The sequence below is a fragment of the Euprymna scolopes genome, chromosome 31 (assembly GCF_053919585.1).
Source record: "Euprymna scolopes isolate OS-2025 chromosome 31, ASM5391958v1, whole genome shotgun sequence".
NCBI classification, from domain to species: Eukaryota; Metazoa; Mollusca; class Cephalopoda; order Sepiida; family Sepiolidae; genus Euprymna; species Euprymna scolopes.
Genome location: NC_136512.1, coordinates 58,441,216 through 58,585,394, shown reverse-complemented (window position 1 = coordinate 58,585,394; position 144,179 = coordinate 58,441,216).

The following is a 144,179-nucleotide window of genomic DNA, read 5'->3' as shown; positions in this document are numbered from 1 at the left end:
GTTGCTTAAAACGTGATTAGTTAAAGTTCAGAATAAAATCACGCTTTCTCTTAACGGTTAATTTAAAAAAAAAATCTTCTGAACGCTATTAAAAGTTAAATTCTTCACTAGTTTGGAGACGGAATGCGTTGTTGTGATAAGTGATTTTCTCTATTAATTCGCACTTTTTATTTTAAGATTCAAATATTAATAACTACATTTTATTTCAGTATTTAATTTATGTATTTCTGTTGTATTAAATGCTAGCTTTAATTTTTTTTTATTTATTTATTTATTTATTTTTTTTTTTTTCTCGTCCATAAATGTTTATCTACCAAGTTGATCTTAAATATTGTATAATCAATCCATTATATTATCATTTTCAGTCCCCCACCCCTAATTTCTGGCTCCCATCTTATCTCGCAATTACTTATAATCGTCACCAACTAACTTCGGAAGAACCCCCCCCCATCCGATTTTGTTTTATATCATAAGTTGCTTAAAACGTGATTAGTTAAAGTTCAGAATAAAATCACGCTTTCTCTTAACGGTTAATTTAAAAAAAAAATCTTCTGAACGCTATTAAAAGTTAAATTCTTCACTAGTTTGGAGACGGAATGCGTTGTTGTGATAAGTGATTTTCTCTATTAATTCGCACTTTTTATTTTAAGATTCAAATATTAATAACTACATTTTATTTCAGTATTTAATTTATGTATTTCTGTTGTATTAAATGCTAGCTTTAATTTTTTTTTTTTTTTTTTTTTCTCGTCCATAAATGTTTATCTACCAAGTTGATCTTAAATATTGTATAATCAATCCATTATATTATCATTTTCAGTCCCCCACCCCTAATTTCTGGCTCCCATCTTATCTCGCAATTACTTATAATCGTCACCAACTAACTTCGGAAGAACCCCCCCCCCATCCGATTTTGTTTTATATCATAAGTTGCTTAAAACGTGATTAGTTAAAGTTCAGAATAAAATCACGCTTTCTCTTAACGGTTAATTTAAAAAAAAAATCTTCTGAACGCTATTAAAAGTTAAATTCTTCACTAGTTTGGAGACGGAATGCGTTGTTGTGATAAGTGATTTTCTCTATTAATTCGCACTTTTTATTTTAAGATTCAAATATTAATAACTACATTTTATTTCAGTATTTAATTTATGTATTTCTGTTGTATTAAATGCTAGCTTTAATTTTTTTTTTTTTTTTTTTTTTCTCGTCCATAAATGTTTATCTACCAAGTTGATCTTAAATATTGTATAATCAATCCATTATATTATCATTTTCAGTCCCCCACCCCTAATTTCTGGCTCCCATCTTATCTCGCAATTACTTATAATCGTCACCAACTAACTTCGGAAGAAACCCCCCCCATCCGATTTTGTTTTATATCATAAGTTGCTTAAAACGTGATTAGTTAAAGTTCAGAATAAAATCACGCTTTCTCTTAACGGTTAATTTAAAAAAAAAATCTTCTGAACGCTATTAAAAGTTAAATTCTTCACTAGTTTGGAGACGGAATGCGTTGTTGTGATAAGTGATTTTCTCTATTAATTCGCACTTTTTATTTTAAGATTCAAATATTAATAACTACATTTTATTTCAGTATTTAATTCATGTATTTCTGTTGTATTAAATGCTAGCTTTAATTTTTTTTTTTTTTTTTTCTCGTCCATAAATGTTTATCTACCAAGTTGATCTTAAATATTGTATAATCAATCCATTATATTATCATTTTCAGTCCCCCACCCCTAATTTCTGGCTCCCATCTTATCTCGCAATTACTTATAATCGTCACCAACTAACTTCGGAAGAAACCCCCCCCCATCCGATTTTGTTTTATATCATAAGTTGCTTAAAACGTGATTAGTTAAAGTTCAGAATAAAATCACGCTTTCTCTTAACGGTTAATTTAAAAAAAAAATCTTCTGAACGCTATTAAAAGTTAAATTCTTCACTAGTTTGGAGACGGAATGCGTTGTTGTGATAAGTGATTTTCTCTATTAATTCGCACTTTTTATTTTAAGATTCAAATATTAATAACTACATTTTATTTCAGTATTTAATTTATGTATTTCTGTTGTATTAAATGCTAGCTTTAATTTTTTTTTTTTTTTTTTCTCGTCCATAAATGTTTATCTACCAAGTTGATCTTAAATATTGTATAATCAATCCATTATATTATCATTTTCAGTCCCCCACCCCTAATTTCTGGCTCCCATCTTATCTCGCAATTACTTATAATCGTCACCAACTAACTTCGGAAGAAACCCCCCCCATCCGATTTTGTTTTATATCATAAGTTGCTTAAAACGTGATTAGTTAAAGTTCAGAATAAAATCACGCTTTCTCTTAACGGTTAATTTAAAAAAAAAATCTTCTGAACGCTATTAAAAGTTAAATTCTTCACTAGTTTGGAGACGGAATGCGTTGTTGTGATAAGTGATTTTCTCTATTAATTCGCACTTTTTATTTTAAGATTCAAATATTAATAACTACATTTTATTTCAGTATTTAATTCATGTATTTCTGTTGTATTAAATGCTAGCTTTAATTTTTTTTTTTTTTTTTTTTTTCTCGTCCATAAATGTTTATCTACCAAGTTGATCTTAAATATTGTATAATCAATCCATTATATTATCATTTTCAGTCCCCCACCCCTAATTTCTGGCTCCCATCTTATCTCGCAATTACTTATAATCGTCACCAACTAACTTCGGAAGAACCCCCCCCCCATCCGATTTTGTTTTATATCATAAGTTGCTTAAAACGTGATTAGTTAAAGTTCAGAATAAAATCACGCTTTCTCTTAACGGTTAATTTAAAAAAAAAATCTTCTGAACGCTATTAAAAGTTAAATTCTTCACTAGTTTGGAGACGGAATGCGTTGTTGTGATAAGTGATTTTCTCTATTAATTCGCACTTTTTATTTTAAGATTCAAATATTAATAACTACATTTTATTTCAGTATTTAATTTATGTATTTCTGTTGTATTAAATGCTAGCTTTAATTTTTTTTTTTTTTTTTTTTTTTTTTTTCTCGTCCATAAATGTTTATCTACCAAGTTGATCTTAAATATTGTATAATCAATCCATTATATTATCATTTTCAGTCCCCCACCCCTAATTTCTGGCTCCCATCTTATCTCGCAATTACTTATAATCGTCACCAACTAACTTCGGAAGAACCCCCCCCCCATCCGATTTTGTTTTATATCATAAGTTGCTTAAAACGTGATTAGTTAAAGTTCAGAATAAAATCACGCTTTCTCTTAACGGTTAATTTAAAAAAAAAATCTTCTGAACGCTATTAAAAGTTAAATTCTTCACTAGTTTGGAGACGGAATGCGTTGTTGTGATAAGTGATTTTCTCTATTAATTCGCACTTTTTATTTTAAGATTCAAATATTAATAACTACATTTTATTTCAGTATTTAATTTATGTATTTCTGTTGTATTAAATGCTAGCTTTAATTTTTTTTTATTTATTTATTTATTTTTTTTTTTTTTCTCGTCCATAAATGTTTATCTACCAAGTTGATCTTAAATATTGTATAATCAATCCATTATATTATCATTTTCAGTCCCCCACCCCTAATTTCTGGCTCCCATCTTATCTCGCAATTACTTATAATCGTCACCAACTAACTTCGGAAGAAACCCCCCCCCCATCCGATTTTGTTTTATAACATAAGTTGCTTAAAACGTGATTAGTTAAAGTTCAGAATAAAATCACGCTTTCTCTTAACGGTTAATTTAAAAAAAAAATCTTCTGAACGCTATTAAAAGTTAAATTCTTCACTAGTTTGGAGACGGAATGCGTTGTTGTGATAAGTGATTTTCTCTATTAATTCGCACTTTTTATTTTAAGATTCAAATATTAATAACTACATTTTATTTCAGTATTTAATTTATGTATTTCTGTTGTATTAAATGCTAGCTTTAATTTTTTTTTTTTTTTTTTTTTTTCTCGTCCATAAATGTTTATCTACCAAGTTGATCTTAAATATTGTATAATCAATCCATTATATTATCATTTTCAGTCCCCCACCCCTAATTTCTGGCTCCCATGTTATCTCGCAATTACTTATAATCGTCACCAACTAACTTCGGAAGAAACCCCCCCCCCATCCGATTTTGTTTTATATCATAAGTTGCTTAAAACGTGATTAGTTAAAGTTCAGAATAAAATCACGCTTTCTCTTAACGGTTAATTTAAAAAAAAAATCTTCTGAACGCTATTAAAAGTTAAATTCTTCACTAGTTTGGAGACGGAATGCGTTGTTGTGATAAGTGATTTTCTCTATTAATTCGCACTTTTTATTTTAAGATTCAAATATTAATAACTACATTTTATTTCAGTATTTAATTTATGTATTTCTGTTGTATTAAATGCTAGCTTTAATTTTTTTTTTTTTTTTTTTTTTCTCGTCCATAAATGTTTATCTACCAAGTTGATCTTAAATATTGTATAATCAATCCATTATATTATCATTTTCAGTCCCCCACCCCTAATTTCTGGCTCCCATCTTATCTCGCAATTACTTATAATCGTCACCAACTAACTTCGGAAGAAACCCCCCCCATCCGATTTTGTTTTATATCATAAGTTGCTTAAAACGTGATTAGTTAAAGTTCAGAATAAAATCACGCTTTCTCTTAACAGTTAATTTAAAAAAAAAATCTTCTGAACGCTATTAAAAGTTAAATTCTTCACTAGTTTGGAGACGGAATGCGTTGTTGTGATAAGTGATTTTCTCTATTAATTCGCACTTTTTATTTTAAGATTCAAATATTAATAACTACATTTTATTTCAGTATTTAATTCATGTATTTCTGTTGTATTAAATGCTAGCTTTAATTTTTTTTTATTTATTTATTTATTTATTTATTTTTTTTTCTCGTCCATAAATGTTTATCTACCAAGTTGATCTTAAATATTGTATAATCAATCCATTATATTATCATTTTCAGTCCCCCACCCCTAATTTCTGGCTCCCATCTTATCTCGCAATTACTTATAATCGTCACCAACTAACTTCGGAAGAAACCCCCCCCCCATCCGATTTTGTTTTATATCATAAGTTGCTTAAAACGTGATTAGTTAAAGTTCAGAATAAAATCACGCTTTCTCTTAACGGTTAATTTAAAAAAAAAATCTTCTGAACGCTATTAAAAGTTAAATTCTTCACTAGTTTGGAGACGGAATGCGTTGTTGTGATAAGTGATTTTCTCTATTAATTCGCACTTTTTATTTTAAGATTCAAATATTAATAACTACATTTTATTTCAGTATTTAATTTATGTATTTCTGTTGTATTAAATGCTAGCTTTAATTTTTTTTTTTTTTTTTTTTTTTTTCTCGTCCATAAATGTTTATCTACCAAGTTGATCTTAAATATTGTATAATCAATCCATTATATTATCATTTTCAGTCCCCCACCCCTAATTTCTGGCTCCCATCTTATCTCGCAATTACTTATAATCGTCACCAACTAACTTCGGAAGAAACCCCCCCCATCCGATTTTGTTTTATATCATAAGTTGCTTAAAACGTGATTAGTTAAAGTTCAGAATAAAATCACGCTTTCTCTTAACGGTTAATTTAAAAAAAAAATCTTCTGAACGCTATTAAAAGTTAAATTCTTCACTAGTTTGGAGACGGAATGCGTTGTTGTGATAAGTGATTTTCTCTATTAATTCGCACTTTTTATTTTAAGATTCAAATATTAATAACTACATTTTATTTCAGTATTTAATTTATGTATTTCTGTTGTATTAAATGCTAGCTTTAATTTTTTTTTATTTATTTATTTATTTTTTTTTTTTTTTCTCGTCCATAAATGTTTATCTACCAAGTTGATCTTAAATATTGTATAATCAATCCATTATATTATCATTTTCAGTCCCCCACCCCTAATTTCTGGCTCCCATCTTATCTCGCAATTACTTATAATCGTCACCAACTAACTTCGGAAGAAACCCCCCCCATCCGATTTTGTTTTATATCATAAGTTGCTTAAAACGTGATTAGTTAAAGTTCAGAATAAAATCACGCTTTCTCTTAACGGTTAATTTAAAAAAAAAATCTTCTGAACGCTATTAAAAGTTAAATTCTTCACTAGTTTGGAGACGGAATGCGTTGTTGTGATAAGTGATTTTCTCTATTAATTCGCACTTTTTATTTTAAGATTCAAATATTAATAACTACATTTTATTTCAGTATTTAATTTATGTATTTCTGTTGTATTAAATGCTAGCTTTAATTTTTTTTTATTTATTTATTTATTTTTTTTTTTTTTCTCGTCCATAAATGTTTATCTACCAAGTTGATCTTAAATATTGTATAATCAATCCATTATATTATCATTTTCAGTCCCCCACCCCTAATTTCTGGCTCCCATCTTATCTCGCAATTACTTATAATCGTCACCAACTAACTTCGGAAGAAACCCCCCCCCCATCCGATTTTGTTTTATAACATAAGTTGCTTAAAACGTGATTAGTTAAAGTTCAGAATAAAATCACGCTTTCTCTTAACGGTTAATTTAAAAAAAAAATCTTCTGAACGCTATTAAAAGTTAAATTCTTCACTAGTTTGGAGACGGAATGCGTTGTTGTGATAAGTGATTTTCTCTATTAATTCGCACTTTTTATTTTAAGATTCAAATATTAATAACTACATTTTATTTCAGTATTTAATTTATGTATTTCTGTTGTATTAAATGCTAGCTTTAATTTTTTTTTATTTATTTATTTATTTTTTTTTTTTTTTCTCGTCCATAAATGTTTATCTACCAAGTTGATCTTAAATATTGTATAATCAATCCATTATATTATCATTTTCAGTCCCCCACCCCTAATTTCTGGCTCCCATCTTATCTCGCAATTACTTATAATCGTCACCAACTAACTTCGGAAGAAACCCCCCCCATCCGATTTTGTTTTATAACATAAGTTGCTTAAAACGTGATTAGTTAAAGTTCAGAATAAAATCACGCTTTCTCTTAACGGTTAATTTAAAAAAAAAATCTTCTGAACGCTATTAAAAGTTAAATTCTTCACTAGTTTGGAGACGGAATGCGTTGTTGTGATAAGTGATTTTCTCTATTAATTCGCACTTTTTATTTTAAGATTCAAATATTAATAACTACATTTTATTTCAGTATTTAATTTATGTATTTCTGTTGTATTAAATGCTAGCTTTAATTTTTTTTTTTTTTTTTTTTTTCTCGTCCATAAATGTTTATCTACCAAGTTGATCTTAAATATTGTATAATCAATCCATTATATTATCATTTTCAGTCCCCCACCCCTAATTTCTGGCTCCCATCTTATCTCGCAATTACTTATAATCGTCACCAACTAACTTCGGAAGAAACCCCCCCCATCCGATTTTGTTTTATATCATAAGTTGCTTAAAACGTGATTAGTTAAAGTTCAGAATAAAATCACGCTTTCTCTTAACGGTTAATTTAAAAAAAAAATCTTCTGAACGCTATTAAAAGTTAAATTCTTCACTAGTTTGGAGACGGAATGCGTTGTTGTGATAAGTGATTTTCTCTATTAATTCGCACTTTTTATTTTAAGATTCAAATATTAATAACTACATTTTATTTCAGTATTTAATTTATGTATTTCTGTTGTATTAAATGCTAGCTTTAATTTTTTTTTTTTTTTTTTTTTCTCGTCCATAAATGTTTATCTACCAAGTTGATCTTAAATATTGTATAATCAATCCATTATATTATCATTTTCAGTCCCCCACCCCTAATTTCTGGCTCCCATCTTATCTCGCAATTACTTATAATCGTCACCAACTAACTTCGGAAGAAACCCCCCCCCATCCGATTTTGTTTTATATCATAAGTTGCTTAAAACGTGATTAGTTAAAGTTCAGAATAAAATCACGCTTTCTCTTAACGGTTAATTTAAAAAAAAAATCTTCTGAACGCTATTAAAAGTTAAATTCTTCACTAGTTTGGAGACGGAATGCGTTGTTGTGATAAGTGATTTTCTCTATTAATTCGCACTTTTTATTTTAAGATTCAAATATTAATAACTACATTTTATTTCAGTATTTAATTCATGTATTTCTGTTGTATTAAATGCTAGCTTTAATTTTTTTTTTTTTTTTTTTTTTTTCTCGTCCATAAATGTTTATCTACCAAGTTGATCTTAAATATTGTATAATCAATCCATTATATTATCATTTTCAGTCCCCCACCCCTAATTTCTGGCTCCCATCTTATCTCGCAATTACTTATAATCGTCACCAACTAACTTCGGAAGAAACCCCCCCCCATCCGATTTTGTTTTATATCATAAGTTGCTTAAAACGTGATTAGTTAAAGTTCAGAATAAAATCACGCTTTCTCTTAACGGTTAATTTAAAAAAAAAATCTTCTGAACGCTATTAAAAGTTAAATTCTTCACTAGTTTGGAGACGGAATGCGTTGTTGTGATAAGTGATTTTCTCTATTAATTCGCACTTTTTATTTTAAGATTCAAATATTAATAACTACATTTTATTTCAGTATTTAATTTATGTATTTCTGTTGTATTAAATGCTAGCTTTAATTTTTTTTTTTTTTTTTTTTTTCTCGTCCATAAATGTTTATCTACCAAGTTGATCTTAAATATTGTATAATCAATCCATTATATTATCATTTTCAGTCCCCCACCCCTAATTTCTGGCTCCCATCTTATCTCGCAATTACTTATAATCGTCACCAACTAACTTCGGAAGAACCCCCCCCCCATCCGATTTTGTTTTATATCATAAGTTGCTTAAAACGTGATTAGTTAAAGTTCAGAATAAAATCACGCTTTCTCTTAACGGTTAATTTAAAAAAAAAATCTTCTGAACGCTATTAAAAGTTAAATTCTTCACTAGTTTGGAGACGGAATGCGTTGTTGTGATAAGTGATTTTCTCTATTAATTCGCACTTTTTATTTTAAGATTCAAATATTAATAACTACATTTTATTTCAGTATTTAATTTATGTATTTCTGTTGTATTAAATGCTAGCTTTAATTTTTTTTTTTTTTTTTTTTTTTTTTTTTCTCGTCCATAAATGTTTATCTACCAAGTTGATCTTAAATATTGTATAATCAATCCATTATATTATCATTTTCAGTCCCCCACCCCTAATTTCTGGCTCCCATCTTATCTCGCAATTACTTATAATCGTCACCAACTAACTTCGGAAGAACCCCCCCCCATCCGATTTTGTTTTATATCATAAGTTGCTTAAAACGTGATTAGTTAAAGTTCAGAATAAAATCACGCTTTCTCTTAACGGTTAATTTAAAAAAAAAATCTTCTGAACGCTATTAAAAGTTAAATTCTTCACTAGTTTGGAGACGGAATGCGTTGTTGTGATAAGTGATTTTCTCTATTAATTCGCACTTTTTATTTTAAGATTCAAATATTAATAACTACATTTTATTTCAGTATTTAATTTATGTATTTCTGTTGTATTAAATGCTAGCTTTAATTTTTTTTTATTTATTTATTTATTTTTTTTTTTTTCTCGTCCATAAATGTTTATCTACCAAGTTGATCTTAAATATTGTATAATCAATCCATTATATTATCATTTTCAGTCCCCCACCCCTAATTTCTGGCTCCCATCTTATCTCGCAATTACTTATAATCGTCACCAACTAACTTCGGAAGAAACCCCCCCCCCATCCGATTTTGTTTTATAACATAAGTTGCTTAAAACGTGATTAGTTAAAGTTCAGAATAAAATCACGCTTTCTCTTAACGGTTAATTTTAAAAAAAAATCTTCTGAACGCTATTAAAAGTTAAATTCTTCACTAGTTTGGAGACGGAATGCGTTGTTGTGATAAGTGATTTTCTCTATTAATTCGCACTTTTTATTTTAAGATTCAAATATTAATAACTACATTTTATTTCAGTATTTAATTTATGTATTTCTGTTGTATTAAATGCTAGCTTTAATTTTTTTTTTTTTTTTTTTTTTTCTCGTCCATAAATGTTTATCTACCAAGTTGATCTTAAATATTGTATAATCAATCCATTATATTATCATTTTCAGTCCCCCACCCCTAATTTCTGGCTCCCATCTTATCTCGCAATTACTTATAATCGTCACCAACTAACTTCGGAAGAAACCCCCCCCCCATCCGATTTTGTTTTATATCATAAGTTGCTTAAAACGTGATTAGTTAAAGTTCAGAATAAAATCACGCTTTCTCTTAACGGTTAATTTAAAAAAAAAATCTTCTGAACGCTATTAAAAGTTAAATTCTTCACTAGTTTGGAGACGGAATGCGTTGTTGTGATAAGTGATTTTCTCTATTAATTCGCACTTTTTATTTTAAGATTCAAATATTAATAACTACATTTTATTTCAGTATTTAATTCATGTATTTCTGTTGTATTAAATGCTAGCTTTAATTTTTTTTTATTTATTTATTTATTTATTTTTTTTTTTTTTCTCGTCCATAAATGTTTATCTACCAAGTTGATCTTAAATATTGTATAATCAATCCATTATATTATCATTTTCAGTCCCCCACCCCTAATTTCTGGCTCCCATGTTATCTCGCAATTACTTATAATCGTCACCAACTAACTTCGGAAGAAACCCCCCCCCATCCGATTTTGTTTTATATCATAAGTTGCTTAAAACGTGATTAGTTAAAGTTCAGAATAAAATCACGCTTTCTCTTAACGGTTAATTTAAAAAAAAAATCTTCTGAACGCTATTAAAAGTTAAATTCTTCACTAGTTTGGAGACGGAATGCGTTGTTGTGATAAGTGATTTTCTCTATTAATTCGCACTTTTTATTTTAAGATTCAAATATTAATAACTACATTTTATTTCAGTATTTAATTTATGTATTTCTGTTGTATTAAATGCTAGCTTTAATTTTTTTTTTTTTTTTTTTTTTCTCGTCCATAAATGTTTATCTACCAAGTTGATCTTAAATATTGTATAATCAATCCATTATATTATCATTTTCAGTCCCCCACCCCTAATTTCTGGCTCCCATCTTATCTCGCAATTACTTATAATCGTCACCAACTAACTTCGGAAGAAACCCCCCCCATCCGATTTTGTTTTATATCATAAGTTGCTTAAAACGTGATTAGTTAAAGTTCAGAATAAAATCACGCTTTCTCTTAACGGTTAATTTAAAAAAAAAATCTTCTGAACGCTATTAAAAGTTAAATTCTTCACTAGTTTGGAGACGGAATGCGTTGTTGTGATAAGTGATTTTCTCTATTAATTCGCACTTTTTATTTTAAGATTCAAATATTAATAACTACATTTTATTTCAGTATTTAATTCATGTATTTCTGTTGTATTAAATGCTAGCTTTAATTTTTTTTTATTTATTTATTTATTTATTTATTTTTTTTTCTCGTCCATAAATGTTTATCTACCAAGTTGATCTTAAATATTGTATAATCAATCCATTATATTATCATTTTCAGTCCCCCACCCCTAATTTCTGGCTCCCATCTTATCTCGCAATTACTTATAATCGTCACCAACTAACTTCGGAAGAAACCCCCCCCCCATCCGATTTTGTTTTATATCATAAGTTGCTTAAAACGTGATTAGTTAAAGTTCAGAATAAAATCACGCTTTCTCTTAACGGTTAATTTAAAAAAAAAATCTTCTGAACGCTATTAAAAGTTAAATTCTTCACTAGTTTGGAGACGGAATGCGTTGTTGTGATAAGTGATTTTCTCTATTAATTCGCACTTTTTATTTTAAGATTCAAATATTAATAACTACATTTTATTTCAGTATTTAATTTATGTATTTCTGTTGTATTAAATGCTAGCTTTAATTTTTTTTTTTTTTTTTTTTTTTTTCTCGTCCATAAATGTTTATCTACCAAGTTGATCTTAAATATTGTATAATCAATCCATTATATTATCATTTTCAGTCCCCCACCCCTAATTTCTGGCTCCCATCTTATCTCGCAATTACTTATAATCGTCACCAACTAACTTCGGAAGAAACCCCCCCCCATCCGATTTTGTTTTATATCATAAGTTGCTTAAAACGTGATTAGTTAAAGTTCAGAATAAAATCACGCTTTCTCTTAACGGTTAATTTAAAAAAAAAATCTTCTGAACGCTATTAAAAGTTAAATTCTTCACTAGTTTGGAGACGGAATGCGTTGTTGTGATAAGTGATTTTCTCTATTAATTCGCACTTTTTATTTTAAGATTCAAATATTAATAACTACATTTTATTTCAGTATTTAATTTATGTATTTCTGTTGTATTAAATGCTAGCTTTAATTTTTTTTTATTTATTTATTTATTTTTTTTTTTTCTCGTCCATAAATGTTTATCTACCAAGTTGATCTTAAATATTGTATAATCAATCCATTATATTATCATTTTCAGTCCCCCACCCCTAATTTCTGGCTCCCATCTTATCTCGCAATTACTTATAATCGTCACCAACTAACTTCGGAAGAAACCCCCCCCCATCCGATTTTGTTTTATAACATAAGTTGCTTAAAACGTGATTAGTTAAAGTTCAGAATAAAATCACGCTTTCTCTTAACGGTTAATTTAAAAAAAAATCTTCTGAACGCTATTAAAAGTTAAATTCTTCACTAGTTTGGAGACGGAATGCGTTGTTGTGATAAGTGATTTTCTCTATTAATTCGCACTTTTTATTTTAAGATTCAAATATTAATAACTACATTTTATTTCAGTATTTAATTTATGTATTTCTGTTGTATTAAATGCTAGCTTTAATTTTTTTTTTTTTTTTTTTTTTTTTCTCGTCCATAAATGTTTATCTACCAAGTTGATCTTAAATATTGTATAATCAATCCATTATATTATCATTTTCAGTCCCCCACCCCTAATTTCTGGCTCCCATCTTATCTCGCAATTACTTATAATCGTCACCAACTAACTTCGGAAGAAACCCCCCCCATCCGATTTTGTTTTATATCATAAGTTGCTTAAAACGTGATTAGTTAAAGTTCAGAATAAAATCACGCTTTCTCTTAACGGTTAATTTAAAAAAAAAATCTTCTGAACGCTATTAAAAGTTAAATTCTTCACTAGTTTGGAGACGGAATGCGTTGTTGTGATAAGTGATTTTCTCTATTAATTCGCACTTTTTATTTTAAGATTCAAATATTAATAACTACATTTTATTTCAGTATTTAATTTATGTATTTCTGTTGTATTAAATGCTAGCTTTAATTTTTTTTTATTTATTTATTTATTTTTTTTTTTTTTCTCGTCCATAAATGTTTATCTACCAAGTTGATCTTAAATATTGTATAATCAATCCATTATATTATCATTTTCAGTCCCCCACCCCTAATTTCTGGCTCCCATCTTATCTCGCAATTACTTATAATCGTCACCAACTAACTTCGGAAGAAACCCCCCCCCATCCGATTTTGTTTTATAACATAAGTTGCTTAAAACGTGATTAGTTAAAGTTCAGAATAAAATCACGCTTTCTCTTAACGGTTAATTTAAAAAAAAAATCTTCTGAACGCTATTAAAAGTTAAATTCTTCACTAGTTTGGAGACGGAATGCGTTGTTGTGATAAGTGATTTTCTCTATTAATTCGCACTTTTTATTTTAAGATTCAAATATTAATAACTACATTTTATTTCAGTATTTAATTTATGTATTTCTGTTGTATTAAATGCTAGCTTTAATTTTTTTTTATTTATTTATTTTTTTTTTTTTTTTTTCTCGTCCATAAATGTTTATCTACCAAGTTGATCTTAAATATTGTATAATCAATCCATTATATTATCATTTTCAGTCCCCCACCCCTAATTTCTGGCTCCCATCTTATCTCGCAATTACTTATAATCGTCACCAACTAACTTCGGAAGAAACCCCCCCATCCGATTTTGTTTTATATCATAAGTTGCTTAAAACGTGATTAGTTAAAGTTCAGAATAAAATCACGCTTTCTCTTAACGGTTAATTTAAAAAAAAAATCTTCTGAACGCTATTAAAAGTTAAATTCTTCACTAGTTTGGAGACGGAATGCGTTGTTGTGATAAGTGATTTTCTCTATTAATTCGCACTTTTTATTTTAAGATTCAAATATTAATAACTACATTTTATTTCAGTATTTAATTTATGTATTTCTGTTGTATTAAATGCTAGCTTTAATTTTTTTTTATTTATTTATTTATTTTTTTTTTTTTTTCTCGTCCATAAATGTTTATCTACCAAGTTGATCTTAAATATTGTATAATCAATCCATTATATTATCATTTTCAGTCCCCCACCCCTAATTTCTGGCTCCCATCTTATCTCGCAATTACTTATAATCGTCACCAACTAACTTCGGAAGAAACCCCCCCCCATCCGATTTTGTTTTATAACATAAGTTGCTTAAAACGTGATTAGTTAAAGTTCAGAATAAAATCACGCTTTCTCTTAACGGTTAATTTAAAAAAAAAATCTTCTGAACGCTATTAAAAGTTAAATTCTTCACTAGTTTGGAGACGGAATGCGTTGTTGTGATAAGTGATTTTCTCTATTAATTCGCACTTTTTATTTTAAGATTCAAATATTAATAACTACATTTTATTTCAGTATTTAATTTATGTATTTCTGTTGTATTAAATGCTAGCTTTAATTTTTTTTTATTTATTTATTTATTTTTTTTTTTTTTCTCGTCCATAAATGTTTATCTACCAAGTTGATCTTAAATATTGTATAATCAATCCATTATATTATCATTTTCAGTCCCCCACCCCTAATTTCTGGCTCCCATCTTATCTCGCAATTACTTATAATCGTCACCAACTAACTTCGGAAGAAACCCCCCCCCATCCGATTTTGTTTTATAACATAAGTTGCTTAAAACGTGATTAGTTAAAGTTCAGAATAAAATCACGCTTTCTCTTAACGGTTAATTTAAAAAAAAAATCTTCTGAACGCTATTAAAAGTTAAATTCTTCACTAGTTTGGAGACGGAATGCGTTGTTGTGATAAGTGATTTTCTCTATTAATTCGCACTTTTTATTTTAAGATTCAAATATTAATAACTACATTTTATTTCAGTATTTAATTTATGTATTTCTGTTGTATTAAATGCTAGCTTTAATTTTTTTTTTTTTTTTTTCTCGTCCATAAATGTTTATCTACCAAGTTGATCTTAAATATTGTATAATCAATCCATTATATTATCATTTTCAGTCCCCCACCCCTAATTTCTGGCTCCCATCTTATCTCGCAATTACTTATAATCGTCACCAACTAACTTCGGAAGAAACCCCCCCCATCCGATTTTGTTTTATATCATAAGTTGCTTAAAACGTGATTAGTTAAAGTTCAGAATAAAATCACGCTTTCTCTTAACGGTTAATTTAAAAAAAAATCTTCTGAACGCTATTAAAAGTTAAATTCTTCACTAGTTTGGAGACGGAATGCGTTGTTGTGATAAGTGATTTTCTCTATTAATTCGCACTTTTTATTTTAAGATTCAAATATTAATAACTACATTTTATTTCAGTATTTAATTTATGTATTTCTGTTGTATTAAATGCTAGCTTTAATTTTTTTTTTTTTTTTTTTTTCTCGTCCATAAATGTTTATCTACCAAGTTGATCTTAAATATTGTATAATCAATCCATTATATTATCATTTTCAGTCCCCCACCCCTAATTTCTGGCTCCCATCTTATCTCGCAATTACTTATAATCGTCACCAACTAACTTCGGAAGAAACCCCCCCCCCATCCGATTTTGTTTTATATCATAAGTTGCTTAAAACGTGATTAGTTAAAGTTCAGAATAAAATCACGCTTTCTCTTAACGGTTAATTTAAAAAAAAAATCTTCTGAACGCTATTAAAAGTTAAATTCTTCACTAGTTTGGAGACGGAATGCGTTGTTGTGATAAGTGATTTTCTCTATTAATTCGCACTTTTTATTTTAAGATTCAAATATTAATAACTACATTTTATTTCAGTATTTAATTCATGTATTTCTGTTGTATTAAATGCTAGCTTTAATTTTTTTTTTTTTTTTTTTTTTCTCGTCCATAAATGTTTATCTACCAAGTTGATCTTAAATATTGTATAATCAATCCATTATATTATCATTTTCAGTCCCCCACCCCTAATTTCTGGCTCCCATGTTATCTCGCAATTACTTATAATCGTCACCAACTAACTTCGGAAGAAACCCCCCCCCATCCGATTTTGTTTTATATCATAAGTTGCTTAAAACGTGATTAGTTAAAGTTCAGAATAAAATCACGCTTTCTCTTAACGGTTAATTTAAAAAAAAAATCTTCTGAACGCTATTAAAAGTTAAATTCTTCACTAGTTTGGAGACGGAATGCGTTGTTGTGATAAGTGATTTTCTCTATTAATTCGCACTTTTTATTTTAAGATTCAAATATTAATAACTACATTTTATTTCAGTATTTAATTTATGTATTTCTGTTGTATTAAATGCTAGCTTTAATTTTTTTTTTTTTTTTTTTTTTTCTCGTCCATAAATGTTTATCTACCAAGTTGATCTTAAATATTGTATAATCAATCCATTATATTATCATTTTCAGTCCCCCACCCCTAATTTCTGGCTCCCATCTTATCTCGCAATTACTTATAATCGTCACCAACTAACTTCGGAAGAAACCCCCCCCATCCGATTTTGTTTTATATCATAAGTTGCTTAAAACGTGATTAGTTAAAGTTCAGAATAAAATCACGCTTTCTCTTAACAGTTAATTTAAAAAAAAAATCTTCTGAACGCTATTAAAAGTTAAATTCTTCACTAGTTTGGAGACGGAATGCGTTGTTGTGATAAGTGATTTTCTCTATTAATTCGCACTTTTTATTTTAAGATTCAAATATTAATAACTACATTTTATTTCAGTATTTAATTCATGTATTTCTGTTGTATTAAATGCTAGCTTTAATTTTTTTTTATTTATTTATTTATTTATTTATTTTTTTTTCTCGTCCATAAATGTTTATCTACCAAGTTGATCTTAAATATTGTATAATCAATCCATTATATTATCATTTTCAGTCCCCCACCCCTAATTTCTGGCTCCCATCTTATCTCGCAATTACTTATAATCGTCACCAACTAACTTCGGAAGAAACCCCCCCCCATCCGATTTTGTTTTATATCATAAGTTGCTTAAAACGTGATTAGTTAAAGTTCAGAATAAAATCACGCTTTCTCTTAACGGTTAATTTAAAAAAAAAATCTTCTGAACGCTATTAAAAGTTAAATTCTTCACTAGTTTGGAGACGGAATGCGTTGTTGTGATAAGTGATTTTCTCTATTAATTCGCACTTTTTATTTTAAGATTCAAATATTAATAACTACATTTTATTTCAGTATTTAATTTATGTATTTCTGTTGTATTAAATGCTAGCTTTAATTTTTTTTTTTTTTTTTTTTTTTTCTCGTCCATAAATGTTTATCTACCAAGTTGATCTTAAATATTGTATAATCAATCCATTATATTATCATTTTCAGTCCCCCACCCCTAATTTCTGGCTCCCATCTTATCTCGCAATTACTTATAATCGTCACCAACTAACTTCGGAAGAAACCCCCCCCATCCGATTTTGTTTTATATCATAAGTTGCTTAAAACGTGATTAGTTAAAGTTCAGAATAAAATCACGCTTTCTCTTAACGGTTAATTTAAAAAAAAAATCTTCTGAACGCTATTAAAAGTTAAATTCTTCACTAGTTTGGAGACGGAATGCGTTGTTGTGATAAGTGATTTTCTCTATTAATTCGCACTTTTTATTTTAAGATTCAAATATTAATAACTACATTTTATTTCAGTATTTAATTTATGTATTTCTGTTGTATTAAATGCTAGCTTTAATTTTTTTTTATTTATTTATTTATTTTTTTTTTTTTTTCTCGTCCATAAATGTTTATCTACCAAGTTGATCTTAAATATTGTATAATCAATCCATTATATTATCATTTTCAGTCCCCCACCCCTAATTTCTGGCTCCCATCTTATCTCGCAATTACTTATAATCGTCACCAACTAACTTCGGAAGAAACCCCCCCCCCATCCGATTTTGTTTTATAACATAAGTTGCTTAAAACGTGATTAGTTAAAGTTCAGAATAAAATCACGCTTTCTCTTAACGGTTAATTTAAAAAAAAAATCTTCTGAACGCTATTAAAAGTTAAATTCTTCACTAGTTTGGAGACGGAATGCGTTGTTGTGATAAGTGATTTTCTCTATTAATTCGCACTTTTTATTTTAAGATTCAAATATTAATAACTACATTTTATTTCAGTATTTAATTTATGTATTTCTGTTGTATTAAATGCTAGCTTTAATTTTTTTTTATTTATTTATTTATTTTTTTTTTTTTTTCTCGTCCATAAATGTTTATCTACCAAGTTGATCTTAAATATTGTATAATCAATCCATTATATTATCATTTTCAGTCCCCCACCCCTAATTTCTGGCTCCCATCTTATCTCGCAATTACTTATAATCGTCACCAACTAACTTCGGAAGAAACCCCCCCCATCCGATTTTGTTTTATATCATAAGTTGCTTAAAACGTGATTAGTTAAAGTTCAGAATAAAATCACGCTTTCTCTTAACGGTTAATTTAAAAAAAAAATCTTCTGAACGCTATTAAAAGTTAAATTCTTCACTAGTTTGGAGACGGAATGCGTTGTTGTGATAAGTGATTTTCTCTATTAATTCGCACTTTTTATTTTAAGATTCAAATATTAATAACTACATTTTATTTCAGTATTTAATTTATGTATTTCTGTTGTATTAAATGCTAGCTTTAATTTTTTTTTATTTATTTATTTATTTTTTTTTTTTTTTCTCGTCCATAAATGTTTATCTACCAAGTTGATCTTAAATATTGTATAATCAATCCATTATATTATCATTTTCAGTCCCCCACCCCTAATTTCTGGCTCCCATCTTATCTCGCAATTACTTATAATCGTCACCAACTAACTTCGGAAGAAACCCCCCCCCCATCCGATTTTGTTTTATAACATAAGTTGCTTAAAACGTGATTAGTTAAAGTTCAGAATAAAATCACGCTTTCTCTTAACGGTTAATTTAAAAAAAAAATCTTCTGAACGCTATTAAAAGTTAAATTCTTCACTAGTTTGGAGACGGAATGCGTTGTTGTGATAAGTGATTTTCTCTATTAATTCGCACTTTTTATTTTAAGATTCAAATATTAATAACTACATTTTATTTCAGTATTTAATTTATGTATTTCTGTTGTATTAAATGCTAGCTTTAATTTTTTTTTATTTATTTATTTATTTTTTTTTTTTTTCTCGTCCATAAATGTTTATCTACCAAGTTGATCTTAAATATTGTATAATCAATCCATTATATTATCATTTTCAGTCCCCCACCCCTAATTTCTGGCTCCCATCTTATCTCGCAATTACTTATAATCGTCACCAACTAACTTCGGAAGAAACCCCCCCCATCCGATTTTGTTTTATAACATAAGTTGCTTAAAACGTGATTAGTTAAAGTTCAGAATAAAATCACGCTTTCTCTTAACGGTTAATTTAAAAAAAAAATCTTCTGAACGCTATTAAAAGTTAAATTCTTCACTAGTTTGGAGACGGAATGCGTTGTTGTGATAAGTGATTTTCTCTATTAATTCGCACTTTTTATTTTAAGATTCAAATATTAATAACTACATTTTATTTCAGTATTTAATTTATGTATTTCTGTTGTATTAAATGCTAGCTTTAATTTTTTTTTTTTTTTTTTTTTTCTCGTCCATAAATGTTTATCTACCAAGTTGATCTTAAATATTGTATAATCAATCCATTATATTATCATTTTCAGTCCCCCACCCCTAATTTCTGGCTCCCATCTTATCTCGCAATTACTTATAATCGTCACCAACTAACTTCGGAAGAAACCCCCCCCATCCGATTTTGTTTTATATCATAAGTTGCTTAAAACGTGATTAGTTAAAGTTCAGAATAAAATCACGCTTTCTCTTAACGGTTAATTTAAAAAAAAAATCTTCTGAACGCTATTAAAAGTTAAATTCTTCACTAGTTTGGAGACGGAATGCGTTGTTGTGATAAGTGATTTTCTCTATTAATTCGCACTTTTTATTTTAAGATTCAAATATTAATAACTACATTTTATTTCAGTATTTAATTTATGTATTTCTGTTGTATTAAATGCTAGCTTTAATTTTTTTTTTTTTTTTTTTTTCTCGTCCATAAATGTTTATCTACCAAGTTGATCTTAAATATTGTATAATCAATCCATTATATTATCATTTTCAGTCCCCCACCCCTAATTTCTGGCTCCCATCTTATCTCGCAATTACTTATAATCGTCACCAACTAACTTCGGAAGAAACCCCCCCCCATCCGATTTTGTTTTATATCATAAGTTGCTTAAAACGTGATTAGTTAAAGTTCAGAATAAAATCACGCTTTCTCTTAACGGTTAATTTAAAAAAAAAATCTTCTGAACGCTATTAAAAGTTAAATTCTTCACTAGTTTGGAGACGGAATGCGTTGTTGTGATAAGTGATTTTCTCTATTAATTCGCACTTTTTATTTTAAGATTCAAATATTAATAACTACATTTTATTTCAGTATTTAATTCATGTATTTCTGTTGTATTAAATGCTAGCTTTAATTTTTTTTTTTTTTTTTTTTTTTTCTCGTCCATAAATGTTTATCTACCAAGTTGATCTTAAATATTGTATAATCAATCCATTATATTATCATTTTCAGTCCCCCACCCCTAATTTCTGGCTCCCATCTTATCTCGCAATTACTTATAATCGTCACCAACTAACTTCGGAAGAACCCCCCCCCCATCCGATTTTGTTTTATATCATAAGTTGCTTAAAACGTGATTAGTTAAAGTTCAGAATAAAATCACGCTTTCTCTTAACGGTTAATTTAAAAAAAAAATCTTCTGAACGCTATTAAAAGTTAAATTCTTCACTAGTTTGGAGACGGAATGCGTTGTTGTGATAAGTGATTTTCTCTATTAATTCGCACTTTTTATTTTAAGATTCAAATATTAATAACTACATTTTATTTCAGTATTTAATTTATGTATTTCTGTTGTATTAAATGCTAGCTTTAATTTTTTTTTTTTTTTTTTTTTTCTCGTCCATAAATGTTTATCTACCAAGTTGATCTTAAATATTGTATAATCAATCCATTATATTATCATTTTCAGTCCCCCACCCCTAATTTCTGGCTCCCATCTTATCTCGCAATTACTTATAATCGTCACCAACTAACTTCGGAAGAACCCCCCCCCCCATCCGATTTTGTTTTATATCATAAGTTGCTTAAAACGTGATTAGTTAAAGTTCAGAATAAAATCACGCTTTCTCTTAACGGTTAATTTAAAAAAAAAATCTTCTGAACGCTATTAAAAGTTAAATTCTTCACTAGTTTGGAGACGGAATGCGTTGTTGTGATAAGTGATTTTCTCTATTAATTCGCACTTTTTATTTTAAGATTCAAATATTAATAACTACATTTTATTTCAGTATTTAATTTATGTATTTCTGTTGTATTAAATGCTAGCTTTAATTTTTTTTTTTTTTTTTTTTTTTTTTTTTCTCGTCCATAAATGTTTATCTACCAAGTTGATCTTAAATATTGTATAATCAATCCATTATATTATCATTTTCAGTCCCCCACCCCTAATTTCTGGCTCCCATCTTATCTCGCAATTACTTATAATCGTCACCAACTAACTTCGGAAGAACCCCCCCCCATCCGATTTTGTTTTATATCATAAGTTGCTTAAAACGTGATTAGTTAAAGTTCAGAATAAAATCACGCTTTCTCTTAACGGTTAATTTAAAAAAAAAATCTTCTGAACGCTATTAAAAGTTAAATTCTTCACTAGTTTGGAGACGGAATGCGTTGTTGTGATAAGTGATTTTCTCTATTAATTCGCACTTTTTATTTTAAGATTCAAATATTAATAACTACATTTTATTTCAGTATTTAATTTATGTATTTCTGTTGTATTAAATGCTAGCTTTAATTTTTTTTTATTTATTTATTTATTTTTTTTTTTTTCTCGTCCATAAATGTTTATCTACCAAGTTGATCTTAAATATTGTATAATCAATCCATTATATTATCATTTTCAGTCCCCCACCCCTAATTTCTGGCTCCCATCTTATCTCGCAATTACTTATAATCGTCACCAACTAACTTCGGAAGAAACCCCCCCCCCATCCGATTTTGTTTTATAACATAAGTTGCTTAAAACGTGATTAGTTAAAGTTCAGAATAAAATCACGCTTTCTCTTAACGGTTAATTTTAAAAAAAAATCTTCTGAACGCTATTAAAAGTTAAATTCTTCACTAGTTTGGAGACGGAATGCGTTGTTGTGATAAGTGATTTTCTCTATTAATTCGCACTTTTTATTTTAAGATTCAAATATTAATAACTACATTTTATTTCAGTATTTAATTTATGTATTTCTGTTGTATTAAATGCTAGCTTTAATTTTTTTTTTTTTTTTTTTTTTCTCGTCCATAAATGTTTATCTACCAAGTTGATCTTAAATATTGTATAATCAATCCATTATATTATCATTTTCAGTCCCCCACCCCTAATTTCTGGCTCCCATCTTATCTCGCAATTACTTATAATCGTCACCAACTAACTTCGGAAGAAACCCCCCCCCCATCCGATTTTGTTTTATATCATAAGTTGCTTAAAACGTGATTAGTTAAAGTTCAGAATAAAATCACGCTTTCTCTTAACGGTTAATTTAAAAAAAAAATCTTCTGAACGCTATTAAAAGTTAAATTCTTCACTAGTTTGGAGACGGAATGCGTTGTTGTGATAAGTGATTTTCTCTATTAATTCGCACTTTTTATTTTAAGATTCAAATATTAATAACTACATTTTATTTCAGTATTTAATTCATGTATTTCTGTTGTATTAAATGCTAGCTTTAATTTTTTTTTATTTATTTATTTATTTATTTTTTTTTTTTTTCTCGTCCATAAATGTTTATCTACCAAGTTGATCTTAAATATTGTATAATCAATCCATTATATTATCATTTTCAGTCCCCCACCCCTAATTTCTGGCTCCCATGTTATCTCGCAATTACTTATAATCGTCACCAACTAACTTCGGAAGAAACCCCCCCCCATCCGATTTTGTTTTATATCATAAGTTGCTTAAAACGTGATTAGTTAAAGTTCAGAATAAAATCACGCTTTCTCTTAACGGTTAATTTAAAAAAAAAATCTTCTGAACGCTATTAAAAGTTAAATTCTTCACTAGTTTGGAGACGGAATGCGTTGTTGTGATAAGTGATTTTCTCTATTAATTCGCACTTTTTATTTTAAGATTCAAATATTAATAACTACATTTTATTTCAGTATTTAATTTATGTATTTCTGTTGTATTAAATGCTAGCTTTAATTTTTTTTTTTTTTTTTTTTTTCTCGTCCATAAATGTTTATCTACCAAGTTGATCTTAAATATTGTATAATCAATCCATTATATTATCATTTTCAGTCCCCCACCCCTAATTTCTGGCTCCCATCTTATCTCGCAATTACTTATAATCGTCACCAACTAACTTCGGAAGAAACCCCCCCCATCCGATTTTGTTTTATATCATAAGTTGCTTAAAACGTGATTAGTTAAAGTTCAGAATAAAATCACGCTTTCTCTTAACGGTTAATTTAAAAAAAAAATCTTCTGAACGCTATTAAAAGTTAAATTCTTCACTAGTTTGGAGACGGAATGCGTTGTTGTGATAAGTGATTTTCTCTATTAATTCGCACTTTTTATTTTAAGATTCAAATATTAATAACTACATTTTATTTCAGTATTTAATTCATGTATTTCTGTTGTATTAAATGCTAGCTTTAATTTTTTTTTATTTATTTATTTATTTATTTATTTTTTTTTCTCGTCCATAAATGTTTATCTACCAAGTTGATCTTAAATATTGTATAATCAATCCATTATATTATCATTTTCAGTCCCCCACCCCTAATTTCTGGCTCCCATCTTATCTCGCAATTACTTATAATCGTCACCAACTAACTTCGGAAGAAACCCCCCCCCCATCCGATTTTGTTTTATATCATAAGTTGCTTAAAACGTGATTAGTTAAAGTTCAGAATAAAATCACGCTTTCTCTTAACGGTTAATTTAAAAAAAAAATCTTCTGAACGCTATTAAAAGTTAAATTCTTCACTAGTTTGGAGACGGAATGCGTTGTTGTGATAAGTGATTTTCTCTATTAATTCGCACTTTTTATTTTAAGATTCAAATATTAATAACTACATTTTATTTCAGTATTTAATTTATGTATTTCTGTTGTATTAAATGCTAGCTTTAATTTTTTTTTTTTTTTTTTTTTTTTTCTCGTCCATAAATGTTTATCTACCAAGTTGATCTTAAATATTGTATAATCAATCCATTATATTATCATTTTCAGTCCCCCACCCCTAATTTCTGGCTCCCATCTTATCTCGCAATTACTTATAATCGTCACCAACTAACTTCGGAAGAAACCCCCCCCATCCGATTTTGTTTTATATCATAAGTTGCTTAAAACGTGATTAGTTAAAGTTCAGAATAAAATCACGCTTTCTCTTAACGGTTAATTTAAAAAAAAAATCTTCTGAACGCTATTAAAAGTTAAATTCTTCACTAGTTTGGAGACGGAATGCGTTGTTGTGATAAGTGATTTTCTCTATTAATTCGCACTTTTTATTTTAAGATTCAAATATTAATAACTACATTTTATTTCAGTATTTAATTTATGTATTTCTGTTGTATTAAATGCTAGCTTTAATTTTTTTTTATTTATTTATTTATTTTTTTTTTTTTCTCGTCCATAAATGTTTATCTACCAAGTTGATCTTAAATATTGTATAATCAATCCATTATATTATCATTTTCAGTCCCCCACCCCTAATTTCTGGCTCCCATCTTATCTCGCAATTACTTATAATCGTCACCAACTAACTTCGGAAGAAACCCCCCCCATCCGATTTTGTTTTATAACATAAGTTGCTTAAAACGTGATTAGTTAAAGTTCAGAATAAAATCACGCTTTCTCTTAACGGTTAATTTAAAAAAAAAATCTTCTGAACGCTATTAAAAGTTAAATTCTTCACTAGTTTGGAGACGGAATGCGTTGTTGTGATAAGTGATTTTCTCTATTAATTCGCACTTTTTATTTTAAGATTCAAATATTAATAACTACATTTTATTTCAGTATTTAATTTATGTATTTCTGTTGTATTAAATGCTAGCTTTAATTTTTTTTTTTTTTTTTTTTTTTTTCTCGTCCATAAATGTTTATCTACCAAGTTGATCTTAAATATTGTATAATCAATCCATTATATTATCATTTTCAGTCCCCCACCCCTAATTTCTGGCTCCCATCTTATCTCGCAATTACTTATAATCGTCACCAACTAACTTCGGAAGAAACCCCCCCCATCCGATTTTGTTTTATATCATAAGTTGCTTAAAACGTGATTAGTTAAAGTTCAGAATAAAATCACGCTTTCTCTTAACGGTTAATTTAAAAAAAAAATCTTCTGAACGCTATTAAAAGTTAAATTCTTCACTAGTTTGGAGACGGAATGCGTTGTTGTGATAAGTGATTTTCTCTATTAATTCGCACTTTTTATTTTAAGATTCAAATATTAATAACTACATTTTATTTCAGTATTTAATTTATGTATTTCTGTTGTATTAAATGCTAGCTTTAATTTTTTTTTATTTATTTATTTATTTTTTTTTTTTTTCTCGTCCATAAATGTTTATCTACCAAGTTGATCTTAAATATTGTATAATCAATCCATTATATTATCATTTTCAGTCCCCCACCCCTAATTTCTGGCTCCCATCTTATCTCGCAATTACTTATAATCGTCACCAACTAACTTCGGAAGAAACCCCCCCCCATCCGATTTTGTTTTATAACATAAGTTGCTTAAAACGTGATTAGTTAAAGTTCAGAATAAAATCACGCTTTCTCTTAACGGTTAATTTAAAAAAAAAATCTTCTGAACGCTATTAAAAGTTAAATTCTTCACTAGTTTGGAGACGGAATGCGTTGTTGTGATAAGTGATTTTCTCTATTAATTCGCACTTTTTATTTTAAGATTCAAATATTAATAACTACATTTTATTTCAGTATTTAATTTATGTATTTCTGTTGTATTAAATGCTAGCTTTAATTTTTTTTTATTTATTTATTTTTTTTTTTTTTTTTTCTCGTCCATAAATGTTTATCTACCAAGTTGATCTTAAATATTGTATAATCAATCCATTATATTATCATTTTCAGTCCCCCACCCCTAATTTCTGGCTCCCATCTTATCTCGCAATTACTTATAATCGTCACCAACTAACTTCGGAAGAAACCCCCCCCATCCGATTTTGTTTTATATCATAAGTTGCTTAAAACGTGATTAGTTAAAGTTCAGAATAAAATCACGCTTTCTCTTAACGGTTAATTTAAAAAAAAAATCTTCTGAACGCTATTAAAAGTTAAATTCTTCACTAGTTTGGAGACGGAATGCGTTGTTGTGATAAGTGATTTTCTCTATTAATTCGCACTTTTTATTTTAAGATTCAAATATTAATAACTACATTTTATTTCAGTATTTAATTTATGTATTTCTGTTGTATTAAATGCTAGCTTTAATTTTTTTTTATTTATTTATTTATTTTTTTTTTTTTTTCTCGTCCATAAATGTTTATCTACCAAGTTGATCTTAAATATTGTATAATCAATCCATTATATTATCATTTTCAGTCCCCCACCCCTAATTTCTGGCTCCCATCTTATCTCGCAATTACTTATAATCGTCACCAACTAACTTCGGAAGAAACCCCCCCCCATCCGATTTTGTTTTATAACATAAGTTGCTTAAAACGTGATTAGTTAAAGTTCAGAATAAAATCACGCTTTCTCTTAACGGTTAATTTAAAAAAAAAATCTTCTGAACGCTATTAAAAGTTAAATTCTTCACTAGTTTGGAGACGGAATGCGTTGTTGTGATAAGTGATTTTCTCTATTAATTCGCACTTTTTATTTTAAGATTCAAATATTAATAACTACATTTTATTTCAGTATTTAATTTATGTATTTCTGTTGTATTAAATGCTAGCTTTAATTTTTTTTTATTTATTTATTTATTTTTTTTTTTTTTTCTCGTCCATAAATGTTTATCTACCAAGTTGATCTTAAATATTGTATAATCAATCCATTATATTATCATTTTCAGTCCCCCACCCCTAATTTCTGGCTCCCATCTTATCTCGCAATTACTTATAATCGTCACCAACTAACTTCGGAAGAAACCCCCCCCCATCCGATTTTGTTTTATAACATAAGTTGCTTAAAACGTGATTAGTTAAAGTTCAGAATAAAATCACGCTTTCTCTTAACGGTTAATTTAAAAAAAAAATCTTCTGAACGCTATTAAAAGTTAAATTCTTCACTAGTTTGGAGACGGAATGCGTTGTTGTGATAAGTGATTTTCTCTATTAATTCGCACTTTTTATTTTAAGATTCAAATATTAATAACTACATTTTATTTCAGTATTTAATTTATGTATTTCTGTTGTATTAAATGCTAGCTTTAATTTTTTTTTTTTTTTTTTCTCGTCCATAAATGTTTATCTACCAAGTTGATCTTAAATATTGTATAATCAATCCATTATATTATCATTTTCAGTCCCCCACCCCTAATTTCTGGCTCCCATCTTATCTCGCAATTACTTATAATCGTCACCAACTAACTTCGGAAGAAACCCCCCCCATCCGATTTTGTTTTATATCATAAGTTGCTTAAAACGTGATTAGTTAAAGTTCAGAATAAAATCACGCTTTCTCTTAACGGTTAATTTAAAAAAAAATCTTCTGAACGCTATTAAAAGTTAAATTCTTCACTAGTTTGGAGACGGAATGCGTTGTTGTGATAAGTGATTTTCTCTATTAATTCGCACTTTTTATTTTAAGATTCAAATATTAATAACTACATTTTATTTCAGTATTTAATTTATGTATTTCTGTTGTATTAAATGCTAGCTTTAATTTTTTTTTTTTTTTTTTTTCTCGTCCATAAATGTTTATCTACCAAGTTGATCTTAAATATTGTATAATCAATCCATTATATTATCATTTTCAGTCCCCCACCCCTAATTTCTGGCTCCCATCTTATCTCGCAATTACTTATAATCGTCACCAACTAACTTCGGAAGAAACCCCCCCCCCATCCGATTTTGTTTTATATCATAAGTTGCTTAAAACGTGATTAGTTAAAGTTCAGAATAAAATCACGCTTTCTCTTAACGGTTAATTTAAAAAAAAAATCTTCTGAACGCTATTAAAAGTTAAATTCTTCACTAGTTTGGAGACGGAATGCGTTGTTGTGATAAGTGATTTTCTCTATTAATTCGCACTTTTTATTTTAAGATTCAAATATTAATAACTACATTTTATTTCAGTATTTAATTCATGTATTTCTGTTGTATTAAATGCTAGCTTTAATTTTTTTTTTTTTTTCTCGTCCATAAATGTTTATTTATCTACCGAGTTGATTGCAAAAATAGATTACCTAATTGTACTCATTTTTAGTTCGTGGGAGGGGAATCTATCACCATACTTTCCCTTAAACAGGTCCGTTGGACTTTTATTAAGTACAATACTTAATAGTTATTTTTTTATTTATTTATTTATTTATTTATTTATTTATTTTTTTTTTTTTTTAATGGAGAGTAGAAAACGCATTGTGGATGCGTTATCGGCAGCTCCTGTTACTCTCGCTTCTTCTTATTTGTCCCTCAGTCCTCATTTTTAAATGAGTGATTTTTCTGACAAAGGGAGAAGAAAAAGCTGTTTTCTAGGTTGGCAGTATTTTTGCGCGAACAGTTGGCAGAGTTGGTGGAAATTTTCTGTTTCTATGTCTATCCTTGTAGCCATGTCACTAGTAAGGGTGCTGGAGGTAAACGTTTTGTCTGGGCTGACGTTATCCGCCTGATAGTCAGGGACCCGAACCTTGGATTAACCACTAAGGAGGCTGTCCTATCAGCAGGTGCAAAGTACTGGGGCTGCTGTATTGCCATTTGGTGAATGGAATCTGGACCATGCAGTAGCTTCTGGTGGGGCCTCTCGATGCCATACTAGTGGGTAATTGTTACGGCTTTACCTTATCATGTGGTACAAAAAAAAAAAAAAATTCTTCGTTTCTTTTTCTCTCTTAGTTTCCCCTCTCTGTCCTGCTCTAAGTAAATCTGTCGACCTAGTCCACAAATTCCAAAATTTCATCATGACAAGTTTCAAGAAAAAATACACGATTAAACCCGGTTCTCCAACTTCCAACGTAGACCCCTACTACCATGTCTCCTTCTCCAACATCAGGGGTCTACGTTCTAACCTTCCAGAGGTTGAAACCCAATTACAGGAGACTAAACCAGACCTTTTATTTTTAAGTGAAACTGGCATTGGACAGGCTATTTCCCTTGATGAGTTTGCAATTACAGGATACTCTAACTTAACTTCTAAATCTGACCCCCAAGATCGCCATGGGCATGGAATATGTGCCTATATTAAAGATAGCTTTCCATGTGGGAGGGACATCTCCAGGGAAGATCCTAACTTACCTTATATGTGCTTCCGGGTTGCTTTAGCTCACACTACTGCATTTATATTTACTCTCTATCGCCCCCACAACAGCGGAGTTACTATCTTTCAAAGCATATCTGAGAAAATTGACCAAGTCCTTTCTACTTATCCTTCAGCTAACATTCACGTATGTGGAGACTTCAATGTTCACAACGTCGAATGGTTGACCCACTCAAACAAGACCGATGATGAGGGGAGGTTCTGTCATGATTTCTCCATTGCCTATGACCTCACTCAGATTGTTCAGGAACCTACCCGTGTGCCCGATAATGACGGCCAGTATGCGAGCCTACTAGACCTTTTTCTCACAACTTGCCCTGAACTATGTTCAGTTTCTGTTCTGTCGCCTCTTGGATCTTCCGACCACTCTGTTGTATCAATTAAGATAAAAATGAAATGTAATAAGTCCCCAGACGTACCTCTTCATCGTACAGTATATCGATACACTAAGGCTGACTGGGATAGCTTCCGTACATTTATATCTGATCTACCTCTGCATTCCATGTTTAAAAAGGATGTGTCCTCTATAGTATTAGACCTAACTGAATGGTTAATTGTAGGTATTGACCATTTCATACCCTCTAAAAAGTTTCAGCAAAAACCTAACAGCCAGCCATGGTTCTCTCCAGAATGTGCTGCTGCCATTGCGCACAGAAATCACTTTTTCCACTGCTTCAAACGTAATAGATGTATGGAAACTAAAGCCGTTTTCAGGACTGCCAGCAACCATTGTAAGAAAGTAATAAGGAACGCAAGAAAGTTGTATGCTCAATCTGTTAAGTCCAAAGTAGCTGAGCAGCGGCTTGGTTCCCACCAGTTTTGGCAAATAGCAAACAGAATCCTGAACAGAAGCGTGTGCTCCATCCCAACTATTATCAATGGATCTGAGGTAATCTCGTCAGCATCAGACAAAGCCAAACTCTTTGTCAAGAACTTTGCAGCTAATTCTACCCTTTGCGACCAAGACCGCCAACCCCCAATATTTCCTCTTGTATCAGAAAACACGCTATGTGATATACGTATATCTGTACGTGATGTTGCCAAACTAATCAAAAACCTTGATTCCAGTAAAGCAACTGGCCCTGATGGTATTCCAATCATAGTACTCAAAAAACTTCAACCTGAACTAGCGCCCATACTTACAAAACTGTTTAAACGTTGTCTTAAGGAGAATAGTTTCCCATCTCCCTGGAAAATCTCATCAGTATGCCCTGTATTTAAGAATTCAGGTGATCGCTCATCCCCCTCTCAGTACAGGCCAATAAGTCTCCTGTGCGTCATGAGTAAGTTGCTAGAATCTGTATTAAATACAGAAGTAATCAAACATCTCAACAAAAATAACCTTCTTAGTGACACTCAATATGGTTTCCGTTCTGCTAGATCTACAGCAGATGTCCTTACAGTTATATCGCATAGGATTAGCAAATCTCTCGACGGTGGCAATCTTTCTAGGGCAATTGCTCTTGACATATCTAAAGCCTTTGATAGGGTATGGCATAAAGGTTTACTTCATAAGATCGCTAGCTATGGTATAGCTGGAAAAGTCTTCTCAATTATTAAATCATTTCTTTCTGATAGATTCATAAGAGTAGTAGTTGAGGGGCAAAAATCAGAAGCTCACAATATTAATGCCGGTGTCCCTCAGGGATCCATCCTGGGCCCAACTCTTTTCCTGATCTACATTAATGATCTTCCAAATCATATCCTTACATCATTTGTAGACATTTATGCTGACGACACTACCATTTATGGTACCACATCTAAGACAGTAAACGAGCAAGTTCTCTCCAATTCTCTCTCTTCTGATCTTGAGCACGTAGTACAATGGGGAAAGGAGTGGCTGGTTACTTTTAATGCATCTAAAACCAAGCTTCTCTCTTTACATCATCAACATTCTAATCCACATTTGTCATCAATTGAAATGAATGGCTCTCGTCTTCAGGAGGCCTCAAGTTTTGACAAGCTTCTGGGCTTGACCATTACTCCTGATCTTAAATGGAACACGTATATCAAATCTGTTGCCAAGGCCGCTGGAAAAATGGTGGGATCTTTCTATCGATCCAGTAGATATCTCACTGCTGATGCTATTCTCTATCTATATAAGAGCCAGGTACGTCCAAGGATGGAATACTGTTGCCACATCTGGGCAGGAGCTGCTAGAAAGAACTTGTCCTGCCTTGATAGAGTTCAAAATAGACTTCGTAGCCTCGTAGGAGATGTCCTTTTCTCCTCCTTGCAACCTCTATCTCACAGAAGAGATGTTGCGAGTTTGTCTCTGATGTATCGTTATTTTCATGGAAAGTGTTCAACTGAGCTTCAATCTATGGTCCCCCCTCGCCAAACTTTCACAAGAAACACTCGTCTAGCTGTAAACACTATCAATAATTTCCCCCACTCTTTATCTGTGCCTAAACCTAAACGTAGATTCCATGAACAAAGCTTCTTTCTTAGAACTGCACGCCTGTGGAATTGTCTTCCGTTTTCCTGCTTTCCGGCTGACTACAATATGGTTTTGTTCAAGTCTAAAGTAAATAAGTTCTTGATGAGCCGTTCCATATAAGTTATTAAATTTACCAAATTTTCATTACTAATGATTACTATATTGACCAACTTCTACTGTACACTCTTTAACCCTTATCCTTGAGTGGCCTCTGGGCCTTGATAATGTGGTGATGCCTTTGTAAAAAAAAAAAAAAAAAAAAAAAAAAAAAAAAAAAAAAAAAAAAGTAAGAGACGAAAGACAGAATGAACGGCTTCTTAAATGTATAGAGCAAATGCAACTTGGTCCAAAATATTTGTTGGAAAGATTAACGACTAATTCTGCACAGGAAAGCAATACGACTTTTTCCAACGCAACAATTATGAATAGCATAGATGTGTTCACGTACCTACCAGAAGAGGATAAAACTTTTGAGGCATACTTTAAGAGGTATGAAGATATTTTCGAAACAGACTGCGAAAGCTGGTCAAACGCAAAGAAAGTAAGTTTATAACTTGGAAAGCTTGGTACCAGTGAACATTGCAAATTTGTTGATTTCATATTGCCAAGGAGAACGAATCAGTTAGACTTCGCTGAAACCGTAAAACTTCTTAAGGAGTTATTCGGACCGAACATGTCTCTTTTTCACAACAGATGGTCGTGTATGAACCTTGAGAAAACAGAGGAGCAGGACTACCTGACATACGTGTCAGTAGTGAATATACACTGCGACAATTTCAAATTATCGAAACTTACGGTGGATGACTTCAAATGTTTAATTTTTGCACATACGGGCTAGTTTCTACAAAAAAATCAGAGATCCAAAGAGGCGTTCTCTCAAAATTAGAGACAGAACAAGGTCTGACACTGCAAAAGTTAGCAGAAGATTGTTAAAGGGCAGTATCACTAAAAAAAGACTCCATAGATATAGAAGAAGCAGGAGTGTCGTACATAAGAAAGATTAAAAAATCTGGCAGAAACGCAGGGCAAAGAAAGTGTGGAACTCGTCAAAATCCAAAAGATTACGCGAGTTTTAAATACTCAAAATCTAATTACACAAAACGAAATTACGATTCAAGATAAAGGAACTATAGAAAATCGGGCCAAGTAATAATTGCGGAAGAGGTGATGAAAAACATTGAGGAAAGGATTGTCCTTACAAAAATATCAGATGCTTCAATTGCGACAAAGTCGGACATAAGAGTAATTGTTGCAGAACAAAATATAGAGTACACCAAATGAGAACAAACTACAAAGAGAAAGACAATTTACGAAAAAATGTGTTGGTTAATATTTTCGACAGGCAAATAAACTTTCAACTTGATTCTGGAGCAGATTTGTCGGAAATAAACGTTAGCACTTGGAAAAAACTGGATAAACTGACTCTGAAAATGTCAAGTAAGTGTCAAAGAACGGTGACATGAGACGAAATCAAATTCGAAGGAGAAGTCGGCCTGCCCATTAATATAAATGGCACGACGAAGAAATTGAAAATCTTTGTAATTAAAGAAAGCGAGAATTTATTGGGAACAGATTTTATTGAAACATTAAACCTTTGGGATAAACCGAAGAACGTTTTTTGTAAAAAAATAACCAGCTGCACCACAACGTCAGAAAATATTAAAAATGAACTAAAGAACGAATTCCCAGAAATAATTACTATATAACTGGGAAGACGTAATAAATTTAAAGCTTCGTTCGAGCTAAAAAAAAAAAGCATGCACTACCTAACATCTCCGCTGAATGAATTATTAAAGAAAGAAACACCATGGATGTCAAGACTCATTTGAGGAAATTAAAAAGACTTTGAGGTCAGATGTATCCTTAACTTATTACGACCCAAAATTACAAACAATTGTTGCGAGTGACGCGAGCTCGTATGGTATAGGTATTAATTTATCCGGACACCCGGGTATAAATAGGATGAAGACACTTATGAGGAGTTATGTTTACTGGCGTAATATGGATGTGGATATTGGATTAACAGTAAACAAATGTAAAGGTTGTTCGCTAGCCGCTAAGGTTCATAAACCTTGGAAAAATCTGACCATCCATGGTCACGCATTCATCTAGATTTTGCTGGACCGATCGAGGGGCAATACTACCTAATCATAGTAGATAGTTTTTTCCAGATGGCCGGAAGTAAAGCGGGTAAAAACCAAACGACAGATAACACAATAAGTTTTCTGCACGAAATATTTGCACGTTTAGGGTACCAGACATTGTAGTCACATTTAACGGAACACAATTTACTTCAAGTGTTTTCAAGGATTTTTGTGAATCGTTTCAGTTCCATCCTAAATCAAATAGATTAGCGGAAAGATTCGTAGATACGATAAAGCGTGCCCTTAGAAAATCGATAGGGACACCGACGGATAAAGCATTACAACAGTTCATGTAAATATACATGATAACTGAGAATCCAAATAGACCGTAGAAATTATCGCCAGCAGAATTAATGTTTGCGAGAAAAATAAAATCACCATTGGACAAATTAATATCCAAGCAAGCAGCCGTATATAAAACGACTCACACATCACGTAAAAGGTGTTAACCTTGTGGTCAGGTATATTTTAAATGTTTTAAAAATAATATCTCGTATTGGGAGTCCGGTACGGTAGGTAAACGTATCGGTGACTTTGTCTACATAATAAAAGGTCCAAAAGGGATACACAAAATACACCAAAATCAATTGAGAAAACGTCATAGGAAGGACAACAAACATGACAAACCTGAGAAACATTTAATATTGAACCACCACGGACCCTGTCGGAACCGAGGAGATCGGGAAGGAAAAGAAAGGCAATAGATCCAATGATAATGAACCCCAAAAGGAAAAGATATTGAAATCTACACGACTTCAAATCTTGGGAGGGGGGTATCGGAGACGCCCACTAATTAGTATACGTTGGTGAAAAGATATAGATAAAGGTATCAAGTCAGCAAGACCGGGGAGCTGAGTTCGAACGCCGGATAGGCAAGATGCATGTGCCGGTTGCTCCATGAAAGACTTTAACACGCCCTCTGCCGGACAATCTTCCAACTGCAGTACAAGTGCACCTTTGTAAATATGTATTATCTTTTCGTCTTCATATATTTGTTTTACCCTTACTTTCTGCGTTCTTCTTGTTATTGATTCAGACACAACAGTTCTCATAGAACTCAAAATGTTTTTCTGCGGTTACCTTTAATTGTCTTTCGTTTATTTGTAATATAGGATGGTTCTGAAGTTTACTTCAACTCAAAATTCTACTTCATTTTATCATATTTCGCGCTAAATTACTGTCACTTTATATTACTTCTATTCTTTACTTGGTCAGTTTAAGTGTATGTATAAAGCACAATTTTATTCTTTGGACGTTACCGTTTTCTTTGATAATTAGCCCTCCTTTCCCGGACAATATCAATCCCCGCTATGGTGTCTCTCTCCCTCTCCCTCTCTCTCTTTCTCTCCTTCTCCCTCTCTATCTCTCTCTCTCTCTCTCTCTCTATATATATATATATATATATATATATATATATATTTATATATATCTGAGATCGTGTACCAGCTAGTGGGATAATATTGAAAAGTATTTTACATATGTTTATATATATATATATATATATATATATATATATATATATATATATATATATATATATATATATATATATATATAATTTGCCTATTGGTCGTCTAGTGATTGTTTTAACAAGACAAACAATTATTACATTAAGGGACAAATAAATGCCTCTGGAGTTTTAAATCGGCCAATCCAACCTTGCTCTTGATTTGAGGAATCTTTTGAAAAGCTGCAAATATAGATGCGTTCAAGTCGAAATCTTACTGATATTTACAGCTTCCTTATTTCGGATGTTTTCCCCACTGGGAAGTTGCAAGCTGGCTTTAGATTCTTATTAGCGGCATTTTCCACTACTCGGAGTCATTGCTGTCCACGATCATTCTTCTCCCAATTACTCGCAATTCTTTACAAACTGGTGTGTGTTTTTCAAGCTCTCTCGTTACGTTATTAAATTCACGTGACCAAAGACATACAGCGAACGATCCACCTTCGTCAATTATGTTGTTTGTATACTCTTTTTTTTCTATTAAAATCTTTTAACATAAATAGTTTAATGTGTAAATATTTATTTTGCTATGACATCAAAAATCAACAGTTTTTTTTTTAAATCCGAGGTTTTATATTTTAACCGGAAGCATATTATTTGTACAGTAGGTCACAAGATCGCCACTCATTCTTTTTTTTCCTTTTCTTCGTTCATTTTTTTTTCATTTTATATAATTTCTATTTCGTATCTATGTACTTTTGGTTTTCCGAATTACATGAACGTAAATTCCTGCGAATTCTAAATGAGATATTATCATAATTGCAGGTATCAATACGTTCGAGAAATGAGTTGAAATTTTCAAAAGTCCAACAAAAGAAATATTAATACACATTTCCAAAAAGTAAATTCCACGTTTAAAAGTTACTCTGCATTTGTATTCAAATAATTTTATTGGATTACTTTCAAATAAACAGGGATTTTTAGCTGAGTTCAAATAAAAACAATGTTATTATTTACTAACTTGACCAGAAATTTAACGTATTTTCTTGAAATATTCTTATATTGCATAAATTCGCGCCAAATATGAGAAAGAAAAAATGTTGTTAATGTTTGATTGAAAAGTGCTCGGAAAGGCTCATCAATTTAAGCTTAGGTGAATTAATTATAGCAATAACCGCTACAATTGCCTAAGTTAATTAATCAAAAGTGCTCAATGTTTTGGATTGAGCAATTGTAACTCGTATCATTAGGGTGCCATCTCACATTATAAATAAGAATTATGCTTTACATGCTATATCTAAAAACAGTATTATGAAGATCAGATTTGATTTTTTAGCACAAAATGAGTATGACAAGCTTAGCATACAGAAGAACTCAGCTAACAACAAACAAATCATCCATTAGTATGTGTTGCAATTTGCAATTCATACAATTATTTTTTGAATTGATAATGTTCTTCATACCAGTATTTATCAAATTGATAATGTTATTCATATTTATTCACGTGTATTTAAAAAAAAAACGAGACAACTCAAGCTTCATAACGTTACGAAAAAGCATTGTTGACATTGTTTTTTTCTCTGCCACAGACAGGAAAGGAAAATTTCTATTGTTAGCATTTTCATGAACTTTGCTTTGTGTTCTCACTGAATAGATTTCATTAGTAGAAATATGAATGACTGAAAGTTTTACATTTTTTATGAAAAAATGAAAACACATTGTTCAATAATACCTTAATCTATGTGAACTGTCTGTTAATAGTATAGCAATTACCATTGCGCTGATTTTCACGTAGATGCTGTGGTATTATGAGGGTGTCGACAAAATGTACGAACAAACATATCGCACTGCTAATTGGCTAGTCATTATAAATATTTAATATAAACGTTTGTTTAGTCAATCAATTGATGTATTTTTTAACAGTTTGTAAAATATTAGTTTTTACAGTTAGTCACGAACTACAAGTATTGGAAATCTGCTGATTCGATAATATAATATGAATATATAAAAATGAAAAAACATGAAATCATACGGCAAAGAATAAAACGAAATTAATCTCAACATTCCATTATATATGATAGCGTGTACACAAGATAAGATTTTGAATATTCCTTTGCAGTGTATATATATATATATATATATATATATATATACATATATTAAATTTTTGTGTGCACATTTGGTAGATTTAAAATAAATTCTATCGAACGCAAACAAAAATATTATAAAAAAATAAATATACAAATGTAAATGTTTACAAGCAATGCATTTTATTCGGCGTTCATTCTAAAGGCGAGATATACTTTGGTCTTTTTCCATCTAAATGTTTAGACCTGAAAGCGATATTCCGACTCAGAAGTCACTTTCTCTATTACCAGAGCTCTTTACAATCTTATGTATGATCGTGGTGCATTTATATACTGATACAATGTAATTTTTTTTGTGATACCATGTGTAATGGTGTTTCAACGAGATAATTTCTATTTGTAAAAGGAAACAAAAATTGATTAAATAGAAACAAACTATTTTATATCTATGGAATGAAGTAAACGTAAACATTCCACTTTTGTCCATTATTTTATTTAAGCATTTACAGAAAAATAATGTTTAATATTGAGAAAGTGGTGTGTAATTTATTCAACAAATAATGGTGGCCCTTCAATTTGATTATGAGTTTTTTTTGTACATGGACGTTATTAGAAATCCTATCAAAAACCTTTGTAAAACGTCAGTGTTACACATCGATAAATTATATTCCAAACGCCCGTCAAGCAAAAAAAAATATCACTAGTTTCCTCCACTTTTATCTGTGCCTAAACCTAAACGTAGATTCCATGAACAAAGCTTATTTCTTAGAACTGCACGCCTGTTTTCCTGCTGTTCAGCTGACTAAATATGGTTGCCTTCAAATCTAACGTAAACAACTTTTTGATGAACCGTTCCATATAAGTTAACAATTTACCGAATTTCCATTATTAACGATTACTATATAGTTTAATTTCTGCTGTACACTCTTTGACCCTTATCCTAGAGTGGCCTCTGTGCCTTGACAAGTGGTGATGCCTACGTAAAAAAATATATCACGAATGATAAAGCGACATATGTGCTATTGCTTCTAATAATTTAAGTTACGACTTGAAAACTGATAAAAAATGCAATTCTTTCGTAAGAATATCATGCGGCATAATCAGTTATTTCTTCTGCTACTTTATACACATGTGCCGTCTTGAACTCTAATATATATATATATAATATATATATATATATATATATATATATATATATATATATATATATATAATTTTTTAACTTTCGCATTCTTGACAAAACTTTACTTCAAATACAGTCCCTATCGAAAATGTGATATTTTACCTCCGAACAGCGTAAACTCAAATCAAGATCGGACATTTATCACTAAAAAACTCAGATATAATATAGAATATGCAGATCTATGCTTGAGAATAGGTCGTCAATACAGGTATCGATTGAAGTGTATTTTTATAAACCATGGTCAAGTTGTCAAGATACAATCTTATTAATGATTTTTTAGACAAGCATATGGTTTCATGTGCCTAAATTTATATCATGGAAAGCTGAGGAGAATGGAATTCAAAACTCAACGAACCAACTCTCTACACAACATAAAGTGTTGTATCGGCGAAACTGATATATATATATATATATATATATATATATATATATATATATATATATATATAAAATACCTAAGGGGTGACCTCGTATAAAGTGTATAAACACATAAAGAAAGTAAACACAATAATTACGGAAGTATTGAAAGTAAAATATTGCAGGATGATTTTTTTAAAACTGGTTTCTAACTATCCCAGATTATTTGGGGGCATAATGTAGACTATATTTTAACGGAATACATACATGTATTATATCATAATATAATGAATAATATTCAACTAAAACAGATTGCTATTGTTGTTATAAAATCGCGAAACGTGTATATATATATATATATATATATATATATATATATATATATATATATATATGTATATATATATTAAAGGTTGTGAGGGTTTTTTGAAGCATTTTGTATTTAAATATATATATATATATATATATATATATTATTCTTATGAATTAACTTGCAAAATGTATTGTATATTTTGCGAACATTTTCCCTCTGATGAGAAAAAGTGCATTTTTTCGAAATGTGTTTCTTGTTTTATTTGAACTCCTTGCCGAATTATTATTATATAAGTATTTGAACTCCTTGCCGAATTATATATATATATATATATATATATATATATATATATATATATATATATATATATATATATATATATAATAATAATAATAATAATAAAATCCACAGCAAAACAGCGTAGCAGCCCACAGGATCTAAGGCAGTCCGCGAACCGGATGTCCAAGACCCGAATTTTGCGCTAATTTGGAATCATCAGTTAGACACATCCGAAATCAGGATTCAAAACCAGAGACTCTTGCATGCGAGGCAAACACTCTACCAAGTGAGCAACCGCCCCACACGCGAGAAATTCTATTAACCAACACAGATCAAGCAAACTGCGCCAAAATCCGACTGTGAAATGGGCCTACTTCGTCTCGACAAGGGACGCAGTTATCCAACCAGCTAATAATCCAAGCCGATTTCTCAAAAGTAGGATTTTCAACCTGAAAGGACGATGTCATCCACCAATGCTAATCTAGCGAGAAATTAATCATAGGATTTTCAGAATGTGAGAGAAATTCCGTCGCAGCCCACAAGAGCCATTAAAGTCAACGAAACGGAAGTCCAAGATTCAAGTTTCGCTCTCTTTTGGGCTCAGCAGTTAGACCCATCCGAACTCGGGATTTGAAACCCGAGCCTCTTGCATGCGAAGCAAACATTCTACCAACTAAAATATTCTACGCGGTTTGTTTTTATACTTTTTTACATATCCAACATTTTTTAACTTATTTTTCTTGGCAATTAAAAACTATAATAAATTGCGGTTTCACTTAATGCCACAACCAGCAAATTTCAGCATTGTTACAGGTATCATTTGCTGATTTCTTTCTGTCCTCTGATGAGAAGAATAGCAAGAATACCATTCTCTGAAACCCCTCTGAAAAAGGAGTCTGTAAATTGTTTTTGGAGTATTCAGTCGAACAATAAATTTTGATTCTAAATTTCAACTTACTGTTTTAATTTTCTTTCTCTCATAATAAGCTCCACTCTCTATTGCTTATTGAGCTTTTGTATTCGGCTGAGATTAAATTATCTATATATGAATACTGGTATATGTATTAGATTGAAGTTTACCATTGCGTATACATGTAAACACTACGCCCTTTTGAGTTCATTTCTTATATATATATATATATATATATATATATATATATATATATATATGTATATATGTATATATATATATATATATTCATTTCTCATATATATATATGTGTGTGGGTGTGGGTGTGTGCGTGTATGTGTGTTGGTATATGCGGCTATGAGACAATGATAGTTGTGATGATTGATAAAATATAAATACTTTAATATATTTAAAATTCAGAATTGCATTGATAATTGTGATATTAGAAATATATTGTGATGATGGATGCTCGGGATATTAATTCTTTTCTAACTAGTCTAACGATTATTTCTGCATAAACGCATATATATACATACATATATATATATATATATATATATATATATATATATATGACAACAACTGTTTAAAAAGTATAAAGATACATTACGTGAAGACACATTTATTCTTGAAGTTACATATACTTGTCTACAAAAATCTGGACATATATAGAATAATCCTAGCTATTTGATTTGAACACGATCAAACAACCGTGAAGCAAAGCAAAACCAAATGAAATCAATGGCGAATTTAATAAATGTTCAACTTTTACAAAAATAAAACGATAAAAATATTAACTTAGAAATGCCGTCAGTTCCTGTTCTATAATTAATTTCACTTGATTGTCAACCAATAACGACATAAAAGAGTGAGATGGCACTTCCGTTTGTAATCAAAAATCTTTGTAATGAGATGTCAACTTAAAAAAAAAAAAAAAATGCTTTCTTGTGAAATCACCAATCGATGAAACCGGATGCAATTTCCATGGCATCAAATTAGTCGAGACGTTCTTAAATCATGATTTCAGAAATAGAAACCAAACAAAGCAAAATTTAAACATTGAAGATAAATAAAATGTCAACCTGCTTGATAAGCAATCTCAACACATTCAAAGCAATCATTGTAGGAAATTTTATCTTTAGAAATTCTAATCAAGCTCATCAATCGTCTGACACCTTGTAGTTCTCTGATGTGACCTATATTAAGAAGTCAGAAAAATAATTAAAAATATTGTTTAATTAAAATCTAAATTTCGATTGTATTAAACATGCTACAGCCACATTTAAACAATTACATCAAATTTCACGTTTGAATGTTTTCTTTTGTTGAGTTTACAAACATTGCAACTGCCAAATACATAGACAGGTGACGAAATAATTGTGTTAAAAGTTCACGTGAAAAGAACTTGCAGTAATATGCATGGAAAATAGTTTAAACTCGTGCATTAATCTACTGAATATCAAACATGTTTATTACAAAATAAATAACACAGAATCTCGAGCACATCATACAGGTTCATTATTAATAAAACACATAAGTTTAGTCGTGAAAAGGCGCATTAATTTATTAGATTTTAATTGTAAAACATGCTTATAAATATCCTAATGAATGTACTACTATCAAAGGAAATAATGTGAAAACTAACAATACATGAATTAGTAAGTTGCAACGTTTTACAAGCTGCGCTCTGTTATTGCCATTTTTTTTTAAAATTTATTCTGGAATCCATTATCTAGAGAAAGGTTTCAAAACATACAGAGTGAAAATAGTGTTCACCAACCGTCACGCCAAACAAATCAATATAGGTCACTATCTAAGTCAACAGGATGCCATTCAAAGTGAAACTACATTTTTGTCTTTTAACAGATATGTATGCACTGTTTAATTAACACTATTTCTTCAAAATTTACTTCATATTTGTTGCATTTTATTCAATGAAACATTGACAATAGAGGTGTATTTATTTAAAGAATAGCACGCATTCTTATAGAAAAGGCAGAGGGTTTACACTCAGAGGTTTCTTAACAACCAAAAGTTTAATTTGTTTTGGTTCATTACAACCAGACTGGGTGAAACTAATTGCCTCCATTTGAAATTTCCTCGGCGGTGAGCAAATTATTAGATTTTAAATATTGACGTAGTGTGTTTAGATTTAACATCAGCTGGGTAACATAAGCTCTGCATAGAGATAATATTGCTCTTTCAAATATCTGTCTTCCTCATGTGGACGATGGACTACTAATATTTACATTCATATGTTTGGATTGTTATCTTCAACACTTTAGATATTTATATAATTTATGTATTTCACATTATCTCGTGTATATCTCTTTATGTTTGATGATTTATATTAATGTTATCGATCAGTAGCTATTCACAGTATCACACCATTGTACTCATCATAAGAAGGTATTTACACACATTAAAATAACAGTACGACATGTAATTAAGACACATGATAACGAGTAATCTGCTACTGTGAAAAATGGCATCCCAGGAATTGTTGCAGAAACCAATTATCGTTTCCGTAATTCCATAATATTCAATACAAAGAAACCTCATTCCATGCTAAAATTCTCTCAACAATACGTTCATGTATACTAGTCAATCCATTTTACTGCGTTTTTTTTAATGTAAAAACACATTTTGCGATCGTCTCATAATGAAGTATGACACTTAAACTCCAGAGTCCTTAAGCCAGAGATGTGGATCCATTATTTTCTAAAACAGCCAGGGACTAAAATAGTACATATATTTAATATAAAAGCAGTGTAAATAAAATCACGCAAAAAATGAGGTTATAAAAATAACAAGTTCTATCTGATAGTTAATATCAGGTTAATATCAAATCTGAGTTATTTGAAACAAGGAATATAAAAGAATTATATGAATATAATTATATAAGCGACCATAACTAACAGAACGTATGCAATCTATAGACTTTTAATAATAAATAGGTTCAATTTGAATTTCTGAACAGATACCTTATTTGAAAAGATGAATCTAAAGAAGTTCGGGGGTTACATCGGCGGAAACCTTATGAGAATTACATTTAAGATGAAGATAATAGTATAAAACTACTAAACCGATCAACATATAAATTTGTTGTTATTAATTCATAAGACGAATGTTAGTACTCCCTAACACTGTGATACGCTCACTCTAGTCATGCCCAACAGGAAAATTATTCAGACTAAGCGTTCTAATTTACTATTTCAACGAGATTCATTTAATTTTGGTTGTCATTCTATGCATTTGTCTTTGGGCGATATAATTTAGAACAGAACATTTAGGGAGAAAAGGGAAGATAGAAATAATGCGGTCGTTCTGGATTCAAATTCCATCCAGCGTCATATGAGAAAACATAAATTGTAGTTCGCTCAGTATTTTCAGGAAGATTTTATCTTAGAAGATCACCAGACATAAGTTTACGTATGCTTATCTTAACAAATACACTCAACATTTACAATGCATTAATTTTGTTTGATCGTTACTTTTTTGTACTCACTTTACATGCATTAGGCATATGCCAATTAATCTGCTTGTATTAATGAAATATAACTTTTTCTGTCTCTTTTCTATATATACATTTATGTAAAAAATAATCAAAGCGATGTTAATGTTAAGGTCAAGTAAATACAATTGTCAGAATAAGTTAAATCTTTAATCAGATGAAATTGTGTTATTGCTTGAAACAATAAAAAATATGATTCTAAAATTATCTATTTTGAGAAAATTAGCTTTTATTAACGGTAATGTGGTCAAAGATCCACTATTTGTTTAAATCACCGACAAAACGATTAAATGAGCATATTTTCACAGTATTAAATCTCAGTTCAACACATGAGTTGTATTTATTTTCTATTAATCTCAGAAAAAGAAAATTGTTTTTTTTTTTTTCAAATAAAAGAATATCATAAGTTATATAATCTTTGCTCAGATTGAAAAATGCAATTCATGGTTTTTCATAATGAAGTACTAGATTATGGTTACGCAAAGCAGATCTAGAAAATGCAAGGATTTAAATTTTCTAACTTTTTAGTAATAAAATAGTAAAAAATTCTTTAAAAAATTTTTAGTAGTAAAATAGTACAAAATTTTTAGCTTATTTTATTATTTTAAATATAGATCTTTTCACACGTGCGATCGAAGTAGGCATTTCACCTTTACTTCAGCTTGCGTGTGTTAATGCTAATAGTAATATGGCTTATCTTGTATTCAAAACCTGTTATTTGTGCCATAATTGGTAATATTTATTCATATACCACAGTATATAATACATTTGCTAACGTCGTAAATTAATGGCAATATACTCCGCAGGTTAGCATGTGCTCACTGTAAAGAAGCACGTGAACCCGAACCTGGAACCCGTCCGATACAAAAACCTAAGACTTGAATTAGGAGTTATATGAAAATTATGGCACTGTTGGGAGGGGTCCAGCTTGCGGCATAAAATGGCCTCTTATTTGTGGAAAGGCGACGATATCTTGCTTATGTGGTAAAAAAAAGTCCGCCGCTGCTTGGGCAACGAAGCCAAAGGAAAAATTCAGCGTTAAAAGTTACAAAGATTTCTGACGCTGTTTTCTCTGCTTTCAATGTAAGTCGCCCATTATTACAGCAAAGGCAGAGATCAGCACGGATATAATGTTGTCGTTTTCCGCCGAGCGAAACTTCGGAAAGTATATGATGTTATGAGCCTGTTCCCAATGTATTTGGAAGTGTATTAATTGACCTTCTCCTTGGAAATCGACGAGAGTGACTAACCTGGCGTTGAGAAGATAGATCCCAATTAAAAGATGCATTCATGCATAGCACGTTCACATTATATGATAAGGTGGCCGTGGTTTTATGGGTTGGCGAGCAGGTGGGCATTTACACAAACAACATTAGATGATTACTTGAATTAGTTTGCTTCGAAGAAGTTAATTCAAAGAGTCATACAGAACAGTTTTCTTGGTTACAAGGTTCCCGGATACTATCTCTATCAAACTCCAGCATACAAAATGATATTGTATGTGGGACTTTATAACGAGAGCACCATTTCTACAAACGAAAGCAGCTTTGTCAAGTTCAACATGGTGGTATTGCGCGGAAGACCACTGAGTTTTAATCTGTTAAGTATCTATGCGATAAAAGCATTAGTAGGTATCATTGTTGGACCTACAGATGCAGTTTGAGGTGCAGCACAAAAGTCATTACTTGTTTGGTTATTTCAGTCAATGGACTTAGCTATACATCTAGATTTGAGAAGATGTGATAAGCGTGAAACGAATAACGGAAACCGCTCATATGAAGAACTACGAAAATGAGTGTTTGTATACCGAGTGACTGAAGAAACCCGCTCAGTATATGATCAGAAACTCCTAGCATAGATTGGCAAAGATTGAGTCGTAGCATACCCGAAAAAGACTCGAACCTTTTTTTTTGGGGGGGGGGTTACTTTATGGCTGTAATGAAGCGGTATAAGATCTGGTGCGACCAGTAGTGAACTACCAAAACTGAACATCCACGTGGATCATGGAGGTATTCAGGGTCAACGCGGATGGATAACGTTGCTAACCTGCGCGAATGGTACTAAAAACTGCCCAACCTCTAATTGAGGATAAATGGAAGAGCGTAACCTGAGTTTATAAAAGGCTGTGGGCATACAATACTGTAGAGATCGGTGGGAAGAATTACTTCCTTACATGTTGTCGGTTTTAATTTAACATGATTCTGCTTATCATATAGGTAATATTTAACAGGATTCTATCGCAAGAGGGGGGGGGCGTGTACCACGCACAATAAATCTAAATTGTAGCTATCTTTATTGACGATAACGTTCTGCTCGCGTCTCAATCAAAGGGCATTTTGTCGATTTAGATTAAAATGTAAGGTAGCGTAACGGCTAGGGGATGATACACCCTGTTGCAATTAGCGGTTTCTAGATCGCCCGGTGTCTTGCGGTAGAAGCGAACTATTTCGATCACGGTCTGAAATGACAAGGTAGCAGAGTCTAACTTGATGTATAAGTCGATGTCAGCGCGCAAGCAACCGATGTTCATTGAAAAGACACAAGGCAGTATTGGAGGACATTTGTTGGCTCTGGCCCGAGAATGATATGCAGCATATTGATCTCGTCGAACTGCACGCCGTGTTAATGGGAATTAACTTAATACTTCAATAAGTCCAGGGTTCTCGTGATGTCCCACTACTATAAAATAGTATCCAATAAAAACAACTGGGATGCCGATATAAAAAGGCACTGCATTCGACTTAAAACCCCGTTCGATGTAATAACAAAGATGAGAATAAGGAAAGTATAATTTTTGTCGGGGGTTGAGATGATAACATAAAAATACATTTTTTGTTTGTTTGTGTGCTTTAGTGGGGCGCGATGATATATCTTTCGTGTGAGTTAGCTGTGATTTGGGAAGAAGAAAACAAAAAGAAACGTGTTACTGATTCTTTGGCGACGAGGTAAAAAGAAGAGCATAGTATAAACATTTAGAAGAGTGTTGATTTATTTTATTCTTTTTTACTTTGAAAGCGAAAAAACGCTTTCAAAGTAAAAAAGAATAAAATAAATGTTTCCATTCCACATTCCTTACAGATCCTCGAATTTCCTGAATGATTCACGAGATTACGAAGAGACACCTAAAAGTCGTGAGAATATAACTCAAGGTGAGAACACTGACCAAAATTATTCAAAGAATACTAATTAGAATTATTTTATCTGTTCGAGATTAAATAAGAAACAAATTACATAGACGATTGAAAATATGTGAAAATGATACACGCTAAGAGATGCACATGGCTACGAAAAAGAAACACTTAAATAGATCAGCATACTCAATACAGAACATCGTACAACGCAACCATAATAAACTATAACTGAGAAAAAATATATACAATTTAGAAAGCACAGAGAACGTTTATCTATTAAGCAAAGAGGTAGCATCCCATATACAAACGGGTGACTGGATCAAACTATCTTAAATAAACAACATACAAAACTACATGGGAATTACGCAAGCGTATGATATTTTCCCAGTTATACTAAAAATTATTACTTATATTTAAATAAATAGTTTTAGTCGCGTGCAAGCGACTCTTTAAGTCACTCCGCCGGTCGGTCTGTCCATAACATCCTGTGCTTGGCCTTTTTGGTTAAGATCGTAGGTTTGTTGTAAATAGGTGTTGTTCTTAGATTTTGAAGCTTTTCTTGGCCTTTTGGCAACGACCAATACTTATTCGGAATCCCACATACAAGACCTTGGTTAATGTAGGGGCAACCCTTCATACCAATTGTCACAATCCATCTCCCATACTCCCCGCGGAGTTGGTCCCCATGTCTCCTACACTCCTCCCTTTAAAAATCGGCCTTGTGCCGAATTTGCTCGGTGGGGGAGCAAATAAACCCCCCTTTAATCCAAGATCAAAGTGGAGTATCTAATCCTTCAGGTACTGCAAGCAAAGACCATATGTGGGGGCAGCCTCACCCATAAGACCTTGGTCAATGTAAGGGCAACCCTTCAGAACAATTGTCACTATCTAGCTCCCCTACTCCCCGGGGAACTGGTCCCCATTTCCTTTTCACTGCTCACATTAAAAATCGGCCCCGTGCCTAATTTGTCCGGTGGGGGAGCAAGTAAATACCAAAGACCACATGTGGGGGCAACCCAATATATAAGACCTTGGTCAAATGTAGAGGAAACCCTTCATACCAATTGTCACTATCAAGCTCCCCTACTCCCCGGTGAGTTGGTCCCATTTCCCCTTCACTCCTCACCTAAAAACACGGTTTTGTGACTAATTTGCTCGGTGGGGTAGCAAACAAATACAGGTTTTCTCGGTCTTTTGGCCAAGATAAAAGTGTAGTATTTGTTCTGGCAGATACTGCAAGCAAAGACCATATATGGGGGCAACCCCACATATAAGACCTTGGTCAATGTAGGGGAAACCATTCATACCAATTGTCACTATCCAGCTCCCCTACTCCCCGGGGAGTTGGTCCCCATTTTGCCTTCACTCCTCACATTAAAAATCGGCCTTGTGCCTCATTTGCTCGGTGGGGGAGCAAATAAATACCATGGGCAACCCCATATATAAGACCTTGGTCAATGTAGGGGCAACCCTTCATACGAATTGCCATTATCCAGCTCCCCAATTCCCCGGGAGTTGGCTACAATTCCCTTTCACTCCTCACATTAAAATCGTCCTTGTGCCTTATTTGCTAGGTGGGGGAGCAAATAAATACAGCTTTACTTGACCTTTTGGCCAAGATCAAAGTGTAATGCTCCAGCAGATACTGCAAGCAAAGACTATCTGTGGGGGCCACCCAACATTTAAGACCTTGGTCAATGTAGGGGCAACCCTCCATACAACTTGTCACTATCCAGCTCCTCTATTCCCGCGGGGAGTAGGTCCCTATTTCCCCTTCACTCCTCACATTTAAAATCGGCCTTGTGCCTTGTTTGCTCGGTGGTGGAGCAAATAAATACCGCATCTCTTGGTCTATCGGCCAAGATCAATGTGTTGTATCTGTCCGAGAGATACGGCAAGCAAAGACCCTATGTTGGGGCAACTCCACGGATAAGATCTTGGTCAATGTAAGGGCAACCCTTCATACCAATTTTCACTATCAATCTCCCCTACCCCTCGGGGAGCTGGTTCCCATTTCCCTTCCACTCCTCACATTAAAAATCGGCCTTGTGCCTAATTTGCTCGTTGGGGAGCAAATAAATACCCCTTTTCTTGGCTTTTGGTATTATCTATTCCGGGCGATACCGCTAGCAAAGACCATATGTGGGGACAGCGCCACATATAAGACGTTGGTCAATGTAGGGGCAACCCTTCATACGAATTGTCACTTACCAGATCCCCTGCTCCCCTACTCCCCGGGGAGTTTGTCCCCATTTCCCCTTCCTTCCTCATATTAAAAGTCGGCCTTGTCACTTTTTTTGCTCAGTGGGGGAACAAATAAATACAAACCCCACATATAAGACTTTGGTCAATGTAGGGCAATCCTTCAAACCAATTGTCACTATCCAGCTCCCATACTCCCCGGGGAGCTGATCCCCATTTCCCCTTTACTTCTCACATTGAAAATCGGACTTGTGCCTTATTTTCTCAGTGGGGGAGCAAATAAATACCAACGCCACATATAAGACTTAGGTCAACGTAGTGGCAACCCTTCATACAAATTTCACTATCCAGCTCCTCTACGCCTCGGGGACTTGGTCCCCATTTCCCCTTTACTCCTCAAATAAAAAATCGGCCTTGTGCCTAATTTGCTCGGTGGGGGATCAAATAAATACCAACCCCACATATAATACATTGGTCAATATAGGGGCAGCACTTCATACCAAAATTTCACTATCCAGCTCCCCAACTCCCCGGGGATTTGGTCGCCATTTCCCCTTCACTCTTCATATTAAACATCGGACTTGTGCCTAATTTGCTCGGTGTGGGAGCAAATAAATACCAACCCCAGATATTAGACCTTGGTCAATGGAGGAGCAACCTTTCATACCAATTGTCACTATCCAGCTCCCTTACTCCCCGGGGAGCTGGTCCCTATTTCCTCTTCACTCCTCACATTAAAAATTGTCCTTGTCCCTGATTTGCCCGGTGGGGAACAAATAAATACTCTTTTTGTCCTTTTGGCCAAAATCAAAGTGTAGTATCTGTTCCGACATATACTGCAAGCAGAGACCGTATGTAGGAGCAACCCCACATAGTAGAACTTGGTCAATGTTGGGGCAACCCTTTATACCGATGATAACTATCCAGCTCCCCTATTCCTCGAGCAGTTGGTACATGTTGTACTTATGTTTGTAGCTTCTTCTTGGCCACATAGCTAAGATCAAAGTGTAGTATCTGTTTTAATAGATGATGTACTTCCGTTTGTGTCTTTTCCTTGGCCACACGGCAACGATCAAAGTGTAGTATGTGTTCTTTATAGATGCTGCACTTACATTTGTAACTTTTCCTTGGCAATGGAAGGGGGATCTCTTCCATTCTAAGGCATATAAAGTCGCATGCAAGTCCCTCCATCGGTCGGTCTGTAACACATATACATTATATTATTTTTTTAAGCAAGGGGTATGGAGTAACATTTTTGTCCCCCGATTTATCAGAGAGGGACCTATGTTTTCAATTGGTCCGTCTATCCGTTAGTCCGGATGATTGACGGATAACCGTCCATTATTTTTTTCCTGAAATTTTGTCATAAATTATATTTTGATATATAAATGTGCATAGTAATTTTTTTTTTTTTTTTTTTTTTTTTTGCGAAACATCCTGTTTTTCCTGCTGGGGTTCAAAAGGGGTTAAAAAATGGCCAAAAATGATACTTTTTGTCCTGTAACATTTTATCCATCCATTAGATTTTTCTGAAACTTGCCGAAAATGTGGGGGGGGGCATTGTTCTTAATATAAATTCAGTATGTGTCGCCCTGGCAAAAGTCTTGTTTGCATCCTCCGGGATCTTTTAGTGCTGAAAACGCCCTTTCTTCTGGCGCGTTTTTCATATTTCTCAACTAAAACTTGATATGTATGTCTATATAGTTGTTCCCATGTTGCTGAATTAAAATATACATGTGTTAAGGTATTAAACTGCACTGTTTGTCCATTGTCACTGGTATTCGGCAGTCCAAGTGGCTCATAAGTAGTCAAAAATGTACCACAACTGAAAAATATGACACCTTTGCCACATAAATTTTGACCTATTCATTACATTTGTCTGAGACTTGTCCAAAATGGCCAGGTCATTGTTCTTAATATAAATTCAGTATGGGTGACCCTAGCAAAATTCTGCTTTGCGTACCCCGTGGATTTTTAGTGCTAAAATGCCCTTTTTTTCATATTTCTCAATAAAAAAAAGAACTTTATATGTATATCTATATAGTTCTCTGCCATGGTGCTGAATTCAAATATTCATGTGTTACGGTGTAAAACTGCATAGTTCGTCCATTGTCACTGGTATTCAGCATTCCAAGGGGCTCATAAGGGGTAAAAAATGTACCAAAATTGCAAATAATTACACTTTTTGCCCCATAAACAAATAAACCTATCCATTAGACTTTTCTGAAACTTGTCCAAAACGTAACTTTTCCTTGAACTTGATCAAATTGTAGTATCTTTTCTTAACCGATGCTGTTTGTAATTAATAAATAAATATGTTACGGACCGACCGACGGAGAATATTTTTTTTTTTTTTTTGTTAATGCATACCACAGAATATTTTTTTAGTCGTGTGCAAGCAACTCTATAAGTCACTCAGTCGGTCGGTCGATCGGTCGGTCCATAACACATGTATTTTTATTTTTTATGTGTATTATACCACTATTTATTGGTTTTCGGGGTTCTTGAATACGGAAATAAGGTTTCAAATTCCCTAAATAAAATAATATTTTTGATAGAAAGTGAGGGGATCACTGTTCTGTATTAATTTAATGTAAAATGATCACCCACTTAGTCTCAAAAACATTCAAGTCATTCTCCTGATAATTCAAGTTGTTTTTGAAGGAGTCGAGTTATTTTTAAGCAATTCAAGTCATTCTTAAGGTCATTCAAATCATCCTTAAGTTCATTAAAGTCATTCAAAGTCATTTACTTTTTATTTATTTAAGTTATTTAATCCCATTTTTCGGTCATTTTAGTTTATATTTGAGAATTTCATGTTAATCCTACATTCACGCATTCATTCATTACACGAGAGCACGCGACTAATGGCTATCGGCCTAGTTTTACATTATTTTCAATCCATCAGCTTTTCTTTAGGAAATAATAAATATATATTCTCATAGTATGCAGCACGGATGAAACATACGTGTTAGTATAATGTTTTGAAGTTAGAATCTTAAATCTGTTATTTGGGTATGTTGTTTATTTAATTTAATCTGATGTTTGGCTAATTAACTTTATTATTGATAATATTTGCGAGACAGATAAAGATGCCCCTAACAAATAACACATAAAATATCATATTTATATTTTGATGGAGGTAGTATTTCTTTGCAGTGAACAAGGAGGTGGTGATGTATTGCTTTACATACGCGAATATTATTCCCACTGTGATAACGTAAATCACTACAGATAATTTTAATCAAAGTGTCTGCGGTTCTTTTTCGATAAAACAAAATATAAAAATGTATTAAATTATGATCGTAATGTCAGTTGGCGATTTATATTAATATATATATATATATATATATATATATATATATACATCTATATGGCATTTTTATTTTTTCAGTTTAGTTTTTCAGTTGACTAAAGTGGTTTTGAAGACGATACAGAAAAATCAACATATTTTCCTTAAATGGACAGTTTTCGGGAAATAATTCAGCTAGAGGAATGTTTCAACCATAAAGTCAATCCTATTTGCCTGATTAATTGGCGATATCTTAGTAGCTGTAAAATAGTTTCTGCCATACCAGTGTTCAATAATTCTGTTAAAATAACTGCTTGCAAAATTATCACTCGATCGGTTTCTTTGTGTTCTCTATAAAATATTTTGAATAATAAACCTCATGAATAAAAAAACATATTCATTGTAATTCGTGTTCATTTTTTGCCACTCTTTCTCTTTCACTTTCTCCATATTTTTATGGATATTTTATGCAATCTTATATAGATATATATTACGCTTATCTTCTGGTTTCGTACTCACCTTTCGTGTCACTGTTAATATTAGATCAGGTCCAACCGCGACGAAGACATAAAAAGCCGATTACTGAATCGAAAATTGAGACATTCAAATTAAGAGGGCAATTGAAATGCAATAGTCCCATGATCTGACTGCCTTCATCTCAAGAAGTCAATTTCAAGTAAAATAAATCCAGTTTACGACACCATACACCAGCTTTATATAAACAGAAAAATAAGTGGTGCACGTGTTTGAAGTTTTAACATTTTATTCGTATGTTTTCTATTGAATCATATGTATGTTGTGCTTTTGTAAACATAAGCGATAAAATGTCGATTCAAATATGTGTCTCTAAAATAACTTTCTGAGTCCTAAATTTTAGATACATATATTAAAGACGAGTGGGTATTGGAGAAGCAAACAGAAAATTTCTATTTAGTTTTAGATCATATGCAATCTTAGAGGTTTCAGATTAAAGGATTAAGTGCAGATTCGCTTTTCCAAAGAAAGGCTTCTTTTTATATTCGATATCATGTTTAGAAACATTGATGGTCTTCGATAAAAGTTCGTTTTTCACTGTTTTCTCTTCTCGTATCAGTAGTTATTCGTATTTTCTGTTATTCTCTAATGTGCATACTTGCTACTCTTGACAATCCGATAAGAGTGTCATAGTGTCAACAATTCAACGCATATTGTGAAGATTGAAATCAGTAAAATAAATGTTTGTGTAATTCTATCGATTAACTAAACCAAAGTCGCTCATCACGATTTATATACTGATTCTTTGTATGTAGAAAACGATAACAAACACGACTTCCTAATTCAAAATCTATATTTTGTGTGTTTGAGGATTATTCACGCGCAGTTTTATCACAATAACTAATAAAAACACATACAATTATTTGAATGCATATAAGCTGAGAATTAAATTATTTTATGTAAAAATGTAATTAGAAAAATAAGGAAATCACAGATTTCAGCTTACAAAAGTAAGTTATACATATATATATGTATATAGCTGAGCAGACAGAAAATAAAAACTGACACAGCATTAAACATAAACATATATCATTTACCAAAATATAAAACTTAAATGTATTACCTGAAATAATAATTCAAAATTCAAACGTGCATTTTAAAATACAATCAGCGGCACGTTTTTACCGTTAGCGGAATAAGTCAAACATAACACGATTACGAATCATTCAGTTTTGAACTAGAAAAACGTTCTTAACCGCAATGCAATTAATCTAATCCCATAAACGCTTTAAATTACAGATGTTGGTTCAATGTTAGACGTATTTGTTCCTGCGTTCATTGAGCATCCATTATGACGATAACGTATATATAAATGTTACGCATTTACAGCCATTTATGTTCAATTCTGTTAATTTCCTAGAAAAGCTAGTTAGATTCAGTTGTCCGACTAAAAATCAAACTAAGACTTAAAAATCACACCAATTTCAGTGAGTGTAACCATATTACTTAGACTCTTAATTTGTAACCATAGCTTCTACTTTAATTTCGTCTTCTTCGTTGAAATATTCTATTAAGTATTCTAACTTTTTGTGTTTATTATTATTATTATTGATATTATTATTATTATTATTATTATTATCATCATCATACAACTGTTCGAAATTCTGAGGGTGTGGCTGGATATAGAGGGAGTGAGAATTGCCATAGACACGAAGGGAGTTGGAACAGGAAATATAAGAAAAACATGGGCGGATGAAGAAAGAAGAGTACTATGGGAATGATTTGTAAGAAGTGGAAGTACCAAATCGGGTGGATATATCCGAAAAGTGCAGGAAGAATGGGAATCGAGAAGAGGAGGAGGAGCTAAAAGTGTCACGAGTTCGGTATCCAAGTTAAAACAAATTAAAAATAACAACCTATTTTCAGTGATTGCAAGAGGATATTGAATGGATGGTTAGGAACGAAATGAATAACGAAAGTAAAATTGATGAAACTAGCGCTGATGAAAGAACTGAGAGTGTGAAAGTGCAGAAGGAAATGTAAGCGATGATGGGAGGTGGACAACTGAGGAGGTATGGAATCCTATGGTTAGGAGAAGTAATGAGAAAGAGTTTGAAGAATCTAAGGCAGATGAGATCATTGGCACTGAGACAATCGAGTCAGTGAAAGAAGCAGATGTATGGGGAAGTGGTGATGAAGTTCGAACTTTGACTTCTGTAGAAGAAGAAGTACTTCAGAAGTTAAGAGAGATTCTTCTTAGAGGCGATATCATAGAGATTCCAAGTATGAAGAGTAGTGATAGGCGGAAGGTAAAAAACGAGGTAAAATAATTCAAGAAGTAATTCACATCATAAAAAAGAATATATCGATTACGGAACTTAACAGGTTTCTGTATGCAGCGTCATACGTTATGGCGAATCCCGTTGGCTTATTACGGAAGAAGAAGAAAGGAAAAATTAAGGATAGAAGGCGGCTTGAAGTAAGAAGAAATAAGGAACGGAGTTTAACTAGGAGAGAAAGCTAAGGACGAGCTTGAAAGGAGATATAGATTGCTGGAAAAGGGAACGATGAACGTTCTAACAGTGTTGAAAGAGAAGGTCCACATAATCTTCTGGGCTTGACCTTTACTCCTCATCTGTTGCCAGGGAGATGGGAAAATGGTGAGATCTTTCTACCGCTCCAGAAGATGCAATTCTCTATCTGTATAAAAGCCAAGTACGTCCAAGGATGAAGTACTGCTTCCACATCTGGACAGGAGCTGCTAAAACAGCCTATCCTTCCTTGACAGAGTACAAAATAGACTTCGTGGTTTAATGGGAGATGTCATTTTCTCTTCCCTGAAACCTCTCTCCCACAGAAGAGACTGCGAACCTGTCTTTTTTATTTTATCGCTATTTCCATGGCATGTGCTCGTGTGAGCTCCAATCCCTCGCCCCCCTCTCGCCAATCTTTCACGAGAAACACCCATCTGGCTGAAACTACTGTCAATAATTTTCCCCACTCTTTGTCTGTGCCTAAATCCAAACGTAGATTCCATGAGCAAGGCTTCTTTCTTAGAACTGCACGCCAGTGGAACTCTCTGCCGCTTGCCTGTTTCCCACCTTACTCCAACTTGGAGGTCTTCAAGTCCAACATAAATAAACTCCTGACAAACCGCCCCTTAAGTAAGACACTATCAAAACCCCTAATACTAATGATTACTACAATACTATGTCACTGATTACTGTACACGCAATAACCCTTATCCCTGAGTGGCCTTCGGGCCTTGATAAGGGTGACCCCCATGTAAAAAAAAAGTTATGGAGTGGGATTTAGTTTGTCGAAGGGCGATATAATGAGAAGGCTAGCTGGTTGGGAGAGATCAGAGAAAGGCTATCAGAAATACAGCAGATTAAGAACGTTGAGATAACGATCGATGACGTTAAGGCTGGCATGCGAAGAATGACAAACTGGAAGGCACCTGGTCTAGATGGAGTCATGGGCTTCTGGTTTAAACAGTTTCCATGCTTTTATCCACCTATCGCTGCTGCTCTGCAAAGGGTTGAAAAGTCGGGAGATGTCCCTGATTGGTTTATGAAGGGAAGAAAAACACTGATTAGGAAAGATCCTGCAAAAGGAACAGATGCCAATAATTATAGACCAATTACATGTCTGCCATTAATGTTAAAACCGTTGACTGGAATATTTGCGGTGAAAAGTTATTAGCATCTTGAGAGTAATGGTGTTTTCCCCGACAAACAAAAGGGGTGCCGGAAAGGCTCGCGAGGTACTAAAGACCAACTACTAATTGATAAAGCAATAATTCTGGATGCGAAGAAGAAGAAGAAGAAGAAGAAGAGGAAGAGGAATCTGAGCGTAGCATGGATCGATTACAGAAAAGCTTATGACATGGTTCTCATTCATGGATACGTGAAACACTATTGATGATGAAGGTTGTTGAGAATGTGTTAGGGCTTTTGAAAACAAGTATGGCTCGATGGAAAACGGTGCTGACAGCACCAGAGAGAGATGTGTCAGGTTGGCATTAAACGTGGGGTATTTCAAGGCGATTCGTCATGGCCCTTTCTTTTTGTAATGATAATGATGCCACTGAGACTCCTCTTTGTAACATGATAATGGCTGTCTCCTTTTCATGTAAGTATAAAATGGAGAATTTAGTTTAAAATGAAAATGAAATAGAATAGGCGAAATTCGAACCTCGTAATCTAGTTTAGAAATAGATTACGTGTGAGAATTTAAAAATGTAAAACAAACATTTGTTTAAAATATAGATAAATATTTCAAGTAAAGAATGTTAACTATCAAGTTTGTTATGAAATTTTAAATTGAAACAATGCAGCTTATAAGATAATGTTTTTAACATATTGGATAAATAGGTTACTGAGAAATAGGAAAAGTTTTGGACACGTATGTCCAGAACACGTCATGACGTCACGGAAAATAGAAAGTTCTAGGAATAGAGAAAAAACTTTAGAGAGTTAGACAGTCAATGAAGAAACTCGGAGGGAGTCAGGTCTAGGAAGCGAGACGTCACTTCAAGGAAAAATGTGACACTTTGAATTCTTGGTGATGGAACGGCCGGTCGTGACGAAATAAACCATTAAGTGTTTTTTGTAAAGCCCGTCTTGTCTTGTGATTCTTACAGAAAGGTAAAGTCCAATTGTATTATATATTTGTGTTATATGTCTTTACATACACGTCTCAACATCATCATGTCAGAACTGTCTGAACACTATGTCCTCACTCAAGGAGCTTCCTCTTCTTCTTCCATTCTACACATCTAAGGAATGAACATTTTAATATATAAGAATCTCTTCTAACATGAACAATCTATCTAAGTCTCTTACAACAAAATCTCTCTCTCGAACTCTCTCTGAGTCTTACAACATCCCTCTCTAAGACACAACATCTCTTTCTCTCTAAGACTCTCTTTTATATAAACCGATATGTAACACTCTTGAGGAGAGAAAAACTGGGGTATAACTTTGGATCTGGTGACAGACGCATCAACCATCTACTGTTTATAGGTGATTTGAAAAGATTCGGTAGAAATGAAAAGGAAAGTGAGACACTGGTAGAACTTGTGGGGGACATACTCAGAAGACATTGGGATGGAGTTTGGGACTAGTAAATATGCGTGCTGGTGAAAAGAGTAGTAAAGGTTCATTCGAATGGAATAGTGCTGCCAAATGGAGAAATCATGAAAGAAATAAAAGATACAGGATATAAGTATTTGGGAGTGATGGAGGATGTAGGCATCATGAACCGAGAAATGAAGGAAAAAGTAAGGAAGGTGTATCTTAGAAGAATTAAACTAATTGCAAACTCCAAACTGTATGGAGGAAACCTAATGAAAGCAGTAAATGCATGGGATGTCAGTGTTTTGAGATACACTGCGGGGATTTTGTAATGGTCTGACAAGGATTTGCATACCATGGATATCACAACAAGAAAAGTCTTAGCAATGTTTTGTATATTTCACATTCGAAGTAGCGTAACAAGGCTGTATCAAAAGAGGAAAGATGGCGGGAGAGGATTGAAAAGTGTTAAAGATTGTGTTAGAACCTAGGAGATGTCGTTGAATTAGCATGTGGTTAGAAGTGAGGAGTGGACGCTTAAGGTCGTGGTCAATGAAGTGGATGTATCTGAGACCAAAGCTGATTATGTGAAACGTAAATATAGAGAAAACGCAGAGGAAATGGCTAGGAAGAAAATGTATGGAAGGTTATTCCAGGATATAGAAGAAGTGGCTGATGAAAGATCATGGCAATGGCTTAGAGCTGAGTATCTGGCTAAGAGTACTGAAGCTTGTGTTTGTGCAGCACAAGAGTAGGTATTAGGAACACGATTGCTTAAAAAAGTGGTTCTAGGAGAGGAAATTGCTGCAGAATGCCTGATTTGGGGTAAGACCTCAGAGTCATTCCGCACATTGCAGCAGGATGTAGTGGACTGGCCCAGAGAGAGTACCGCAAAAGACACGATCGCATGGGACTCCGGATATATTGGGAGGCGTGTAAGAACGTTGGGGTGAAGTGTGCTGGAAAATTGTTTGAGGAGGCTCCTGATGAAGTGAGAACAAGTGAAAATGGCAAGCTAGAATTATGGTGGCACAAAAGTATCATAACGACCAAGCAATTGGAATATAAACGTCCGGATTTGGTCGTCATTGACAAGGTTTCACACAACCGGCAGATTATAGACTTCTCAGTACCGTGGGACAGGAATGTGAGAGAGAACGAGAATGAGAAGTGGAGCAATTATGCTCCATTGGCCTTAGAGATAAGGCGTATACACGGGGTTAAAACACAAATAATCCAGGTCGTAGTTGGTACACTAGGAATAGTATAAAGTCGTCTGGAAGGACAATTGAAAAAACTACAAATCCCAGATGTTTTAGGCGACCTTCAAACCTCTGCAATTATAGATACCACTAACATCCTTAGGAAATCCTTGATCTTTGATGCTCCTGTTTTTAATCCGGGATTAAGGGAAATCCTCTGGAAATGAATCCCATCCATTTCCAGAGAGACGTTCATAAACGAAATCAGAATTATTATTATTATTAGTAGTAGTAGTATTATTAGTAGTAGTAGTAGTAGTAGTAGTATTACCATCATTTCAGTGTAATAAATTATATCAGTTCTAATAAAATTTATTACCAGTGATCGTACTCTGATAAGGCAAGCTGTTTTTTCTCCCTGTAATCAGTTTTCAGAAGATTTTAAGTAAAATCAGAGTCCTTTTTGTGTTATTAGAATATAGAAATTCATCAAAGTCAAACACATGTGGGGTTAGCAATTATTTTCATTTTAGATTATGTTAATTGAGAATGTCTAGTAAAATAGACCGAGTTAAAATATCTGTAGGTGCTGAAAAAAAGAACATTCTCTCCCCATTCTATTTCCGTTTTAATGCTTTACACACATTTTTTTATAACCAATCTAAACTGAAATAATTTTTCTGGCCTGTTTTGATGTTATTAATAAACTAACTAACGTTGCTAAATGAACGGTAATCTCTTGGGAGTTACTTGATCGAGTGTTATGTAGGGGTTATATTAGAAGGGATGCATTATATGTTTTTGTTGCTATTCGTATTTATGTGCAGATATATCGCGTATATAAAAAGAGAGAACGAGTACATTTTAATACAGGGTCGAAAACATGTAATACACTTTGAGAAGGGGATTGATAGAAGATTGTTAGAGAGAGGATAGTGATATTGACATTTATACAGTTTGACAGTTCTGGGAGTGGGAGAGAAACATCATCTTTCTTTAACACATATATTTTTGAGATGAGGATTTAAGTATTTTATCATAATGAATAAATATTCATTATTTCTAACAACTGAGGGATAGGCACAGTCTTAAGTGATAGAGACACATTCTTAGACGAGTTTATACAACAAAGTTCTTATAGTACAAATTCACAATACCTTTGTCTGTTGAATAACATAACACAAAGACGACAGTTACAAAAATATGATGCTGGTTTATTCCATTCGTCCGGTCAATGGCTTTGCATCAAGGAATTCAAAGTCTCTACATGATTTCCTTTTTCTACCCTTCGCTTCCAATGCGGATGTCAGCTCTGCCTGTCTGACCCTATCCCGGCCTCTGACTGACTCTCTCTCCCCACTGACTGACTGACTTACTCTAACGCCCTAACTATATTGAGAACTCATGACGTCATTGCATGACCAAACAACGTGCATACCGATCCGGTGGCCGACATGTCAAAACATGCATCGCTCCTCACATGTTTACAAAGACCGATGTCTCTAACCTAATTTTCGTAAGCCACTTTACAAAAATGTTTAACATCTCTATTGGTCGGATCTAGATAACCTCATTTTTATTTTCATTTCATTTCATTAACACAATTGCATCATCACATTCTCTTTTCAATAAAATTACTTACAACGGATTCCTTTTCAATAACATATCTGTATTATTTAGTTTAACTTATGATCGGAATTCTCAATTCCAAATCTAGCTTCCCAGGTTTAATTATCGGCTATCCTATCTAATATTTACTCAATTACAAGAATAGGCGGCTGTTCCTTAACACGAGGACCACCGTTTGCTGACATAAAAACTGAGTATTATTTCAAGTATAATTTTATAATAAGAATTAATGATGAAAAAATCTCCACAGAGCACTACAAGATGATATGCTATAAAACAAAAAATAAGAGACAGAGGTAAGATATTCGTACTCCAATACTTCGTTGAGTACTAGACGGAACGTATTACATTAAGAACATCAGAAGTAACAGAAAAAACTGTTTGATTTTCAATAACTTTTCATATCGTAGAAATAGAATAGTTACAATATATCACCTTATTTTAGAATATATAATTTACATAGGAAAATATTGTTTTAAACCGGAAAATTTACTGATTGATGTAACTCGAATATATTCTCAATTGAAGCAAGGGTTGCTGAATCTACAATCACACTTCTCATGAATCGGCATTGATTGAGTTCAGTGGCAAGTACAAGTGCTAGACAACTGAAAACAATGTTGAGATAAGCCGAAGGCACATACAGAACCCGGAATTTAAATGATCACTAATTTAAGTACTAACCAGGTTCAACGTTGCTAACCGTCGGTAATCTAACGGAAACTGCTGTGACAACGTGATTATGCTGAACATATTACTGCTGATTGAAAACTGCATTTAACCTCGTGAAGCTAGGTAAGTGTTTGCTATCAGCGTTCAGTACGATAATCTATTTACCGTAATGTAATAAGCATTCCAATTTAATAACATTTATTTACCTATTTATTTCAGTTTATTTTATGGCAATGTAAAGGGTATTTTTAGACGCGACGAACTTAAAAGGTATAATTAAAGTAACGAACAGAAAAAAAGTTTTCTCATACAAATAGGTTGTTTATTTCAACTATTAATTGTTTACATAAAATTTTGGTCATGCGGCCTATGCGTGTATGACGTATTCCAAATATCCAATTTTCACAAATAATGTGCAATAAAGTAGGCGGAATAGTGGCGATGGCACGTCAAATAATGTCTACGAACTTGTCTATTGTATCAGCATATTCCACAGGGAAACGATCTAATATGATTAAATTACAAGAACGAAGTGGGCAGTTTAGAGGTTCATTTCCTGCAATTAATTATTAATCAAATATAAAGTATTTGTAAATCAAAATTAAACAAATATATATTTTGAACGTCTGAAAACGCTGCTCGAGTGTCAGTCTTGGTATTGTGGTATGCTAAACCAATCGGAAGCCAAAACACTAGATAGTCGCAATTTAAAGAAAATCGTGTTTTCAACTTAAATTTCACCACCTCTAAATCTATTTTCTTTAATATATAGGAGTGGTTCACGTATATTTATATGTGTTAAACGCTATTAATTACATATATTTGGAAAAACACCCGAGAACACTAATATGCACACACTTATTAATTATTTTGTTTAAAAAACAACAGTTTCTATATATCCTTCGACATTTTATCCCTAATGTTTCTTTGCTGCCGTTTGAATTAGTGTTTTATAAATGTTATTTTCTTACATGTACACAAGCGACACATATTCAAATCATAACCACGGAGATAATTAATTCAACTGGCAAACACAGGAAATATACATTTACTTATTTGTTAAACAAAGTAAAGAGGCCCAGCAAAATGCCGTCGATTTCTTAATCATCTACATTCATTAAATTCGATCGCCCTACTTCAGGGCATTAAGATTATTTTCTACGTTGTTACAATTAACAAGACGATAGTTTCTGAATAATTGTATCGGTTATATTACATTAGGTTATTCTATCGGTTATACTACAATTGGTTTGCACATAGAATATACTAATATAAGATTATTTTCTGGGCGTAAAATATACACAATTCGCACTATACTTAACTAGCTGGTATAATAAGACTTGGCTATCAAAAATATTTTAGAATTTAGAAATGTTATGTTGCGGGGGTCATATACTTCGTGGACACCGAATGAAGGATGATAATGACATTTATATACTGTGTACATCAGACGACGACTCTTGTTAAGGAGCAGTCGCCTGTTCTTGTGAGTAAAAATGAGATACGATACCGATAATTCGAACCTGGGAAGTTAGGTTTGAAATTAAGAATTCCGATCATAAGTTTAAGATAAATGACACCGATATGTTATTGAAAAGGAATTCGTTGTTAGTAATGTTACTGAAAAGTAATTTGATGATGTCATTTTATTTATGAAATGAAGTGAAATTAAAATTGACGTTATCAAGATCCGAAAAATAGAAAATGTTAAAAATTATTGTAAAATAGGTTAGTCGGAAATGAGGTTAGATAATTTGTCTTTGCAAGCATGTGTGGTCGCTGCACGTTTTTTGGGCATGTTTTAGACAACGTGAGGCATGTCAGGCCACGGGACCGATATGCACGTTGTTTGGTCATGCAATGGCGTCATGAGTAAGTGGGGAGTTCTCAATATAGTTAGAGCTTTAGGAGAGGAGTAAGTCGGAGAGAGAAGTCAGTGCCGGGACAGGGTCAGACAGACAGAGCTCACATCGAACTCTTGGAAGTGAAAGGTTGGAAATTGAAATCATGTAGAAACTTTGAAGTCCTTAATGCGAAATCATTGACCGGTCAAAGAAATAAAAGGGCGTCTTCATAATTTTGTAGCAACTGTCTTGTGTTATGTCATTCAAAAAACGTGTTGTGAATTTGTATTATAAGAACTTTGTGTATAAACTCATCTAAGAATGTGTCTCTATCACCTTAAGAATGCGCCTCCTTCTCAGTATTTAGAAATAATGAATGTTCCTTCATTATGATAACATAATCTCTAAAATACATGTGTTAAAGACAGATTATGTTTATATAAACACTCCCAGAACTGTCAAACTCTATAAATGTCAATGTCTCTTTATATATATATATATATATATATATATATATATATATATATATATATATATATATATATATATATCATTGTGTATTACATATTCCCGGCTCTGTATTAAAATATAACCTGTCTCCTACCCCTCTAATATGAACACTCCAACATGTACACTCAACAAATATAACATACGCCATCTATTCTAATATAACCCCTATGCAGCACTGTGACGATTCTTAGGGACTTCATACTATTAATGCTAAACTGAGACCTTTATCCAACAGTTCTTGTTAAGACATATAGATGGTAGATACGAATTCATTATTGAAGGAAGGGAATGTATAATACAGTTCTGTAACATCCGAAGGGGAGAATCGTTACTAATAATGGAGGAGAGGCCAGATTATTGGATGAGTTTTATACACAGTTCGTTTAAGAGGTGATTGAAAAATAACATTTACCTTTTTGGTGAAATGACGGCAGGCGAGGTCAACAGTTTGCAAATATTAGATGATACTTTATTCATACCAGCTGAAGGATTGAGGATTGTCAGGAATTCAAGGTTTAATGACTACATAATCTCTTCTTTCCCCCTTCGCCTCTAACGGGTGTCTGTTTCTAGTCTGACAGACTCTCTAAATCTCTCTCTGGTTGTGCCTGTTACTCTCGTTATCCAACTTCGAATCCTGGCTCAATATATTTAGAATCTCCTTTCTTTATGATGTCAGTGATGTGGTCAATCAGTGTGACTTTATAACGTTACAATTTACCCGTGCCATTAGCACATGTATCTCCACATTTCTGATAAACAAAAGAAATTCCTAAATTTAATTGTATCTCTTTTAACATATTTTCTTAATGTATATATATATATATATAAAAGTGAAAATGTATGTATGTATGTATGTTTGTGTGTTTACTAAAAACTTTTGACCGACGGAACAAAAATTCACAAACTTGGTATCATATTAAAGCCCCACACTCCAGACGATAAATATCGAAAAATTAGCCCAAAAGGACAATCAGAAGTGCGTCACTAATCGATTTTCTGCAGGATGGGCCCCAAAAAAAGTGACATTTTAATGTTAAACATTACATATTTTTAAATCGATTTATAACTGCCCAAAAAAATACGGGCGCCAACTCTTCTACATAAAGTATACACGGGCCGTTTATTTTTGGTCAACTTGTATTTAAAACCCGCTGAGTCATGTCACGTGATCTTGACGTCAGCAAGCTCTAATGGCAGTCTGGATTTAAAATTTTAAAATATTGTTATCGGTAAAAAAATGTTACCCCTCACACAAGATAAACTATGAACTTATACGCTAGGACAACGTTACCAAATTTAATAGCACATTAAAAATAGTTAGATCCGATAATTAAACGAAAAATAACAAGCCAAAAATGTCAAGTAAAAAAAATACGCTTACAAAAATATTAACGATCGAAGTTTTTACAAAAAAAACAAACCAGACGCCATTTTCTTTTTAGTAACATTCTTTAGAGTAAGGAAGACAAAATAAGAGATAGAGAGAGCGAGAGACAGATAGATAGAGAGAGATGTATAGACAGGAAACGAAATACGTAATTTAATAAACACTAATGTGAAGTAAAACAAAAAAATAAAATACTGCTACGTCATCTCGTAACTCTCCCGCGATGACCTCATTTAGTGGCTATCTGTCAATCAAACCTCTTTCACTCGTTTTATAAGCCTTATTTTAACACTATAATTAATTCCTCTTACTCTTGGCCTACACGGTAAAGTGGCTGGAGTTTGTTTCACCTCTGCGTCAAGGCTCCCTGGTTGAATCCAGCCTAACGACCAAAACTATTTTTTTCTTTTATATATTTAGACACGCGGGCAACGTTTCTTTATTTTTTTTACTTCGCTTATTTTTTAGTTTACTTCCGCCCCTATACACACAGCGGTTTTTTTCGCTGTTTTTTTTAGGGGGGGTCAGATTTTTTAAACATCGTTTAAGGGTTATTACTTATCCCCCCATACACACAGCTACAAACACTCGGGCAACGCCGGGTACCCCCCCGCTAGTCTATATATATAAAAGCTACAATGTGTGAATGTATGTATATATGTTTGTGTGTCTGCTAAAAACTTTTGACCGACGGAACAAAAATTCACAAACTTGGTATCATATTAAAGCCCCCGCTCCGGACGACAAATATCGAAAAATTAGCCCCAAAAGACAATCAAAAGTGCGTCAACTGACGATTTTCTGCAGAAGGGGGGCAAAAAAGTTACATTTTAATTTTAAACATGGCATATGTTTTAATCGCTTTATAACTGCCCCAAAAAGTACGGCCGCCAACTCTTCTACATAAAGTATACACGGGGCCGTTTATTTTTGTTCAACTTGTATTTAAAACCCGCTTAGTCATGGCACGTGATCTTGACGTCAGCAAGCTCTAATGGCTCTGAATTTAAAAATTGTTGTTATCGGTAAAAAAAACTTAACCCTCACACAAGATAAACTATGAACTTTTACGCTATGACAACGTTACCAAAGTTATTAGCACATTAAAAATAGTTAGATATGATAATTAAACGAAAAATAACAAGCCAAACATGTTAAGTAAAAAAAAATACGCTTACAAAAATATTAACGATCGAAGTTTTTACAAAAAAAACAAGCCAGACGCCATTTTCTTTTTAGTAACAGTCTTTAGAGTAAGGAAGACAAAATAAGAGATAGAGAGAGCGAGAGACAGACAGATAGAGAGAGATGTATAGACAGGACACGAAATACATAATTTAATAAAGGCTAATGTGAAGTAAAACGAAAAAAATAAAATACTGCTACGTCATCTCGTAACGCTCCCGCGATGACCTCATATAGTGGCTATCTGTAAATCAAACCTCTTTCACTCACTTTATAAGCCTTATTTTAACACTATAATCAATTCCTCTTACTCTTGACCTACACGGTAAAGTGGTTGGAGTTTGTTTCACCTCCAGGTCGAGGTTCCCGTGTTGAATCCAGCCTCACGATCAAAACTATCTTTTTCTTTTACATCTTTAGACACGTGGGCAACGTTTCTTTATTTTTTTTACTTCGCTTATTTTTTAGTTTATTTCCCCCTATACACACAGCCGTTTTTTTATTTTCGCTGGTTTTTTTTGTTTTTGGTTTTGGTTATTCCGATTTTTTTTAACATCGTTTCAGGGTTATTACTTATCCCCCCCCATATACACACCTACAAACACCCGGGCAACGCCGGGTATCCCCCCGCTAGTCATTTCTAAAAACTCCTATGGTTCATTCTTTTAACTGACATATTTAATATCCAGTTAATTCTAAAAGAATGAGAAATCGGCTGCATTTATAAACTATATATCTATCTCTGACATGATTAATTTTTGTTATTTTCGAGAACAATGACAAGTGTTCTTCATTCTTATGATTTCAATATGTATTCGTTTTAAACTTTTCTTACTGGGTTCGATTCTAATCTTTTCCAAACCTCATTTACAAACTTCTCTAGTTTGCGTCTTACTTACTGGGGCCTGCTCCTTCGTAGCAGAAACAGACAATATGATTTGAGAAGTTGATTTTGAGGGATATATATATATATATATATAGAGAGAGAGAGAGAGAGAGAAAGAGAGAGAGAGAGGGAGAGAGATATTGAGGGATTGATAGTTATATTTTGATACGAAAGAGAGGAGGCAGCATAACTCCACTAATTTACATAAGGGAATAAAAAGAATATAAATTCCCTGAACGCTGTTAAAAATAGTCAATACTTCTAACGCCCTATGAGCGAGGCTTTTTTTCCCGATGCTATTCTTCGTCCGGAGTTGTTACCCTGCATACGCTATTGCATATTTCGATTTTTGCAGAAAGACTGTATGCATTCTCCTTTTTAAATATTTAGAAAACTCATTACAAGTACACGCATCATATTCTTGTTACATTTTATCGACAAACTACAATGTTCAAACAATTTACTAATCAACATAATTGCATTACATGTAAAACTAATTAAATTTTTACCGGTGTAATCGGGAATTATTACAATATGTATCGATTTACACGGTAATAGTTAAAGATATTAGATTGCGAAATATTTTATCACATCCTGTATATCATGCCACTACACATATTTGCGATGATTATTATTTGTGTGTGTGTGTGTGTGTGTGCGTTTTATGACTAACGTTATAAAATGTGTAATCTGTAAAGTATAAACTGCAACGAATGTTTCGGGACATTTGAGACATTAATATAGCATAAAGTTTAAAATATCACGAAACAATTGTTATTCATATCACTGCATTTAACTAGCTAGATTCTATGAATAAATGGGTAACGTTATGAATTAGGAATGGGATTGATTTGATCTATTGGTTCAAATTTCTGTAAAATTACACCAGAAGATGGCGCCGTTGACCAAATAGTGTATTTTATGTCTTCTCCCGAGTATTTAATGTGAAAAGAAAAAATCCCTCACATGCTCCACGATTAAACCTGATATTAGCTATCGTGTTATTTTTTATAGTAACGCATATGTTAATTATTTACGTAATAAAAAATAACTAATATTCCTTGATATTTAATATGAGGAGTGAAGAGGAAATGGGGACCGACTCCCCGAGGAGTAGAAGAACTTGATAGTGACAATTGGTATGAAGGGTTACATTGACCATGGTCTCATATGTGGGACTGCCCCCACATATGGTCTTTGTTTGCAGTATCTACCGGAACTGATACTACCTTTTTATCTTGGCCAAAAGGCCAAGAAAAACCTAAAAAGCTAAGAACAGCATCTATTAACAACAGACCTTTGATCTTAACCAAAAATGCCAAACACAAAAGTGTTACGAACAGACCGACAGAGCGACCTCCCGACGGACTGACACAGAGACTTATAGAGTCGCTTGCACGCGACTAAAAACGAGCCGAGAGAGATAGATAAAGGTTGTAGATTATATATCTATATTTTAGTAAGAAAGAAAATAATCGATTCCAATGTATTTTTTATCCGTCTAAGAATTATGTGAATAGACAACAAATACGACATACATACATGTTTAAATAACTTTTTAGAAGAACACAGACAAAGTTTCATTTCCTTTAATTTCCTCGGTTTGGTAAAAGGTGTCACCTAAAGTTGATTGAATGTTTATACATTTAAAACAACAATATTCTAATTCCTCTTTCTTGGCATCTTAATAAAGTTTAGTAAATAAGGATAAAATATTAGATATCACTACTAATGCGTTTTTTTTCTTTCCTATGGAAACGCTCGATTTAAAAAGCTTATACCCCTTTTCCATTATTATGTTTACATCGTATATACTCGCTTTACCTTTTGTGCTTTTTAGAACATATTTCTGATTACACCTCAATCTCACACATTGGTCTTGTGTACAAATAACATCTGTTTTTAATCTTTGATACTTTAAACGTAGCAAACACAGACTAACTGTTTTAATATATTTTTGAAATTTTAATACAAGCGACAGGTCAGGATAGCAACCTCAAATTCGAATATAATTTTTATCTCCATAAATTTGTTACATGCATTGATGACAGGTGTTTATAACTTAGATGCAAGAATATAATGTTTATGCTGTTTATGCGTTTGTTGCATCGAAAAACCTTTACGTCACTAATCCTCCAACATGTGTTATAATTTATTTTATTGCTGACTATTATCCTCATCTTTCTTAGTTGTAGTTTGTAGTAATCGCGACGGGATAGGTACTCTGAATCTCCTAACTGCATTCTTAGCAATTACTGCCATCCATAGTTGTTGGCTTTAGGTAGGATTAAAACCGCTATCTTCAGACAATTCTCACCTGTAACCGTAGAGATTCAACATCTCTATCCACTGCGCCACGGGCCCCGAAGGGCGATCAAGGTTGAATGTTTTAGTCTTATGAATCCACTTTTATTCATTATCTAATCGTTCTTTTGTTGTTGTTTACATGGAGGTCACCGCTTATCAAGGCCCGGAAGCCACTCCAGGATAAGGGTTATTGATGTGATAGTATCGTAGTAATCGTTAGTATTGGAGATTTGATAAAGTATCTTACTTAAGGGGGCGGTTCATACAGAATTTGTTAATGTTGGACTTGAAGACATCCAAGTTGTAGTCAGCTGGAAAACAGGCAAACGAAAGAGAGTTCCACAGTCGTGCAATTCTAAGAAAGAAGCTTTGCTCATGGAATCTACGCTTTGATTTAGGACCCGATAAAGAGTGGGGAAAATTAATGACAGTGGTTTCAGCTAGACGGATGTTTATCGTGAAAGATTGGCGAGGGGGACCAGTGATTGGAGCTCAGACGAGCACTTGCCATGGAAAAAAATGATAAAACAAAGAAAGACGCGCAACGTCTCTTCTGTGGGAGAGAGGTTATAGGGAAGAGAAAAGGCACCCCCACTAAGCCACGAAGTCTATTTTGTACTCTGTCAAGGCAGGATAGGCTGTTTTTAGCAGCTCCTGCCAAGATGTAGCAGCAGTACTCCATCCTTGGACGTACTTAGCTTTTATACAGATCAGTAGTGAAATATATTCTGGGGCGGTAGAAGGATCCTACCATCTTCCCAGCGACCTTGGCAACATACTTGATGTACGTGTTCCATTTCAGGTCAAACCCAAAAGCTTATCAAAACATGGAGCCTCCCTTAGACGAGAGATATCCATTTCAATTGATGCCAGATGGAGATCAGAGAGCTGATGATGTAAAGATAGGAGCTTGGTTTTAGATGCATTGAAAGTAACTAGCCACTTCTTCCCCCACTGTTCCACGCGCGCAAGATCAAAGGAGAGAGAATCAGAGAGCTTTGTCATTTACAACCTTAGATGTGTTTTCATAGATGGTCGTCTCATCAGCATAGATGTCAACGAATGATTTTAGTATGTGTTTTGGGAGATCATTGATGCAGATTAGGAAGAGAGTTGGGCCAAGGATGCACCCATGAGGGACCCAGCATTAATACTGTGGTCCTCTGATTTCTGTCCATCAACCACTACTCTTATGAACCTATCAGAGAGAAATGCTTTAATAATCGAGAAAACATTTTCAGTTATACCGTAGCTGGAAATTCTGTGAAGAAGGTCCTTAAGCCATACCCTGTTGAAGGCCGTTACCCTAGAAATGAAACCTTTGTTGAGAGAATCACTAATCCTATGTGATATAACCTTTAGCACATCTGCTTTAGATCTAGCAGAACGGAAACCACATTGCATGTTACTAAGAGGGTTATTGCTGCTGAGGTGGTTGACTAATTCTCTATTTTATATGGATACCAGCAGCTTACTCAGGACACACAGGAGACTTATTGATATGTACTGGGGGGGAGGGGAATGACCTAGCACCTGAATTCTTAATTACAGGGCATACTGATGAGGTTTTCCTGGGTGTTGGGAAGCACTTCTCTTTAAGGCAACGCTTAAACAGTTTTGTAAGTATTGGGGCAAGTTCTGGTTGAAGCTTTTGCAACACTATAATTTGAATGCCGCTCATGGTTTGGTCCGTACGTAATGGTATATATATATATATATATATATATATATATATATATATATATATATTATTTAGTTGGAATTTTCGCGACGTTTCGGCCAACTATTCCTCTGGCCTTCGTCAGGTGATAACACCGACGGTATAGCAACTCTGCATCTCCTAACTGCATTCTCAGCAATAACTGGCATCCGTAGTGGTTTCCTCTCACCGCGTTTTGATCAAGTAAGCCTCTGGCCGGCTTAGGGTATAATTGGTACCGCTATCTTCAGAGAGAGGAAGGCTAGATGAAGGGTTGGCCGAAACGCCGTGAAACTACAACTAAAAAGAGATGAGGATCATAGTTCGCGATAAAATATATCAATATATAATACTCATCTAAATAATGAATTCCAATTTAAAACATATACGTTTTATAACGCTTTCTGTTTACGTTGAATTTTCACCAATATACAATGCTTTATTGTATAGTATTTGACTTAATAAAAGTCCAGTTTAAATAATTTGCCGATAAATGTGTTTTTATTAGCATAATCACAGTTATGTTCAACATGTTAACATGACCATTTTCGTTCTCTAAACAGGCTTACGCTTTAAATAGCGTCACGTAACGAAACGTTATTTTATAAATATATAGTAGGTAACTACAATATTTGCGCAATTCTGATATTACGTTAAAATCAGAAAACGTTACAACCGTGGTTTATGAATGCAATAACAATCTAGCCTATGCTGTCTCCCCTCTTTTTTTTAATTTGATCTTGCAGTCCACTCTATATCGTAATAATATATCATTTAACCAAAATCAATTTAAAAAATTAAGACTTCAAGAAAATTTGTTTAATAAATTAAACAAATACTAGTCTTCTAGAAAAGGTATAATATTTCAGCAATGTTTAAATTATATAAATTATATTTTCGTACTATATTTTAAAATAATCCTAATTTGCTTCAATGTTGAACGTATTTACACTATTTACGTGTGCTTCTGTTCATTATTTAGTTATTATGGTAATAATCATAATTGCATTGCAAAGTGAATGCGACTTATTCAATTTTTAATAGTAATTAGTAAACCGTACTCAATTAATATCCTATAAACATTTGTGTGAGTCGTTAATAAATATATTAAGGCAGTTCACGAAACGAAACTAGATAAACCACAACAATGAATGACAATTTGAAAGATAAATTAACCTCTACTTAATAAATGCATGCAGTTATACCCATTTAAAAGCTGACGGAATTATTTATGAATGTGTAAAAATTAAAACCTACTTGAAATTTAATCACCAAAAAGAAATCTAACATAACATATTTACTGTTAAAACACAGATATTTGCTCATGTAGCGATTTAAAAAGATAAAATAAAATAGATTTTCATTCAGCATCAATAAAAATGGAATGAAACTTCAACTATAAATGCCACTGCAAACACAAAAAAGCAAAAGTTATGATTAAACAATTAAAATGATGACAACTAATAAAACAAAAATATTCCGTACTATGCAATAATATTTATCTATTTATGCGGACATGTGCCTAAATATGATTATATATATATATATATATATATATATATATATATATATATATATATATATATATATATATGGGGGGGGGCGGTGTATGTGTGTGTGTCTGTGTGTGTATGCATATATATATGCCGTTAACAATTACAATCACATGTAAACTATGTGCTACGCAGACTATTCAATTGTTATAATTTTTAAAGCGTGTTAGTCATTTTTCCCGCTTTAAATATTCATATTAAAATATTTCAATGTGTGAGAAGAGATTTCTGTGTTAGACGTGTAGTTGTAAATCGCGTACCTTTTCCAACCTTTAAACAAGTTAACAATCTGTTTCTATTTTGTATTTTGCAATCTCACATCCTCATATTTTATATTTTATAAATCACATGAATTTTACGATTTGCTCTTTTATTTCTCTGATTTTTTGCTACGCAATATTTTATTACATATTTCTATTCTAAACTTTTCAATTCTTATGGATATTTCCATTAATCTAATCTCATGTAAAAACTATGTCTTAATCCTATTTTGTGTCTGAATAAAACAGAATTGCGGACAATGTATAGGCATAGCAGCTTCATTATAATTTGAATATAATTAACTTATTTTGATAGAAAATAATTTGTTAATGCTTTCAGCCTACTCATCCCGCCTCATTTTATTAGGTTTCTAATAGTGTTCATAACATTTAATTAAAACAATGAATAAGAATGGGACACAATTTTCTTTAATTTTCTGCCCACTTTAAGGAGGTGGTGTTTTGTGTTATCCTCCGTTGATATTATGCATTTTAAACAAAAGTTAATTCCGGATTCTCGTCTGTAACCTTGTATAGAACCCTAAACAATAAAATGCATGGGTAAAACCGAAACTGAAAGGTCAATACTTTATATTTTCATACTATGTAATAAAGTGTTGTTTTTGACGAGGGTTATTTGTACGGCGAGCATCAATTAACAGGACTGTCAAAACGCCACGACTTTTATGATAAACTAATGTAGCACTATGGAAAAGAAGTCATTGATAGTAATCCTGTAGGCTTAATATTATATTTTGTGCTTTCATTCTTATACATTAACATACACAACACTCATAATCATCTTTAAGATAGTAGAATATAAGTTAATGGTTCTCTACCACAACTGTCCACTGAAATTCGGCTCTCCTGAAATGATATTTTTTATGCTAAATTGATATTTCGTTTATTTCGCATTCAATTTCAGTTCCGAAATGATATTTTTTATGCTAAATTGATATTTCGTTTATTCTGCTTTCAAATTCAGTTCCGAAATGATATTTTTTTATGCTAAATTGATATTTCGTTTATTTTGCTTTCAATTTCAGTTCCGAAATGATATTTTTTATGCTAAATTGATATTTCGTTTATTTCGCATTCAATTTCAGTTCCGAAATGATATTTTTTATGCTAGATTGATATTTCGTATATTTCGCTATCAATTTCAGTTCCGAAATGATATTTTTTATGCTAAATTGATATTTCGTTTATTCTGCTTTCAATTTCAGTTCCGAAATGATATTTTTTATGCTAAATTGATATTTCGTTTATTCTGCTTTCAATTTCAGTTCCGAAATGAGATTGTTTATGCTAAATTGATATTTCGTTTATTTCGCATTCAATTTCAGTTCCGAAATGATATTTGTTATGCTAAATTGATATTTCGTTTATTTCGCATTCAATTTCAGTTCCGAAATGATATTTTTTTATGCTAAATTGATATTTCGTTTATTCTGCTTTCAATTTCAGTTCCGAAATGATATTTTTTATGCTAAATTGATATTTCGTATATTTCGCTATCAATTTCAGTTCCGAAATGAGATTTTTTATGCTAAATTGATATTTCGTTTATTTCGCTTTCAATTTCAGTTCCGAAATGAGATTTTTTATGCTAAATTGATATTTCGTTTATTTCGCTTTCAATTTCAGTTCCGAAATGAGATTTTTTATGCTAAATTGATGTTTCGTTTATTTCGCTTTCAATTTCAGTTCCGAAATTAGATTTTTTTTTTATTCTAAATGTATATTTATTTTATTTCGCTTTCAATTTCAGTTCCGAAATTAGATTTTTTATGCAGTATATTTATATTTGCACAGTGGTCACCTGGGAAACTTGTAATATGAATATGTACACATGTATTTATAAGTTGTATTAATAAATTTCTCACCTGCTTCAGCTTGTGTCTTTCCGTTTATTCTGCATTGTACCGCCTTCTACAATTCTATTGTTCTACATACTATACAATTCTTCAAGCAAACTACACCCACCTCTTAAATATTACTATAGTAGAACTAGTTCAAAACTTAAATACGCCAAACGGCACACAATTCAGCATGTGTGTATTTTAATGTAGTGACCTGTAGATGTGCAGAAATGTAGCATTGATTGTATGAGTCTCCACTTTTCTACTTCCTCGCTTTATATATTTTCCACATTATTTATGTGAAGAGTCTCAATAATTTCTATAATTCTATCATATAACATTCTTTTTTGAATTCTCTGATCTATTCATTGCTTACTCGGCTTTAGGTCATTTTACTCATTGGCGTAGTACTCTGCATATATGTTATGTTTTAAACGCACATTGTAATACAGCTTCCGATTTATTTAGCTTCTTTCCCAGAACTACATGTTTCTGCCAACTCGTTTCCTTGACATATAGCTTTGTTCATTTCAAGACAAAGAACAATGAGCTCAGATTGCATATTTTCATTTGTACAAGTTTTTATATAAAGTAGTTTCACGTCTTTTCTTTTGCGATTCCCATGCAAAATATTATTACCAGCATTTAACGCACGTACAGTATTATAACCCCTAAATAAAATCTGTATCACAAATGTAGAAGCAAATGATTTATTGCTTCTATAAACAATGTGATAGCAGTTATGTTTTAAATTAGATTAGATGTCAGATACATAAAGTATGTTTATGTGAAATTTCATAAAAAATTCGACCGGCCATGGTGGAGTTTACAGGGAAAAACTCCCACACATACAAACACAAAGTTTTCTTCATGGTATACTATATCTCTATCTCAAATATTATATGAAAAAAACTTTGTTTGTATGTCTGTGTTTGTGTGTCTGTGAGTTCATTCTTTATGGACTTAAAAACGGCTGGGTAGATGTTTTTTTTTAAATTCCCAGAAAGAAATTCTATCTTCCTTCCAGTGTTTTTATGTAGGTTTTGTATTGGAATGTCTTCGATAAGTTTTCGATAATCGATAATCGAAATAGATCAATGAAAGTAAGACCAGGTAATTTTGACTAAAGTTCACATCTTACAGGGTCAAAAGTGCATTTGAGAAAGTATATTACCAGACTAGTCAAAAAGCCTTACATATAAAATCAACAGTAGGTTCTTCGATACGACAGTAGCGCGATCAAAATGAATGTTTCTTTTTAAAGAACGATTTTACAATGATACTTGACTTCTTCATGTTAAACTTAAATTTGAGCCATTACAACCGAACAAGCAGTAATGCCAGGCACATACAATCAACATTAGCTTCTTTGATATGACAAAGCAGCGTTCAAAATGAATGTTTCACGTTATACCACAATTGATAACTTGATATTTGAATCTTAAACTTCAATGCAAGTCATTATATATAAAAAAATAATTTTATAATATCAATGGCAGGTTCTCTACAGTAAAATTTAGACTACAATACATTAGGAATTTAGTCATTGTGGCGGCATGTGAATCTTTCCTTAGGTGTATCACAATGGATCCACAATTAATGAAGACAATCAATCGATTTGATTGACAATAAGCTATTTAAATGATTTGATGGCAATAAAAATATGGGAGTGTGATACCTTCAGTTGATCATCATTCAATACTGGTCAACGCTGGGTCACTCATCTTGCATATATATATATATATATATATATATATATATATATATATATATATATATATATATGTATATATATACACACACGCACACATATATATAGATATACACATGTATATATATATGTATATACATTAATATCCAACGCACATATGCGTTATATATAATATATATAATATAATAGATATAATATAATATATAATATAATATATAATAATATATATAATATATATATATATATATTAATATATATATATATTAATATACACGCACAAATATACACATACACATGTATATATGTATATATATTAATATACAAATACACATGTATATATATATAACTACTTAATTTATTCACATAAAATTAATATACGAAAGTATAAATGTATGAGTAAACTTTAAGTATTTACTTCAAAAGTGCTCAATACGTAGGTAGAGCTAGTTAGTAAGTTATAAAATATATATGGGGATTAAGCTACAATGAATATTCCGCGTTTCATCCACTCTAGGACTCTTCAGGCTTATGCGCCTGAAGAGTTCTAGAGTGGATGAAATGCGGAATATTCAGTGTAGCTTAATCGCCATATATATTTTATAACTTAATATATATATATATATATATATATATATATATATATATATATATATATGTATATATTCTGGAGAAATTTATTTATGGAATGCTACTTAAGGATAGAGTATTCGTTTGCGATTTACAAACTTTAAAGACTGTTACTAAGAAAATAGTGTCTAAAACCTTTTAATGTGAGTCACCGAATCAAAACGTATCTTAGATTATAATTTTTATATTTATGGAATTTACATGAGTAAGAATAACTTATATACTCACCAATCACATACAAATAGTTTGCATGCATTTGTGATTCAAATTTCCATAATTATTGTATGGTATCCATTTTGGTTGTTATATCCATTACGTTAAATTTTATTTCTTAAAATGATATGAAATATTTTAATTTCTTCTGAATACAATATTTTCGTTTAAATTCTTTATTTTATATGCTCTGTGATATTTTTAACACAATTAATATAAGTCACTGAAAACATCATTCACTGTAAATAAGCTAATAACACATGAAATAATTAAAAACGAAAATATGAATACATCCGTAAATATGTGAATAAAAGTATTTGATAAAATATAACTGCATTGTTAAAAACATTAAAAATCAATACACACATACATATATATATATATATATACATACATACATATACATGCATATATATATACATACATACACACACATATATATACATACACACGCATATATATACATACATGCACACACATACACACACACGCATATATATATATAAATCTTAACACACACACACACGCGTATATATATATATATATATTAATTTTAAAAAAGTTTTATAATAAAGACCAGGCATTCATGAACGTGTAAATATGCTTTATCTTTTCCCCCTCTCCCTGTTCCTGTCTCCTATTTTCTATTTTTCTCTCTCCCTCTCACTGTCTCTCTAAATCTATATATATATATATATATATATATATATATATATATATATATATAAACACACACACGCGCATATGTATATATATATATATATATATATATATTAGGTTGACGGTATTCAAGAGTGATAACTAATGAATTTAACAAGGTTATTAAGAGTGATCAATAAAAGAGCAGCAAGATATATTTCATCACTTTGAAATTACTTTTTACTTTCTATTTTTTTAATCTGTTGAAGCTCGTTGTATGTATAGAATAATGAACTGAGTTAACGAAAATGTGTGCCGAGTTTTGTACGTTCTACGAGAAATTATGTTAATACAAAAGTTTGAGGAAAGTTTGTATGCGGAAATTTTCAATTTAGTTGTAAATAAGCACTTCGTTTCTGTTTTAGTCGTTGACATTGTAATATAGTGACTGACTTAATCTAGATTTTAGAGAAAACACTGTGGTTCAGACGTCGTCCAAATGAATTGCCTACATAGTTTACTGTGTAATAGAAAAGAGACATCAATCTGCAATGTAGATGAGCGACACACTGCATTATTGATAAAGATAAAATAAAGAATTAAAAACTAGAAAAAAAAATCGATTAACGTAGAAACAAAGTGCTGGGTTCCTACTCTTCTTTTCTGTTGTAAACAAGAATATTCTTGGAAAGAACTTTGTAATTATTTCTTCTGTAGCAGTCGTCTTTTCTTTTTCTTCCCTCGCCTCTCACCGGCCTAGGTCGTACTGTTAGGCGTTTGGCCAAGAGTAAAATGGCCAGATAGACTTCAAAAAAGAAATAAATCATGGCGTAAGTGCTTTCCTTTTATCATTTTAACTCTACAGACTTTATTTTTATTTAAAGCAAAACAAATGTATGCTTATATAAATTTCTAGTATTACTTATATATAAAAGGCATGTTGTCTGTGTGTATGTGTAGGAATTCGTTCCTTATAGACCACAAAACGGGTGTATAGATTAATGTAAAATTTAAAAAAAAACATATTTTATGTGTTTGGAGTTGTTACTACATAATTTTCTTGCGAAATAACTTTTTTTTTAAATTACATTTTCACCCCAAACAAGGACTATTGCCACTTTGGTGTAGGGGGCTTCTATCAGGGGAAACAACTACTGGGGTACTATGTAGGGATTTGGGGAGCAAGATGTTGGTTTACGTTGCACTTGGACTTCTGCATGTCAGTACAGTTGGGGAATCAGTGACCTGGAATGGAATTCCAAAGTCTAGCGGTTCTGGGTAAGATACTACCGGAGTAGAAAGATCTTTTACATCTAGGGATCTCTACAGTGTGGGGGTGGGATTTTGCAGCTTGTCGGGTCTGCCGAGGGTGTTCACATCGTTCAGGCATAATTGCTTGCAGTTCATCAGATCATTCACCATTAAAATACTTTGGTAAACATCGAATATCGTTAATTAATAATGGAAAATTCGATTAAATCAGAAACATCCCAAATCTGAACGAATCAACACGTTATAAAGCCTAACATACCTCGGGCATTTGCACAGTTTTATCACTGTACTAGCAGAAACGTACCTGTTGGGAAGGTTGGACATGGGGCCAGCAGCCTCACCCCGTAAAAACAACTCAGTCGTTACAAAAAAACATCTACAAAGTTATAGATGGCCTAGGCCCCTTAGGGGCTCAAGGCTATGGATGGACTAGCCGAACGCCTGGTATATCAACAATAGGCTCTTTGATAAAACGGATGCTCGTCTGAAATGAATATGTGTTTAAATAGATCTATGATAATTCATTTTTTTTCTGTTTAAACATTTACTCATGCAATTATATGAGAAAATTTTGATAAAAAGTAACAACAGAAACTGCGTTAGAAAGTTCAGGATTAAATATTTCAGTTCATAGCAAAATTAAACAAAAAATCTTTACTTTTAGATTTCAAAACTTAAATACAACTTATTAAATAAAAGTAATTTTTAAAAAAATCACAGAGGGTTCTTTTCTGTGCAACGGAACCAACAAAGTATTATGATTTACATCACTGTGTGAAGGCATGTGGAGTTTCCTCTGGGGGCACCGAGGTGGGTCCCTAACTAAAGCAGGCAATCAAGCGAGCTGATTGAATCATAGCATTTCATCTATTTTTATGACAATGTAAGCATGATGTGGAATATACGTTGATTTATATATTGAATCGCGAGCCACGTTAGGACACCTGTTAGTTCCTTTTTTTTAATATATATATATATATATATATATATATATATATATATATATATATCATAGCACCTCTGGGGACCCCTGCTGCTCCAAGATCCCCTGACATTTACCCTCGTGCTCCAAGGTACCAGTATATATATATATATATATATATATATATATATATATATATATATATATATATATATATATGAGGAACTTTGTTCTGCATGTGTGTGAATTCATTTTCTATGGAGTCTAAAACTGCTTAACCGTTTTAATTTTAATTATACACATATGTATTTGCTGTGTATGGTTCGTATTTGAGTGCATGTTCTTTATTAGAAAGAAGCGCTTGTTAGATGTATGCTTATTTTTATATCACAATTTGACCATAGTTCTTGATTTTTGTTTAACATTAATAAAGTTATTATATAAAAGTAATTTCATGAAATCAACAGATAATAAGAGAGTGGCACAGTCGAAATTAATGTTACTTTTTAGAACACAATTGAACCATAATAGTTTACGTTTGTACGTTATACATTAGTTAAAGTGATTACTACTTTCATAATTTTGCCTTTTTAACTTTGAATCAAGTCATTATTTACAGATAATTTAATCTAAACAACCGTGGATTTGGTATAGATCTATGTAGAATGTAAGAGATTGCCGACTAACTCACTGCGTAGAGGCTAGTGAAGCTTACTCCCAGTGCACTACAGGGGTGCCCCTCATGAAAACAGATAAGCCATTGTTTTTATTAATAAAAATGGATTTTATCAAAAGAATTAGGCAACTTTCCATGAAAACCAAATTATGTGATGGAGAAACATCTGTTTATTCTCATTCAATCCAGTACAATGCGTTGGGTGTGTGTCTTTACGTGCTTGTATATACAGAAAAATTAAAGTAAAAACATTATAGTAATAATTACACAAACACACACACATAAACACACACATACATACATACATATATATATATATATATATATATTAATTCTATAGAAACATTGATACGCTTAATTATACTGCGACTGTGGCTCTATCAATTAGGATTAAAAAATAATACGCTGTATCACATATATACAAATATATATATATATATATATATATATACACGAATATATACATATATATACATATATATATATATTAATGTAAATATTTACATCTATGTGTATGTTTATGTGTAGGTATGTCTGCTAATTTGCCTTTTCGCAAGACGATAAGATATATAAAATCAATTACGTCATGATAATTCTTATTTCCCTTACAAAAATGTTATATTATGGAAAAATATTACATATATGTGTAATGTAGCAGATACTGTAGAGGTGTTTGTAATCGAATAACTAGGCATGCGTTGGAAAATGTGCAATGGACATTCAGCAGTTTTTCATAGTAAACACAAAGTAATTGTTCTTAAAAATTTGCATTCATTTGTATCATTATGAAAATTAACACTAATATTAAACGTTTCCAGATATCAGTAATCAGAACAACAAACGGGAAATTAACTGAATTCACACTAGGCACCATGATATATGTTTCATGTATTATTGCATACAGAATATATAATAATATGAAGTTTATAATGATCATGGGCAAAACAGTTATTTGCAACAAAGATCGTGCGAGACATTTATTAAAAGCTTTCACATCCTAAATCATTAGAAATCTAAATAAATCAATGAAACAAAATGCAATTTCATTTGAGGTAAACAAAACAATGAAAACTGCAATGAAACATGATTTTGAGTAAAATCGTATACAAGATAATCAAAATACTTTTTGAAAACAATGGTGAAACAAAAGGTTTCGAAATATGCACAAAATTATTAAATGTTTTAAGAACATTTCTTCATTGCAACGATTTTTTTTCAGATGAAATTGATTTTTGCTCAGTAATAGATTGGGGCAAGACATTACCTGTTTCGTTTAATCTTGTTAAGATTCAACTATTCTTTGCAATGATATGCGTGTCTCTTTTTTTTCTGAGATTCTTATTGGTTAATCTACTCCTAAAGAGGAATCCACACTAAAACTTATTGGTTTTTGTCACCAAATGTTTTTAGTAATTCATATATTAAATTTCTTATTCGGTCTCATTTTCATAAAATAGGTTCTCTTTTACGTGGTAACCAATTTCAAGCATCTGCCGCTACTGTTAATGCCTGCCCATCTACTAACATACCACGTATTGAGTGTTGTTGTCATATTGATAGAAAGTTAATTTCTGTCCTATTTGTAAATTTTGAAAAATTGCAGAAACGTATGGGTAATTTATTTTGGCCTACCCTTTCTTTTCAATGCAACCTTTCTTACAAGCATTGTGTTGTTAAACTCACACTTATTTTTAAAGATTATTGAAACAGAGTTCTTCAGAATTTTATGATCCATTTGTTACTTAATTTGTATCAGCCAGTTTGATTAGTTGATTTAGTTTTATTCATTAAGTCGCTGTGTAGCGTGACCGCCTCTGGGAGCATCAAAGCTCCCAATTCGGAAAGATTAAGACCTCGACACACTGAGTAAGGCCGGCCAACTATGCTGGTATTAACTGTTAAGCATTATTGGGTGCCCGGGCAGTAGCGGGTAACCTGGCTGAAAGTAAGACTTAAGTTATGAATTTATTATGTTTTGTAAAACACACATACACTTTTTATCGTTTAGGAAACATGAAATATAATGTAATTTTGGAAGCTAGCACAAAATATAATTTCGTTCTTGGCCTGGTGAAACCCAACCCAAAGCCGTCTGGCTTCTGAGTACAAGGTTAGACCGGTCTCAGGGTCTTACCATCTCATATAGTGTAGACACAGCTGAGCTGTGATCACAGGTTCTCGGGCCGTGAAATGAATCGGGACAGCCACTGGAATTACGTACCTGCCGGTGATTTCCCCGGCGGCTTACCCGGATTCAACCCTTCCCTCGAAATAGCAGCGGATGCCCGCGCCAAAAATCTCAGAGTTGAGCTGAATCCCGAGAGAATTTAATACTAATCAAAGAGACGCCGTAGCACCACCCCCTCCACCGCCGTCACAGTAGAACACGACGAAAAAGATTCAAAAGTGTTTTGTATGAAATTTAACTAAACAATTGTATATAAGTATATGTCACATTTTGCAAATTTCGTTTGGATCAATTGCATTGAATAGAAGTATCTGAGTTTGTCTTCTTTTGCCTGCATTAGAAGCTAATTATTCTCAGTAGAAATCGGCATATCAACGTATAGACGAGGCCCGTGGCGCGGAAGAATCCTGTAGAGAACTCCCAGAGAGTAGACGACCACGACCATTGTGATTTGGACAGGGTCAGAGGTCACACCTTTTTGATACCCTATTTTAGTACAACTTTGTATTCTAGTAAATTCTTTGAAAGGACTGCAACTCACTGCTTCTCACTGATTTATTTCTACGTTATTTCAATACTAAGATCAATAGGCAGCTCCTGTTCTTGTGGTTTTCATATTTGTTCTTGTACGCATCTTACAACTAGTTGATTCATGGTTTATCTTCAGCGATTTCTTTTATAAAAAATAATGTTCTCCACTGCAGAAAAGATAGATTAATCAGAAACCGACATCTAAAAGAGAAGACATTAAAAAGATAATATGATGTTAAAATTATGGATTTTGGTATTGTGGCTTCTAATAATATAGCATTCTTAAAAATCGTATTCAAATGTTATTGTTTATGTTCCACATTACCAGGGCTAAAAACAGATTATAATTTTGTATGGATAGAGCAGAGAGCTCGAAAAACAAGAATTTTGCCAATCCTTATGCGTAAATATAGAAAACGCTGTGTCTGGCCAACTCATATTCCAGATCTAAACAATGTTGGTTATTATAATTCTTGCGTTTAAGAATAATGTATTAATTGAAACACACGGAGTAATATTTGTCTCCCATAAATATACTATTGAAGGAAGAATGGGGGAAGACGTCTTCTCAGAATGTAAATAAAATTGGAGCAAGTTTCAGGAAGCGTATTAAGACAGTTATAGATAATGAAGACAGACATATAGAAGAGAAAAGGAATTCTATTATGTCATTTTTAATTGGCCATTTAAATCTTGTGAGATATAACAAACTAATTGGTCGCGCACCATTTTTCAATCTCTATCTCACAATATTGTTTTTCTTCTCAAACATACACATACATAATTTACAATTGAAACTTAAACAGGTATAATTAAATCGAAAATTCACTAGACTTACACAATCTACATAGATTATCTATATAATATTCTACTTGTTGTATCCTTAGTTAGGACGCTATTTTTTTTATTAATGCCAAATTAATATTTTGAAAGCTGAACTGCTTCAAAAATCCGTATTCGCGAGATTTAAATATATAAAAACCAAATCAGACCATCAAAGAGGCCTTCTTATGGTGTAACATAGTTTTTTTTTAAATATCATCATATGCATAGTATATGATTATTCTAGTAATAATGTAAAAAAAAATCCGTAGTAATACTGAAGTGCAACCATTTTCATCGAAGAAAGAAGTCGACAAAACATTACGTAAAAATGGTGCATATGAAAGAAATAATAGCAAAAAGTGAAGAGTGTTTGTAAATAAGTTTTTTTTACTGTAAGTGTAAATTAATCCTTGCTTCATTTAATATGTATAGAACAAATATAACTTTCTGTCTATTTATTAGTACTTATAAATTAAACTCACTTGAATAACTTTTATATTTGAAATCCAATCGTTATTTTTTTACACAGTGATCACCACTTATCAAGGCCCGGAAGCCACTCGGGGATAAGAGTTATTGCAAATATATTACGTTAGTGTGGAGATTTGATAAAGTGTTTACTTGAGGGGGCGGTTCATTAGGATTTTGTTAACGTTGGACTTGAACACATCCAAGTTGTAGTCCGGTGGGAAGCAGGCAGACGAAACAGAGTTCCACAGGTGTGCAGTTCTAAGAAAGAAGCTTTGTTCATGGAATCCGTGTTTTGATTTAGGCACAGATATAGAGTGGGGGAAAATTTTCACAGTGGATTCAGCTAGACGGGTGTTTTTCGTGAAAGATTGGCGAGGGGGGACGAGATTTGAGTTAAGACGAGCATCTGCCATGGAAATAACAATAAAACAAGGACAGGCTCGCAACGTCTCTTCTGTGGGAAGGAGGTTGCAGGGTAGAGAAAAAGGCATCCCCCACTAAGCCACGAAGTCTATTATGTACTCTGTCAAGGCAGGATAGGCTGTTTTTAGCAGCTCCTGCCCAGATGTGGCAGCAGTATTTCATCCTTGGACGTATTGGCTTTTATATGGATAGAGAATTGCATCAGTAGTCAGATATCTTCTGGGGCGGTAGAAGGATCCCACCATCTTTCCAGCGACCTTGGCAACAGACTTGATGTACGTGTTCCATTTCAGATCAGGAGTAAAGGTCAAACCCAGAAGCTTGTCAAAACACGGGGCCTCACCCAGAAGAGAGCCATCCATCACAATTTTTTTCATAGAAATTATAAAATATAATTTGTTCGGTGTATTTGGGTGTTCTGACCAAACCTCTCAATTATTGCGCATCTAGAAAAAAAATCAGCATTATTAAATTTGTTGATTAAATACATTTCTTATTTCATGTAACTTCCAGGTGTCCCGCTAAAAATATTATAAAATAAATGTTCACTTTTGTTTCTAAAAAATAAAAAACATGTCGCCTAGTCCATTATACCGCTTCTTGTTGAAACATCAACTTATTACCATGCACGCAATACCCAAAGTTGCCTTAATCATTCCAGAACCAGTTACTAATTTGCCGGACATTCTACTTGCGTGTGTTATTGTTGTCACCATTCCAACGAAAGGAAAGTTTGGTATTGTAATTATGTTTATTGTTGATCTTAAATCTCTCAATGCGTCATATGTCTAATGGAAGTGTTTAACTAATTATAAGGCGGAAACTTCGTTCTGAACGAGATAGATATAGACAGGTGGAGACCGAATTCACTAATTAGTTATATCTTGTCAGGCCATCTCGTCATGCCATCGATGCTTTTGCGTGATTCAAATTGAGTTTATACTAGTTATCACCCTTTTTTTGCAGAACGATTTTAAATAATATTCGTTAGATAATTTATTCGTTGCTTTTTATTAATACCTGCAGGGGCATCCGACATGGCTGTTCTACACAGTAAATATGTTTATTGTTATCGAAATCGGATAAATCGTTCATTGTTCTATTAACTCAATTGATTGCCTTCTTTAGACAGGGACTCATTGTGATAATGAGGAAGCTTTGCATGCTTCTCCATTGTTATTCAATATACAACACACTATCGTTGTATACATTACACTGTAGAGAACTTACTGTTTGTTTTATTAAATTATGTTATATAACTTTAATAAAAGTTTAAAATTCAAAAGGTAAATTTATTTGTGCTCTAAAGAGATATATAAATTTCGAACGCGAGTCTATCTGATAAAAGATCCCACTAGTTCTTGTATACAGCAGGTCATTTTGCGTGTGTAGTGATAAAATATTTCAAATACACATGTATAGTTTGTATAAGGGTGTTAACTTTTCTCTAAATTGAACTTTAGTTTCTTAATTGGATTTTTTCGATAATCGAGTATCCATACATAACCAAAGAACACTCTAAGACACATAAAGTGCATTTCTATTAAATCTTAACAAATTGCCCCAATCAAACTGACATACACACACACACACACACACAAACAAACAGAAACACAGAGAGAGAAAGAAAGAGAGAGAGAGAGAGAGAGAAACGTACTTCATTTATACGTAGATATTCACCGTTAAACGCATTTCGGTTATGAAATTCCTTATTATTTTCTATGCACACGTTAACCTGATTGGTTTATTTGTTTAATATAAACATATTAAGCGTTAACCTGATTGTTTTATTTGTTCAATATAAAACAACCTAATGAAATCCATAGATCAAATAATTGGTGTTTCTGTTTTACCTCACAAATAATACAAATACATCATTCAGATGTTGATTATAATTGAGAAAATCCCGAGGAGATTTTTATCAAAACCAAACACTTTTCGCTGTGAGGTTTTTAAAAATGAATATTGGTTTTATAAATAATTTAAGCTATCAGAAATACGAATTTATATAATTTAAGAGTTTTTAATACACCAATTTATTTATTGCGGACTATTATCCTCATTATTATGATAATAATCCGCAATAAATAAATTAAAAATAATACTCATCTCAATAATGAATTCCAATCAAATACATATTGTCAATACACCACTTTCACTTGTGTCATTTATTATTATTATTATTATTATTATTATTATTATTATTATTATTATTATTATTATTATTATCTTAAATAATACCATAAATATATAATAATAATAATAATAATAATAATAAAAATAATAATAATAATAATAATAATAATAATAATAATAATAATAACAATAATAATTTATAATTAGCGTCACATTATTGTAAGCCTGATGCGCGATCCTATAAAACAGATAGGTATGGTATAGCATGTTTCAAAAAATTAAAATACATATAAAAAAATGATTTCCCTTAAAAAGAGAGACAAGAATATTGTTACACACGTTTTTAAAACATGTAAATAATAAAAAGACGGAAAGACATTTCCCTCGATACAATGTATATATGTAGAGAAATTTACTTTTTAAGAAGTAAAATCGTCGGAAAATATTGTCATTAAGCGTGTGCTCCATCCCAACTATTATCAATGGACCTGAGGTAATCTCGTCCGCATCAGACAAAGCCAAACTCTTTGTCAAGAACTTTGCAGCTAATTCTACCCTTTGCGACCAAGGCCGCCAACCCCCAATATTTCATCCTGTATCAGAAAACACGATATGTGATATACGTATATCTGTACGTGATGTTGCCAACTAATCAAAAACCTTGATTCCAGTAAAGCAACTGGTCCTGACGGTATTCCAATTATAGTACTCAAAAAACTTCAACCTGAACTAGCGCCCATGCTTACAAAACTGTTTAAACGTTGTCTTAAGGAGAATAGTTTCCCATCTCCCTGGAAAATCTCATCAGTATGCCCTGCATTTAAGAATTCAGGTGATCGCTCATCCCCCTCTCAGTACAGGCCAATAAGTCTCCTGTGCGTCATGAGTAAGTTGCTAGAATCTGTGTTAAATACAGAAGTAATCAACCATCTCAACAAAAATAACCTTCTTAGTGACACTCAATATGGTTTCCGTTCTGCTAGATCTACATCAGATGTGCTTACAGTTATATCGCATAGGATTAGCAAATCTCTCGACGGTGGCAATCTTTCTAGGGCAATTGCTCTTGACATATCTAAAGCCTTTGATAGGGTATGGCATAAAGGTTTACTTCATAAGATCGCTAGCTATGGTATAGCTGGAAAAGTCTTCTCGATTATTAAATCATTTCTTTCTGATAGGTTCATAAGAGTAGTAGTTGAGGGGCAAAAATCAGAAGCTCACAGTATTAATGCCGGTGTCCCTCAGGGGTCAATCCTGGGCCCAACTCTTTTCCTGATCTACATTAATGATCTTCCAAATCACATCCTTACATCATTTGTAGACATTTATGCTGACGACACTACCATTTATGGTAGCACATCTAAGACAGTAAACAACCAAGTTCTCTCCAATTCTCTCTCCTCTGATCTTGAGCACGTAGTACAATGGGGAAAGGAGTGGCTGGTTACTTTTAATGCATCTAAAACCAAGCTTCTCTCTTTACATCATCAATATTCTAATCCACATTTTGCATCAATTGAAATGAATGGCTCTCGTCTTCAGGAGGCCTCAAGTTTTGATAAGCTTCTGGGCTTAACCATTACTCCTGATTTTAAATGGAACACGTACATCAAATCTGTTGCCAAGGCCGCTGGAAAAATGGTGGGATCTTTCTATCGATCCGGTAAATATCTCACTGCTGATGCTATTCTCTATCTATATAAGAGCCAGGTCCGTCCAAGGATGGAATATTGTTGCCACATCTGGGCAGGAGCTGCTAGAAAGGACTTGTCCTGCCTTGATAGAGTTCAAAATAGACTTCGTAGCCTCGTAGGAGATGTCCTTTTCTCCTCCTTGCAACCTCTATCTCACAGAAGAGATGTTGCGAGTTTGTCTCTGATGTATCGTTATTGTCATGGAAAGTGTTCGACTGAGCTTCAATCTATGATCCCCCTCGCCAAACTTTCACAAGAAACACTCGTCTAGCTGTAAACACTATCAATAATTCCCCCCACTCTTTATCTGTGCCTAAACCTAAACGTAGATTCCATGAACAAAACTTCTTTCTTAGAACTGCACGCCTGTGGAATTGTCTTCCGTTTTCCTGCTTTCCGGCTGACTACAATATGGTTGTCTTCAAGTCTAACGTAAATAAGTTCTTGATGAGCCGTTCCATATAAGTTATCAAATTTACCAAATTTCGATTACTAATGATTACTATATTGTCCAATTTCTACTGTACACTCTTTAACCCTTATCCTTGAGTGGTCTTTGGGCCTTGATAATGTGGTGATGCCTATGTAAAAAAAAATGTTCGCATTGTAGAAGCAAAAGCAACGTAAAAAATAGAAGAAGCATACCAGCTCTTACGTAAAGTTTAAAAAATGGTTTCTCTCGTACATAATTGTCAAAATATTTAATAAAATAGTTAAATTGCAGCTAGGCACTTGGTCTTATATTTTCTATAATAAGTTTAAATACGTAGAAGAGACTTAACAATACGACATTGCAGAAAATGTAAATTTCAGTGCCCCCTATGACTGGTGATGTAATCAATTTTATTAGCGAATATTTTTACCACTAAACTTGAACGGTGCAATTAAATCATTAAAAGTTTTCGTACTGTAAAATTTTGAAAATTTATTTGAGGCGGACTCAGTGAACAATTTTTACCTTTCAGATCGTTCCATAAATATTGTATAATGTCGGAAAGTCCACAAAGTGACATCAAATTTCGAGGCTTGACCACCTGGAGTAAAAAAAAACTGTTCCTAAGTCCTTTGTAGTTAAATTAATTGGACATTCAACATAAAACACACGACCTATTTAAAATAAAACAAGAACGATAAAGGTAATAGAGTACAACAAACTACGAAGCCTTACGACAATCCTCCCAATATATTTGTGAGAATTGTCATAATGGTTTCGTAGTTTGTTATACTCTAATTGCCATGAATGCGAACAATGTGACAGCAATCTCCCCTGCTAAAATTCTGTTTACACAAGCAATAAGATCTGGTTTTAGTAAACTCAATTATAAAAATCAATATGGCGTAAGACCTTATAAGTACCTAAACACGTTTAAACCTGTAGAAGAAAGTTTTCTTTTTAATTTTAAAAACAAAACACCATTTTAGGACTTAAGTATGATCAACAAGAGAAAGGTAATATGACGTATATCATATACGATCAAAGTCATTCTCAAAAACATCATCAAAACTGTAAACGACCGTTGCTTAGACTGTGCTAGAAACACATTCCCCATAGAGAATATACCGGTGATAGGTATTTTCTCGAGTTTTTATGAACACGATGTATTAATCATGCTTATTAAAACGATAACAAAATTAAGCGATGAGTTACACTGTTTATAAACTGTATTTTGCTCGCTTATATATCCATACTTTACAAACATTTTACGAGATTGTTTTCATTAAATGCCCTGTTCCCTAAGAAGTAGTCGTTATTAATTAAATAATGACCGAAAAATATTTGAGAAACCATTTTGGTTCAGCTTCTAAAAACACTTACAATGAGTGGGTGCGCGTAACAGAAACAGTCTATGTTGTGAAGGATAACGACTGATAAGCCCATAAAAGAATTCCTTAAACAAGGTTATTGATTTAACTTGAGGCATGATTAATATTTACAGTTTATATAACATAAGATCAACACTTATTAGTGGGATATGCCTTGTGATGGCTGGGCATATTAAGTGAATAGCTAAATGTAATGTTTCCAGATTTATCGCCGATTTTTATAATGACCAATTTTTATAAACTAGGTTACAGTGTGACTCATTATTTTATTCACATGTTTTATAATGCTAAACAACCCACAATGCGATAGCCAACATTGATGAATCTTACATTCGATTTTTCTCTGAAGTGCATTCATCACTCCTCCGTGCTGTAATGCGTTACCTCATGTTGCAAAACAATGGCGCCATCAATCTCATTTAGTAAACAAAAGCAAATGCAAACAAATATAACATTCGAATTTTCACTTAAATAGTAGAGTGTGTACACTGGACGAGAGTCTTCTGACACATCTTCAAAATTTTTTCATTAAGCATTTATAAACTTTTAAAGACGTATTTTACATACTTGAAATAAGGGTATTGAAGTGACATTTTATTTTGTAGAAATTTTATTTTCCGTCTTCTTTATTTCCTTCTCTCTCCCTCCCCTTTTTTACCCCCACTTTTCATGGTGTATCTTTTGCCGCTACTGCTTGTTATATCACGTATTAAATGCATGTCTTTCGATTGATAAAAGGAGATGTGTGCGCCATTTTGTTGAAAGTTTTGAACACGAGAAAGAAGTCGGCACGCTATCCCGAGTCAAGAGAAAAGACGTTAAAAATCGTACGTTTTAACAAAAGAAAAAGAAGTCAGCTCGCTATCCCGCGTTAAGAGAAAAGATGTTAAAAATCGACAGTTAAAACAAGAAAAAAACAGTGGTTTGGTTTATTTTTCTTCACTGGGGACTCCTCAAGGAAGACGACACAGAATTTGTCAGAACACAATATTTAAAAAATCAGTTGTAAACGAACTTGCAACGACCTATTCACCGAGGAAGAAAGAACTATTTTAAGGCCTAGAATTGGTATTGTAAAAAAAGAATACAAACTCCAGTGAGGCGTTAGAATTCCCGTCAAAAGGAATCAATAAATCTTTTATAGAAATACATTGCACCACAGAAGATTTGGATTATTTTCTTGGATTACAGAACCAAGAGGATTGACATTTTCTCGAATGAGAACATTTAAGTTAATGGCACAAGGGAGTTAATTTACATACACTCTCTTTTAAAAAGATTAAGTGTTGATGTGTTTTATTTAAGTTCTTTGACACGCAGTAAGCCCTGACTACACTTATATTTTCCCCCTACTATCCCTTACAATATTGTTAATGGAGTTCTTTGAGAACCGCCAAAGGGACTAATTTGGCAGACACTGTTACTGGTGAACATAGAACTGACCATATCTTTCTTTCCCTATTTACCTTTCCATTTATAACAAAAATTGTTTATCGTAGTATAGCAGACATGGGTTCTATGTAGTGCAGATCCAAGGCTAAAATGTTTCCATTTAATAATAATGGAGATAGTATGTTTTCAACCAACGTAGAATAAATATAGTTCATAAGATGGTCCATTTTAAATGGTGATCGACTTTATAAATGAAAAAATGGAACGAAAAACAGGCAAGGAAAATCACAAAGAAGAGATAACAGACGCAGATTAACGGTATAAAGGATTGATATCTTATTTATAACCAAAATGTATAAACAGTAATATTGAGGACAACCTGTTAACGTAGACTGTACAGCTATGAAAAAAGGATAAGTTTCGTGAAGTCTCTGGAACCGAAATAGGTTAGTGATATTTTTTAACCAAAACATTTTTCTTTCTGATAGTTATTTCCTTTTGTGCCTGTGTCGCTATTTAGGTTGTAAGCCTTCATTTACGGTTTATTCTGTAACCAGTGCAGATTGTTCAAGGCAAGGCATACCACGTGTACAGTTTGAGCTATCATTTATCCTGATAAAAGTTAGAGGTGGTCTTTAGATCAGTGTTCTGTGAACTAAATGTAGTAAACATATTATATTTGTAAAAACTTTCAGTTCAAACATTTTTACTCAGAAAATAACTAGGGTAAATAAAGTACCAGAAAATACAGATTTAAAGCTTATTAATATGCATATGTAAACGATTTGAATCGTATTTTTGTGACAAAAACGTATTGTTTGAGCATATAAAATCTGTAAGCTCGAGATGTAGGCCATTTGCCTAAAATTACTTTTTTTTGACAGGCGAGTGTTGAGATAACTGTGCGATTTACAAAAAACTGACACTTTTCGATCGTAATATCATATTCTTGATGGAAAAGTAGTACCGTGCGTCGTAATCGCATTTTAAGAAGATAGTGCATATCTGATAGACGCTGGAGATGAATAATGGACAAGCAGACGAATGAGAAAAGACAAATTAGAGAAAAAATTTGTTTTATCGAGCAGTGACAATGATTTCTTTATATAGAAGATAAAAATAATCATCTCACGGACATAAATAGAGAAAATCGAAAAAGAGATTATTACATTTTCAGGGGCATGTTGACTTGCCCGTTTATTAATAAAATGGCGTCGAATTAATGCTAGTAAACGGGTGCGAAATAAAAGATTTCCAATCCAAATGCAAGGTTTTAATCTCGCATACGCAGAAACATTATTTCTTCTCACTTATTTCATTTCTTTGTTTTACCGATAATTTATTTTTATTATTATATTTAAAGTTTTCTGAACATCATTCCCATCTTCTATTACGGTGTTCCCTGCATTTTGCCCATGTCTCGAAACAGCTAGGATATGTTGTGATAAATAAACACAACGTGGCAAAGTAAAACAATAAATTAAAATAAAACGCATCAAGAAGTTTTAGATTTTGCTATACTTAAGAAACCATTGGTACAATTCGATGCTACGTATACTAAACCAAAGTCGGAAATGATATTTGATTCAATACAGCAATGAGAATTAATAAGCTGCCACATAGTCAACCGAGTATTGTCCGTCAGTTATGAATCAAGGTTACATCGGTGGCAGCGAAAATGAATGTTCTTCGAAACTGTGTATGTTAAGGTCACACACGCATTTTAATAATGTAAGGGTCGAGAGATTATTAAATAATATTATTCGTAGTTATTTAAGAATGAAAATAACTTTAGTGTAGATAAATAAGAAATACATTATTTAATTACATGCTTTGGGGCAGTATTGCCAGTCTAGCTCTCATTGCGATTATAGCTAAAGTAAGTTTCTACTATCCTTTATACCGTGCACGGAATTTGAGTATTTCTATTATACACTTCACGAGATATATTTTCGAAAAGTTTTTAGAAGTGAAACATTCATTATTAATCACACTCATTAATTCTTCTGTCCATGTCACTCATTTTCCGACCCAATTTCAATTTCAAACAATTAATACAGTTTATAGATCACCTTTTTAGCTATACTGTGAAGAAAATTCAATTTTCGTTCAGTAAAACACAGGTTATGATGAATTTTCTGGTGTTCAAAATCGTTAAAAAATGTAAGGAGGTAAACGGCGCTTTGTCTGACTGGTTTCCATAGCAACGACGTCGCTTCAGCGACTACTGTTGCTACTAATTCACTGCTGTTGCTAAAAGACAAGTAAAAAGTTGTACAGAGAAAATGAAAGCATGAAAAGGAGATAATTGGGGGTATTGAAAGCAGACGAGTGCTGTACATTGCTATTACATATGTTTTTATGGGGACAAAAAATAAAACTGGACTTAAACAAAGGACAAATGAATTTATTGGAAGCCTGGAAATATAATGGATTACATTAGAAAAATGCTAACATAAACAGAAATATGGTTAAGCTAAAACATGAAAAACTAAAGGATTATCTGCTAAAACTGGAAAAAAATACAAGATATTTTAGTAAGAATCCTGTGTTGATTCAATTTATAACATCATATAATCAATTATAGAAATAAAAGGAGAAATATTAGCTCAGTTTAATAAGATCAGTCTTTTCCCATTCGTATATATATTTCAGCCTGTACCATTCGTATATATTTCAGCCTGTACCATTCGTATATATTTCAGCCTGTACCATTCGTATATATATCACAGCCTGTACCATTCGTATATATATATTTCAGCCTGTACCATTCGTATATATATTGCAGCCTGTACCATTCGTATATATATTACAGCCTGTACCATTCGTATATATATTTCAGCCTGTACCATTCGTATATATATTTCAGCCTGTACCAACTTTTATATAAATTGTATTTATTTCTTGGTACTTCTACAGTTTAATCAAGACATTAAAAAATGAAAATATTCTTTTAAAGTTATATTCCACGTAGCCGTCATGGGATGAAGTTCTCCGAATAAAAAATTCACTTAATTCGATCAAGTAGATTCTTTTTACACAGGAAAATAAAATTTTAATGAGATCGTTCTATCGTCACCGTGTGGCTGTTTACGAACACGTGGAAGGTGTGCCTTAAAACGAAAAATTGGTTTACTAAAGACAAAATAAAAAAGGTTAAAAAATAGCACGCAAACTCTGCAAAATAAGTGGAGAAAACACTAAAATATTTATCACGTATTTTTTCTACTTATGTTTCCAAATAATCTCGTCAAATTTGGACAAAATTTTTGCGGTGATTAGAGTTATCTCCCCCTGACTCTCCATTGTCCTAAGCGAAAAATATCGATGGCCGTTATCCGGTCGATCTCATACAAATTTGATTTTCCGTGGTAAAAAAATGCTTGATCAAATTAAGTGATTTTTTTGCATGAAAACTTTATTTCAAAACGTGTATGCATTTTTTGTAATATTTTCATTTTTTTTATGTCTTGATTAAACGGTGCAAATGCCATTTTTTTTTACTGAAAATAAATATTGACTCTTCCCAATATACCAAATGTATTGCAACGGGGATTATGATAATAGATTTTTGAAAATGTACATTGCTTCGGAATATTTTAAAGATGTTTAGAGGAGATAGCCACACAGCTATTCAAATATTCCGGTATTTAATTAAATATAATTCGCATATATGAAGGAAAATATTTAGCAACATTCTCTTGATTTTATTTCTTATTAATTGACAAATTTGAATTAATATGACGACATTTATCAAAATTGGAATAATAATTCTTGGGCGTAATTTCAAGTGTCTTTGTTCAATTATTTTATTATTCGTAAGTTTCCAACAACAATTACGTACCACGTGTAAAATGTTCAATAACCGTGAGACCAACTTCTTTTTTATTCCTTATGACACATCTCTGCTAACAGGTTTGTATGTTAATGAGGTTACACTAGCACTTATCATAACCGATTGCCCGTTCGAATCTTTTAATCATTAAGGTTACTATTTTTATATCTTGTCGCATGTGTATGGTTTTATGGGACGTGCTCACATTTTAGAATTTTCTCACACAATTACGTGACATACTACTAAAGACTCTGCCTTCACACACGTAGAATCATATATATGTTAAATTAAAAGTATGGCTGATATGTATTTTTTATTTCTATCGTTATAATTATTATAGATTTTCTCTCTAGTAAAAAGCCATCGTAAAATATTGAAGTATTAATAGAATATATAAACGATAAACCTGAACTAATTCATAGATTGCCTCAGGTTTTATAGGTCATGTACATATGCCTTCTAAAGTATAGGAAAAATATCAATTAGTTATTAAATGCAACGTAGTCATTGAATACTTTTGAAAATATCACCTTTTAGAAGCTATTATAGACATGAATGGAAAGATCCGATCACTCATAAAGAAGCAAATATTAGTACTTTGTATGATCTGCAAACAAATCAAGGAAACCAAACAACGAATTTCTTTAGAACTTCCTGAATTATGATAAACTTTGCAACGATAAACGTATGAAACGAGAAACCATTAGACAAATTTCTACTGTTACTCATTTGAAAATCTATAATTGTTATTTTCTTTATAGAGTTGAATTGACGAATCCTTGTGTTATGTAGATACCCACCGAATACCATTTACGTATAATTACATTTTTTGCTGCAGATATTTAGCGTGAAATCATTTCAAGGTGATAAAACATTATACAAATTCAGATCAAAGCGTGTTTCCTGTTCGTGTACAAGACTATACGCATTTACCTTCGTACTAAAAAGGTTGGGCTAGAAATTTAAAATACTCAATTTTACATAACATATTTAAATAACACTATTTCCTTCCGTAAGGAAAATGAATCGTTCTGCTTGAGACATTGTAAGGTTTATTAGTAATAACACAACGTCTATTCAAAACCTCCACAATAATCCCAGATACCTCATTATGATGTCATGTAACTCCTCAGGGAATGCTCGCATCCACTAAGAGTACGTTTGAGATTAACAATTTTCTTTCATGCTTTGAATCTATCGGATTTATTTTACCCTCAAGCATGAGGGTTAATTGGTGTTACAGGGGCTCCCATAGACTGATTTGATTAGAAATCCTTTAGTAAGCCTCCGTTAATTTTGAGTCGAGCCAATCTTATTTCACTGTGTTTAACATGTTTCCACAATTCTATTGGTTTATATTCGGCCGCAGCTGTTACAATATGGCTGGCTTCCAGACAATAAGGAGTTTCTTCTGAATCCATTTTCTATTGTTTTATAGGGGATGTGTAGGCCTACGACTGTTCGTCCACATGCCACAGCGATGATAACTTATTTCCTCTGAATGATTGTCAAAATTATTTACAGCATGTTTTGCCTTTCAATGTTGATTAGTTATGACTGATCGTTTAACATTCTTCAATCGTTGGTACGAAACTCGTGCAATGTCATACAAATGCGTGTTACTACATTTATAGTCTTTCAGAAATACAAAAAAAAAAAGCGTTGCATTGAAAATGGTCAAAATTTCATCTGTTAAACCTGAGCTTAATTCTGAAGTATAAAAGAGAGAAATAGAATGAGAGAGATAGAGAGAGAGAAGGGGGAATAAATAAATAAGAGAAAACATATAACGAATAGTGATTAATGATATCAAAGACAACAAATTAAAAACACGGATTTCGATAATATGTTTATTATAATTATACAGTGAACTAACGGCCAATTACATACTAAATACGCTGTCTGCATATTGGTATATCTGGACTTTCACGTTCGTCTAGAATCAAACAATACTATTCGACTATAAAATTAAAACGTGTATGCAAATTAAAAACAATTTACACGTTCAAATACTCACGTATTCAATGTTTAATGTTAATTAGATTGATAACAAACTGCATTAATTAATATATGTATATAATACATAATGTTGTAATAAACTTTAATTGTAACACTTAAAAGAGCTTAGTTAAGTAGAGTTTTAAATTCAGATTAATAAATTATTTTACATTACCGGAAATTGGATAAAAGGTTGTTTTTTTTCTTTCTGTTTAGATTTTTATATGCAACCATATGTCGTAGATTATAATTATTGATATTATTTGGGTAAGTGTAGATGTATTAATATATAAATAATAATTTTAATAATTAATAATAAAACATTTCTGGCAAAATATATCTTAATTAATAAAATTTGTTAGTTCGAATAGGTGGGATTTATTAAATTTATTTCAAAATCCAAAATGGCGTAATCTAAATATATTATAAGGTATTTGCAGTTTCGTTTTCCATTTTCGGATTTTAACTATGTCAAAACGCAGTTTATCTATTTTTAATGGAATGATTGTTGCTATTACTTCTGATGGGTTAAGGGCAAAATAGATTCATTGATTGATATAATAATAAAGTGGTTGATGTTGTGTTACGAAACAGATATTGTTGATTGTAAATGTCAGCCGAATTAAATGAATAGATTGTAAGATGTTAAACATCATGAACTTTCGAATACAGACCTCTGCCAGTCATTCATTATATTGCTCTTTAATTATATTCGATTTCTTAAATAAGGATTGGTATATACCATAAGGGCTTAAAGCATAGTTCCATATATATACATATATATACATATATTACCCGCAAAAATTGTTACCTATACTGATGATTGCATAAGCATGAAATACAGGTGTATGTAGGTTTACATTTATAATTATTATATCAATATATATGTACATACAATTAAATAAATATATGTATGTGTATATGTTTTATATATATATATAATTCTGTAAAAAACGTATATATATATATATGTGTGTGTGTGTGTTTGCGCGCGCGCGTGTGTGTGTGTATTACTGGCGGAATTTATGCATTGTACTAATGATTCTGTCAGCATAAAACACTGGTGTATGTAGGTATAAATTAATAATTATTATGCACACACATATATATATATATATATATATATATATCATTCAAACGTATTACTGTTGATTATTAACACAATACACTACTAAAATCTTGGCTATTCTTTATCTATATTTATATATTATCTGTATATAAAAACAATATTTGTTACAATAAAGTATTAGCTAATATATACATTATAGAAATAGAAATTGTAACTCATGTATATTAATAAATACAAGTCCCGTGTTTAAATGAAAAAAAAAAACTTTGAAAACAGTAGATAAACCGTCAATGTTGAAATGGTTTCTCGGTAGTCAACATTCAATCAAAAGTTGTAAAATTGCTATGATAACTAACAGCAAAACTAAAACAACGGTTATTCACGCCCCTTACATATTCTGACAACTTTTGAACACCAGTAATTTTGTTATAACTTTTTTATCAATAAACGATTTTTTTTAAGTTAGCTGAGAAAGTTTTCATATGAACTCTAATAATTGTTTGAAATTTGGTTGCGAAATGAGTGAGTGGTGAAGCTTTAAAGCAGTTCTAAATGAGTAAAACGTACACTTTACTATATATTAAAACAGTGTATGGTTTGATATATATATATATATATATATATATATATATATATTGAAGCAAGTAAAACTTTGCATATATATATATATATATATATATATATATATATATATATATATATATATATATACAAAGTTTTACTTGCTTCAAGAGTATTAAAAAATACGAAACAATATCTCAGATGTTGACATCTTCAAACCACATTTGCTGCTTTTATTTTCGTTTTTAACACCATATTTAGTACAGTTACATAGATCGGCGAAGTCTTATTATTTATATTTTCAAAGCTGATAGGGAATATATTCTTCTTATTAAACATAATGCATTGCGAATTCCTATAACGAGCTTCTTATTCATGTTGCAATAATAAATGTAAAAATACAAACATAGGTAATCCGAAATAACATAAATATATTCAAGACAAATTGGGGAAAAATAAGTCTAAATTCAATCAAGTAAATGTTTAAAAAATTCTATATAACCAAAGAATGTCGAAAGTAAAAAAAAACGAGTATATGCTTTGCATAAGCTAATTTCCACACGATAATACACGAACACGATAATATACGTGTAAAAATTCAATGTAAAGATAGCTCATTAATTAGATGAGACTATATGTATATAATTCGTCCGTTATATATATATATATATATATATATATATATATATATATATATATAGCTTAGTGCGTTAGAAGAAAAGAGTGAGCTCAACTCTATAAGAGAACACTTATCTGGACAATGTAAAGCTCAACAAGTATCATTGGAGCTTAAATAGGAGAACAATAGGAATGGGAAATGAAGTCACAAAAACTATATATTGGTGAATATAGATTGGTTCATTTATTCAGTAAGGGAGTATAAACAATTAGTTGGGGGATAGAAGAGACTCTTTGTGTCAAGGCATTTCGTAGCTTAATGCTCCTCATTAGAAGAGTAGAGAATATGCTACGTAACATAATGTGGGATTCATTAGGAACGAAATGGATCAATTAAAATTATATATGTGGCTGGGGGAGTTTATCGAATTCTAGATAAAGGAGAAGCGTATTTTATAGAGTGTAATGTAGAAAGGTGTATAGGGTTTTTATCATAGTCTTAAATGGACGTGGTATATGTTTTAGGGTTAAGGTGGGGGTAGTAATTCTATTTTATCAGTGGGTCTATTATCTATGGCGGGACATTTTGACAGATGCAAGTGAGATGACAACAGCACTATGGAATGGCGTATAATTTTGGGAGGGGTATTATGGTGATGATTTAAGGCGAAAGAGCGGATGGGCATATACTAAGCAGGGATTTTTTTTTTACACAGTAATCACCATTTATCAAGGCCCGGAATCCACTCAGGGATAAGGGTTATTGCATGTACATTACGTAAGTGTGGAGATTTGATGAAGTGTTTACTTAAGGGGGCGGTTCATTAGGAATTTGTTAACATTGGACTTGAAGGCATCCAAGTTGTAGTCCGGTGGGAAGCAGGCAGACGGAACAGAGTTCCACAGGCGTGCAATTGTAAGGAAGAAGCTTTGTTCATGGAATCCGCGTTTTGATTTAGGCACAGATATAGAGTGGGGGAAATTTTTCACAGTGGATTCAGCTAGACGGGTGTTTTTCGTGAACGATTGGCGAGGGGAGACCAGAGATTGGAGTTCAGACGAGCACCTGCCATGGAAATAATGATAAAACAAGGATAGGCTCGCAACGTCTTCTGTGGAATAGAGGTTGCAGGGTAGAGAAAAGGGCATCCCCCACTAAGCCACGAAGTCTATTCTGTACTCTGTCAAGGCAGGATAGGCTGTTTTTAGCAGCTCCTGCCCAGATATGGCAACAGTATTCCATCCTTGGACGTACTTGGCTTTTATATAGATAGATTGAGCAAGAGGGATTACATGGGGCGTTCTGTTCCGTAGTTTTAATTTATTGGGCCGAGGGAGGATTCGGACATTAGTTAAGTGAGCAAGTTATGGGGTTGTTCTGGGTGGGTAGTTGTAAGGCTCTAATAATGTATTTCAGAGCAACAATATATGTGGTCCTGGATATGACCTTAAACTATATCCGATGGGTAGGCCTCAGCTTGCGGGATTTGTGGAGTGTGGTGTCACCCTTTAATTGCCATTGCTCCCAGGTCCACTCTGACCCGGAGTGGTAGTAACTGTTAGGGTCCCAAGTTAAATAGAAACTTACTTGAAAACAACAAATATATTTTATTAAAAAATGTTTCTTCAAAAGCTTTGGATCCGGCATTAACCTGAAAAGGGTTGATATGCCGTAAAACAACCAAACAATCAAACCAATATCTGTACATTAAAACATTGCACGTCGAAAAATTATCATTTCAAGAAAGTTGAAAATTTATTTTAGAAAAACATTTTTCTAAAAATTACAATATTATAGAGAATAAGGTCTAAAGAAAATTTATCTTTTCAATAAAGTAACAATATTTTGCTTTGGCAATTTCTCTTTTCAACATCATTTTACTTTACAGAAGGCTCTATCAAAGTGATAATGTTTTATTTTGGAAAACATGTGCAAGGAAGTAAGAAAATTTTATTTTGGAAAAGAATCTTTGTAAGAGTATTAATAATAATAATTTCCTTTGGAAATATATGTTTCCAAAGATGTGACAATTTTTCATTTTGGAAGAGAGTCTTTAGAAAGAAAAGACAATGTTTTAGTTTAGAACACAATTTTTTACATAACGGGGAAGCACTTTACATTATAAAATAGTTTTATCGAAAATTTTACAATATTTTAATCATAAAAAAAGCCTTAAAACGTTAAAATATTTTATATTGGAACACAATCTATTCCGAAATATAGCAATATAGCATTTTAAAATGTATAAGAAATGACAATATATAATTCGGGGAAAAAACTAACAAAATTGCGAAGAGTCAATCTTTTTTTTCTAAATAGCAGCTCTTAATGATTTTTATATAATACAAGTTTTTTCATAAAGCCTTATGGTTTACAAAGACAAGTCGGAGATTGTTAGGCACATATATATAGTCAACTTATTAATGGATAGATATTTCTCATACGTGTTCCTTTTTTACAAACGGTGAGTAATCTTTGTCTGTTCACGTATTTTTTTACGATTGTGTTGGATCTGTTATTCTTTTTTTCTTTTAGCCTATATAGTTCTTAAATTTTGGTTTTATTTGAATGTCGCTCAATTTTTTTTTATACGATTATATTTAAGTTTAGTTTTTATTTTAATAAACCGACATGTAATTTAGTAAAAAAACAAACCGTCTCCTTTCATATATATTATATACTATTGGTCTAGCAACGAAATAAGGGAGACAACCAAGAAAAAAACCTAAGCAATAATCATCCCAAAGCAGAAAAACTAAAACTAGCTTTACCATATTTTATTTGTTGTAAAATATAACCTCTTACTAATTGTCATAAAATTTAACTAATGAATATTAATATAATCCTCAAGAAGCGTGCAAACTATCATGTAATTTTACCGCATAGACACAAGAATATGAGCATTTCAATATTAAATTTCGCTACGACTATAGCTATACCCCTTTATAGATATACCACCATTTTTACAATTATATCAGTTTCAAATCTCAGCAAAAACTAATCAGAATCTGTGCGTGCTATTTTTACGTTAAATTAATATAGAAACACGATGCGCTAGTTTTTAAAACTATAATTCATTGATATTTTAGTAAATACTTGTTATGGATTTTTTAACTTTATTTTTGTTTTTAGCACCCTAGAAAACTTATAATAGTGGAAAGTTTAAGGATTATTTTAGGGTAGAAAGGTACGGCACCTTTATCGATACATGAATGTGAAAAAGTGCCCGAAATATACTTTGAATTATAAATGATCCCCTTAGTGTTGGGCCTTAAGAGCAAATATTACATAGCCTATTACATAATTCCGATCATTACCTTTACAAGCCCTCATCCTGTACATTCTGATCAACAGTCGCTATTTGAACTCATAAAAAAGCCAAAAAGCTGATATATATATTTTTTATTTTCTTAATGAAAATATAGTCATATAATCCTACGTTATGCGGACCGTTTCGATCATTATTGATATCTTCAGGCAAGAAAATGAAAAATTAAAAAGGTTAAAATGATTTTAAATATTAGAAATGAATATATATATATATATATATATATATATATATATATATATATATATATATGTATATGTATGTATTGTGACGTGACCTTTCTGAGGTTAGCTTTATAATCCGATCATGATAAATTAATTTGAAAAAAAAAATTCCTCAGTTTGCGTGGAAGGCCGCGAGGAGGCTATGCGCCAGTCCGTTATAATTGACTTATTCTATCATAAAGGATATTTTAAATAGGGGTAACATTTATCTGCCCTGATATATATATATATATATATATATATATATATATATATATATATATATATAAGTTCATAAGTCTTTCTTCTCTTTTTCGTTTTTTAGTTTCTCTCTTTTTTTTGAGCCCCCCACCGCAATAAACTTACAGAGTTGGTCCCTGTATGTAATTTTGAATACACATTCATGAGAGAAAAAATTTACATGGTTATCCCCGTACACCAATACGCTCTTTTGTTTTTACTTCTTTGTTTATATTTCTTTTTTTATTATTATTATTGTTCCTTTTTATTTCGGGCGATATTTTTTTTATCTAACTCTAGCGAAATTTCAAGTTTTTGACATTTAATAGTTTCTCTCATCTTGGTTCGATATATATATATATATATATATATATATATATACCTTTATGACTTTCAAATGAGGAGTAAAAGATACACCCACATTTATTTTTAGGCTGTTTGACAACAAATATGTTTTTTCTTTTCATATTACTCGTTGTTGCTGTCTTTTTTATCAATAGAGTTGCATAGAAGTATATCGTTCTTGAACTCATTTCTGCAACTAACTCGCGTTTAAATTCTTAACGGTTAACTTTCTCTGAAAGAACCGCGGGAAAATTTTTCTAAATTTTAAATATATCAGCTTTTTTTCTTTCTTTTTTTTCGTTCTCGTCGATGTTGCAGCAACTGTTGATGTCATAATAACAGTACACTTGTCGTTTTAATCTATTCGAGTCTTGGAATTTTAACCATTAATTTTATTGATTTTTATTAATACGATATGGAGATAGTTTAATATCGCAACAATATATATATATATATATATATATATATATATATATATAATATATATATATATATATATATATAGATATATACCTTCGTTTTTCCTTTTGTGTGTATTGATATTCATATTAAAACCCCTTTTTTCTATATAGTTAAAAATAAAATACAATTTTCTTATATATGGGTAGTGGAATTGCATTCAGTAGCAAAAGATCTAGCTAATTTGCATATTCTTTTAAATGCTTATTTTAATTACATCCTTATTCGTATCTTCGGTTTTCTAATGGGATAATCATGTATAGTTAACTATTACGTGTAATTATATTTATTGCAGATATTCTACATGATTTATACTTGCATAATATTTGCGTAAAAAGTGTATAGTAAACACAAAATTGTTTCCATATATATTTATGTATACGTATATTTTTGTTTTACACATTTTTACCTATCAAACTCCTCATAGAGTTTCTGGTCTACAGACATGAAACTTCATATTTAAGGTATTTGAATCCATGCAAAACTTTATATTTGGGTTTTAGCACGGAAAAATCGTGGCAAAAGTGTGAAAATTCAAAAAAAAAATGAAATTTGCCAGGTGAAGGTCGAACGCCGGCATTACGAATACATAACGTTGTAGCTATTAGTTCATGTTTTAATTTTTAGTCTTGCAGTAAACATGTTATCGTAGCACAGTCATTGACGACAGAGCAAAATAAATCGTCAGCTGAACGTTTTGGTTTCGATTCTCGGTGGTGGCGCATGAGTCTTTTTTTATACTTTTTAAATCATTACTATACATTGCATCCAATCCATCTATCCATCTATCTATTTATATATCTATAAAAGTGAAAATGTATGTCTGTCTTTTCTCTATGCTAGTTAAGGAAGACTATTACTTATTATTCATACTTTTTAATAGATACATATGCACATAACGTCATGAATAGTACACAGAGTCCGAGCATTGCTTTTTTCAAGATATTTCATTGTATGGTTGGTGTAAGATTTTTTTTCAATTTCTCAACACTAACGTAATGTACTTGCAATAACCCTTATCCCTGAGTGGCTTCCGGGCATTGATAAGTAGTGACCACTGTGTAAAAAAAACAAACTAGTTTTTATAGACAAATGCCTGAGGGAGTATCTATACAAAGATGATGTTACAGAGTTTTAGCTTTGTACAACAGCTAAATCTCTCTCTCGATTCAAAATATTGGCACCCATCAACAAGAAAGAGCAAGATAGCCATCATCAAGTCAGACTGCAGACCACCTTAATACTGGTCTCTCGCTTTATGGTATTTTAAATAAGAGATTTTTTATTACTGTTTTATTGGGCTCTGGTCCCTGCTGTCTTATGTTTTTCTCTCTCTCTCTTTCTCTATCTCCCTCTCTCTCTCTCTTTCTGCTTGTGTGTTTATTTATCTTTCTTTGTTTTTTCTCATTTTATCTTTAGGGTAGGATGTGTGTGTGTGTGTTTGTGCGTGTGTGTGTGTGTGTGTGTGTTTTCTTTTATTGGTTTGAAGAATGTGTGTACTGTTTTATAGTATTATAAAGTTATTCGCCTACCTAGGAAGGTAACTGTGATCCAAGGTTGTTACTAATGTGTATGTGAGAGGAGGGGGACCAGCTCCTCTGAAATAAGGGTAAGGGTGCGTTCATTCAATTTTGATATTTATTTTTTTGGATTCTTAGATTTTAGCATTGTGATATTTCGTTTCAGTCCTAGACTGTTCGGCTATTATTAATATTATGTTTGTTTAGATAAAGAGGTGTATTTATAAATATATCTAGGGTTTTTAAATGTTTCTATTTATTTGTCTCCCCATGTGCTATGGCCAGAACGTCTGAAACGCGTTAAAAATGATTCCAATGATTTAAAAACATTATTACAATGATCTAAACATAATTTTCAACGAAAACCCCAGACACGGAATAATAAAATAATGTTAATAAATCTTTCTCTCGTTGGAATTTCTTAACCAATTGCATATATATATATATATATATATATATATATATATATATATATATATATATATATATATATATATATATATAGCTAAAATAACTAATATTTGCTAAACTTAAATATATTCACTTATTAAGATAGAAATTAAAAAAGATTGATATAACTAGAAAAGATATATTGAAAATAACAAAAATGAAATTCGGGTCCCCAAAGATGGTAAATCTGGCGTTACATAAAATAAGTTCGTATTACCTTCAAAACAATAGAAATAATTTATAATAAAAACAAAAATAAATTAATTAATTAATTAAAATTGAACCACAAACTTCGAGTCTTACAGACAGACAATTTACCTAATTTAGTGTAATTGTCCCCATGGTCTAGACATTTTCAAATGGCTTTAAAAGAAATCCCAAGTGTAACTAGTTAAAGTGAGAGGAAGCCCTTAGTTCAATCAAATTCTTGCAAGGTGCTGAACTGTGAATTACCAGGATAAATTACATACGCGTGTGCGCGCATATACACCCACACACATTCACACACACACACACACACACACACACACACACATATCCTAAATTACCTTTCCTGCCATCTCTCCTTTGCTTCCGTAAACAGAATCCATTAGCCTCGGTTACTAAGGTTTACCTTTCCATTGGGAACTCCGAGTAAAACACCGCCCGTTAATCGGTGTTTTTCCATTTGTTCACTTTGCATTGTTTCGCCGTTGAACAGTCGCTGATGAGTTGCATTGATTCCATTCAGCCTTTAACAGTTGATCCAATGCAATGAAACCACTGGTACGTTTTTGAAATATGTATATATGATTTTGAAATAAATATTATATATATATATGTACCTATATAGTTATTGATGCATAAGAGTTCATAGACTAATGAATAGGTAGGTAGGTACTCCCGTAATCATTTATTTCTTTAGCAACTATTCTATCATATTTCGCTGTCGATTTGTTAAAAGCTACATGGTTATTAAACAAACTAATTACAAACACACATGCCTACCAAACTCACTCATTATTTGTTTCTATAAATTTTGATATTTATTTGTAGAGAAAAATCTTTATGTTCAATTCAAATATATAAATATTTATATTGTAAGAATTGAAATTGATTTGACTTAGCGGGAGTGGGTCGGGGGGAAGAAAAGACACTGAACTGCTGTTTGCCGTTACTGAGAAACTGGGTGTCTATTTCCTACTAAGTTAAAATAGAAACTCTAATCTCGTTGGAAATCACGTTGGAAGTCTCGCCACTGAGAGTTAGTATGTATAAAAACAAAATTGTCTCACTACGGGTTAGTGATTAGTTAAGAACCTAGTTACCTAGCTTGCTAGTCGGTTGGTGTCTCTTAGACTGATTACCTCATTACTGTTTTCGGCAAACGTTACCTGTTAATTGTTACCTTTACAAGAAAAGACTGCTTGTAAGCAACGTCACCATTTCGTTGCAAGGCCTTACTGCCTTTTCTTACACACCCACCTCTTCTTGTTGGTGAAATAATCCCGACAATATATGTATATGGAAAAACGTGGTTATTTTTCTATTTAAGTGAATAAATACGAAATATTTTCTTGTGTTTATATTTAATGTTTGTTATTCAAATTTTTATTTTCAAATAGATAAGTTTGTGAAGCGATTCGATGCAGTAATAAATACATTTATCTTGTTCAACAACCACAGATTCTTTCAACTTAAGCTCAGGGTTCCAATATTTCGGGAAGCTAGGACGACGCCATACACATTTGCTGACAATTCTTATTTTGTGGTGTTGATAGTTATTTTTTGGACGTTTTTTCACTAAACAAAATTTCCTACTTACTTATTGATTTAATATTTATTCACTTTATGAAAAGATAGCGAACTGGCAAAGCTATCTCTTGATGCGTCAAAGCCATTCTTAACAATGTAACAACATCATACAGCAACCACTTCATAAAAAAATAGCGTCATTCCTTTATATGCAGAGATCATCTTCACGCATAAATAATCTATAACCTTTCAACGCATCCTTGGTTTCATAGCGTGAAATGTAACATTAATTTTTATTTATTATTGTATGCTTCAATTTGATATTCAGACTCCCCATGGTTATTTTCCTCGAACCGATGAAAAAACTCGACAATTTACAATAACGCAAAATGATAATGTAAAAAAAAAACATAACTAAAATATAGTAAAGAGTTTCTTTGGAAACTATTTCTGATATTTTCCTGAGTTCGACGCTCTTAGAAATGTTTAGTTTTTTTTTTACTTATTTTAGCATTAAAAATAGCAGTTACGTCAACCAAAATTTCTTAATGTTATTAAGTACTCGTGGAATTATGCCATGACTTTGTAATGAATTTATTATATATTTTCTCTGCGCTAGATTATTAATGCACATTCTAGATAGTATGGGATTTTATTAACACGAGTTGCGCACGTTTGCTGTTTCAACGTACACTGATAAAAAAATATGAACCCAATTCTTAAAGTAGAAAATATTAAATTAAGAAGATTTCAGAAGAGACTCATCATGGTGATGGAAATCTCAACAAATTGTTTTGAGGATACTATAGATTATCCGTAAAATAAGAACACAATCCACAAAGTTTCAATGCGGACATTAAGCGGCCAAACGTAATTTCAATCTGTGCGTGTTGCTGCAAAGAAAAAAATCGTGTGCCAGTTTTATTTCGCAATCAAGGTTTTTCATTACGGATAATTTAGTGGCTTTATAGGAGGCGTAATTAAATATCAAGTCCACCAAACAATAAGTATTTACTTGAGCAGACAATGCCGCGTTTGTCATTGTTACCCTGCTAGGGAGAGGGCAGAATACAATTTGTTGGTTTTTACTAAGCTTTTTTGTAAAATTTTCTGAGCTCCCAGTATCGAGAAGGTCATTCGTAAATCCCCTGTTTATTCCCACTTTTACAATAGGTTTTGTAAGCCAGTCAGGGGAGGCAGCAAAAGTCGCAAGCGTATTATGAAAAGTAGTTTTGAATAGGGTTTTAGAAGACTTGCATACTTTTGAAAAATGGCCAAGACTTCCACATTTTTGACTACGAGTATCTCTGGCAGGGTATGAAACTCGTAGGTATTTAGATAAGCCGCAGAAATAGCAAGTTACATTTTTAAAGCGGCAGTGACCGATTGTTCTTGAAGCTTCGTCAAATTGTGTTCATGAGAGGCGGCAGTAGAATCAGCAGGGTTTTGCGAGGTACCGACCGTGCCTGGCTGTAAATAAAGAACGAGACTGCTGTATAGCACATTCAAAGTATGGCTTTTTCTAGGTGTAAACGTCTTATTCCCAAGAAGAAGCTGTCTTACGTAAGTCGAAATGTTTTGCTCTCGGACCTCTATTGCTGTCATTGGATAGAAGTTGCAATTTTGGCCAGTGTCCTAAGACTTTAAGGGAAATGGCTTAATGCTTAACCTGATTCTTGTCGGCGAGTCGCAACTAGGTGTCTAGAAAATATCTGATTTTTGGACTTTATGAATGTAGCGTTCAGTGCAGCGATTGATTATTCGTACGTAATGCAACCCGAGATAATTACGTTGACTGTGAGACAGGTTGTTGGTTAGGAGCGCACGCTGATTGATGGGACGTCCTGGTCTTTCTGAATATGAACCTCGATGAAATTTGTAAATATATTCAGCCAATGTTTCAAGCACGGCTGAATCGCCTTCTGGATCTGTAGTAAATTGCTTTCTGGCGCATAAAATGTGTCATTATTAATTGAATGAATTTTAATGAAAACAGGACAAGAGATTCCCGTTAGTAATATATATATATATACATATATGTATATATATATATATATATATATATATATATATATATATATATATAAAAGTTAACGTGTATGTGTGTGTATGTGTATCTGTGTCTGTGTACATTTCCCTACGCAATAACTACAGATTCGAAATTAGATATACAGGGTACTGAGATTTGGGAAAATCGATGAGATTGGTTTTCGGACAGAAATTTGGCGATTAAGGGGTCAAAGTTCAATGGTTTGACCTTTAAGAACTCCAACAATGTCCTCCGACAATTTTGGGTCTAAACACGTGAAATTTTATATATAGGTTCCTTGGACATGGACCTAACTTAATATCTTGGTTTGAGCCCAAAACAATAAATGTTAAGGTTAGAAAAGGAGTCAAAGTTTTAAAAAATTTGACCACATCGGTCTCTTCCAAATTACTCAGACAATTTTTGGTCTAGATATTTGAAATTTTACATAAAGGGTATCCAGAAATAGGGCAAGTTTTTTCATCGGTTTGGGTCGAAAATGTTAGTTACTAATATATAAATGTATGTATGTATGTATGTATGTTTGCATGTCTGCCTAAAACTTTCAATAAAGGCGACGGATTTTACCAAGATCAGTATCGTTTTAAGATCGACCTTTCATACGACAAATATCGAAAAATTGGCTAAAAACATTAATATATTCCCTTCAACTAGGCACTTTTCTACAGGGGGGTCACTTTTTTCGCCGATATTTTTTTAAGTTATCCTCTCCTTTAGATTGGCTAACCTTAATTTTTAAAAAAAATGTCGCTTCCGGTATGGTGGTGCTCGTAACAGCATAAACGTTAGGTTTTTACCCCGTTCTTTTCCTCCTTCGCGGTACGGGTTCGAGCCTGCCTTCCTACTGCCACATTTTTTTTTCAACAGACACATCCAAACACCCGGGCAACGCCGGGCCGAAATGCTAGTATATCTATAAAGCTGAACGTGTGTGTGCGTTTGTGCACATTTCCTTACGCTATAACTCTCGCCAATTTTTAGTCTACAGACGTCAATTTTTAGTCTACAAACTCGAAATTTAATATACAGGGTGCTGAGAATTGGGAAAACCTTTGTTATCAATTTTCGGCCAGAAATTCCGCTCGTAATGGGTCAGAGTTCAACGATTTGACCTTTGGGAACTCTACCAAACCCCTCCGACAATTTTGAGTCTAAACACTTGAAATTTTAGATATATGTTCCTTGGACATGGATCTAACTTAATAACTTGATTTGAGTCAAAAACAATAAATTCTAAGAGGTCAGAATATGGGGTCAAATTTTAAAAAATGTGAGCTCTGCGGTCTCTATCAAATTACTCAGACACTTTCTGGTCTAAAAATTTGAAATTTTACGTAAAAGGTATTTAGCGATAGAGTAAGCTTTTTAATCGGTTTGGGTCGAAAATTTGAGTACAATTATATAAATCTATGTATGTATGTTTTCATGTGTGCCTACAATTTTTGCCAGAGGCGACGGATTTTCACAAAATCAGTATCGTTTTGAAGTTCGATCTTTCAGACGACAAATACCGAAAAATTGGCTAAAAGCATTAATTACTTCACCCTCCACTGACCACTTTCTACAGGGATGGGTGGCTTTTGTTGCCGATATTTTCGAAAGTCATCCCCCCTTTCAGATTGTCTAGCCGTAATTTAAGCCTACGTCACTTCCGGTTTGGCGATGGTCATCACAGCAAAGACCTCACGGTTTTTCCCCGTTCTTTTCCTCCTTCGCAGTACGGGTTCGAGCCTGCCTTCCAACTACCATTTTTCTTTTTTTTTTTTGCTGAGCCCCACCCCAAACACCCGGGAAACGTCGGGAACTCACACTAGTATTTTATATAATTAAAGGTTTTAATACTCGTCTAATTGACAAGCTCACATGTACAGATTTTAGAGCTTGGGTTATACAAGGGAGTAATTTATATTCACAACACAAAAACGTGTATATGACGATTCAAGCTAAGTTTACCCACTATTTTTGAAATAATATTTTTTTAAATATACATATACGCAACTTTCAAAATATCACCGCCATTTTGGGCAGTGAGAGTAGATGAATAAGCAATCAAACAACCGAATAGATCGATATTTAGTCGCGTGCAAGAGAATCTATAAGTCACTCACTCCGACCGTCGGCCAGTCGGTCTGTCCTAACACTTTTGTGCTTGGCCTTTTTGGTTAAGATCAAAGGTGTGTCGTTAATAGATGCTGTTCTTAGCTTCTGCAGTTTTTCTTGGCTTTTTGGCCAATATCAAAGTGTAGTATCTATACGGCAGATACTACAAGCAAAGACCATATGTGGGGGCAACCCCACATATAAGACCTTGCTCAATGTAGGGGCAACACTTCATACCAATTGTCACTATCCAACTCCCCTACTCCCCGGGGAGTTGGTCCCCATTACCCCTTCAATCCTCAATTTCAAAATCGGCCTTATGCCTAATTTGCTCGGTGGGGGAGCAAATAAATATAACCTTGGTCAATGTAGGGGAAACCCTTCATATCAATCGTCACTATCCAGCTCCCCTACTCCCAGGGGTGTTGGTCCCCATTCCCCCTTCACTCCTCACTTAAAAATCGGCCTTGTGCCTAATTTGCTCGGTGGGTGAGCAAATAAATACCGTATCTGTTCCGGCAGATACTGCAAGCAAAGGCCATATGTGGGGGCAGCTCCATATATAAGACCTGGCAAATGTAGGGGCGACCCTTCATACCAATTGTAACTACTCAGCTCCCCTACTCCCCGAGGATTTGGCCCCCATTTCCCCTTCACTCTCCTCACATTAAAAATCAGCCTTGCGCTTAATTTGCTCGGTGGGGAGCAAATAAATACCCTTTTCTTGGCCTTCTGGCCAATATCAAAGTGTAGTATCCGTTCTGGCAGATACTGCAAGCAAAGACCATATGTGGGGGTAACCCCACATATAAGACCTTGCTCAATGTAGGGGCAACCCTTCATACCAATTGTCACTATATAGCTCCCCTACTCCCCGGGGAGCGTGCCCCCATTTCCCCATCACTCCTCACATTAAAAATCGGCCTTGTGCCTAATTTGCTCGATGGGGGAGCAAATAAATGTCTATCAGCCTTGCTTTTCTTCATGGTTAATAATCAGTCTTCTTTTTCTTCCTTATTTGAATGCATAAAAATGGCTTCTTTATATAATTTGAATGCCGTCAAATCAGACCTTTTAGTTTCATTTCGAGTAAACGGGAAATAACGTATGAAACAGTTTAAGTGTGTATTAGTGTTACAATGAAATAATTCGATTACTAATGACTTCACAAACTGCAATTTATAGTGACGTCCTAACAAGACAGCATAAAACGTAATTACCATGCATTTTTATTCTAACAGGTTTGATGATTTCCGACGATTTTTTACTCGGCTAGAATTTTTTTTTCATTTAGACCCTTTCTATGCGCTCAAATATTGAACTCCTATTGGTAGTGGGGTAGTTTTAGCTTGATGCAAATAAACGAAACGTTGACATACATATGTATGTAGTTTTATCTTTTAATATCCAACATTTCATAACATCTATGCCCTATTATATCTAGAATGATAGACCTGATACCTTCAGACATCTCGTAAAGCAACTTGATGTAATGAGCTAAAATACAAAGATGATTATCATAAAGAAAAGTTATTCATAACAAAATCGTGAAAAAACTGTCTAGATCAAATCGCTGCATTACACACTAGATCTGAATTAAATGTGAAAACACATAATTTAAGTTAACATTATAAGTTACATAAAACTTACAAGACACGGTCCATGCCAGCATCCTTTGTCACTATGAAAAAGTAAAACAACCCTGTAAAGTAATATGTAATGAACAGCTCAAATGTCGGGGATAAAGTTGTATGATAAATAAATTAATGTTACACATATTGAAATTTGTTTGGTATATTGAAGCGTAATAGAAGTGAGACATTCTGTTAATGCGTGCTATATTTGAATGAAACCGTGCTGAGAATCACAGTTATTATTCACCAAAAGAGCGAACGATGTAGTGTAAGACTTCCAGAAGTTGTATGACGCGTGAAGTTGTATGAATATAAGCTGCTAAAAGAATTATTCTTAAACCATTTTTTCTTAATTATACTTTTTTAAAATGAAATCTCTTAAAATTGTTCGAAGTGCTTTTTGGGAGTAAGCAATTGTGCGAATGACGAGAGAAAACGTGTGACGTTTCAAAACTTATTTAATACGAGAAGAATGAAGGGGCGCATTTTTACTTAAATAGAAACAAGTAAATTGCCGACAGTGAAGAACAAACTGAGATTAACTATGATGATGGGAATGAGGAGGTGAGGAATGTGAAGAAGAAATATAAAAGCCGTGTATTAAAAGTGAAATAGTATTATTAGCCATAAACATAAGGTAAATAGATTTCTAACATTATGTCTTTCACAGTTTTCTCAATAATAATAAATATAGTTAATTATTGAGATACATCAACATTAATAATTGGTTTAATAGGCCCAATATATTCGTATATTCAAAAGATGAATGGCCAGAAATATAAAGAAAAACGAATCAAATAAAAGATTGACGAACAAAAATGAAAATAACTGATTTTAATTATATATTAAAAACTTACATAGTAGTTAATTGAATTAAAGGTTAATTGCTTATCTTTATATTTGAAAAAAAATGTAAATATTTAATAATTGATACGTACAGTTGTGTTCGGAAAGGATATTATTATTATAATATCCTTTCCGATTCTTCATATTCGGATGAATGTAATGTTTATCTAAAAAGTTACCACACGATGTGATACAGACACTGCATACACACACACACACACACACACACACACACATATATATATATATATATATATATATATATATATATATATATTGCTGCGTCAATATCCAATTCCCCTTATTCTATGTAGATAAAAGATGTAAAAAACTTTAAAAACATTTAATTTATTTTTTTTATTTTTATTACCTTTAGCAAATCAGGTGCAGGCTTTTTATAATATTTGCTTATATTTTCCTCCGAGATCGATAAACATCGAAAACTCATGGGTTAAGGAAATATATGTTACTATACTGTATTCTTTGTCTTGCATGCAATAGATTTCTATATTTGAAATTTAACTTTTTCAAATCTCAAAGTGAAAATTCCTTAATTATGATATATATATATATATATATATATATATATATATATATATATATATATATATATACAGCTTCAAATATTATAAAAACGTTGATATTAATAGTAAGTTACTTTTAAGGTGATGTGCCTGTTTATGGTTAACGTTGGACGAAATGGCTGACAAAGCCTGCTTGTGTTGTCACAATAGCATGACTATTATAAGGCACTAAAGTGCATGATTCTTTGGCTATGTAAATCGGTGCATTCTCGGTGATAAGATGAGAAAGTGTACAACAGGGCATGTAGCACAACTGAATATTGCATGGAAACTAACATTGCAGCAATTTACTTAATTGTATGTCATGTGTCTCTAGTCTAATGCTCCATCCTGACATCACCAATTTAAAGCTGGAAAAAGGAACAAGGCAAGGTAACAATGTCTCGCCGAAACACTTCAGAGCTTGTCTCCAGGATGCGATAATGAGTCGAATTAAGTGGAAGAGTAGAGGAGTCACCATCTATGGTGGACACCTGTCACATCTTATATTGGTCGTGATATAGTACTGATGAAACACTCTCCTCAGTAACTAAATGACATTCTAAACGACACCCACACTAAGGGAAAAGCGATTCATCTCAACATGCATCTAGGCAAAACCAAAAAAGATGTTTAGCTAGCATGCTTCTATGTCGCCATTAAATGGTGTTGGAAAAATCATGGAGGATGTTGAAAGCTACATGTACATGAGAAAGGAAAATACGAAAAATGGATGTGATCCTGAGATAAAGAGAATGATAGTATTGAAATAGGCAGGTTTTGCGTACGTGGATTATCTCAGTAGAAACAGAAGAGCAAGTATGGCAGTATATACTACCTGTGATGATCTACGGTAGTAGAAAAATAGGATCTGACGTCTCGCCAAACTGAATTCTTGGCAGTGGCACGGAGGAAGATGGAGAGGACAATGTTAGCCATCACTATTCAAGATTAAAAAGACAAACATGTGGATGCACCAACAAAGAAGAATTATTGGCATCAATACTGCCATTAATGCATCCAAACCAAGATCGGACAGGGCATGGAACCAGACAACATTAGACAAATGGTCCATCAGTACAACGGAACGGGCACTTAACACAAGCGACCAAATGGAAGACTATAAACTAGGCTATGGTATGACTTGATACAACGCATGGGTCCCACATGGCAGTGGATTGCTTAGAAAAGATATATATATATATATATATATATATATATATATATATATATATATATATATATATATATATAAGTCCAGGGAGGGATTGCGAATTGAGTGATATATGTTGATTGATTGACCATTGCAATTACATACTCTGACATATTGATTGATGAAAACATGGTATCATTATCGCTTCATCACCTAAAACATTCCGCGGAGTTACTTTTCAGACATATGTTGCTCAAGGTTTGGAAAAAGCAAAACAGTATAAGATTCAACAAAGAAAAACCATACACACACAAACACACGCACACAGATATATGTATGTATATATATATATATATATATATAATATTGCAGTTCACGTCCTTTCATGAATGCAATAAGCATCTTTATTTCGATTTATGTCTGAAGATATAAAAGGTTACGATTTAAATAATCTACTTGGAACATTTTACTACTTTTGTATTTCGCCGTTATTTAAAATCACAACAGCTGGCTTTGAGTCAAATAATCAAATTCAATTTTTTAAAGTAAAGTTTTTCATGCTCAGAAAATGTTTGTGTATCAAAGAGTGCTTTAAGAGTCTGATTTTTCCATTCCCGCGTTTATTCCCATGAGAAAATATAAGCTGTGGTTTCCACTGTTCTTGTGACATACTTAAAAAAACGAGAAATGTAATTTTAATAAAAAATATTATAGAGTGTGCATAAAATATTTTTGAAGAAATTTCTATATAATTTAAATAACTCTTACAAAGTGATATTAATTTATTTTACTTATCATTTTTGTACAAATAATAATAAATATATTGCGTGCGTTACATGCATACAACTATCTTACGCATTCTAATACACGTATATATATGTATATATATATATATATATATATACATATATATATTTACATGGGGTTCACCACTTATCCAGGCCCGTAGGCCACTCAGGGATAAGGGTTATTGCGTGTACAGTAATCAATGAGATAGTATTATAGTAATCATTAGTATTGGGTGGTTTAATAGAGTGTCTTACTTAAGGGGCGGTTTGTCAGGAGTGTATTTATGTTGGACTTGAAGAGATCCAAGTTGTAGTCAGGTGGGAAACAGGCAAGCGGCAGAGAGTTCCATATCGATTTCCATTTTTACCTTTAATAGTGTTCAATACAGTAGATAGCTAAGTAGTAAGTTAGGAAAATATATTTAGGACAAGAAAAACACAGAGGTTTACTGTTTCATTAATTTAGGAACTTATCCGTCTAGAAATTTAAAAAACATGGATAATTAATGCCACAAAAAATAAGTACCCGACATTACAAGGAGAATGGTGACAGAATCGTGTTCTAAAAAATAAAATGAATAATAAATATCTACATGTGAGAAAATATACCACCAATTATACCTTTATTTGAACTTTAGGCAAAGGATCCGAACTTTTAACAGTAAATTTCTATACTAGCAAGTTGCGTTTTTAGAGTCGCGAGGAGTGAAATGATAATATCTGTGAGTTTTAGAGAAGTAACCAAATTTTTTTTTAAATTTAATTTTATTTTTTTTGCGTGGTACTAACATTTCCTAATAGTAGGCCTTATTAACTTGTAACTTTGATTGACTTCTTCTTTGATATGGATTTGTAGTAAATATACATGTGCAGTAAATATACGTGCGTAGTAAATATACATGTGTAGTAAATATGCATGTGTAGAAAATATACGTGTATAGTAAATATACATATGTAGTTAATATACGTGTGTAGTAAATATATATGTGTAGTAAATATACGTGTGTAGCAAATATACATGTGTAGCAAATATACGTGCATAGTAAAGACGCATGTGTAGTAAATATGCATGTGTAGTAAATATGCATGTGTAGTAAATATACATGTGTAGTAAATATACGTGTGTATTAAATATACATCTGTAGTAAACATACGTGTGTAGTAAATATACGGGTGTAGCAAATATACATGTGTAGCAAATATACATGTGTAGTAAATATACATGTGTAGTAAATATACATGTGTAGTAAATATACGTGTGTATTAAATATACATCTGTAGTAAACATACGTGTGTGGTAAATATACGGGTGTAGCAAATATACCTGTGTAGCAAATATACATGTGTAGTAAATATACATGTGTAGCAAATATACATGTGTAGTAAATATACATGTGTAGTTAATGCAAAAATAGAGGATGACTCGTGAAAAATAAGTTTAACAGAGTTATTGTAAAAAAATATATAACACGAGTGTTAGTGTAAATTATAGTTGGCATCTAATAAACGCAGGTTTGTATAAAGCGGATAGATTGTAAGTTATTCTTGCAATGACATGCGTTGCCTTCTTACCTGATTTCTTGATGTAGTGTAATTCAAACCGATACTTTTGTAACATATTTTACATGTGATAATTGTGGTTGTGATAATAGCAGTAGTAATTGCTATAAAATATAATCATAGCATCTGATATTTCAAGCAAAATTTCCCAGAGTTTGGGAACGTATATTTGCCAGACAACCATACACACCATTACAAAATATATTATATATTTAGGAAGTGAATATTTATAGTTCAATCGGTAATCAATCAACTGTAAAGGGACATCAATTTCTTGATAACAAAGAGTCTATTTTTTGATTAACTGTCGAAATGGCCAGCGCTAATTTTGCTTTCTTTTTTTTTTGTAATGACGCCAAATTGAGTCTCGTGATTTTACTCTAAAGAAAATGGCGGTACGAATTAAACAAAAAGTTTAGGTGTTTATTTGTTTATTTGTAAATGTCGTATTTAATGTTGCTTTCTATTTGTTTTCTTTTGTTTTCTATGACTCGAAAAAATATTTATCACGCGATCTGTTTCCAACTTTCAAGATGCGTACTAGTATCACACGCAGCCTAACATTTTTTTTTACTTAGGCATCATCATTTATCAAGTCCCAGAGGCCAATCAACGAAAAGGGTTTAAAAGTGTACACTAGTCAATTTGACAATATAGTAATCGATAATAATGGGAATTCGTTAGATCGTTTAAATAATTGAAACGGTTCATCAAAAACTTGTTACGTTGGACTTTGAGAAAACCATATTGTAGTCAGCTGGAAAGCTGGAAAGCGAAAGACAGTTCAACAGGCGTGCAGTTCTAATGGAATCTACGTTTAAGTTTAAGCACAGATAAATAGCGGGGTTGTTGAATTTTAATCGATATACTAATCTGGTTATAATTGCATAATTAAATAAATAACAATTTATTTACACTGTACAATGTATAGTCAGTTTAAAATATAGCTGAAGAAATGTAATACCTATGTTTGATATAGAAGGATAATCACAAATAATGGTGTGAATTAACTTCTACACGCAAATGGTTTTACCAAGTTAGCAATATCCAGATAAATATTAAGAAAACATTTTAAATGATTAAAAATTAAATTCTTTACCGTTGGGTGTAATTCACGAAATTATTATATAATTTTAATGGACATATTCTTAAATAAGTAGATATTAGGATTTAATTAATATTTTGTTTTTACCGAAGAAAAATGTATTCATTCTCTATTTAAGAACTCTTTCATTGGACATTTATTATTACAAAATAAAAAGTGCTTAATTAAATTTATATAAAGTGTATTTAAGGAAGGGAGGTAATTATTTTACCTTCCTAATAAATTATAGCAAAGAAAAAGGCACAACAGAAACACAAACTTCTTGTTAAACAATAACAATAAAACTATTTTATTTGTAGCAGGAACTGGCACGCCAGTCTGCTAAAAGGGAAGAACGAAAAATAAAGTTATTTTAAGGTCGTCGAATGTTAGTAAGTATCGTGTCGTCCCCGGCTGGATAGCAGTTGTCTCAAATCGAGACCGTCAATGCTATAGCAAGATGTGCTGTGGACGAAAGAGGGTAGATGTTGCTTGCTGGCGTTCTCTTACTTTTAGAGCAGATGAATCAATGCGCCGTGTTAGCTGATTGGTTAGCCTGTGGCCGGAGACATCAGATAGGGACATTGATTCACAAGAGAAAATAGTTCTGTGACTGCTACACACCCTCTGCTTAGGCGGAAAACCAGTAGAGCAGAAAAGAAATGGTATAGTGATTTTACAATTTTTTGTGAAAAAAATGTCCTTGCTTTTCTGTGAAAAAGTCTTCTTGCTTTTCTATGAAAAGCTGGTTTTCCTGAAGAAGAAGAAAAAGGTCTTTCTTGTAAAAAGTTCTGTTTTTTAAGCAAAACTTGGACAAAGTCCTGCATAATTTCTTTTGCCAATGTACTCTACAACCACTACGTGTAGTAGTAGTTATATAATTGAATTTGGGTAGAGTATTCACTTCAGGTGTATATGTATTTTGATGCTGTGTGTAATTAGGGGGGGATGGCTCGTCTGTTTTTGTGTCTGAAAAGGCTTTTTTTACTGTTTTAATAGAGACAGTTTCTCTTTTACCACTAATATTTAGGGTGAAAAGTTTATCAGTACATGAAAGCATGCGATAAGGGCCAGTATAAGTTAAAGTTAGGCGGGCTTTCACAGCGTCTTTTCTGATAAAAACATGAGTCCAGGATGAAATGTCCTTTGAGGCCGATGATGTTATTATGGTCTCTTCCGTAGTGCGCATTGGTAGGAGTTTACTAAAATAATTTTCCTGTTTGTCGACATACAGAGCTGGATTATTTGTTGTTAATTCTATCGTGGTCACCATTTGACCTGACAACGATAGACGTACTCAATAGACAAGTTCGGCTGGGGAGTATCTCAGGACCTAGTTGATCGATACACGACAGCCAAGAAGGACAACCGGTACATATTCGCTCCATCGCCGTTGGTCGGGGTAAGCATGTCATGCTGCTTTCAATTGGCGATGGGAGCGTTCTCCCATCCCGTTAGAAGAGGGTGACAGCTGGTTGTCCGAATCACTGTGATCTCTAAGATCCTGGCCAGTTCCTGGAATAGGTGCGATTCAAACTGTACACCACGGTCCGTGGTGATGGTTGTGGGAACTCCGTAACGCGATATCGAACCTGATATAAGGGCTCGCGCAACGAATTCAGCCGAAATTGTGTTTTTGATTACAGTCGCTTTGGTATGGAGGCGCGAAAATGCAAAAAAGCCCTGTTCGTATTCGAACCAGAGAAACGATTGTCTGGAGAACTGAGCACGGCACATTCTCAACATAACTCCCATAACCGTGCCTATTATATCACAGACTCCCTATCCCAAACACGTTGCTTTGTTGATACCGGAGCTGCTTGCAGTATCTGGCCACTGAATCCCCATACCGAGAAGCCTCCAGTGTCGTCCATCACAGTGCAAGCGGTAAATCACTCTCCCATCCCCACGTACAGTCAAATTTCTCGTTCTCTTAACTAGGAATTACGGAGAGAATTTACGTGGGTCTTTATTATAGCGGATAAAGCCTACACCATATTAGGCGCGGAATTCCTGCACCACTTCAACCTGATAGGGCATATGCGCAGACGTCGGCTGATAGATGCGAATACGGAACTTTCCATCTCTGATGTGAAAACAACACCCCCTCTATCAGCCCATTATTGTTCATTGCCGCTTACCCGTATCAGACCGTCTTAAACGCCTACCCAGAGTTAACAAATTTGAATTTTGTTGTTTGTGAAACCACTCACATCACAAAACACCACATCGAGACCACAGGTGCTCCTGTATTCTCACGACCTCGACGCGTCCCCGCTGACAAACTTAAAGCAGCGAAGTAAGAGTTCAACTATATGCTACAACTAAGAATCATACGCCGCTCGTCCAGTCCATGGGCTTCCGCTTTGCATATGGTTGTTACATAGAGTTATCATTGAAGTTATCACTAGGGTTATCATAGAGGGGCACCAAATTGACGTTTGGTGTATAACATAAAGGGGAGGACCATAATTGTATTTGTTGTCGTGGAATTATTATTATTAGAATGAAAGGAGATTATGCGTGTCATAAAAGAATTCCGTGTACGTATGATCGTCTAGTTTCATATGCGGTTGTGTGTGTTCATATCTAATTGTTCATATGCTTTTGTGTGTGTGTGTTACATGCATTTTCTTCGACATACTTTACTTCATGTGTCGTCGATGTTGATCCATCTGGAATTCATCTTCTCTTGGAGGGAGACTGGTACCTGTTAGACAAAGATTTATCACTCCAAGACTATGAATTGGTTTTATAGTTTTTATTTACCTTCCAGATGTCGACACAGAATATGGAAGTGAATCTTGCTTGCTCTGAACACGTCAGCGTCCCCCACCCCAGTGAAGGGGAGGGAACAGCTATTAAGCCGTCCGTCTTCTTCAAAGCCCAAATCCAGTCTCACAGATGTAGCCAACCTGACCACGTCACTCATACGTAATCTGGTCAGCTGACCCACGGTTCTGGTAAACGTGTCTACACTCCACGTTTACTCACCTCTCTCTCTCTCTCTCTCTCTCAATCCATTCTGTAACATGGCCCCGAAACCTTCCGGAGATTGGCGTCCGACTGGGGACTATCGACGACTCAATGCCATGACGGTATCTGCTCGTTACCCAATCCCACATATACAGCAACCAGCAACCAGCTATAGCCTTTCCGCGGCCCCTAAAAAGGGTCTCCTTGTCACATATGCGTCGTACTCGTTTTTCACAGGGAATTCTTTGCAGGATCTCTCGGCGCAGCAGGATTTTGTTGAGAGATTTGGTCGGAATTGATTTCACCTTCGGGTGCCGGTGTCATGCTGGAAATGAATAGATTTCCATGCACACAAAAGAATAACAGACTCAGATATCTCTATTCTACTTAGCTTATTCAATTAATGCATGCAAAATATCATATATCCTTATATATAATTTTTCAGTTGTTGATTTTTTAAGAAAAACTATTGAGTCCCAATTAGATTAAATTACTTTCAGTTTTGGCGGTGGTGGACGAGAAGAGAGGGTTGCAGCGACTCTTCGATCAAGATTAGTTTCGCTCAGAACTCAGCTCTATCTAACTCCAACTCATAGAATTTGGCGCGAGGATTCGCTTACGTACAGAGGTATCGGGATAGGGTAGGTTGCTATATAGGCCAATCGTCGGTAAGTACGTCATTCCAGAGAGATTCCCGATTCTCTGCATGCACCTGCGAATCTGCGAATCTGCTAATACTCGCAGATGTGGTTCTCACGATCAGATGTTAACCCCGTGACCCCTCGTCTGTCCTCAGAAACGAAATTACATTTCGTTGTGTTTCACGAAATGACTCTCACCATACAATCAGATTTATATATCAGTTTTACTCACGTCTTCCTTTCAGCAGGGTCGGTCGTCGCTACCCGTGCCTACAATAATGCTTAACAAATCATGCAAGCATAGTTGCCCGGAGTTCTCTAGAGTTTCGAGGGTCTCCAGCTCCCCCAAATGGGGAGCTCTACCGCTGCTTGGAAGGGTCACGTCACAAAATGCGCCATGATAATTTTAAGAAACTCAATGTCAACAAATATGTGGGTTTGTTTTGTGTCAAAATGACATCACAAAAGGATGATGTCATATAGGAACAATTAATATAACCAACACATAAAATGTGCATTGATCCCAATTTAATAATAAACATTTCAAGTGAATAGTTACGGAAAACTCTGACCTGATTGTAGTATAAACACATGCGTATATAAACACACGAACACATATCAATACACATATATCTATATCTATATCTATATATATATATATATATATATATATATATATAATGATATATATATATCATTATATATAGATAGATTACATTTTATTTTCTTATTAAATACTAGCAGTTCAACCCGGTTTTGTTCGGGCCTTATGTACTGTTCATAACTTTATGTTTATATGTATATATTATAAATATGAATATGAAAAGTAATGCCTTTCTATAGAATAGGCTGCCGAAACTACCATAGAGAAAAGTTTGTAAGGACCGCCGATGTCAACTATTTTAAAACTTTAGCCCCAATTTTGACCCCTTAACATTTATTGTTTTGGACTCAAATCAAGTTAAACTGTTTGAACCATGACCAAGTAACATACATCTAAAATTTCAAGTGTTTAGACACAAAATTGACGGAGGAGTTGGTAGAATCTGTAAAGGTCAACTTTCTTAACCTTGATCTCTTGGCAGCGAGACATTCGCCCAAAGACTGATTAAAAAGCTTGCGGCATGTCTGAATACACTTCATGTAATATTTCAAATGTTTAGGGGGGCACGATCAGGAAAGGGTTATAATGAGGGATTGATGACCAACGCATTCATGAAGATGGGAGGTATGAGTAATAACAACAAATGTAGAGTCTGCCATACAGAATTAGAAAGGGTGACTTGTCTGATATCAAGTTGCAAGGTTATTTTCGAGGGCGGCTACTACACACCGAGACATGGTGGAGTATCTGTAAAAAAATTAAACACCCGGTGTAGCAGCAATTCCTGAGAACATCAACCTGAAAGAACAGAAATGTACCATACATTATAACCATGTCATCCCTACAGCCACCTACCTTGAAAATGCCACTGTGAAACCTGACATAATTATATGAAATAAGTCGAAAAACGTGGCAACCTTGGTTGAAATGAGTGTCCTAAATGGCGTAGGTTTCAACTGAGCGGAACGAGAGAAACAGACCAAATATGACGATCTCATGTATGATATGAAAAGAAACTGGAATGTTAGGGAGGTATCAATCATACCAACTATTTTAGGTGCTACAGTACTTATGAAGAAGAACCTGAAATCCTACCTAACTATTATTCCTGGTGAACCAAGTGCGAGAGAGATAAAAAAATCATTTAAGAGAACAGCGGGGATAATAAAAAGAGCTCTCGGTGGGTTTCAATAAAAAGCAGGAGAATGTTGGCAGCTGGTTTGGCTGCCCCATACCCAGTATTACAATCTTCAAAGAAAGAAAATGAAAAAAAATTAACTTATATAAATGTAAAAAATAAAATATCGATGCGTATTCAGAGATGCTTAGAAGCCAATGAGCTTTTACACGATATGATAATAAGGGTTAGAAAAGCTTTATTAGAAATGTATATAATATATAATATTAACAAAGCTGCTAGTAGTTACTAGTCTTATCAATAATTTAATTAACCAAAAATATATTTTTATATAAGTTTCTAAATCATATTAAGGGAATTATATACAGAAGAGCATAAGTTTAAAAGCAAAATAAAAAACAATGAATATAAAACGACTCCAAACAAATAACTATGTACAGGCGTAATGTTAATCAATAATATTCGACGAAGTATTAGAAAACTCGATGTCTGTCAGATTCCTTTTATATCAAACACTAATGAGATGGTGTATACAATGCGTCACGTAAACAAGTATATTGTCAGTTTTTGTAAACTGGTAACAACACCAGGTGCGATCTTACCCATGGGAACGAGTTAGTTCCTCTGATAAATTTCTGATATACGTATTGGCATCAAACATCCATTCATTTTCAATCATCTCTGTATCGCGTCAAGCATCTCTTTCATCTTCTAAAAATCCGATGGGGCTTTTCGATGTTATTCAAGCTGTTTACAAACAAAGTCGTGTATTGATGACGCCTCGATTCATCACAGATTTCTTAAATATGAGATGAATAGAAGGTAAATAAATGAACATGAGAAGTTCAAAGCTGGCATACGTTCATAAATACAACACTCATTTTTAAATGTATGCATGAACTTGAAAACAGATCACCTAATCAATATTAGTTTTTGCTATAAAATCAACAGTCAGCAAAAATTAAAGACTACATTTCTCACACCCACTCTCCACACCACGCGCTCGCGCGTGCAGATACAGACACACACACACACAATATATATATATATATATATATATATATATATATATATATATATATATATATATATATATATATATATATATATTCGCAGCAAGTTTTTATCGAAGCATCTTTGTTAAAATACGGCAGTGTTCATTTTTTTTTTGCCTGTTCATTTTATAGTTCTCCCTTCAGAAAGTAAATATTTTCATGTCATCCATTTTTTCTTTAGCACTATCGATCAAAAATCCTCATCAGGAGTATTTTTTTAAAGAGTCTTATTTCTGTTGCATTAATATAGATAATTTATTTATCTGCTTTGGTTTAGTTTGGTTTACCTGTTTGATTATATTTAGTTAGTTACTTTGAATTTAGTTGTCTGTTATTGAAGGATTGTAGAAAAATGTATTATTATTTATTTTTTGTGTTTCGCTCTCTTCCTCTCGCTCTTTCCCCTCTCTTTCTCTCTCTCTCTCTATATATATATATACATTAATGTTATTAATATAAATTATATATATATATATATATATATAATTATTTATATATATAGAGATAGATAGATAGACGAATTTTTCATTGTTTAATATGTTTTATATATCATTACCTGCGTGTGCAGCTATTTCTGTATGTCGAACTGTATTATTCTTATTAATCCAATATATATATATATATATATATATATATATATATATATATATATATATATATAACAGACTCGTCAAACCTTACAGAAGTGGTTGTTAGTATCAGGAAGAAGTATTTTAGAACAAAAACACCTCTTCCTAATGCCAACAACCACTTCTGTTAGATCGTAAGCATGGTCCAACATCTGAAACATATCTAACCAAACAGATAAAACGCTAATACAAAAAATAAAACACATATTTGCTCGTCAATAGTATTGAGCATTCTCTACAGGTTTTTACAAATTACCAGTTTTACCATATATATATATATATATATATATATATATATATATATGTATATATATAATTAATAAGAATACAGCTTGACACGTAGAATATATATATATATATATATATATATATATATATATATATATACGGGCAAACAGTTAAAACATGTTAAAAAACACTTTGGAAACATATTTAATCTGAAAAGGAAACACTAGATAAGTGGATAGTCCTTAATCCGCGGAGTTTCGAAGAAATACTTTCCTTCTCATCAGAGGGTAGGAATTAGTAAAATGCGAGATCGGATTTTGCATGCAAAAGTATTTGATGAAACAACAAGTAAGTCAAAGATCTTACTTGAAAACAAAAAAAGTGAGTCAGAGGGAATATGGTGAAGAAAAAGCTTATTACACATGAATGGATAATCTGGTGGAAGATAAATAATCCAGTGACGGTAAAATCTAAATGTATAACTTCAAGAAAGTTAATTGAATTTCCATTTGCACAAGTAAGATCCAAGGAGATCCCGTAATTGGAAGATGATGGTCCATAATAATCCAAAGGCAAAAATCCATGAAATAATTCACAAAAATATGTACAAGGAAAAAAGGAAAAGATTCAAATAATATTAATAAAAGAAAAATAAGACATTCTTTTCACTTTACTTCCGAGGCATAAATATAAATAAGAAAGATCAGGGAAGAAAAGGGGAGAAAAAATGATGATAGAGTTAAATATAAAATATAACATAAAGCGAACAAATGTCAAAATGACCCAGACAGAAAATGTTAAAGGCGGGAAAAATATATAGGGCAAAATAATATAGGTCAACTGAAATGTACAGGTCATCACTTAAATGTATATATATATATATATATATATCTTTCCTATTCTTACTAGTAAGAGATGATTGTATCATGACAAGAAAATATAATACACTGATACGCAAATAAGATATAATGATTGAGAGCATTATGATAAACATATATTACATAACGACACTGAAATATAGGGCTAAGGCCCGTAACGTAATCCCCCATTAAAGAGCGTTAGAACTACGCTGAGGTACCTTTTTATTCCCGGGTGACGCCAGATAACCCTAGGATTTAAGATAGAGAAGATAAATATACATATTTTATTTCATGTCAAAATAGATCTTGTTTGAAAACCAGTGAAATATATTTTTACGGCTAAAAGTTGACGACAGGAAATTTCACTTAGAACCTTGTCTGACCTTAAATGAACCCAGGGTCGGGTGTCAGAATTGATATCTGTCCTTGAAAGTAGTAAGAGAATGTCAGGTGTGGGAACGGTGCCCGCCCAGGGACCTGGGGATTTCTATTCCGTGGAGATTTCGTGGCAAAATCCTATTAGCTGGGAAGAATTTCCACCCCCATCCACTTACCTTACTATATATACGACTGTCGTGCGAAAATTAGCCAGAGAAGAGAAGAGAGAGTTTCAGATCAGAGTAGAGCAGAGACGTGACCCCTCCCAACCTCACCCATCCGTCGGTCGCTTTCTGTGAAGAGAGTTGAGACTTTGAAAAGAACTTACAAAATCTGAATGGGAATTGTAAAAACACTTTGTACATAATTTTATGAGAATTAAGCTTTTGTAGATAGACTACAATCGTGTGTCTTTCTTCCTGCCTGCCGCTTCGATATTCGCTTTCAGCATGCCAGATTTTATGTAACAGCCTTAGAGGAGTCTAGACGACACGTGCCGATAATCCAGAGAAATAAAGTCCTAACCCCCTCCTCGAAGGAGGCGTGAATGATCGATACCGTTAAAACAAAACAGATACTAAACTACTCGCTAAAATTATAAAACTTTAAAAATTGGTGATTTAAAAAATGCTTCTATTAAAAAGAAACATATATTCTACTGCGCTACAACACAAGTAGTAAGATATATAATAATATTTCATTTATATATCTATAAAAGTGAAAGTACATGTCTTCCTGCGTGTATGCGTGTCTGTCTGTGTACATTTCCCTACGCAATAACTCTCTATTTTCAGTCTACAGACCCGAAATTTGATATACAGAATACTGAGATTTGGAAAAGTCTTTGTAATCCAATTTCGGCCAGGAATTTGGTTGTTAAAGGGTCAAAGTTCAACGATTTGACCTTTGAGAACTCTACCAAACTCCTCCGACAATTTTGGGTATAAACGCTTGAAATTTTAGATATAGGTTTCTTGGGCATGGATCTAAATAACTTGATTTGAGCCCAGAATATTAAATGTTAAGTGGTCAAAATAGGGGCCAAAGTTTAAAAATATTTGACCTCTGCGGTCGCTACCAAATTACTCAGAAATTTTCTGGTCTAAACATTTGAAATTTTACATAAAGCGTATTCAGAGATAGAACAACCTTTTTAATCGGTTTGGGTAGAAAAATTTGAGCTACCAATATATAAATAGATGCATGTATTTTGGCATGTTTGCCTAAAATTTCGACAGCGGCGACGGATTTTCAAAAAAAATCAGTATCGTTTTGCAACTGGAGCCTTTCAGGCGACAAATACCGAAAAATTGGCTAAAAACCTTTATTTCCTCACCTTAACTAGGCACTTTTCTAAAGGGAGGGGGTCGCTGTTTTCGCCGATATTTTCGAAATCATCTCCTCTTTTCCATTGTCTAGCCTTAATTTAAACCTACGTCACATCCGGTCTGACGGTGGTCGTAACAGCAAAACATTACGTTTTCCCCGTTCTGTTCCTCCTTCGAAGTACGGGTTCTCGCCTGCTTTTCTACTACCACATTTTTGTTGTTGTTTTCTCAACACACACCTTCAAACACCTGGGAAGCCCTGGGCACCAATGCTAGTAAAGAATAAAATTACATTGTACCACCTCCATGATAGTGGTAAAACATTGGATAATACCCTCACAAAACATGTTGTTTAGTCCCAGGAAAATAGTTTCATTCTGAACAAGCGAAGATATACTACACGGACGCGAAAAAATAATATCTGGTTGTATTTTATCATGACAACAATACCATCAAAAGAATGCCTAATATTCCGAAGTGCATTTCTACAGTTATGGGATAAAATGTCCACAAGTATAGCTTCACGAAAATAAAACAGATACTATACTACTCAATAAACGTGAATAGATAACATAAAGGAATGTTTTCATGCAAAAAGAAGGTGTACTACACTTTCTACAAGAAAAGATATATTACTTGGAAGATTATCTTCACTAATTTTTTTAATTACTATGAGTACGGCCTTATTACACAATAGGCGACACTACACTACATTTCCATTAAGTATAATACACTGAAATGAAATAGATTCTTTCTATATGGAGAAAAAAGTGAGTAGCATTTAAAACAATTTCTGTGAATATTTACATCACTTCACTTTCATGATACAGAACGCATAGCATATAATAGCCAAATTGTCTGACCTTTGTTTTCCATGCTTTTCTCTTATTTCCAAAGTGAGTATCTAAAGATATTTTATTTAAAACAGAATTTGTGATGGACTTGTTTTCTATCTTGAAGAAATAAAAATGCATTTATGTCTGAAATTTACATCTCTGTTTAACTATACACTAATATATTGCTATAATTTATCATAGAATCCATTGTAGCTTTTTTTTTGTCGCAACCGATATACGTGATAATTTTGCCATACCGTGATCTGAGATGTGTTTATTACTAAATATTAGCGTGAAAATGCTTGATCATGTTCATATCTTTCATGCAATATCTGTGAAACGCTTTATTGCATCATTAATATATATATATATATATATATATATATATATATATATATATATATATATATATATATATATATATATACGGCGTAATGCTTTGTTTTTATGAAAGTTTTTTCTCTTCTGCTATAACGAAAATCATCAGAAATTAGAGATATACCAACTTTACGAAACTGTTCTATAGTAGAGGTCAAACAATCACTTTGCAAGAAAATATATTGACAGATATTATAGTAATTTGTTCATACTAAGCTACATCGCTTCCATTGAGAGATAATGCAAGTGCTCGTATGAGCTCCAATCTCTGGTCCCCCCTCGCTATTTTTTCGCGATAAACACCAGTATAGCTGAAACCACTGTCAATATTTTTTCCCATTCTTTATCTGTGCCTAAATCAAAACGTAGATTCCATGAGCAAAGCTTCTTTCTTAGAAGTGCACGCCTGTGGAACACTCTTCTGTTTGCCTGTTTCCCACCTGACTACAACTTGGATGTCTTCAAGTCCAACATGAACAAATTCCTGATGAACCGCCCCCTTAAGTAAGACACTTTATCAAATCTCCAATACTAACGTTTATTACGATACTATCCCATTGATTACTGTACACGCAATAAGCCTTATCCCCGAGTGGTTTCCGGGCATTGATATGTGGTGACCACCATGTAAAAAAATAAATAAAATAAATAAATAACGTATGAATAAAAGATGCAAAAAGATGGGAGTAGTTACTCTCGCATCTTCCCTTTATTAGTTACTGGTATACATTATATATTTAAATAACCCTAAATGTGCGGGCTTCTTACAATGGTGTACACTATTATCCAGCTCTTCGCCTGTGGATTAGACATAATTCTTTTGTGGCTTAGCTATAAGCCCTTTTGAAACTAAAATAGGGTGAATGTAATTTATTTAAAAGCAATAAATGTAAATGGACTTATCGGTCTGGGTAGATACTCAGCTAAAAAAATAAAAAAAAACATCTGAAAATTGAACTTCCTTGCAACATTACCCATTCGTTGAAAAAGGCTTCAGAAGTAAACAGAGTCAATTTACCGTCACTTAAGAATACGTTACTGTATAACTAATCTGGCGGCATTGGAAACATGTATAGTATTAATACTTCCAATCATACACTAATAAGGAGACGTAAAACAGTGATCGGTTACACAAGAATATAGTTTAAATTCTACCTTATACAGAATTATGTTTGTTTACGTTATTTAATCGTGTTTTTGATTAAAGCATCGTTTTTATCCACATTATAATGCATCTTCATCATCCTAATATAATTTTCTCTGTGAAAATTGCATTTGTGATCTCTCCTACACAGCTGGCTGCCAGGCAGATGTTATTTTGTATTCTATCTAGAATCTCGCACCGCAAAAAACCTGATTTTGTTAAAGTACTTAACTTTATTGCTTTTACGCCTGTTTTTCACGTTTCTTTTATTCCCCTCAAGCATTGTCACACGTACATTTTACTTATAGCGAAGGTAACGAATTTTTACGATGAACACATTTAACTCGTAAATTCCCTTTCAGATATCAGTGTTACTATCTCGTTTTACCGGTTGAAGAGTCAAGAGAAAACGCGGTGCTTTTTTCTTCTCTAAACAAAATGATGTCACGAAACATGGGACATAAACGATTCGATTATCTCAGTAAATAGAAGCATCATCTTGAAGAACATCCCGAGAAGAGGAACGCGCGAGTTAGATACTTCTGTCGAAAAAGAATGAGATTAGATTGAAAAGGCCGCGTTTTTATGTAAAAAAAACTTAGTTATGAATGCATATATGCGCACTTAAATAGCACTTTATCTTAAAAAGTACCATTGATAATATGTTATTAGTCAGTATATTTAACAAGGGGATGATATTTCGAGTATCATCATATTAGTTTACATGTAGCGTCCAAGGTATTTAGATAAACATGAAAAGGATTTATGAATTGAGAATTTCAGTTAAAATTGTAGCTATTAAATATTTGAAATCAATTAGAAGTATTAATTAATGTGTGGATAAATTTTGTCTGTTTTTTTTTATCAAAAAAAATATGTTATGTGCGCTACTTATTTTTAGATTCTAATTCAGCAATAATGGCGTACGATATATTTTAATATGTTATTTTTTTCTGGGTCGCGTTTTAAACAAACGCGAATCATCAGTGGTTAAAATTGATCACACTTCTTGCCTTTACATTACTTTCTTCCTGTGTATTTTGTAACTATTTCATTATATTAGCAGATTAAAAATTAGATCGAAAAGTGTTTGTCCGGAATAGTCAGTTGAATTACGGACGGCCTGAAAACAGAAACCAATTATCACCCGGGTAAAATAAAGAAGAATTAGTTTTATTTCAATTTTATTGTAAAGTAACGATTAACAATTTTATTAGTGAAAAGAAACAAGTACATAAATAATTCGTTTAATCATAACGGATTAATATCGGGAGTTGTTAAAATGTTAACAGCATTGTATGGGAAACATGGTAATTAGTGACGGTAATTGTACATATGTTTCTGAGAACACAATCTACTATTCTATCAGCGCTAGTGGTATACATTTTCTTAAATTGTACAAGAAAAAATCTATCTCATAGGGCCCTATTATATTCATATGTAGAAATAAACAAACTGTTCTAAAACAACTCTCTGTCTCTCTCGCTATTTACACACACACACACACATATATATATGTGTGTGTGTGTGTGTGTTAGATATTAAATATAGTAATTCACAAATGTGTAGGCATGCACAAATAAGTATAAATGTATAATATAGTTTTTATACTAACGAACACGTAGAAAAATCCACTTATATGTTAATATTCATAAATATGCATAAAACTGTAGTTGTATGTCTCGAGATAAATGCATGTGTTGTTCCTCCAGGTATTATTCACCGTGACATTACAGAATGATTTGAGTTATTTCCCTCTTGTTACTGTGTAAATTAATAAGACAGTATTTATTACTTTAAATGTTATTTCAATCCCACCAAATGCCAGTCATTCAGTGGTACAATTTTAATAGTTTTAATTTCGGTAATGTATTAGAATAAATATACAGTTACATTATATCACACACATGCATTATTGAGACTTACTATTTAATAAGAGAGAAAAAAGATCCAGACAGTACTGATATTTCCCATCTCCCTGGAAAATCTCATCAGTATGCCCTGTATTTAAGAATTCAGGTGATCGCTCATCCCCCTCTCAGTACAGGCCAATAAGTCTCCTGTGCGTCATGAGTAAATTGCTAGAATCTGTGTTAAATACAGAAGTAATCAAACATCTCAACAAAAATAACCTTCTTAGTGACACTCAATATGGTTTCCGTTCTGCTAGATCTACAGCAGATGTCCTTACAGTTATATCGCATAGGATTAGCAAATTTCTCGACGGTGGAAATCTTTCTAGGGCAATTGCTCTTGACATATCTAAAGCCTTTGATAGGGTATGGCATAAAGGTTTACTTCATAAGATCGCTAGCTATGGTATAGCTGGAAAAGTCTTCTCAATTATTAAATCATTTCTTTCTGATAGGTTCATAAGAGTAGTAGTTGAGGGGCAAAAATCAGAAGCTCACAGTATTAATGCCGGTGTCCCTCAGGGATCCATCCTGGGCCCAACTCTTTTCTTGATCTACATTAATGATCTTCCAAATCATATCCTTACATCATTTGTAGACATTTATGCTGACGACACTACCATTTATGGTACCACATCTAAGACAGTAAACGACCAAGTTCTCTCCAATTCTCTCTCCTCTGATCTTGAGCACGTAGTACAATGGGGAAAGAAGTGGCTGGTTACTTTTAATGCATCTAAAACCAAGCTTCTCTCTTTACATCATCAACATTCTAATCCACATTTGTCATCAATTGAAATGAATGGCTCTCGTCTTCAGGAGGCCTCAAGTTTTGACAAGCTTCTGGGCTTGACCATTACTCCTGATCTTAAATGGAACACGTATATCAAATCTGTTGCCAAGGCCGCTGGAAAAATGGTGGGATCTTTCTATCGATCCAGTAGATATCTCACTTCTGATGCTATTCTCTACCTATATAAGAGCCAGGTACATCCAAGGATGGAATACTGTTGCCACATCTGGGCAGGAGCTGCTAGAAAGGACTTGTCCTGCCTTGATAGAGTTCAAAATAGACTTCGTAGCCTCGTAGGAGATGTCCCTTTTCTCCTCCTTGCAACCTCTATCTCACAGAAGAGATGTTGCGAGTTTGTCTCTGATGTATCGTTATTTTCATGGAAAGTGTTCAACTGAGCTTCAATCAATGGTCCCCCCTCGCCAAACTTTCACAAGAAACACTCGTCTAGCTGTAAACACTATCAATAATTTCCCCCACTCTTTATCTGTGCCTAAACCTAAACGTAGATTCCATGAACAAAGCTTCTTTCTTAGAACTGCACGCCTGTGGAATTGTCTTCCGTTTTCCTGCTTTCCGGCTGACTACAATATGGTTGTGTTCAAGTCTAAAGTAAATAAGTTCTTGATGAGCCGTTCCATATAAGTTATTAAATTTACCAAATTTTCATTACTAATGATTACTATATTGACCAATTTCTACTGTACACTCTTTAACCCTTATCCTTGAGTGGCCTCTGGGCCTTGATAATGTGGTGATGCCTTTGTAAAAAAAAATATATGATTTAGAACATTATTTTCCGTAATAAAAAGAGGTGGGTTTTAAAAGGGATTTACTTAATTTACTAAAGTCAGTTTCTTCGTTTTTGATGGGACACTGACTTTTTAGGTCCTTGCTTTCCTGAAAATGTAATTTATTGTAGAATGTGTAAGTTATTTGCAGACGTGTATGCATTCTTTCTTACTTATAATTATTGGAATATTTAGAAAGTAAGTAAAAATAAATAAATTAAAAATTACTTTGAAACACTTATGGTTTCAGAAAATTGAATATATAGCTAATATTTACTTTTTTAAACACCTATCCCTTTTCCTGTCTGCATTTAAGGATTCTTGCTTGGTTTGTTCTAAAATATTAGATGGTAAGATTATATGGTCAAGAGTGTAGTGATTTTTCATTTTGTATGTTATAAAAAATACTCAAACTAAGCTACTTTCTCTTTTTATGAAGTTCCTCCTATTTTTATCTTTCTGCGTGCGCTTTCTATTTGTCTGCTTTCATAACTTCAGTCATCTTATTTGTAAAAGATCCTCAAGTGATTTGTTCGCTCATCCATGTCTGATTCTGTTTGTTAACTCAAGTGCACCGAAAGTAATGATGCCGTCAAAGAATTCCTTAGCATAATCAAACATGATGCAACAACTGAAGCCGAAAGATAAGAGACATCTTGCTATTAGATTCATTCACTAATTTTGTACTGAGCCTACTGTCTCCAGGGTTTCCACTTTAATTATGACTGTATTTTCTATTATTTTCGCGTATATTCAATAACATGGAAATTACAACTACCCCAAGACTTCATTACATGTTGTTCCCTTGTTTAATGTTTCAACTTTTCAATATAGTTTTTCATATAGGCCATGTTGTATGCAAATATTGATATTTTACGTTGGGTTGAGACTAATTCTTCTTATTTTCTTTTTTATGTAACATACACCCATATATATATATATATATATATATATATATATATATATATATATATATATATATATATATATACACTACCAGAGATATCTGATATTACCAGGAATTGAATGATAGTCAACGAATGTTTCCACTCCTAAAGTTTTATTTTCATCGAAATCGGTAAAGACGTCCATTTTTTTAATTAAATAAATCCATTGCTTACTCATCTAGTTGAGGATCCTTTCCTGTGTCTCGCGAGAAAACTTGGCACATTTAATCCACTATACTATGTGGTCTACTTTATAGTATAGACAATTTACTGAGTATTTTATACAATGATTATTTTTAATATAGTTGCTTGAATAACCGTATAAAATGAAAAAAAAACAAGTAACATTGACCAATTCTGCGCTATACAGGAATATTTATTTCGAACGCGCAACGACACTTGGAAAAATAAATTTTAAAATGTACTTCGAAAAATCAATTTTAAAAAGTGATATTCTCCCGAAGGTTGAAAGTTCAATCCTCAGTGTGGGCGAGCGAAAGATACAAGTGCAAATTGCTTCGGACGTCTATCCAATCATAGCTGATGGAAAAGAGCACGCTACCTCCGTGAAATAAATAAAAAGTTCCGCTCTAAATTTCGTCTAAATTCCTTAGTTCATCAAGATACACCTGAAGAAGGCCGGAGGTTACATCGACCGAAACGTTGTAAATAATCACACTAAACAGGAGAACAGTAGTTCAATGAATCAAAATAATACGAATAACCAATAATCTCAAAAATTCAGAAATGAAAAAATATATTTTTGTTTTTAAAATCGATATCACAATTTCGCATAGTGACCGGTAAAGGATCCATTCTAAAGTGGCAGCTTTATTCTTTTGAAAACGTTTTTTGTGCAACAAAAAACATACAAAACCTGTATATTTTGGTTTGAAATCGACTGTGACTATTTTGGATAGAGACTTGATATAGATACCTTCAAACGGGAAAGTTTATTTTTTTTTGGAAAGCATTTATGTGCCATAACAAACACGAACAAACAGTAAAATAAATAAATAAATAAACAAATAAAAACGAAAGTATATATTTTTGTTTTTAAAACTGGCTGTTGCTATTTCGGTCCAGACATGTGAAGGATTCGTTGGAGGGCAGGTTTATTGTTTTGAAAAGTGTTTGTGTCCAACAACAACAACCCAAAATAAATGAAGTTTATATTTCTGTTTTTAAAATAGACTCAAAATTTCGCATCGAGACTGATAAATGATTCCTGCAAATGGGAAGAGTGATTCTTGTAAGAGTGGTTTGTGTACAATTCCAACAAAATAACAAAAAAAAAGTGTATATTTTTATCTTTAAAATCGACTGTCACTATTTAGCCTCGTAACTTGTTAAGGATTACTTCAAACGGGCAGGTTTATTATTTTGGAAAGCGTTCTCTGCAACAATAACAAACGTACAGAAAATGTACAGTTTTTTTGTTTAAAATCGACTGTCAGTATTTCGGATCGAGACTTTATAACGATTCCTTAAAACAGGAATATATATTGAGTACAAAGATTAAGATTTAATAAGGAGAAATCAAACAAAATCCAACGGAAAACCAATTTGATTTTGTTTGTTTCTCTTTATGCAACTGATTCATAATTTACAATTATTAATTTTTATACTCAATATCAATATAGTTCTAGGATCACTATATATATGGAGCTTATTATATACCTACAGTTCTATGTGCACTGTTCTGTTAAATAAGTATTACATTAAAATAGTATTTACCCTTTCAGACTCCAGGTTTCTCTCTATAATATATATATATATATATATATATATATATATATATATATACTGCGTTTCTGTTTTATTTAAATGTAATGAATTATAATCTTTCGAAGAAATGTAACTTTTATGGATGGCTGAGTACAGATTGTTTAAAGCTTTCAAGGCAAGATTTTTTAGGTTTAAATTTTACTGGAAACAGTGTGTTTATAATAATATTCATCTTATTCTGAAAGATTACTTATTCCTCAACGGCGTTTTCGTCAATCACGATCGTTTAATCTTTTTGTTGCCGCATACATTAACATTTTCAAGTTCTGTTATATTAATCCTAAACGCCAATTCGATTTGCGTTAAACTAACTCGCTATTGAATCTCACGCATTGTATGAAAACGTTACCAAATACTCTATTAAGATATTATAACTAGTTGAAATATCTACTCTTATAAAGCTGTTAAGTTAAATCCGTCTAACTATCAAATAAGAATATTCTGGATAATAATATTCAAATGAAAAAAAAATCCGTGTTACAACCCGTTACGTCAGTTGCACAAGGGGGGCATCCAGATTTATCGTAAATAGATTAGTTTCGTACAAAAATTAAATGTAATAATAAAATCGACACAAAATAGATAAAAGTCTAGGATGAAGAGTAAAATAAAATTAAATGAAACATAATAGTTAGTAACTAATTCTAGCACTATTGAGATTATGTAGTACGGGCACTTTATAAAATCATCTTAAAAAAGGGAGGAGCGAAATTGAGCATAATTCCTAAAACATAGTGGCGACAACTAAGCAAATTTTTTGGCCTTTCTCATTGGCTAAAATCAACTATTTGTCGATAGTATATTCCCGTTGCAAAATCTAACGATACTGCTATTTTAATGCACTGATTTTGTAAAAGCAAGAAATCAGTTCTAAAAAGAAAATAATATGAAAGAGTTATTCGATAAAAACAATCCTCACACCATACTATCTTATCTTAAAAAAATACGTGCCTTTATAAAATTTAAAAAAAAACTCCTTATACAATAGCTCCCTGAACCCAGAGACACTCGGCATAAAATAACCCAAACGGTTGGCATGCCGTAAAACCCAACAAAACAAAACAAAAAAAACAAATTATTTGGATGACTTGTAGTTGATGATTTTGTGATTATTGCTTACTCTACACACGTATACATCAGTACGAGTTTGTTATTTGATATAGGTTGCGTTGTGGAACCGATTATTGGAAAGGTTGTGTGTTCGATTACTAAAAGATCGAAGGTCGGTGTTTGTAATTCGGACAGTGTAATAAAACAATCAACAATAAATAGCACGCCTTACGAGTACAATTAAAAAGACATTAAAATGAAGAACGCTAAAGCAGCATTATGTATTTAGATATGTACAACGAATATGTATTTACACGGAAAGGTTACGAACATTACAGAATGTTTGTGTGTATATCAACTAGTATGCATGTAGTAAAATGTTCTTTGCGTGTATGTGTGCGTAAGTGTGTACGATAGTTCATTGAAGTATACGTTGGATGTTCATTGTGTATGTAATAGTATGTTTAGTTATACGTAACTATCAGATCCTACCTTGGAGAAGGAAAACGCCTGGGTCTAAAATAAGCGTCCGATCACATTGAACGTTCGAATCGAAAAAGAGAACGATCGAGAGAGAGAGAGAGGGAGAGATACAGACAGACAGACAGATACAGAGAAACAGAAGTAGATCACGCCACCTGTTGAGCAGTGAAATTCAAGGGCAGGTAACCAGTGCGTTATTTAAAGGTATATGCGTCTGTGGGATTTGAGTAAACGCATATACGTTTTTAAAGCCAATACACTACGTATGGAATAGGTAGCGTGAGTCGAAATATGATTGCACTTCGCTAAAACTCACGTTAAATACTAAGATCTTGTATGAATTTAGTTAAACATATTATTGTATGATATACAAATACTTCAACTGGGATTCTTTCAGATGTTGTTTACTGTCTGCAATAATATAATGAGTTCCCTGTTCGTATAATTAACACTATTTTCAGTAAACTTGTTTACTTGTTTGTCTTAAGAGAGATAGGATTGTTTCTTTCAAACGAAAAATGATTGCATCCATTCTGGTGTCCTAATGGCTTCCAGGTTGGTAATTTTCCAGAGAAGTAATCGAATATCAATTAAACGAACCGTGTACATGATTACACGCGGGTTGGTGTTTTTTTTCTTCTTTCATAACAGATCTAAAGAATTGGAACTACTTTTGAACTAATATTATTGAAACGAAATATCAGAATATTGATAAGTGGTATATAGTTTATATATATATATATATATATATATATATATATATATATATATATATAGTAATGTGATTGATAATTTAAAAATCAAATTAGAATTAAATTAAAAATCCGTTTCATAAGAAAGAACAACAACAAAATCAATAATTTGTACGATCGTTTCGGAAAACAATGTTTTTATTGTGGTAGACATCAACCTACGGACAATAATTTTTACATATAGTGTTTTTGACAAACAAATTTTCCTCATCAGCAAAGTATTGGGAAGGGTTTTAGTATATGTAAAAGACACCATAAATAAACCTAGCATTAAAAGTAAGGCAGATGTATCTGGAAAAAAATAGAATAAACGTATGGATTTACTTGATAAGAAAATTTATATGGGTTTAGGATAGAAATAAAATAGAGTAAAATTATAAATCTAAATTTGGTTTAAGTACAATATTATAATAATATATTTCCAATAAAACTCATATACACATACATATATATATACATATATACACGCATACACATATATACATATACACATATACATACATATATACATAAATACACATATATATATATAACTACACACACACACATATATTTACCTTTTAATTTTTCGCCTTTTGAAACCAAACTACTCTATCCAAGCATATTTGGCAACTCAAGAATAACAATATTTCTCTCAAGTTGAAATGGCAAGTAATTGGATCTTGCAAGCCATATAAACCAAGGGATAAATTCTGTGCACTATGTACAAAAGAGACCCTAAAATTTTGAAATATGAAGATATAAAAAATACAACCACCTTATTAAATTCAAGAGAGGAACTAATCTTCACATGCAGTCATAAATGTTGGTTTAAATTTAATAAATATAAACCACCTTAAATCATTAAAAATTACTTATTAGTATTCAATAGTAAAATTAAACGATATCGTGAAATGATCATTAATATTTTTTTTCAAAAATATTATTGCTATTATTAATTAATCTGATATATCGACCATTATTATAGATTATTAAAATATATTCTTAACATAATCCTATGATATATTTTAATTTCAATAAATAAATAAATTATCAGATATTAAATTCAATAATTTAAAAATAGATTACAATATTGTTTTATTATTCCGTAATAAATTAAGTTAGACTAATTATTTCCATTGCATTCTTTAATTAAAGAAATATGACTAATTATCTCCCTTGCATTATTTAATTATACAAATAAGATTATCTTCCCCTTTCTTTTGAGTTTAAATTTTAGCGTTTTTTAATCAAACGTATGCTAACGGATATAAATTATTCCATTAGCGTTCCTTTTGAAATTTATCATTTCATTAGCTGAAAAGCTATAACAAACACCCATATGAGTGCTTTGACCTTAGTTCCTGATTTCAAAAGGCGAAAAATTAAAAGGTAAATATGTGTATGTATATTTATATATATATGTGTATTTTATATATATGTATGTGTATTTATGTATATATGTATATGTGTATATGTATATATGTGTATGCGTGTATATATGTATATATGTATATGTGTATGTGTCTATGAGTTTTATTAGAAATATATTTTTATAATATTGTACTTAAACCAAATTTAGATTTAGAATTTTACTCTATTTTATTTCTATCTTTAACGCATATTAATTTTCTTATCAAGTAAATCCATACCTTTATTTTAATTTTTTCCAGATACATATGCCTTACTTTTAATGCTAGGTTTATTTATGGTGTCATTTACATATACTAAAACCCTTTCCAATATTTGCTGATGAGGAAAATGTGTTTGTCAAAAACACTATATGTAAAAATTACTGTCTGTGGCTTGATGTCTACCACAATAAAAACATTGTTTTCCGAAACGATCGTACAAATTATTGATTTTGTTGTTGTTCCTTCTTATGAAAAAGATTTGTAATTTAATTCTAATTTGATTTTTAAATTATCAATCCCATTACTAAATGTTAAATTAGCTCCAGGATATTTACCTATCGAGCTTATTATACATCTAAATTACAACGAGCACTTTTTCTTTCCCTGTATTTTTATCAAACTAGTCATTTTACTATTACATTAAAATACACTCTGCTCTTTAGACTATTGTTCTAATCTCCTTTAAATTATATATATATATATATATAGAGAGAGAGAGAGAGGGAGAGACAGAGAGAGATTTATATATTTGGCATGGTAATAGTTAGTATTATGTTTTCTAATATCGCTTTAATTTAATGTATTTTAAAAGCACAAACATTGTTTCGTTCGAGTTAATCGCTATCTGGTATGGTTTGCAATA